The sequence below is a fragment of the Protopterus annectens genome, chromosome 1.part0, assembly GCF_019279795.1.
Source record: "Protopterus annectens isolate FY-2018-M chromosome 1.part0, PAN1.0, whole genome shotgun sequence".
Classification (NCBI taxonomy): domain Eukaryota; kingdom Metazoa; phylum Chordata; order Ceratodontiformes; family Protopteridae; genus Protopterus; species Protopterus annectens.
The window spans coordinates 345058068-345202246 of record NC_056725.1 but is presented as its reverse complement, the minus strand read 5'-3'; positions in this window follow the sequence as shown (position 1 = coordinate 345202246).

The window sequence follows — 144179 nt, the reverse complement described above, 5'->3', positions numbered from 1 at the left end:
AATAAATAAATAATTATTGAAAGTATTTCTTCATGAAGGATAATTCATTATTATGTGTATCTATTTTACTTTATATCCCCTAAGCATAGCATTTCACTACAATATCTGGTATTTTAACTTTAATGTATTGGACACTTGTGTGTAACTGGAGCTTTTATGCTTTGGTCTCCATTAAATATGGGCTTCTAGTCAAGCTGGACTAATTCGGTTAACAAATTTCAATGTATACATAAAAAAAAACATTTAAAACATTTCCCTATTGCATGCAAATAGTATTTGAACCCTGCACCTACTACACATGAAGTGGCCACTCTAACCATTCAGAATATGGTGATCAAAGCTATGCTGTTCTATATAGCTCTAAATTACGTTTAAGCACTTATGAACACCACCATGCAAACCCATTCACCTATGCTTAAACTTGACCTTTTTATTAAAATTAAAACCATCCGTTTTCTATCTTTAGATGTCTGGCACATGTTTCTTGCTAAGTACCATGCCGAGCAAACACACAACAAAAAAAATAAATAAATAAAATAAAAAAAAAACAAAAAGGGACAATCACATTTTCACATTTACTTTCAGTGCTGTAAGGCACTCTGACAGTACAGGGGGTGTGTTACAGATACTATAAAACATCCCCTACATATATATTTTACAACTGGCTGAGGATGTATTTCATGTAATATTTTAGTGCCATACGGCACTTTGACAGTGTGTGTGTGTGTGTGGGGGGGGGGGGTGTTACGGATATTGTAACACACCCCTACATATAATATTTTACTACTGACTAGGACACAAAGTTAGATTTAATAATTTAGTGCTGTACAGCACTTTGACAGTGCAGGGGCTGTGTTACAGACACTGTAACACACCCCCTACATATAACTTTTACAACAGGGCAAGGAGACAGTTCTATTTACTATTGTAGTGCCGTCTGGCACTTTGACAGTGTAGAGGGTGTGTTACACATCTCCGAGCACTGTAACAGACCCCTACACTGATTCAGTAATGTGTACATGGCTCTCCCTCAGTAGTATGCCTTCATTAGTATGCAAGGAGTGCTGCCGAGGGGGAGCTGCAGACATGGCCATGGTACACTCCATGTAGGGCTTGCACTATTCCTCTATTCCTTCATGGAGTTTATTAAATCTGGGGGTATACTGAGTTGCTAGAGTTTGTGTGGGTGTGGAGGGGAAAGATTTAGACCTAGTAGTATCACATGGTCTGATTTCATTTAAATGGCTACAGTTACTCGTAGTACATCCCCTGCCTTTCATGTTTTGGTAAATTATGGATCACCCTTTGTGACTGACCAGTGATTCTGAAGTGTTGTGATTTGCCCATAATTTTCTGTGTTATGTAGCATACTTAAAGGAAGACTCTACCCTAAAACTGAAAAAAAGATGTTATTGTTCATTAAAATCTTGATCATCTATCTACTACTATTGCAGTAGAATTGTTCTAAATGCTTCTAATTATAATTCCTTATACCCTAAAAAGTCAAGCATGAGTACTTGCATACTTTAATGATTTTGTGTTTTTGTTTCTATTTTACTTCTTGCAGAATAGAGTTTGGGCCCCTAGATTATGATGCTTCATAGACAGAAACAAGACAGAAATATGGGACACATAACTGGTAGTCACATTTCTGTGAACATAAAATTGTGATGGGTAGCAGTTTGACTAAATAGTACATGGAGATACTTGCCATACTCTGAGCTAAAGCAACCTTGGCATTAATATACATAAGTAGCAGTGGTGTTCATACACAGCCGCTCTGATTGTTGGTGCGGGGGTAACCCCCCCCCCCATAATTGCTGCAGTAACTAGTTATTCATAGATTTATGTGCAGAAGCAGGACTCATTATTATGGGTCTCAGTTCTATTGTCACACCCTCCTAATGTCATGAATGAAGGCTTCATTTCCTTCATATAGTTACAGCAATAATTGTCTGAGTCACTGGGTTTTTCGATTATCCATGAAAGCAGAATTGTTGCTTAACACTGAACTAATAAAGTCATACATGATCAACTTACATTTCAGTACAGAAGTGGTAAAAAAGCAAGATTTTGTTAAGTGTTCAAAGCTCCATTTCTCTCACAGTCTTCCTATTTGTGAAAGTTGTCATCCCTGTTCTTTAATTAGAGATTGGGAGCTGTCACTTAAAAGTAAATGGCAGCTGCATGCAGTTTTATACTAAAAGTACTTCTTTTTGACTTTGCATATATCTGATAAATGATTTTATCCATACTTTTCATTGTACTTTTCTATTGTTTCTGACTTTTTCATTTAGTCTTGCATTGCTCAATTTATCCAAGCAGGCTATTTAATTTTGGAGCTTTGCTTCAAACATTTAGTCAACAATATCCCTTATTATTTTTACTCATTGTATTCATCTATTTGTTCTACCATAGTTATTTCTTTGTTATTTTATTGCCCCTCTGCTATTGATTTTATTGCATATATTGCACTTGATACCATTTTTAATTTTGTAGTTACATTAGGTACAAGGTAAATGTAACACTTCAGTGGCCAAAAATGACAGTCTGTTTTTATGTTGTTGCAGTTCGACACAGAGAAGATTATGATTGGGTATCTGACCATAAAACAAGTTATGTGCTTGAGACATGAATACCAAATAAGTTACTGGCTTTCAAAGCTGGTAATGTACATAGTGATATCAATGCTTTTCTGTAGAACTAAGAGCTTTAAAAGCTGTTAGACACTTCATTCTGTCATAGTTTTGTAATGGAGTGAAGTACCTACAGCTTTTAAAAGCTGTTTTACTGTCTGGCAATATTTTTTGATGGATGGCATTGTCTGGTTATAGGAGCAATGAATGAAGTGGTACTGATTTCACACAAGGCAATCGTAAAGACTGAAAGGAAAAAAAAACTTCTAATCAGAATGAAAACTACATTGTATCTGTTCATTTTTTTCTGCATTTACAGGAGCAGTGTGGATAAGTGTTCAGAAGGGGTATATGCTGTATTTTCTACAAATGTTTAACTCCACTTCCTCTGAAAACAACTATGACAGACTGTAGGTGTTCGGAGAAGATGGGTTATGGAAGAGTTGATTGCTTTGCTTTAGTTGAACTTTTACCACAAGTATAAAGAAAAGGAAAGCAACATACCTGACAAGTACATTAGGTTCAAAATGTTATTTGTTGTTGCATTTGAAAAGTTTAAAATGGCAAATAATTGGATTATTTGATTGCTTTGCTTTAGTCAAATTTTAACCACAAATATAAAAGAAAAAGAAAAAGAAAGCAAAGTACTTAACTAAGACTTTAGGTTTAAAATGTTAGTTGTTGCTGTATTTACAAAGTTTAAAATGGCAAATAATCAGATTGTTTTAGCATTTTAATATTTTTGGAGGAGTGGCATAGATAGTAGCTCTGTGAACAGAATGTCGTCAGTGAGTGGGACATTATAATTATTGTATCTAATGAAACTTAGTTTTGTTTACTTTTTGGGATTGGTCTAAACAGATGGCTGCCAGACCCTGAGCTCCAGAATGTCGCTGTTAGTATGTATACATCAGATCAGACTACATGAAAAGGAGAAGAAAATGAAGAATTGTACTAGAGGACAAGAGATACCAAATGGAGTCAGCTATGAAAGAAAATACTACTTGTCATCTTGGCAAAATCTGAGCAATGTTAGAAACGGAAGTTGGTGTTTGAAAATAAAGTGCCTTAAAGGGGCCTGGCCAGGCCAGATTTCCCTTAATGTTCTACAAGATGATTGCAAAGAGTACAGACTAAGGATGAACAGAGCAGAAGAGCAGATGGCTATATCTATGATGAAATATTTATTATAAAGCAAAAGATGACTATAGTAAATGAAACTGATGCACAGGAAAACAGATTCCGGAAAGAAACATCAGGATCCTAGGAATCTGTGAAAAATTGGAGATAAAGAGCTTCTGGACTTCTTTAGTTTAGTAATACTGCAATCCATGAGCTCTGTGCTAGACAAGGTATAGGATTCACATGGTTGGAAAAGGGCAGAACCATTGGAAACTCCCCATCATGTCTTCTGTTGACTATGCACTCATATTGCTAAAGAATGTCTGATAAAACAATCATGGGAAACAAAAGATAACTAGCCTAGATGATTTTCAGATAAAGGTGGTATCTTACTACTCACTCAAGCTGATAGCAAGGAATAACATTTGGATAAGACAAGAGTAGTGTTCAGGACAAGAGATATTCTCACTAGATTGTTATTTCCAGCTGACTGCAGGACAGGGATCAATACTTTTTAAGAATCTCCCATAAGGTGTGGGTCTTCTTGGAGGGAATGGAGAGAAGACAGAGATGGTAAATGACCAAAAGCAGGATGGTTGGTCTCAAGGCCTGGAAACTAAAAATGTATCCTTAAAAAAATTTTTTTGGGGTGGTTCACTGGACAAAACTGATTATAGAGCAATGCCTAAATTGGCTATAGTGAAAGTGAGGGTGAATGAGAAAGGCACAAAATGAGAATCATAGAATGAGAAAGAGAGTTGTGCCAGGGGAAGCATTATAGAAAGCCATGGTGGATGCAAGCAGTTTCTAAAAATGACATGCGCACAAGACAAGCACATCAAGGAAAAGGAGATATCTCCAAAACAGAAATGAGTACAGCAAAAAAGGGGGGTTGGAAAGATATAAAAAATAAGGACCCATCAGTGGAAGTGAGAGTAGCATAGGAGCAGAAAATGTTGGACAGTTTGACCACATGGAGAAGAAGCAGAACAAGCAAGTAACTCTTGATACAGTATAAGTTCAATGGCAGAAAAAAACAGTTAAAGCGTGTAATCAGGTGCACATTTAATGACTGGAGCAAATGGGGTTATCAGCTAGAAAAAAAAAGGTAGTATACAACGTATCCACATGCAGTAACAGCACGTCAAACATATTAACTCAAGTTTCGGTCAGAAATGTTCAGGACCTGTGTGGCAAACTTTGTGACAGCAGAGAGAGAAAGGGAAATAAAATCATAGGGCAGCATTCCAAAAGCTAGTTGTGGACAGCAGAGCACACTGAAGGAAGACTCATTGCACCAGCTGTGGATACAATTTCAGAAGACATGCCACAGTCATTCTGAGTACTTATTTATTCAGCATAGGATAGTTATGGGCTTCATGCAGGCCATTAGATTACAAAACACGTAGCACATACCCAACATAACATAACTGTGACAAAGCGCAATGCCAGCTCTGTTTTTAAAATCCTCAGCGAATACCATACTGCAGCACGAGGAAAGGAAGCTGTTCCCTCAGAATCCTACAAAATAAACAACAATACTGAAAAAAAATGCTACCTGCAGTCAATGAACTGCAACAGGCTGCTGCACTGCAGGCATGCAGGAGGATTTGGCTGTGCATTCTAGAAGGTAGCCAGCTAGAGTGAGAGCCAGGCTGTAACTAAGCAAAGTCTCAGATCAAGAAATCATTGACAGGTACTGTTAGACAGACAGCTGGTGCAAGCTGTGTGCAATATGTACTGCTCACACATCTATGTGTACACTGTGAGGCAACCCCATACTCTTTGAATTAAAAGCCTGTCTGAGCCTATGTATACTGGCATTCAGGATATTCCAATGACATAGGGGTGATGTTGTAGGAGGTTCACAGAGAGCTGCCAGTATCATCCTTTCCTGGTTGCAATGTGCACCAAGTTAGATCACACAAATACCTTCCATCTACACCAATGGAGTGGTGAAATGCCATGTATCAGTTCTATAACATTGCAAACATCTCCCATGTTCTTGGTGCAATAGACTGCACCCACATGCCACATCCCTATTAAGACTCTTGTCTTGATTATGTTAATCTGACCATATACCTCATTTCCTCTCTGCTTTCACTGGCTTGTGTGAGTAATCACAAAATCATCATTTTTGAAATTCCTCCCCTTCAACTATTTAAATTTATTGGCCATCCTACTGTATTTCATAGTACCAGAATACAAAACTGACCACCCCTTTCAATCCATCTTGCTGTTTTAAAAATAGTGACTCTCCACTAAACCTTAACTTTTTAAGCAGGTAAAACTTAAGTTACCTACTTTCACATTGAACTTCTCTAGTGCACACTGCAGTGTGCATTTTTTTTTTCATTTTACCTTTAAGCATCCCTGTGACTAGCACTTGCTCTAATACCTGCTGGAAAGCACTAGGAAGCCTTAAATTGATACAAGCACTCAACTCTCCTTGTTAATAAGGAGAAATTAATTGTAGGCACTAAACAGCCTATAATTGCAAAGTACCTTGCTAATGTAAGGAAAAACAGCTCTTGTACTTTACAAAAAAAAAAAAAAAAGCACCAAACCAGGCATGTCCAAGAGTCAGCTTCCGGTGATTTATCCTGTCCACCTGGTGAATCTGGGCATACTGGGGCAATGCGGCAACTGCCTCATGTACACAGACAACCCTCTCCTCCTACCACCCAACACTACAACCTGTGAGAGATGCACTTACATAGACAAAATGGAAGCAAAGCTCTCTCCACCCAAGATTGTGCTAGATGGTCAAAAGGAGAAGGTTAACACCCACACTACACCTCAAGCAACACATAGCCCTTCTAAACCCACACCACCAACACCCACATATAGCAACACTAAATCCACATATGCAGAGGCCCTTAACTGTAACCTGCCCAAGCAGCAAGGACCTCTGAAGCGGAAACGCAAACTAACACCAATCACAACCAAAGTGTCACATAGCTCACAACACCAGTGTGCCACCCAGCAACAGCCCCTAAGGCAAGACAACGTACCTAACACTTTAGTCATAGGTGACTCTATAGTCCGGTATACTGATGTCCCACTCACCAGGTTGAACAAGGAGAAAATTACAGTTAGCTGCCTGTCAGGTGCCAGGATCTGCCACATGACGCATGCACTCAAGTCACTCCACAACAAGTATGAATATGACTCTGTCATTGTCCATGTTGGAGTGAATGACTTGAGATGTACCTCCCTGGACTACATGAAAAGAGACATGGAAGAGCTGTCAGATCATGTGGCCCAGGCAGGTATGACCCTAGCCCTGAGTAGCATCCTGCCTTCGCCCAGAATTATACCACAATATAAGGACAAAATGACTGACTTCAACAATTCGCTAAGCTTCTGGTGTCATTCAAAGGGGATCCAGTATCTGTCTGCCTGGGACGACATGATCGACAGACCGTGATGCTTTGCCAGAGATGGTCTGCACCTGTCGCCCCTGGGATTCAGGTTACTGGCTAAGGCTCTTGCCACCCCTATAGTGCCTTCTTTTAGGCAAAGTTCAAAGGACAAAACCACCACCGTAACAGATACAAGCATGCAAAATCTGAAGGTAATGCTACTCAATGCTGGAAGTCTAAACCTCAAAATGCACTCTCTTGAGGCACTCCTAAAAATGGAGAACATCAATATCTGTGCAGTAACTGAGACCTTGTTCAAGGCTCCAGAGAGCACCCCTGCAATACCAGGCTACAACTCTTACCACACTTTTCAGCCACCAAACCAGGACCGAAACACTAAAGGTGGAAGAGTGTCAATATTCACCAAGGATATTCACACCACCAGGCTAGTTGCCCAACACAATACATCTGAAATTCTCCAAGTGCAAGTAACACTAGGTAAGACTGCAATCCAAATTGTAGCTTGCTACAGATCCCCTACCATGCCCGAAGGTTCTCACTACACCTTTCTAAACATACTGGAAAATATTAAGATAGAGCCAAACACCCTAATACTGGGTGATTTTACATACCGTGCCATTAACTGGGAAAACTACTCATGTACCAACACCTTTGCCCAATGGTTCTTGGAATTCATAAATTCCAACGCCCTGGATCAACTAATCCATAGTCCCACCAGGGGGTCCAATATCCTAGACCAGGTAATTACCAACATGGAAAATCGATGCTCCACACCTATGGTCACCCCCTCGTTAGTCAGGTCTGACCATAAGCTAATCACCCTTAACATCCACATCCCACCCCCACCCCCCAGTAAGGAAACCTCCATAAAAAACTTCTCCAAAGCCAACTTCATGCTACTCAAGTCAGAAGTGACAAACTTCATGACACCCTTGCAGACGGGAACTGAAAGTTCAACTGCTGAATCCTACACTAAGACACTGTACAAGCACATCCACTCATGCATGAATCGTGCAATCCCAAATAGAACCAAGATGGTCTCATCCAAAAAAAGGAAGCCAATCTGGTGGTCCCCTGCCATAAAAAAACTTTACAACAAAAGGAAGAAACTGTTGCAGAAAAGAGGAAAATCCCAGGATGCAAAAAACTCCCTTACCAGCCTCAGTAAGAAACTGAGATTCCTCATAAAATCCTCCAAAGCTAGTTACAAAAATAAAATTGCCAAAGATTCCAAAGACAACCACAAGGCATTCTATAACTATGTCAAGAATCTAAATGGCAATGCTCAGATCTGCTCTGAGCTAAAACAGAATGGCATTAAATATACTGATCCCAAGGATATTGCCAATATCCTGGCAGATCGATTCAGTGCCAACTTCACCCCCCTCTCACCCCCTAAATGGCCCATCTCAATATTGGAAGATTGCCAAATTCCGGTAATAACGGTCACACAGGTACAAAACGCACTCTCCAAAGCTAAGAATACAACATCCATGGGACTAGATGACATCCCAGGCTGTGTACTACATGAACTACAATATGAACTGGCACCTCACCTAAGTGTCATGCTTAATCATAGCCTCACCTCAGGTTTTGTGCCCACTGAGTGGCACAGAGCTACAGTTATCCCACTCCTCAAGGGGGATCCACCTTGGATCCAGGAAACTACTGTCCCGTCAGTCTGATGAGCCTTATCTGGAAGGCCATGGAGCGTATTATCATGGAACTTATAAAGAAAGACATTGGCAACCTTCAAACCCTGGACCCCACCCAGTTTGGGTTTGTGAAGGGCCGATCTTGTCTCCTGAACCTGACTGACTTCTTTGAATCAGTCTCCAGAGCCACGGACAAGGGTAAGGTGGTTCACACAGACTATCTAGACCTTGCCAAGGCCTTTGGCACCATCCCCCACTTTGGAATCATAGATAATCTTACTAAGCTGGGCATTAATCCCTACATCACCCAATGGATTGCTAACTGGCTTACTGATAGAACCCACACTGTAAAAGTAGCCAACTCCAAATCCAGCTCCAGACAAGTGACAAGTGGAGTACCTCAGGGTTCAGTCCTGGGACTGGTGTTGTTTGGCATCGACTTCTCTGAAGTACAGGCCAACACTAAGGGACTCTGGCTAACAAAGTTTGCAGATGACTGCAAACTGGGAGCCATTATTGAATCCCCAAATGATGTGGATACTCTACAAAAGGGCCTTACAGAAACAGATGCTCGGTGCCAGAGCCATGGGCTCAAGCTCAATGCCAAGACATGTATAGTTATCTCCTTTGGGAAAAAAAACATGTACCCGTGAATTACCATATAGGTGGCAGTACACCAAACACCGAAAGTGTGATAAGAGACTTAGGGACACAGGTAAACAGTGGTCTCACGTTCGATAACCACATTGCCACAACAGTCAGGAAATCCTTCTATGTGGCACACCTCATCACTAAGGGCTTTTCATCCAGAAAAAAGGAGGTCATTGTCCCACTGTACTCATCCCACATTAGACTCATTATAGAATACAACACCCCGTTTGGTATGTCTCAAGACATCTGCAACAACTGGAAAGGCCACAGAAATACCTCATTAAAAGAATCACACGCCTAAAGCAGATGCCCTACGCTGACCGCCTTAAAAAACTCCAGCTATATTCTGTCGCATATCGTCTACTCAGAGGTGATCTCTGCTTGACATACAGGGCCATGTCAAACCCAGAGCTGTTGGACATGCTACACTTAAAGAAATCCCAATCCCTCAGAGCCACACTCTCCAGGGATCTAAACCTTGTCATCACAATAAACAAAACATGCTGGAGGGATAGGTTCCTGACCCAGAGACTCTCCAGACTCTGGAATAGATTGCCCATACATGTCAAGCAGAGTGCCTCTTTGTTCCTCTTCAAAAGGAACCTTGTCGAATGAATGAGAGAAAGGAAATTCACCCCGGGGATCACGTCAGTCACCCTGCTAGACAGGGGTCCAGGGAAGTAAATAGTGTGGAAAAAATAGCCAGGGAATTGTTATGGCTAGGCTTGTATAGGCCCTAGGGCTGATAGCCTAGTACCAACCTATGAACCTATGCAACCAGAAGTTGAAAGTTACATCAACAGAAAAGGGTTGCCATCCCTAAACTGTCAGATGGTGTGTGCAGCAGATAGAAACATAACAAATATCATGGTGACATACCTCAGGACTGTCCATGATGCTGCCATATGGAGGGAAAGTGGTCTGAGTGCTGCTTTTTAGCAAGGTAAAATACCTGAAGGACTACTATCAACATTGTTCATGATAACAGCATATGAGTTTCCCCTCCCCACAACAGGTGACTGTGGTTATCCACTTGAGACATGACTAATGACCCCATACACAGAACCTTCCAACCCTGCAACATATAGCAATTTGAAGTATGGCTAAAGTATCATATACTGAATGGAGTCAACTATGGTCAATAAAAGTGACAGACTCCAGTAGCATCAGACTTTACAACAATTGCAAACAGATGACATTGCCAGCAGTCTGCACAGCAATCATCATCACCAGGGGGCGAGACTGACACTGCAGGACAGATAAGATCAACTGTCTGTATTACTCTAATGTAGTGTAGGGTGCCCATGCTGACAGTTCACACTGTGGTCCTGGCTGCCCCTTTCATGTATGGAAACTCCTGGCACATGTTGCTCCACAGAGGAAAGTAATGGAGTGAAGCTAGCATGTGGTGACACACTGCAGGGAGGAGCAAAGGTGTGAGTTGGTTGTCTGGTCATGGCTGCTGGGCTCACACTGGATTGGCCAGCAGGCCAGCAGGAGATGTGTGTGCACATGCAGCATAGATATTGATGCCTGATGGACAAGGGTTGGTCTATGGAGTGAGGGCCTGCCTCTCCCATATGTTACTTGGCTAAGCACAGTCAAGGCATGCAAAACCCTGCCCTTACTACTAACCAGGCATTCAATGGACCATGCCACATGTATCATGGCTTCATTATGAGCACTTAATGTCACCATGACCTCTCCATGCCTGCACACCTGTCCTTTATGCAGCGCTTACAATTGGTGTGCAGCATGATCTATGGCACTGGTGGTTCATTTGCCTGTAGTAGTAGGTGGACATCTTCCAAGATGTGCCTTTGTACACCAGCTACATACCTACAGCTATTGCACCATTCAATATTGCTGTGTTGCGATGAAGTGTCAACATCACCCGTAGAATGAACATGGGACTGTGGTCCAAAGGCCTTATCCTATCAACCATCTGATGTCCACAAATTGTCAGAATTGCAGGACATGTTTTCCTCCACATCTGAGGCTACAGCTTCATCCATATGACTGTTACCATCTAGGCAGGACCATATCAGCAAATATGTGTCCTGTATACCAAGGGCCATGTTATCATAGTGAGACACATCACATCCCATCTCAGGATCAGTGGATAGGCTTTTTATTGCATATGTAACAGTTGTTAGCTCCCTGTTATATAGGTTCTGTGGGCCACACTTGGACATGACATCCTAGTAAGTTCTCAACATCTGTAACACTGTAGTGATATATTTGTGGCATATATCGGTAATGCTCTCCAACACGTGATATAAGCACATTCACCTGAACTGTGTCATCTGTCTCTTCTTTTTGCATGTCCACTGCCTTTAACCTTACCACTTAGTAACAGTAACTAGGTCATGGGATCTATGCATCTAAAAGGTATTTTTTAGCCCTTGTGGCTGATTGTTTTATAAGTTAGGAATGCTTGTATGATAGGAATTGAAGGCATTATTTAGAGAGAAGTTTAATTTTTACTTATGTTAGACTGTGTCTTGAAGGTTTTTCTTCTTTTTTCCTTTTTTTCTTTGTTTATATAAAAAACGGACCTTTAAAAATGGATTTTTTAAAAAAATGGACCCTTGAAAACGGATCCTTTTAAAATGTTTTTTAAAGAAACGATTTATAACTGCTGTTTAAATAGTACATATTGGTCATGATTCCTTTAAGAAGTATAGTAAAATAGCTGTAAGACTAGGAAGTGACGTATGTACGTTTGCTAGCACAGTGCATAAATAGTTTTGAGTTTTTAAATGGAAAAACATGTTTCTCTGAGGAAGCCATTCGAATTTGACTGGCGAAAACGCTGTACTTGGTGTCACAAATAAATTATTCTTGCGTTTAGAACAATTTACGCTTGCTGGTGCATTTGTGGATTTGGAGTCGTTTTTCTTTTACAAGTTTGGCTACAGTTGCTTCAGTTTATATATATATATATATATATATATATATATATATATATATATATATATATATGTGTGTAAGTGGATTCTTAGATTGTTTATCTATGCCTCTTGCTGTTAGATGATTGCACAAAACTGTGTGTGTGTGTGTGATTTATACAAAGTCCATTTTTCTTGCTGTTGGCAATGCAGTCTGACCATGTGACATACGTTGGCCATTCACTTCAATGTAGCTTGGATTGTCTTCAATACCACCCTATATGGTGTAAACAGTTATTTGCAATGTGTCTTCTTGCATAGTGTTGTTCTGCTTTAACGTTTGCCTACTTAGCTTTGCTGCCATGTCCTTTTTGATGTGTGCCTGTGTTGTCCACCCCCCCCCTTTGTAGGCAGTTCATATATCTTGCACATATGCATGGCATGTGTTACTTTGAATTATCATCCACTTTCATGTAGTTGTTTTGTTAGAAGGTCAGTTTGTGCAAACCGTATGGCCATTATACAGATGCAGGACATATGCCCACAAGGTTCTGGCTATTGATTTCATTACATCCTTGCTCTTGTTATACTGTGTGCTACATATTACCCAGCGTAATTTGTCATACTTCATGTGCACAACCTGATAGTTACTATATGATAATAATCATAGACTTCAGAATGTATATTAATATATGTCATTGGTGTGTCTATATGTATTGATGTTGCTTTCTGATAGTTTCCTGTTGGGTCAATGGAGGTCATTCATATGTGTATAAATCTGTGTATTACCTCTGACATGGCATATGCCTGTGACATATGCATTACATTACACATCTGTTTGGGTTGTGTACACCTACCTGTGTAAGTAGTAGCCAATTTGTTGCTTTGCTGCAGTACTGCTGTTTGGCACTGTGCTTAATTGTTTGCCTTACACATGCATGGTCAGAGGTTCTATTCTGTCCTGTGCTGGTATTCTCTAGCATTTCCGGAGCTACATTTGCTTATCTGTGCTGTTGCTTGGCTTACACTTGGATATTGTATTCAACATCCAATGTGTACTGTGATCCCTATTTATAACCCTTCATCACAAAGCTGCCATCAGTCATACACATCCAGATATGACTGTCACAGCGTTTGCAAAATGTCATAATGTAATAGTGCATAGATACATATATATTTCTGCATTTCACCATGGTTGGTATGCATCCCCACCCTGTTTGTTAACTTTGTTTTGCCCATGTTGTAGATTGTGCCTTCTGTGTGCCTTATCTTTCCTTATTGTTTATTTCTGACCTTTGTCTGTCTTGTGATGTTTGTTATGTGGGTATACCTGCTGTTTTGCTCTTCTCCCTCTTGTTCCCTGTCTTTTCTTTTCCTTCTGTTCTCTCAAAAACAAACAAAAAAATGAGGCCTATTCCCACCAAAAAAAAAAAAAAAAAACTCCCCCGCCCCCCTCTGACTATTCCTCAGATTTTTCTGTTCCAACATACTTCTTGTGTGTCCTGCTTCTTCATCCATGCCCAACATCTTCTTTTCTATCCCCTATTTTGTTAGGTATGTGTGTTACCTGTGTTCCCAGAACATGTCCCACTCCCACTGTCAGCTCTGGTGAAATGGCTGTGATTGCCCTTTGTCTTTATTAAGTTTTTACTAGAAATGTTATTGATTCCATCGGAATCCGTAACTTTCAGCAATTCTATTTTATTAGTAAACAACATATAGAGACATCCGTAGTTGCTTCTGTGCTTACTGGAGGTAATTGCTGAAGATATGGATTACTTTCAAATAACATACAGCTTGCACTGGGATAGTATAATTTGTGTAGCTTTGTTAATGCACATCAAGCTTTATGACAGCATTTTCATGATTGCAGAGTGGCTGTGACTGCTAATGAGTGGGCCGATGCTGCTGCTCAGTGCTGTTATGCACAACATATTCTAAATTCACTGAGGCATATTTGCATATTATAGGCTTATCCCCAACTTCTGTGCTGATATCAGCAAGATGCACTGGATTCTGTGAGCATTACCGAATCTGGCCCATCGTTTTCAATCTTATGCATAACGCTGGAGTATGAGGACTCAGTTACTCTGCATATAATGTCATGTATCTATTGGGTTTTCCCTGGCATGAGACTGAAATAGGTGCAATGAGATCAGTGCTCTACCTCAGTTAACAAATTTGAAATAAAATGAAAAGAAATAAAATATTTAAATAAAAAAAGAAAAAGAAAAAAAAAATCAGCTTTACTTACTTATGTTGCAATATGATCAGTAGGGGTATGTTCATTCGACTGTCTGATTAAATATAAAGTATGATAACAAATGGAGTATTGGCTGTGTTCTCGTTTTTTGCCATCAGTAGAAAATCTGATAACAATTGTAGCTCTTAACAATGATGAGAGTATTAATTTCTTTTATTTTTATTTATTATACTTGTTGCTGCAGTGTGCTCTGCTGTACAGATCATACCAGGCCAGAAAGAATAGCAACAAGAAAATACAAGTTTAGATTGTAAGACACAATAAGACTTAATAAACATTGTCCTGCAGTTCTGCTATTTCCCTGCCAAGAAGCACATTGACCCCTGATGCTGTTAGTGAGACAGTGGACACTGTCAATGATCACATCATAGCAGCTTAATCCCAGTACTGTAGAATGTGATCTCTGACCCTCTACAAGATTGCACAGCATGTCTACTGTCTTCGCCTCCTGTGACTCTAACTTAAATTATACTGCTGCAGTCACCTGCCACTGAGTCACCTCATCTGTATAGCTGGAGGTGTTCATGTCCATCCTACCCCTAACCCCAATCTTTTGTGGGTATGGACATGTCTGATGCAGAGTATGGCCAGTCCATGTACTGCCTTGAATAGCTGGGTGTGGTACCACATACATCATTTTGTGTTATGGGCCATAGCTGTGGACCAAATACCACCTCCTTACTACTGCTGCAAGGTATTGTGGCTGACACTGTCTTGGCTATGATATTATTCTCCTGACTTTTCACCCTAACTTTCTGTCTCTGTTACAACTGGTATAGAAGCCTCTGCCATAATGTTCACCATTTGTTTGTGGAATGCCATGTTGTATTGCATGGCAACATATATCTTGCTTTGTATGTCTGGATTGTATTGCAGTGCTCCTCCAGAGATGTCTGGGCTTCAGAAGAATTCCTCTAGAAGTTCAAATACCAACACTATGATTTGTATTTTTGTATGGTGTGTATTACAGGCCACTTCCTCTATGTTGCTGGGGTTCTGTAATGGGATAAACAGCCAGGACTCTGAAGTTGTCTGAGTCACCTATAATAGACAACACAACAACATATTGTAGATGGCCCTCTCTTTGCTTACCATGGTACCTGTGTGCATAAACCTGTCTATCTAATACGTGTGCATTATTACAAGCCAGGTATAGGTAGTTCCCCTCCCAGGAATCACTGGTATAGTCCAGAACTATACCAAATATGTGAGCCATGGGAACTGCCTGAGTGATGCAAAGACAAATTATAAATAATGCGCTTGGCCTTACAGACCAACAAGCAGTTCAGAGAATATAAACCCTTCCTACTGATTTATCACAGACTGTGGACTGGCTGAGGTTTTGATAGCATAATATGTACAAACTTTGAAAGACAGGGCCTTAGGGAATCAGGGTGTATCATTGAAAACCTGCATCATATTGGTTCTGTGCACCACTGTCCTTGGAAAGAGACATTCTCCTTCATATGTTGATGACCTAGTTTAGTATCTAAGAGGCTGACATCTGCAATATCCAATGGGACTATATTAGAAGACCGACTGTTTAGGTGATCGAACACCTAAACATCGATCTTCTAATATCGAACTGCACAATATCGAACATCCCAGGGAAACACCTCCCTCAGCAACAACACAAAAAAAATTACTTTACATCTAAATTAAGTGGGGGACTTTGCCCTCACATTCCCCAACTTGGGAGGCTGTGCCTCCCACAACCGCCTAACTAAACGTACCTACTCTGAGATTGCTCAACAGTAGGGAAATAGCAAACTCCAGAGAACGGCCAAGGGAAATCTTTCTCTGCGTTAAATCGTTTGTTCGCTGTTTTTTGCTTTCAATATTAGAAGAGCGATGTTTAAGTGTTCGACCACCTAAACATTCGGTCTACAAATATAGACCCATATCCAACTCCCTATTGAAATGTTTGCACTTGAAATGCCAAGTGCTGGGATTCCAGAAGAAAGGACTGAAGACACAGGAAAAGAGTAAAGCTTGAAGATCGCTCTTCTTCTTAAAACTTCTTTTTGATGGGGTCAAGCCCCCCCCCCCCCGCATCCCCACACCCCCAAACTTGTAATTACCAACTCCAATATTGCTATACCATGGAAAAAAGTGAATATTTCAAGAATGGTATATTGGACTTTGTATATACAAATCTGATCGTTCAGTCATTCAGCCTCTGTATTTTCACATGGTTACCACCATATCCCTAAACTGTACTCCAGATAGTAGTATCTGTGTCTAAGATAGTTAATTTGACATATACCTCTGTGTCTACAGGAATAGGAATATCACATATCATTATAGATTCTGTTTGTGGAAGACACAATTTAACTTCATTCCTTGCAGTATGCATGTCCACTCAAAAATAGTCCACATTCTGTTGGCCTGTGAACTGGCAGTGTGTGAAAGCAGTGCTGATTCCTTCTAAAGTGTTGTGAATAGCCACAGATTATAGCATATGGCAAATGGATCTAATAGCAGCTCCTAGCACATGCAGCTGTGTCACTGCTTGTGCAGCTCCTAGCATGGCTCCATTGTACAGCACAGATCATGGCATTCAAAATGGGCATGCACTGCCATGCAACACTAATGTTCAACATATTTCTTAATCATTCTTGAGTTCCTTCATTTGCAAACATTAGTTTACCAATTTGCATAGGGTTCCTCATTTCTGTGTCATTATGCACTCATTAACATGTACTGCATCATAACATTCTGTTTTGACTATGCTGAGCCTTAAAGTCACCCACTTCCTGCTCATGGCTACTACCTGCTCTAATTTATGCAGTACAACATGCTAAAAATCTTTAAATCCCAGCCTCTATGTGCAACAATCCTAGAAATAAAAGCTGGCAAGGAAAAGGATATTGCAGCTATCCAGTTTTTAACAACAAGGTATTACAATCACAAGCAATTCATTACCATCTTCTGTGAAGTAACACTGAAGTGTGACATTCAGTCAAAACAGATGGATGACTATAGCAGCTGCATTGGTCCTATTCCAGTTATTATACAAGGAAATAAATTTGTGCTTAAGCAAAATTACCATTGTGGGTGATGACTTACTGATAAATGACCTAGTATTTTATTTTGATCTCCCAAACCTGTTAGTAAACATAAATGTTGCAGAAGCATGTGCCCAAAAGAAAGCATTTACTTTCTCAGCCTATGCAGAAGACCTGTTGAGACAGTGACCTACTGAGAGAGTGACCTTTGACTAACATGTAACCAAGGTAGTAAGAGAAATCATTCTATGTCACCCAACTTATTAGAAAGGATATGACATCCATGTTCAAGGAAATCATAGTGCCACTGTTTTTGGCCTTTATCAGATCCATCATTGAGTATAATTCCCCCTTTATCATGTACGTGACCAAACATATGCAACAATTGCAATGCTCGCAAAGGTTTCTTACTAGAAGAATCCAGGGTGTAAACATATTGTCCTATATTGATCACCTTAAAGCCCCATCTCTATACTCTATCTCCTACAGGTTACTGAGAGACTATCTTTACCTGGCCTACAAGGCATCCTTGGATCCATCTCTGATGGACCTTTTTCATGTCCACAAAATGAATTTCATCAGAGCCATTAGATCCAAAGATTTAAATTTTGCTTGTGACATAAGTAAGACATGTTGGTGAGACAGATATATTTCTCAGAGGATCCCAATGCTCTGGAACAGGCTCCCAATCCATATGAAGCAGAGTTCTTCCCTAATCCTATATAAGTGTAACCTTGACCACTTGACCAGCGGATGGGAAATCAGAAATTTACCCTGGGCCTGACCCCCCCCCCATGTCTCCAGTAGGCAGAGACAGAAATTAATGCCCAATCCAATACTCCCCACCCACAAAAGCTTTAGAAACTTCCTAAATAACTTACCCCATCCTAATAAATGCCCATGACACATAGGGACACAATTGGGTTAGATTGTATGGCTAGGCTTATAAAGGCCATGGTGGTGGTTGTTAGCTTAGTTTATAGCTACTAACCTATAAAATACTCTTTACTGTAAGCATGGCTTACTGAGAGTGCATAGATTTCAAAAAATGTTTTAAAAAGATGAAAATCTTTGGGGACCCAAATGGAACTTATAGTATTTCCTACAGCATGCATGTGAAAGTCATCAAGCTTCAAAATCCACTGCAACCCAAAGTGAACCTTCACATAGCATAAACTTTTACATTTTTACATTTCATTCAGATCTGTTTAAATGTGTCAAAATCTGACAGGAAATGCTGCAAAATGTACTATATTTTTAGCAGTAAATACAGCTACTGGAACCTCTTCTTATCAATAAAAATGTTAAGAATGAAGAGTGTAAGAAGTAAACCAAGCTCTGTCTTCATAGACGAATATCTGGAAACAGTGCTTATTCCTGCCGCTGTAACCATTCATGCATACAAAAGGTGAAATCACTAAGAAAATAGAAAAAGAAAAAAATAGTCATATTTCTCACAATAATGTTGATGTTTTACAAATTCCCAGTGTGTGAGCGACTGATTGTAGTGTGTCATGTACCTGGGGCTAGTTTTCATTAATTTGCAGTCTACATATTTATATTGGAATTAAGGTAGCTGCTTTCTGTGAGTTTTAATTAGGTCTTGAACAGATAAACTAGCGGCAATATGTTTTCGTCTGGATTTGCAGTTATAATAAGAATATTGTATAAAGATGTCTCAACTAAAACATTCTGAAATCTGCACTGTTGCATAGAATATTTTCCTGTGCCCCTTCACACAAGGCTGACAGAACTGGTTCAGACCTGTACATTTCCCCTTGGTCAGTGGTCATAAAGGTGTGTCATACTTCCACTCAAAGGTATGCATAAAAAGCAAATATTTTTAATATAATGATAACATGGCTCATCATATCTTGGAAAATTTAACATGGAGCCCCTTCACAAAAAGGAAGGGCAACCCCATCCGGTCTGTAGCATATCCTAAAACACTGTGCATGCAGTCTGCATATTAATAGTGAGTTTTGTACATGCACCCACATGTAACAGTGCTGCTCTTTGAGATATTACTGACAAGTGGAGGTAATCATTGTCAGAACAAAGCTGACAGATTTATGCTGGTTTGTGATTTTTAGCTGTTAATGTGTTGGAAAATGCTTGCCTGAAACTCAGAAAGTTGTCTGCAATGGAGAGATAATATTTATACTCATGTTGGTATATTTCTGATGCTTGTTTATCTACAGTATTTGTGTGCCACTGCTGTTGCATGCACCATCTATTTCCTGTATGGAATGAAGGGATTAAGTTGCTAATTATGTTCTCACTCACACATGCCAGTGCCTATTTTCTCTTGTTACATTGAAGACAAGCATTTGGCTTTAGCTTTAGTCCATTGCTGTAGTGCCTCATGTAGCATTTTACTATTTTATAGGTTCACAGGAATTGTTGTCAAGTGTCTGACCTTGCTAGGCCTTTAGAAACTTGATTGCTGTTATTCTTTGAAAGAATGTTATGCTTCCCTTGTATCATGGGATAATAGGATCATAGAAAACTACTAGGCTAATGGCTGTAGTGACTTTTAAAGCCTAGCCGTTCATGCCCCAAATTTCCACTAATCAATGCCCAAGGACTAGCACAGCTTTAGTATATGCCTGTACAATGCATCTATAAACACTCTAAATAAAGAGCTCAGCTTTGTTAGAAGCACTCATTTATTTCAAAGTTTGGTTGCTTATTGGTAATTAAATTGTCCCATTTTGTCTAATATTTAAGGAATAACCCACAACTGTGCATGGGTATAGTACAATGTACCCATGGTGGGTGTGGTTTGATGATGAGGGTGAAGCCTGATTGGTTAAACAAAGCCAACTGTGGGTAAATCCTGATATACCCACAAACAGGAATGGGTTATTGCTATTATACAATTGAATTATTAAAGAAAGACAGAAGTTGCTTACTTTTCTTAAATAATGTATTTGTATAAAGGCACTTCAGTCTTCCTCCGTGTTAATAAAAGGATATTAAAACAAATATAGATTTTTAGAAGCAGCTAAAGTCAATGCTTGTCCAACATAATATAATGCCATAGATTTGACTGTGATGACAGAGAATGATGTGATGAGGGTGGAAGGGAATCTGTATGCCTATAAAATGCATATAGCTGTTACCCTCAATTTCAATTTAAACATATTTTTTATTAGTTCAGGGCAGCCATTTCAGTGGTGTATTAAATGTAATCAAAATGTTTACCCTGAACTAATTTTGAACTTTTCTGTTGTTTAAATTTTTAATGCAAAGTTTTACTTAAAAATGCAAAGGTGATTTATCTTGGTACTCAGAGCAGTGATATTATCAAGATATTTCATCATTGAGCGCTAAGCAGTTCAATGGACTAACACATAATACCTGAGACACATTGCGTTATTCCACACACTTTCAATGCTGAAGCCTTTTTTCTTATAACATTCAACCACATATCAAGCCTAGTATTGAAAAAAAAGTCCATGAACTCATATAACCACCTAATTTACTGCCATAAAAGATGTCCATCACATCAAAGACATCAAAATCAGCATCAGGTTCTCTAGATGTGTTCATAATATAAATTAACCTAAATAATTCAGTATGCATGCAACAACTTATCCAGTTCAGTACCACTAAGCATGAAATGAGTTACCAAATTCAGTACCACTATACCTGTTAGAGTGGAGTCAAAATGAAGTCGGTTACAGTTTCAAATGCACATTACCAGACAGCTTTACAGACCACCTGTAAACTGCATATTAAAATAGTATAGGGGTGCATATGCAATGCTACATCTAAAAAAATCCCAATCCCTCTGCACCACATGCTCCAGAGGCCTCAACCTCATTACCACAATCAACAGAACATGCTGGAGGGACAGGTTCATAACCCAGAGACTGCCCATGCTCTGGAATAGACTTCCCATACATGTCACTGGCCCTCTTCAAGAGAAATCTTGATGAGTGGATGGGAAATAGAAAGTTCACCCCAGGGATCACTCCAGTGGCTCTACTTGATAGAGGCACTGGGAACTAATGTTGGGCGGCACAATGCCAGGCCACATCTATGGGCTAGGCATGTAAAGGCTCCAGGGCTATTAACCTAGTACGCACCTATGAACATGTATGGAAAACTTTTCAAAGTTTTGTTATCATGTGCAGCAGTCCTGGCTCTGAATCATGCTGTAAAATGATGCTTCATTCATTCCAAGGGACTATTTTTTCACACATCTTACCAGTTCAGCTGATCAGCTAGTCACAGTTTGTATTTTTTTGCTTGACTTATTATGTAATCTCAAGCTACACAGAGCTTGCGATCTTACACTTTTGTCCTCAAAATTCTAATGGTTATTCATCATTGTACAGAAGGGCCCCTGAGCCTCTATACTCTATCAAGTTACTGATCACCCTTTATGCCAAACCTATATTCTGAGTTTTTCAAGTAAGTCTTCATGCTATTTTATTATTCCTGCTGTTGTTAATACAATTTAAAGAATCTAAAGAGGCCAGCTCAGTGCAAATCATTTCTGGGGAAAGTCAAGAAAGATTAGTAAATATTTCCCATAAAAATAGTCAGTGCAGTATGCTGAAAAGTTCTTGATGGATGCACAAAGCTGTACCCATCAAAGGAAGACTGCAGGACTGGCAGATACATCGTTTTGCCCCTTCATGATCAAAATGTCTACCTGTTACACTAGTACAATTCATGAACTTCCATTATAGATGACCAATTTAAACACAATGTCCCCAACCACTAAAGCTGCAGGCTTACTGTAGCTTATACTAATAAATAGATTTATTTTTTTTTCTGGGCAGGCATTGCCAGGAAAAAAATTTGCAACATATTCAAACATATTCTTTTTTTTTCAAAACAGGTTTATTGTTTTAACATACAAGAGAAATATCATAACAATTTTATACAAGTAATTAAAAATAGATATGATTATAGCATTCAACAAAACAACTAAAGTATTTACAAAGACATCCACTATAATCAGATCAATTAATTAAACTAAAATACCATGCTATTGAAATTAGGATTTTTTTAACAAATTTTGTAAATTATCCCATACAATATAATAAGATATTTTTCTAGTTGTTCTTGACCTAATTATGTTTATTTCCATATGGCACACTATATTCATAACATTTTTAAATTCATTGAACGAAGGAGGTGTATCTGAAATCCAATTTCTGGTTATTATTTTCCTAGCCACTGCTAGAATAGACCATAACAAGGGAAGCTTAACCTTTTTAACACTTTGAGGTACAGGTGTGTTGAATAATATAAGAGATTTAGAAATAATGAAATTATCTGTAAAAAGAGCCTGCAAAAATTCATTAATTGACTTCCAGTATTCTTTCAATTTTATACAGTCATAAAACATATGAGCCCAGTCAGCATTAATTTCTACATTACATCTCTTACATAGATTATCTTTATTATTTATTTTATTCATCATCAAAGGTGTATAAAAAGATCTATGTAAAAATTTCCATGTATAAAGTCTCCAGACAATGGAAGACGTAGTTCTATAGGCAGATTCCAATATATATTGTTTATCTTGTTGATTTGGTGGATCCCCATTAATAGAAGTGAAATAATTCCAGTATGTATCTACACTGTAAAAAGTTTCTTGTCTGATAATTTTATGTATGTATGAAAGTTTACCTTTATCAGAAACATTATGTTGTAGATTTAATATCAAGTAATCAATCAGTGCTGGAATAGATTCTTTAACTGTTATAGACATTAGATCTATTTTATTAATGAGATGTTGTCTAAAGGTCTGAACCTCTAACCAGCAAGTTTCTCTTAGATCAAATTCTTGTTTTAAGAAATCTAGATTTTTAACTTTATTATCAGATATCAACTGATACCAGTACTTTAGATCATTATCTATAGCTAAATGAGTTCCTTCAGAAGTAGATGACAAAAGCATACCCTGAGTATACATTATAGGGAATATAATAAAATTCCATTCCCTATACTTAGGGTGCATGAATATAAAGTTACGATAGCTAATAATAATATTTAATGGGTAACAAACCATATGTTTAGGTGTAATAGGTGAAGTACAAAATTCCTTTAGTAACCATAACATGGAGTTATTTACAATCCTATTTTTATGTTTTAAGGAGATTTTCATGAAGTGCATACTAATTAGCTCCCAATAATCTTTCCATTTTGCGACATATGACTGATTTATTAATAAAGTAATAACTTTTACAATAGTAGAGATAGCATATAAATTAAAGTCTGGAAAAGAAATACCCCCTTGAGACCAGCTATTAGTATGTTTCTTTAATGCAATCCTAGGTCTATTAGGTGCCCATAGGAAATTTAACATTAGTGCATTCAGTTTCTTGATAATTATTTTTGTAGGTGGAAGTATTATTGATTGTATTAAGTATAAAATCTTGGGGAATATTATCATTTTAATAATTGTAAGTCTCTCCTCCATAGTAAAAAACATATTATTCCAGGTATTAAAAAGATTTTGTATATTAAGAAAACAGGTATTATAATTATTATATATAATAGATTTAATATCTTTAGATAGTATTATACCTAAATAAGTTATCTGACCTGAAATGGGTACATATTTAGTAAAATCACTAATGAGAATATTTTTTCGTGTATATATAGGTAGTATTTTAGTTTTTTCTTCATTGAATATTAAACCAGAAATACTTTTAAAATTCATCATTTTATCAAATAGAGACTGCATAAAAGAATTAGATCCTGCTGATGTAATTAGAACATCATCTGCAAAAAGTTGAATTTTGGATGTTGTATTTTCATCTATTTCAAAACCCTCTATGTCAGTACTGTTTCTGATCAAATGAGTCCAAGGCTCCATTACTAAAGTGAATAATAGTGGAGAAAGTGGACATCCTTGTTTTGTACCTTTAAAAATGGGTATTTTTTGTGAAACATATGTTCCTACCTTAATATAAGCCAATGTTCCTTTGTATAAATGCTCAATTAGATTTACAAATGCATCTGAGAAGTTTGTGCACTTCAGTAAGGTAAACAGATAGTCCCAACTTACTGAATCAAATGCTGAACTTATATCAAGACTAATAAGTGTTAAATCTTTCTTTTTCCTATTTGTAAAATCAATTAATGTTAAAGTTCTTCTTATATTATCAAAAGTATTTCTATTTACAATGAAGCCTGTCTGATCTATATCTATAATGCCGGGGATGATTGTCTTCAATCTATCAGCAAAAATACTCATAAACATTTTATAATCAACATTAAGTAATGAGATGAGCCGATATGAAGTACATCTAGTTGGATCTTTATTAGGTTTTAAAATTGGCAAAATAAATGTATATTGCCAAGATAGGGGGGTTATTAACTCAGTTTGGGCCATAATAAAAACCTTATGTATTAATGAATATGTACTTTTAGAAAGGATTTTATATATCTCTGGTATAATACCATCATTACCCGGTGCTTTGTTTGATTTAAGCTTATTTGTTTGTGTAATAACCTCTGTATATGAAATACTTCTGTCCAATAGTTTAATCTGTTGTTTATTAAGCTTTTTATTCATGTTTGTGGTTATAAACTCCTTTATTTTATCTTTAGGTTCCATGTTAATGTTATTATGGTTAATTTTGTGAAAGTGATTTCTAAATTCATCTAGTATTTCTGGTATACTAGAAACATTCTTCTTTTTCCTTAGAGAAAAGATTTCTTTGATATGGTTTTGTTTATTCAACCTTTTGTTTTATTTTTAAGTCTATGTAAGTATTTGGGGCTTATTGAATAAGACAAAACTTGTATTTCTCTAAAGTTATTTTAACTTTATGAGTTAAAATTTCTTTGTATTTCTCATTTAGTTTGTTTATTTCTTCAATAACTGTCTTGTCCATAATATTTTCTTTATTATTATGTTTATAAGAGTCTAATTTACTTTGAATATCTAACAATTCCTTATCCCAAGATTTCCTTTTATTATTATACCATCTGATACTTTGTCCATATAGATATGATTTTAAGGCATCCCAAACATAGACAATGGAGACTTCAGGAGTATTATTTATGTCTAAAAATGTTTTACTTCTGAAAGTATATATTCTTTATAGTCTTTTAGTTGAGTTAAGTATGCTGGTATCCTTTTGATCTGAACATTATGAGTATTTTTATCATGAATTCAAAAACAATTGAATTATGATCAGATATAGGACATGAAATGATTTTGGAATTAATTAAATCTGTTACCATCTGGTTAGAAATAAAGACCCTATCTATTTTTGAATAAGTTTTGTATCTGTTAGAAAAAAGGTGTATGGTAATGATTTTGAATCTATCTGATTATTAATATCATTCAAATGATAAGAATTAGCAAAATCATTTAAATGTTTTGCATTAGATGTAATTCTTCTTTTTCCTATAGTGGTAGTATCACTTTCATGTAATATACAATTAAAGTCACCAGCTAAAATAATATCTCCTTTAGAGAATGATATGATCTTATCAAGATGATGTTTCACTGTATTAATACCAATTCCAGGTATCCAATATACATTAATTAAAGTGTAAGTCTTCCCATTAATTTGTATTGTAACCATACAAAACATTCCTTTGTCATCCTGATAAGACTTAATGGTTTTAGGAATGGGCATACTTTTATTCCATAAAATAGCCACTCCTCTTTTTTTCTGAGTGTGCTCTGAACTAACCAATACTGTATATTTGTTTGTGGCTAGTTTATCAATATCTTTTTTCAAGAGATGGGTTTCTTGCAGGAAGACTAAGTTGGCCTTATGTAAATTAATGTATCTTATTAGGCTTGCCCTTTTACACGTATTGTTCAATCCATTAATGTTTAAAGAAATTCCTTTTAAAGATGTCATTTGGCATTTTTAAAACTTAAGAATCTTATGATCAAAATAACAAATAACAACATAAGTAATGTTACATCTCCTCCTTTAGGTGTACCTTTAAATATAGCTGTATTTATTGAATCTCTTATGGGATTTTGTATAGGATTCAATTTTGTTTGTAGTGACAATGAGTGTACAAAATATATTGTGGATGTCAAAACTATATACATATAACAATGAACAAGTGAAAATAATGTAAGGATTAAACCTTGTATCCAGCCTGGAGTTAAAAACTCCAACTTAGAGTAGTATTTACCACTCAAGTTAACCCCCTACCCTAAGCAGCAGTACCTCAGCTATTCAGTTTTGTTTGTAGTGACAATGAGTGTACAAAATATATTGTGGATGTCAAAACTATATACATATAACAATGAACAAGTGAAAATAATGTAAGGATTAAACCTTGCATCCAGCCTGGAGTTAAAAACTCCAACTTAGAGTAGTATTTACCACTCAAGTTAACCCCCTACCCTAAGCAGCAGTACCTCAGCTACCACCTTATCAATTTAATACTGGTTATATTTAACTTAGATTAACAGCTTTCAATTCAATTATCTAGCAAGACAAGACTACACATTTGATAAAACAGCATCATATAAACTAAAATAAACTTTTTTTTAAACTATTCATACTACTATATACATCTATGTAATATAATACACTTGTATTCAAATAGCATTCAAATAATCTTGATATTAGGAACCAAGAGGAGAGAGAGAAATAAAAGACGTGAAAGAGGGAGAGAGAGTGAAAGAAAGAGAGAGAGAAAAAAAAGGAAGGCATATTTACATATTAATTTATTCAAAGTATGTAAAAATAAGTTCTAACATTCATTTAAATCAAAAACTTTGGCTAATATGGTTCAGACATTACATATATTAAGATGCATCTATTTTCTGTCATGTAAATGCAGTCAACAGCTTCCAAAAAAAAACCTTGAATTGCTTGTATATGAGCATTTTACTCATACTCATTATTGTCAATAGAATAAAATATAATTATAGAAATTGTTATAAATCATACTGCATAGTTATGCAAATTCTCAGAAACACTTGCATTATTGTAAAAAAGCCATCTGTATTTTGTATGTCTATACTACTGCTTTAAAATATATCACATGACAATTTTTTCCAGAATAGAGTTATAAAGTTATTTATGCTTGTCAATCAGATGAATTAAATGAGTTATAGTAATGTATATGTTTGGAACATAAGTTTTTAACACAGATTAGTATGCTGCAGTCAAGTAGATTTTCAAAAACACTTGAATAAATGTTTCATTTTCTATGCCTTCTAAAATAAGACATTTACTTACTACAAGAAACTGCATCATTTAAAATCATTATAACTGACATATTTTATGAATTATAACATAGATATTTAAGTAATTATATAAAATAACTCACATTTAAATGTTAAAGAGTTCATTTTCCTTCACATAGTCGCATTTGCATCAGTTCTACTTCCTGGTAGAGTGTTCTTCCTGAATCTGCAATGTGTCAGTGTGATATCTGGGTCAAAGGTCAAATTGACTGCTTTCAGCTTCTCTGTGAGAATTCTGAGAGTTGAAGCTTTTAAAACAACTCGAGGACACTGTTCATGAGGTAGCCCACATCCCAGATTGTCTCCCTTAACATTTTGGCGGGAAACTTGTTAAAAACTAGTGACAAACATTCATTTAGCAGTGTAAATGCATCTAAACATGACAAAACCTTTGCGATGTATTTTACATGTTATTACAGCCTCTATGTAAGTGAAATTAAGCCCAAAGTTATTAATAAGTAATAAAACTCAATATTTTTGTCCCAACTCAATTTTTATGCAAATCTTATTATTTACTGTGTCTATATGATCAAAAGCATTTCTATATATTAATATGAAAAAATAATAAAGAGAAAGAATAAAGAAAAGAAAAAGAGAGTAGAAAATAAAAGAGTGTAAAGCAGAAATAAAAAAAATGTAAGAGAAAGCTATAAGAAGTATATACAATGGAATATTACTTACTGTTTATATTAATAGAGTTAAAAATAAAACATATTATTTACTATTATTTAGTTCTAATTATTATTAGTTAAAGCATGACAGATTATTTACAAACAAGCATAAGCAGTATAATCAAGAAAGTATAATTAGGAATAGCATTTGAAGAACATATAAACTTTTTGCAAGGAATAAATATGTTATTATTCCATTTATCATATTTTCATTACTCTTCTCTCCCTGCCCTCCCCACCCTTTACCCATTACATAATCTAAATAGAATGTCATTGTTTAAACAAAGAAAAGAAGAAAAGGAGAAAAAAAAGAAAAAAATGTATCAAATTACTGACCTTACTTCTCTTTTCAGAAAGAGAAACAAATTGAATAATAGCTTGCTATTAGTTCCTCAGATATTTTGACTGGTTATGAAACAAAACATTTCTTTGCACACAGAGAATAACTTTGATTAAATCTTTTTCAGAATATTTGTGGCTTTCTGGAAATGCAGGAACTATATTTAAAAAGATTAATAATGAAGTAAAATGATGAGAGAAAAAAAAAAACATAGAACAAATCATTTGTTTTTTAGTCTTTTCTTCTTCTCTGAAGTCTTCCACGAAGTTTCAGTTGCCAGTCTCTTTAATGAAGGACTAGCCCATTCCATTTCCTCTATTTTATCCAAAATCTTATTTTTTTTGATAAACAGTAAAGCAGAGTCTAAGTCATCAAAAATTTTAGGACCATCAGGAAGGAACATTTTTAGCTTGGCAGGAAACAGAAGGTATGTTTTAAACTGTGCTTTTTTAAGCTCCCTTATTAGTGGCAGAAAAACTTTTCTTCTAGCTATTACCAAGGAAGAATAGTCATTGTCAAAACGCACAGTTGTCTCATTAATCTTAACAGGAGCTTTAGCCCAAGCAGGTTTAAGAACCATCTCTTTATCAAAAGATGATAGAAATCTAACTATAACTGATCTAGGATAGTTTTTGTTAGAGTTAGTATTAGCTATAGATCTATGTGCTCTTTCAATACCAAAAGAGAATGCCTCTGGTAAGTCTAAAGTTTTAGGGAGCCATGTTGTTAAAAAAGAAGTAATATTGTTACCTTCAATATTTTCTGGCAGTCCAAAAATCCTAATATTATTGCACCTAGATCTATTTTCCAGGTCATCCATCTTTGTTTGTAAATGTGTATTTTGTTTCAGCAGAAACTCAATTTTGATTTCCTCTTCTTGTATTCTATTTTCCATGTCATTCACAGCTTCTTCTATGCCTGTCATCTGGATCTTCTGTTGTTGCAGGTCTATATGTAACAAGTCTATTTGTTTTGTAGATTTTTCTATGAAGGTATCAATTTTAGTATCCATTTTATCCATCTTAGCAGTAAGTTGCTGGATTATAGTTATCAGAGACTGAAGTTCTTTCTTGATGCTGGAGTCTTGAGAATTTGTCTTACTGGAACTCATTTCAGACTGATAAACTGACAGGAAAATTTCCAAAGTGATTTCTGACAGGAATATTGTTAAAATTTCCTTTCTTTTTTAGATATAGTTCAAGAACTATATGAAACAAACATATTTAGAAAGAAAATTACTTCAAAAATTATTTTTTTAAGTAATTAATTCCTATCAGTGTAATGAAATTGGTGGAGCTGAAGAAATCTGCTGCTATCCTGTGTTCATCCTTGGCCACGCCCCATGTAAACATATTCTGAAGTATCTGATAATCTGATTTAAAGCATACACAATTTTAAAAGGTATATCAAGTAATTTGCAAGCTGTAACAGAAATAGTTTTTCAAAGAATAGCAGTTTTTCTGTTCAGATAAAAGGCATCCCTTTTTAATATTTGTATCTTTATAGTTTTTGTATGTTTACCATAAAAAATTGAGTGTAAAGTGGGAAATGAGAAACTGAAATATCTAAGAGCATATATGTACTTCTTTGAAGAGAGAAACTGCCTAAATATATGAGTAGTTACTAAAAATACACATGCAATATATTGAAAACACAGAGAAATTGGTTGAAACAAATTATACATTTGCTTATTTAAAATGTAAAATTAAATTTTAGTCTGCAAATATAAAGTTTTTCTATTATGTTCACAAATCTCTCATAAGTAAAAAGGCATTTACCATCTTAGCATCAACAGCAGTCAACTGCTAATCTGCTGTGCATTTGCAGTCTGAATAGAGCTTGTCAGCATTCAAAAAGAGATTACTTTAACCTGTCCTGACTACATCTGAAATGCAGTAGATAACATTTTTTACACCAAACCTCAACAATTTTCATCAAGGTCATAACCTCACAGGTTTCTCCACAATAATGATGTGCAGAACATGTGCACTACTTCTTCCATAAATTTTGTTTACCCAAAAATATTATCCTTCATTTTTACACTATTATTCTTAATCTTCATGTTCTTCCCACTCTCAGTTTTTCCTTCCAAATATAGACCAATCTTTCACTTGCCTCACATATTTCTGTTATCACGAGGCACTTCAGCCAATCAGTTGTTGAGAAACAGTTCCCTTTACAGAATGCCTCGGGAATCTCTCCACAACAGTAATTCACATCACATCCATGTTTTTAAAAAGTGCATCACCTCAAACTAGGTTGAAGGATCACTAAAATGCACATTTGAAATACAGAACTAAAATGCAGATATAATGCACAGGAGGTGGCAGTAAAACAGGCTCCAAAACAGAAGATTAAGAAAGCAAATATCTGTCTGTAGAAGCTTTAGAATTGGCTATGGAAAAGGAAGAGAAAATGCAATTAAAACATATGGACATTTGAAAAACTGAATGCAAACTTGAAAAGAATAGCAAGAAGAAATAAGAATGTTTAAAGAAGCAATGAAATCACTGGAAAAAGGTCAGTGAAATGGAAATGCAAGAGATCTCTTCAGGAAGGTTGTCAATATTAACGGAAATTCCCAGGTAAAAATGTCATCATAAAAGACAAAGATGGGAAAGACCTAATAAGAAAGTGCAAATTAACTTTATAAATATATTTAAATTAACTTTATAACTTTATAATAACTTTTATTTTTCTCTCGCCATGTTCCCGCAGCATAATAGCTAACACTTGATCCTAGACATTTCTCCTCTTCCTCATCTCTCCTTCCTCTTACTAACCACTTCTTTACTTACTTCTCTTCTTCTTCTCTACTTAAAGAGTTCTTTATTTAATTATGTTAGAAGTTCCACTCCTGATAAATTTGACTTTGTACTTATGAAACCTACTTTTTCTCAAAACTATACTGTGCATTTTATCATTTAAGTCTGTATTTGTGAATTTGTATATCTTATTGCTATTTAAAACCTGTTCTTTGGAGATTTTCTCCCCAGCCCTCCGCTGAAAAAGGGCACAAGCTCAGACGGACTATCCCGGTCAACAAATGTCAAATAAATAAATAATAAATAAATAAGAAGGACTCTAACATCATTGGTATCTACACTTGTATGTTCTCTGATTTATAGCCAGACATCTAGGACACTGAAGTTAAATGCTTCCTAGAAAGCCTTGCCAATAACAAGACAATAGGAAGTAATGACATTCCTGCTGATTTGTTTAAATCCTGTATTTATGCTGTTTCAGTGTTGCTTGGAATTTGCCAACAAATATGGAAGACGCAACTGTGGGCAGTAGATTGGAAAGTGTCAGTTTTTACTTCCTTCAAAAATAGCTCCATGAAGCTTGGCCACGAGCGTAGAGAAATATACATTTAAGTTTAATGTATCATAAAAACATCATAAACACTTTCCAGATGAAGAAATTCTTTATATGATACATTAAACTTAGATTTATATGTTTCTGCATTCTTTGGTCATGGTTGTACTTTCAAACATTTGCACTTGTTTCACCTGCTACCTAGGTAATGTGATCCTCAAAGCTAGACTCAAGCAGCATGTGGATTGAGGGCTAGCAGATGTACAAGCTGGTTTTAGTAGAAACAAAAACAACTCTGGATCAAATTTCCCTCATCTGCTGTCTAAATGACAAAATGAGGGAGTTCAGAAAAAATATTTACTTCTGCTTTGTTGGCAATTGTAAATCTTTATACTGTCCAGACTATAACAAACTTTGGTATATTAGAGGAATGGGATTATCAGATCATCTTAGCTGCTTCATGAGAAAGCTGCATGCACAAGAAGAAGCAACAAAACTGAATGTGGAATAAGTGACTGATGCAAGATTGTGGAAGGAGATAAACAAGACTGTATCGTGCTACATTACTTATTTAGTTTATGTACTAAACATATCATGCGGAATGCTTGGTTATAGTAATCAGATGCTGAATTCTAAATTTATGGGAGAAATATTAAGAAACTCAGATAAGTAGATGGTACCATGCTGATGCCTAAAAGTGAGGAAGAACTGAAGAGCCCTTTGTTGAAGATAAAAGTAGAATGTTCCAAAGCTGGATTGCTGTTCAACATCGCAAAAATAAATAAAAAAAAAATCCCTAAAATGATGTCATCTAGCCCTACTAATGGTTCACAAATAGACAGGGAAGAAGGAGAGACAGTGACTGGTTTTACTTTATGAGCTCAAAGATCTCTGCAGACAATGACTGCAGTCATGAGATTAAAAGACACTTGTTTCTTGGAAGGAAAGCTGTGGTCTATCAAAGCCATATTTTTCCTCATAATGGCATATAATTATGAGGGCTGGACTGCTTGTAAGACTGTGGATAAGAAAAATCATTTTTTTTTAAACTGTGTTATATTGAGAAAACCTATGAGAATTCCACAGACCACTAGAAGATCAAATTAATAAATGGTTAAGGAAATAAACCAAAACTGTTAACTTTAAGATTTGATAGTCCATAAGTAGTTATTAGGCTTGCAGTCCAGAAGACCATTAAAGAGCCTATAACAAATGCCCAGTTGCTCCATAGCTCAAGGTAAGACAGCAGTCAAATGAAAGCTGAGATATGTCAAACCTTGTACCACAGGAAGTAGCTTGTTAACAGCTCATTGCCTTAACCATCTTGTACTGACTTCCAGATTAACAGCAGCAACTACACACATTCCAAATTACAAATGGTGGCATGACACACAATAAGGTTTGCATATCACGCAAAGACAGGACCAACAGAGAGGACAATGATGCTGGAAAAAAATGAAAAATTGAAGGGGAGTAGCATAGGCTAAGCTGAATAGAAAATATTATTGAAGTAATGAATATGAATTTGTAAGAACTTAAAGATGGAGTTGTTGACAAACAATTATGGTGTCCTGAAGTCCTTGAGGTCATGAAGAGCCAAAATCAACTAAATGACAAAACAACAATAGCCACAACAAGAACCAAGATATGTTAAGAAAATGTAGGTGTACCCCAAAATGTTTGCAGCTTTTTTGGCACACTATAGGAATTGCATTTAACAAAATAAATTTGAATTCTGCAATGCTCTTAAAACTTCCTAATAAAATAGCAACAAAAGCTACTACAGTAAGCTCTCAGTTAACCAACTCAAGCAACCAGAACTCTCAAGCAACCAGCAAAAAAATATTGAAGAAATACAGTACAATGTTCATGTATTGCACTTTCTGCCCCCCCCCCCCCGTAGAGACATACCTTATGTTTTTTAAAGTTTTAGAGCTTTTAAAACGAAGATAGGAATAAATTCTCTCTCGCCCCAACCAAAGAACAAGTCAAACCAAACAAGTAGTATAGGGTACAGCATTAGTCAGGCCTATTTTTAATAGTAGCTCTCAAGCAGCCAGAAACTACAGTTATCCAGCATCTATCAATCCTCATGGGTGCCGGTTAACTGAGAGTTTACTGTATTGCTAAAATGAGACGTGTTCTCATTTTATTTGAATTTGATTGGATACAGCACTGACCAACTGGATCATGCTCAGGCTAATTGATGAATACAAGATGTATGAATACTTGACAAGCACAGAAGTAATAAAATACCCCAAAATTAAGGGGCATGTTTTTGAATATTAGACATTTTAGCAAGAGGGAGGTTATCTAACACATACAAAGAAGAGAAACATTTTTCAAGAAGATTAAAAAAAAACAGTGTAATGACTTAGTACAGTCATGGAGTAGAAAATGCAGTCTTACTAGTACATTGATAGTTTGGGAATATATGTTATATATAGAAAAGTGTGAAAACCCTACACTGGAGTATACGGGAATGTGATGGAGATAAGAGAAGTGATACTATTTTTCATCTGTATGATATACTGTTTTGATGAATTGCAAATAAATGGCATATTATAGGTTGTGTTTGGAAAACAGTGGATAGGTAATATCTGGGGGTTGAAAGCAAGTATATGTTTTGAAATAGACTTTTTAATTTTGGATCTGAATGAAGTGTATGGATGAATTGTTTTTAAGGTGAAGGGGAAGAAATTCCCACAGTTCTGGGATAATGAACAAGAAGCTATGATCTGTGATACATCAATTTATCCATGATGTTTTGAGTCTGGATTTAGAGGGGGCATTTATCTAAGTTGATAATCTGAGGACCTGGGTATTAGGTAGTTAGTAAGGAAGAAAGTAGGGCTCCTGTTTTAACAGTCTGAAAAAAAGAACCTGATAGTAGTTACAGTTAAAAATTTCTATTTAGGTTTTGTTATACAGTTGTTTTGCTTTTATGTGCTAGAAAATAAACCAGCAGTTATGACTGCTAATTGTTTGTAAGGCTGAATGGTTATTTTTGATGCTGCAGCAATAAGATAAAGGGCATATTCTATGTGTGGTTAGAGTATACCACCACCAATTGCACATCTGCTTTCCAGTCAGAGAATGCTGGAAAACATTGTTGACCAGGAGAATAGTCTGTTATTGTACTATATTAATAAAATCTAAACAGACAGGCCAAACCATATACTACATATCTGGAGGTGCTTGTAGTTTCTGCTTAATCATGTTTATTACATAGAATGCACCAATCAGAGGGTACTGAGTTCTTAATGTCATAGTTTTGTGTCTGTGTGTGTGTGTGTGTGTGTGTGTGTGTGTGTGTATGTGCGTGCGTGCGTGCGTGCGTGTGTGTGTGTGTGTGTGTGTGTGTGTGTGTGTGTGTGTGTGTGTGTTTGTGTGTGTGGGTACTGGCACATGTGTGGCTGTTTTGTATGAGGTACATTTTCTGTAGTCAGTTGGATAGTAAAAACAGGTGCTTTTCTAGCTCTTTTTCTTATGTGCTACTGCTGGAAAGGTTGCTTCTTTTATTAGAAAACAACCTGCCTCTACTCTCCTGGTGACTACCAAAAATTCACCTGATACTGATCATGCACATGTGTACCCACACCCATACACACAGATGTTTAGATGGAAGTCCATTAACTCATTCATTCCTTGGAAGTAGGAGGGAAATGTTGGCTCATGAAGTCTAACAAGCCAGAAAACCTCTTGTTTGCCAAGAGCCTTCCTTCAAAATCCACTGTTTAAAACATGTCACACATGATTTGCAGTATCTCAGAAAAGCTGAAAGTTACAAGAAATATAAAATAAGAAAGACATTTATTAGCTAATGGGCTATGCACTGGGATTAGTGTCAAAAGTCTGTCATGTGATGCTGAATTTATATTACTGAATTATGAAAGAAACATGTTTGTGTTTTTGCCAAGAATTACTGCTATAATAGTCAAAGGGGTTATTACTCTGTAAGCATGAGAAATAGTCCCAATGTGCCAGTAAGAAATTTATTTACCTGTTTGAATATTTCCCAGTAATGAATGACAAGAATGTGTGTAGCAAATTACCATATTGTGATATTGAACAGTCTGTATAAATGATGCTTGTTTCTACAATATTTCAAAACAATACTATTAATCTACAAAATGTGCATCTTATTAGGTTAGTATTTGCAGATAAATTGTGTATTTCATTGCTATGTATAAGATGCCACCAGCTGTCACACACATTTTAATATATTAATGAAAATATGAAAATATTGCTAATATCCATTATTGTTTTAATAAACATTTGTATCTCAAAATGTCTCATCAGTATATATTATGATATAATGCAATTTTTTACCAACAACCTCTCCTTACTAACAACTGTATGGCAGTTGAATGCTTCAGTTTTGCATTATTAATGAAAATTTATAATATGTCATATTTTTTAACTTTTACAAAAAAAAACTCCTTAATAACTCCAGCCTTGCATATCCCACACTAACAATTTTACTCAGTTCCTTAGCAGAACATGTCATCTTGTAGATTCCAATTTAATGACTTAGTTCTAGGTGTATATTTATACCAACACTATAGAAATTAGACTTTGAAAACACTGTCAAATATATTTGTTTCAGGAGTATAGCAAAGTCAACTGCTAAGGTGAGTCCACTATTATGTGATAACATAGGCGCTCTGTTTTCTTGATGACTATACTCTTCAAGGACAGTTAGTTAATACATTGGGGGAAAGATGAGAAATGGTGATAGAATGGATCCCTGGGTCTCACCTTTTGAAAATGGTGTATTGTGTGATTTATACCTAACTTTACAAACAGATAAAAACTTTGAACCACTGAAGGCGTTTGGATTTATTTATAAAATATTGAGGGCTTGAGTAATAGGTTATAATCAATTATATTGAAGGTGTTTTATAAGTTTGGTTAAGACTGAACATGTTGGATTGGCTTTGTCTATATTCCGAAGAATATCTTCAACTAAGGTACAGTAAATTGTTGTTCTAACTGTGACCTTCGAAAAGCCAGGCTAATGGGATAGGTTAGCTTGTTTTAGTCCTGAGTATAGGTAGACAATTCCATTTATACTTACTTCACCAAAAGATTTGCAAGATATGGTAGTACAAAATGAGTCTGAAAATCATTGCTGGAGTAAGGTTTAGGAACTTTTGAGAGCTTTTTTCCTGCAGCTTTATTCCATAGAAATGGCATAATGTTGTTACAGAGACATGTTATAGACATGATATATAGAGTAGGCCAGATTATCATTGCATAGTTTGTTAAACTGTTAAACCAGAGATGGAGTCAATCAGAATCAGGTAGTAAGTCACCAGATATTTAATATAACAGTGTTTTAATCCCTTTTGGTGATGTGGATGGGAAATAGAAATGGTGTAAAAATAGATGGTTCTTTGGGATGAGGGAAAGTGTTGGCTGGGAAGGAAATGGGCAAATGTTTTTAAGCCTATGGTGAAAGGGGGGCTGCTGAACTTTTAATTCTGCCTTCTTAGATTTGTTCTTTGGTTGAGGGCCACCATTTGGTTGATTATTTTTCACAAGTGCTCAGGATGGGGTTTGAGGGAGTATTTTTGAATGGAGTTGGAAAGACTAATATCTTGTAATAGATGTTTTGCTGATTTCACAGATTAGAAAATTTTCCATTATTATTGAGGTTTGTGGATGTTTTCTAACCACACAAGGCATTGGCCCTTTTAGTTCTTTAGTAATTCAGAGAATGGTTTTGGTTTTATACAGTCAGAAGATGACAGTAACTGTTTCTCTTGTCAGTACATCAGTTGCAGTCAGTATTTCAACAGCCTCTGTGAGTTTAGGAATGCTATAGCTATAAGCCTAGATGATGGAGGTTAATTCTGCTCTAACTGAAATTATATTTTTATCAGAATTATTTGGTCAGAAGGTGTTGAGGTTTGATTTTTTTTTATTTCACCTGGATTATGAGAAAGGTATAGATGAGGGGTCACTAATGGAAGGAGAAAAGATTTAATACCAGGGAAGTAGTTTGCGAAGTTTGTAATAATGAAGTCAAATAGCGAGTGGTTATTTTGAAGTGTGACCTTTGTTGAGGAATGTATTACTTGTCATAAGAAATCATGATTTATTCTTGTCTCCATGGACCCAAAAGGTTGATGTTAACATTTCTTAGAATAACAATAATATTTTTATGTGGCTGGGATGGCTCACGTAAATGGAGTATTACATTTTAAATCTATCAGGGGTGGTAGTAAGAGGAAGTAGAGAACAGCTAGGTGACAGAGTGTGTGAAGCTTGATGGGATATCTATGGCAAATCAGTTTAGGTTGTGGTTATTGGGAGAGGTTGTTTGACCTGTTATGTATACTGGTAATGAGGCTATTTGAAGTAATAAGTTATGCTACAAGCTAGTTGTTATATACATACCTGTCTCTGGATGGGACACTGGTGTTTAAGGTTCAAAGAGTATCCCTGTACCTAAGATACAATGATACCTAGAATGTCTGGGTGGTGAGCTTCCAGGAAGCTTCTAAAATGTTTTATGCTACATATATTTAGTAAGGCAAGAATGAGTGGTTGAAGAGCTGGTGTTCTCATAAGAAGTCAGATTGCTATTTTTTGGGTAGGGGTTGAATCTTAGATGAATGGACTGGAATTAGGATCTATGTTATTTCATAGAAGGGGAAACAATAAAAGCGCTGAATGTATCTTTTTTGTTGTTTTTCTGCCTGTTGGTTATAGTAGATTGGGGGCCAGTGATAAATGTTGGGAGGTTGTTTACTCTGGTTTGTGTGTAATGATATCAAGGAGGTTGTACATTGAAGAAGAAAGTTGATAAGTTTAGGCATATCTATACAGGGCATAAAGGAAGGGGTGCAAAAGTTTCCAGGAAATGGCTATTTATCTGTAAATAAAGACACATACAGCTACACAAATAATTAGGACATGTGCACACCTCTCAATCTCTTAGAGCAAGAAGTATGGACAAAGGCATAAATAATGGGGGGACAAAGGACGAAAAATAGGGACACTCTTTAAATGTTGCTCTTACAAATATGAAAGTTGATAGAATAACAGGTTTTGCATCAGCATGAATTTTCTGAAAGGTATGATGTCTGAAATTCAAATGTCTGTCATTATTTCCTGACTTCAACCCTCAATAACTTAACAATGATTTTTCCAGAAAACCACAATTTTATGGGAAACAGACCAAAAATATGAGGCAAAAATCTGGAAATTTTGCAAACTTTTGTAAAGTTGAGCAGGATGGACATGTGCCATTTTAAGTGTTTTTTTTTTTTTTTTCTTTTGCCCTCCTGTGAAAATGGTGTTAAAAAGTAGGAGGTGCAGGATGTGCCTGCCTGTTTAGGAGGGAAGTAGGTTTGGTTAATTAACTAAAAGGGACACCGCGGAGGGGATGGGAAAGGAGGTAGAGTACAGCTACAAAGTGAAGTCAGTTCAAGTGAGATGAAGCAGAGCTGGAAAGACCCATTCAGTATACAAAGAAAAACAATCAAATGCAGCAGATCAGTGTCACAAGCACTCAATTAGGTGATTGAAGTTAGACAGAAAGCTAATGAATGATGTAATATGTTCAGTGCTAACATTACTGAAATGAGCTAGAGATTGGATTGGTAGAAATAACAAAAAAATGTTTTTTTTTATTTTTTATAAAAGTGTTGTCGAATACATTTGACCAAAAGTATTGCAGTACAGACAGGCAGAATATAAGCATGAGAATATATTAATGTCACTGTTATTATCTGTGAGGCACTTCTCAACAGCTACCACTAGCAGAAAGATAGTCAAACATATGTAAATGTAAAGGTTATAGGTTCATAGCTTCATAGGTTGGCAATAGGCTATAAGCCCTAGGGCCTATACAAGCCTAGCTATAACAATTCCCTGGATATTTCTTCCCACACTATTTACTTCCCTAGATCCCTGTCTAGCAGGGTGACTGACGTGATCCCCGGGGTGAATTTCCTATCTCCCACGCAATCATCAAGGTTCCTTTTGAAGAGGGCCAAAGAGGTGCTCTGTTTGACATGTATGGGCAGTCTATTCCAGAGTCTCTAGAGTCTCTGGGTCAGGAACCTATCCCTCCAGCATCTTTTGTTCATTCTGATGACAAGGTTTAGATCCCTGGAGCATGTGTCTCTGAGTGATTGGGATTTCTTTAAGTGTAGCATGTCCAACAGCTCTGGGTTTGACATGGCCTTGTATGTTAAGCAGATATCGCCTTCGAGTAGACGATAGGCGACAGAGTACAGGTGGAGTTTATTTAGATGGTCAGCATAGGGCATCTGCTTTAGGCCTGTGATTCTTTTAGTGAGGTATTTCTGCGTCCTTTCCAGTTGTTGCACGTCTTGAGAGGTACATACCAAATGAGGCTTTGCATTTCATAATGGGTCTTAATGAGTGATGAGTACAGTGAAACAATGACCTCCATTTTTCTGGATGAAAAGCCCTTAGTGATGAGGTGTGCCACATAGAAGGATTTCCTGACTGTTGTGGCAATGTGGTTATCGAAGGTGAGACCACTGTCCACCTGTGTCCCTAAGTCTCTTATCACACTTTTGGTGTTTAGTGTACTGCCACCTATGTGGTAATTCATGGGTACATGTTTTTTCCCAAGGGGGATAACTATACATTTCTTGGCATTGAGCTTGAGCCCATGGCTCTGGCACCAAGCATCTGTTTTTGTAAGGCTCTTTTGTAGAATATCCACATCATTTGGGGATTCAGTGATGGCTCCCAGTTTGCAATCATCTGTGAACTTTGTTAGCCAGAGTCCCTTAGTGCTAGCCTGTACTTCAGAAAAGTAGATGCCAAACAAGAGCGGTCTCAGGACTGAACCCTGAGGTACTCTACTTGCCACTTGCCTAGAGCTGGATTTGGAGTCGGCTACTTTTGCAGTGTGGGTTCTGTCAATAAGCCAGTTGGCAACACATCGAGTGATGAAGGGATTAATGCCCGGCTTAGTAAGTTTAAATATGATTCCAGAGTGGGGGGGTGGTGTTGAAGGCCTTGGCGAGGTCCAGATAGGCTGTGTGGACCACCTTACCATTGTCCATGGCTCTGGAGACTGATTTGAAGAAGTCAATCAGGTTCAGGAGACAACATCGGCCCTTCACAAACCCAAACTGCGTGGGGTCCAGTGTTTGAAGGTTGCCAATGTCTTTGTTTATAAGTTCCATGATAATACGTTCCATGGCCTTACAGATCAGGCTCGTCAGACTGATGGGGCAGTAGTTCCTGGGATCCAAGGTGGATTCCCCCTTGTGGAGTGGGATAACTGTAGCTGTGCACCATTCGGTGGGCATGAAGCCTGAGGTGAGGCTATGATTAAACATGACACTTAGGTGAGGTGCCAGTTCATTTTGTAGTTCATGTATTACACAGCCTGGGATGTCGTCTGGTCCCATGGATGCTGTATTCTTAGCTTTGGAGAGTGCGTTTTTTACTTGTGTGGCCGTTATTACTGGAATTTGGTAATCTTTCGGTATTGAGATTGACCCTTTAGGGGGTGAGAGGGGGTGAAGTTTGCACTGAATCGATCTGCCAGGATATTGGCAATATCCTTGGGATCAGTATATTTAATGCCATTCTGTTGTAGCTCAGAGCAGATCTGAGCATTGCCATTTAGATTCTTGACATAGTTATAGAATGCCTTGTGGTTGTCTTTGGAATCTTTGGCAATTTCATTTTCGTAACAAGCTTTGGAGGATTTTATGAGGGATCTCAGCTTCTTACTCAGGCTGGTAAGGGAGTTTTTTTGCATACTGGGATTTTCCTCTTTTCTGCAACAGTTTCTTCCTTTTGTTGTAAAGTTTGTTTATAGCAAAGGACCACCAGATTGGCTTCCTTTTTTGGAGGAAAGCATCTTGGTTCTATTGGGGATGGCATGATTCATGCCCAAGTGGATGTGCTCATACAGTGCCTTAGTGTAGGATTCAGCAGTCAAACTTTCAGTTCCCATCTGCATGGTTGTCATGAAGTTTGTCACTTCTGAGTTGAGTAGCATGAAGTTGACTTTGGAGAAGTTTTTTTTATGGAGGTTTCCTTACGGGGGTGGGGGTGGGATGTGGATTTCAAGGGTGATTAGCTTATGGTCAGACCTGATCAATGAGGGGATGACCATAGGTGTGGAGCATCGATTTTGAATGTTGGTAATGACCAGGTCAAGGATATTGGAGCCCCTGGTGGGACTAAGGATTAATTGATCCATGGCATTGGAATTTATGAATTCCAAGAACCGTTGGGCAAAGGTGTTGGTACACGAGTAGTTTTCCCAGTTAATAGCAGGGTATTTGAAACCACCTAGTATCAGGGTGTTTGGTTGTATCTTAATATTTTCCAGTATGTTTAGAAAGGTGTAGTGAGAATCTTGGGGCATAGTGGGAGATCTGCAGCAAGCTACAATTTGGATTGCAGTCTTACCTAGTGTTAGTTGCACCTGCAGAATTTCATATGCATTGTATTGGTCAACTAGCCTGGTGTTGTGAATATCCTTGAATGAATATGGACACTCCTCCACCTTCAGTGTTTTGATCCCGGTTTGGTGGCCTAAAAGTGTGGTAAGAGTTGTAGCCTGGTATTGCAGGGGTGCTCTCTGGTGCCTTGAACCAGGTCTCAGTTACTGCACAGATATCAATGTTCTCCATTTTTAGAAGTACCTCGAGAGAGTGCATTTTTGAGGTTTAGACTTCTAGCATTGAGTAGCATTACCTTCAGATTTTGCATGCTTGTACCTGTTACGGTGGTAGTTTTGTCATTTAAACTTTGCCTAAAAATGGCACTATAGGGGTGGCAAGAGCCTTAGCCAGTAACCTGAATCACAGGCGTGACAGGTGCAGGCTATCTCTGGAAAAGCATCATGGTCTGTCGATCATGTCATCCCAGGCAGACAGATATTGGATCCCCTTTGAATAACACCAGAAGCTTAGCCAATTGTTGAAGTCAATCATTTTGTCCTTATACTGTAGTATCATTCTGGGCAAAGGCAGGATGCTACTCAGGGCTAGGGTCATACCTGTTTGGGCCACATGATCTGAGAGCTCTTCCATGTCTCTTTTCATGTAGTCCAGGGAGGTACATTTCAAGTCATTCACTCCAACATGGACAATGACAGAGTCATATTCATACTTGTTGTGGAGTGACTTGAGTGCATACGTTATGTGGCAGATCCTGGCACCCAGCAGGCAGCTGACTGTAATTTTCTCCTTGTTCAGTCTAGTGAGTGGGACATTAGTGTGCCTGACTATAGAGTGACCTATGACTAAAGTGTCAGGTACATTGTCTTGCCTTAGGGGCTGTTGTTGGGTGACACACTGGTGTTGTGAGCTATGTGACACTTTGGTTGTGATTGGTGTTTGTTTGTGTTTCAGCTTCGGAGGTCCTTGTTGCTTGGGCAGGTTACTGTTAAGGGCCTCCACATATGTGGGTTTAGTGTTGCTTTGTGTGGGTGTTAGTGGTGTGGGTTTAGAAGGGCTATGTGTTGCTTGAGGTGTAGTGTGGGTGTTAACCTTCTCCTCTTGACTGTCTAGCACAATCTTGGGTGGAGAGAGCTTTGCTTCCAGTTTGGCTATATAAGTGCATATCTCGCAGGCTGTAGTGTTGGGTGGTAGGAGGAAAGGGTTGTCTGTGTACATGAGGCAATTGCTGCATTGCCCCAGTATGCCCAGATTCACCAGGTGGACAGGAGAAATCACCGGAAGCTGACCCTTGGATATGCCTGGTTTGGTGCTTTTTTTTTTTTGAAAGTACAAGAGCTGTTTTCCCTTACCTTAGCAAGGTAATTTGCAAATATAGGCTGTTTAGTGCCTATGATTAATTTCTCCTTATTAACAAGGAGAGCTGAGTTCTTGTATCATTTTGAAATACACCTATACTTATGTGCTATCTTTGATTTACAAAGTCCCAGTGAGGCAAAGTATATATAAAGTTACTTTGAATAAATCAGAAAAAAGAAAATGGCGGTTCTTGACCTTATATCCTTGGCCTCTGGTTTGCAGACTGTTTTATATTTTTCTGTGGTAGGCAGACTCTAGCTGACAGGAATGTTGAAAACAGCCATGTGTATTGTGGAGGGATCTGATATATGTGGAGGTATCCCAAAGACATGAAGCAGCAAACAGACACATAAAACAAATTAAAATCCAACATGTAATTGCATTATTTAAAAACACAAGAAATGTATTTTTTAATCAATGCAACTGTATATTAGTGATAAATTTTGCCTTGTTTGAGCAATACAGGATCGCCATTGCCTGCTTTGTTTAGTCAATTATTCATTGCTTTCATGACTGGAATATACCAGACTTTGGCAATCCCTGCACTATATGCACTCAAGACATGATTTATTTTGAAATAACCAATTTGTAATACTGTTGAGAAACAATAAAACCAAAAAACATGTTATCTGGAACTGAATGGAAGACCACCAATGATAGCTGAAAACAAGTTTAATAAATAAAAACAGCACTGTATGAACGTAAACATAGCACTGTGCTCATATGGTGTTGATTTTATTCATTAAACTTGTTTTCAGCTATTGTTGGTGGGTTTCCATTGGGTTCCAGAGGACATGTTTTTTGATTTTATTGCTGGTTTCTTTTTGCTGTGTTGTATACGTTTTACTTGGATTTTTAGTTACTACTGAGAAACACTGGCATACCAGCATTGCATCCTCAGATTTCATTCAAATCTACCTGAATCTATATCAGTACTCCTTCGTCAACAATTTCCACTGCAGCTAAGCCCAGCTATCTCAGTCCTCAGTGTTGTCTTCATTACCTCGGCAGCTAGGACTTGTCAAGTCATTAAGACCTAATATATGTGCCAAAAGCACTCAGGTCTTGGTGGCATGGTATAACAAACATATTTTAGTGGTCACTGAATGTAGCTTATATCCTGGATTACTCTGTATTCAGAAAAGGCTGGTATGACCATAACTGAGGTTGTCTTTAAACTGTATTTTTCCTCAGCAATCCTTAACCTTTGCAGAATGAAGAGTACAAATGATTTGATGTCATCCTAAGAAAATATATATATATATATATCCACCACTAAGCAAAGTACTCACTAGTAGGCCAGTCAAAAATGAAGATAAAAAACAAGTGGTACACCAAAAGCAGAAGAGGGTAAAAAATCCAAACCACAGTATTCACTTCAAGGTTTATTCGAAGGGGATCCAAAAGTTAGCGCTTTCACGTTGGTTCACAACGCTTCATCAGACTTCAATGACTCATGATATTTCCAAACAGGGCAAGAGTGTAGCAAACCTAGTACACATAATGGTTGCCCACATAAGTGCATTATGGCTATGTATACTAGGGCCTGTCTCTCTCTCTCTGGAATAGGATATTGTCAAAAGTCATATCAGAGGAGATTTTAAAACATACTATATGACATCATTGTTGTAAGTCTTTCTAGTAAGGATTTATAGATCGATATTCAAGAGTGTTCTTGTGCACGTCATGTGACATTTTAACACGTCCAGGAATAAGGGTCTGTGACTGGAAGCATACAAGATAATGTAGGAAGGCTAGAAAAGGCACATAGTAGAATCCTACATGCAGACATTTGCTGATAAGGAAAGGAGGTGGTAAGGAAAGGAGGTGGTCTTATATCAGGCAAATAGAATTTTGAGATTTATTTTTCAGATGTTCACGACTAAGGATTTATTAGATTCCCAGGGATTAAGAAACTTTGAATAAATAATACAGTGTGAAAACAATGTTAGAATGTCTCTCCAACTATTACCAAATGCAAAGAAGATATTGTAGCTAGTCTATGGGTGAGCTGTTAGACATAACTTGTGATTTTTCCAAGCAAACGTAGAAAAAATGCTAAAGTAAAAAACAAACAAGCTTTTTATGTAACACCTTTAATCTTTTTTTGTGTCTGGAGATATAGGTACAGAAGAGGCTTTGTAGTAGAGGTCTGCCTGTGTATACAGTGGGTAAGTAGGAGCCCTTATTTCCTAGTAACAGAGTTTGTTCTGTTGAGGCCTTTGGAGCATAACAATAATAAGACCCGAATTGACAAGGTTTACAGACCATTAACCCAACAGAGCAGATATCAGAGGGACTTTGCATTTGTACTCCTGAGATATTTTGTGGATCAGACCAGAAATGAAATTAAACTTAATGCAGGGCTGGAGAGTGATATATATGCTACATATATCTCTTTGTGTTGCAGTGATTACTAAAAGGCCATTAGCTACCGCTGCAAAAAGAGACTGGAATGAATAATGCCATGTTATAAAGAAATGAAAGGAAGCTGCTAGTATCGTTATATGAAGTGAGGAAGGTCTTAAGCCCCATTCTCTTTAGATGGATAACCTAGAGATGCTATTCTGTCATCTAATGGTCTGATGATGGGGCAATGTGCATAAGGCTTACAAAATGTAGAATACTTTGGTATACAAACCCATTCAAATATTTAAAAATCTTTGTTATATAGGCAGTGATGTTTTTTTTTCAAACAGCTCCTTAAGTCACAGGAAAATATTGTGTAGCAATGTAGCTGTTGTGGTATAGCATAGTATGAACATCTAAGTAAGGCTGATAAAATAGATCCTAGTTAAGATGAAATGTACGATCTGCAACAAGTAGGACTATCTCGCTATCAGTTAGGACTGCTGAATTGAGTTCATGGAGTATCCAGAAAATATATAAAATGTGTTAAATGTCTCAGATGGATTCAAGAATGTGGTTAATATGTCATCACTTTATAATGTCATCTCATCTGAATTTAAGGACCCTTTGGGAGTGAGAAAAAAAACAGAAAGATCCCTTAAATGGCATATTTATAGTTTGAAGACAATTATAAAATGTAAGGGAGATACTAGGTACCCCAACTCTTGTACCATTACCGAGCCATACTGTCCCGGGAAGATATTGGGTTATGTTTCACATTGGTAACAAAACCTTTACAGACATTCCTATGGGATGTAACACATTCAGAGGGGAATAGTGATTTAAAACTTAAAATAGCTAAGGCCAATGTAACTTATCAAATGCTTTTTCTGCAACCAGGGCAATTGATACAGCAGGAATAACACGGATCTGAACTATATGGATGTTCATCAAGTCTTTCTTCACACAGTCAAATGTCAATTTTATTTAATAAAGCTACCATGGCCTTTGCAGATGAAAAGGTAGCCTATACTGTCATACAAGTTTTATAGTCCACACTGAGAAGGGAAATTATCCTGAAGGATATAGTAAGCATGGGGGAAGGGAGGTTACCTGGCTTTATAGTAGGGGATTAATACAGACTTCCATAAGCAAAAGATTTTATCTCGATCCCTAATGGCTTTGAAGGTATTAGGCATTAAACTCTTGATACTGCTGAGTAGTTTTGGTAAAGTCCTGTCAGGAATCCATGTGAACCATGGAACTGTAGCTTATCTGTTTTATGTTCTCTCAATTCATCATATACATTCATAGATTCATAGAATGTTACTAGGCTAACATCCCAAGAGGCCTTTCTAAGCCTAGCCAAGCTTTTTTCAGGAAAGACTAAAGGTGTCCTGCACCCAAATAGGACATTGAGGGACAGGCATTTATAGCCTACCTCTGTCCATAAGAGACATGAGTGCCAGGCCTGGTGTAAATTTCCTATTCCCCATCTACTTGTCTAGGTTGTGCTTAAACTGGGTGATAGACAAAATATGCTTCACATAGATGGGAAGCCTGTTCCATAGAAGGGGCAGTCTCTGGGACACATATCTGCCTCTCCTGCATGTTTTGTTTAAGACATAGACAAAATTAATGTCCATAGACCTTGTATTTCTGATACTTTTTTGACTTATGAATATGTAGGAGATTCAAATGTTTGGAGTTTGTGGATGCTTTGTAAGCTGGACATAGATCACTTCTCAGCAATCTATAGTAGACTGAATAGAAGAAAAGGGCTTTAAGGCACTCTTCATAAGGCAGGTTAGTTACACCTTGTATTCTTTTTGTGAAGAATCTTTCAGATCACTCTAGCTGATGCATATGCCTGGTCAGGTACATACCAGAGGGAGCATTTTACTTTACGATTGGTCTAATAAGGGAGGGATACAGTGGGATAATGACGTCTTTGGACCTAGATGCCATGCAGTTACTTATAAGATGCACAACATAAAAGGATTTCCTCACTACTGTGGCCATATGGTGGTGAAAGGTAAGGCTACTATCCATGTGCATACCCAGATCCCTGACCACTGGGTCAACTATTAGGGGTGTATTATCAGCATGGTACTTGAACAGGATGGTTGATTTCTCAAAGCGCACAATTATGCAATTCTTAACCTTGAGTGTAAGGCCATGGCTTTGGCATCATTTATTAGTTAGAGATAGACCCACCTGAAGGATGCTAGTGTCTGCAATGGAGTTGATGATAACCCCAAGCTTGTAATCATCTGCAAACTTAGTCAGCCATAAACCTTTAACATTTGCTTCCATTTCAGAGAAATAGATGTCAAAATGGAGCAGGCCCAATACCAAACCCTGGGGGACTCCATTAGTGACTGGCCTCCTGGTGGAGGTGGCCTCACCTATTTTGACCTCCTAGGACCTATCAGTGAGTCAGCTGGCTATCCAGCTGGTGATAAAAGGGTTTATGCCTAAATTAGTGAGCTTGTCTATAATCACAGCGGTGAGCAAAGCAGCACTATTTTGCCATCGTTTCTTTTTGGACTTGAGCTTGTCTATAATGCCAGAGTGGAGTATTGTATCAAAATTCTTGGCCAGGTCGAGGTAAGCTGTGTGCACAGTCTTACCTTCATCCAATGCTTTGGTGACCCTCTCAAAAATATCCACCATATTTAATAGAAATGAACGTCCTTTAACAAAGCTGAACTGTGATGGTTCCAGTGCTTTCAGGTTACCTATGTCCTCATTTTTAAATCCATGTTGATTCTTTCCATGGCCTTACATATGAGGCTAATAAGACTTATTGGTCTATAGTCACCTGGATCAGTGGTTGGACCTCCTTTGTGTAGAAGAATGATTATAGCTATCTTCCATTCATTGGAGACAAAAACCTGACTGAAGGCTCCAGTTGAAAAATGATTCAAGTGGACAAGAGAGGTCCTGTTTCATGCAATTTATTAAACATCATAGGATGTTATCAGGGCCCATCGATGCAGAGTTTTTGGTCTTGAAAAGTGCATTAATGACCTGTGCTATAGTAATGGTTGGGGGATTGTGTTATGTGGTATTTCCTTTCAACTATTAGGGTGGAGTGGGGGGAGATAGTTGAGCTGACTCTGTTAGCCAAAAGACTGGCAATGGCCTCTGGTTCAGTATTGGTGATGCCATTTACAATAAGTTCTGCACATTGTTGTAAATTTCTTCTGAGGTTACTGACATAGCTGTAGAAAGCTTTGTGGTTGTCTTTTGCCTAAGAAGCTAGTTTTTCTTCAAACTTGGCCTTTGAAGAATTAAATAGCCCCCTTAGCTGCCTGTTTAGATTGGTCAGGGGGCTTTTAGTATGTATGCATTTTCCTCCTATGCTTGGCCAAGATTTTTTTTCTTTTGTTTTATAACCAATTGATAGTGGAATTCTACCAGGTTGGCTTGTCTTTTGAGTTTGTCTTATTCTTAATATGAATGTGCACAGCTCGGTCTATACAGCTATCAATATGGCTATACAGAGATTTTGTAAAGAGCCCAGTGTATTCTATCATGTTTACTGGATTTGGGGATGCTTGGAATTTAGCCAATGTGTTGTTTAGTAGAGAGAGAGGTAAGCCTTTGAATAGTTACTAAAAGTTTTTGGTTTTGGTGGATCCCCAGATTTAATTTTTATTTCCAGTAATACTGTCTTATGGTCAGATTTGATGAGCAAAGCTATTACATCGGGTGAGGAACACTGGTCTCCCATGTTTCATGAGTACAAGGCCAAGGATGTTTGTACCCTGGTTTGAGAATGGACCAACTGTCCCAGGATGTTGATATCAACAAAGTTTAGAAATCATTGGGCTTGTGCATTAGAAGTGGTGTATGATTCCCAGTCTATAGAGGGGTAGTTGAGATCCCCCATGAATATTATTTTAGGTTGAACAGTGAGGGACTCCAGTACATTGAGATAAGTAGTATGGGTTTCCTGTGACATGGAGGGGGACCTATATGTTGCAAGAATATGGTATGGAACAGTGTTTATGGTGAGTTGCAAATGTATGAGTTCCAGTGGGTCATACACTTTAACTAGTCTGGATGTGAGATTAGTCTTAATATAGACTGACACTCTTCCACCTTTAGTTCCCTCCTGTGCAGTAGCTGGTCTAAAGGTATGAGCAACATAACCTTGCATTGCTGGGTACTCTCAGTGACTTTAAACCATGTCTCTGGTACTACACAGATGTCTACACTCTCAAAGGAGAGGAACGCTTGCAGGGAGTGGAGTTTCTTGTTAAGACTTCTAGCATTCAGCAGTAGCACCTTCAGATATTCCTTCATAGGTTCAGTTAAGTCAATAGGTTTATCAGTTTGGCATTGCCTAAAAAGGCACTATGGGTGCTGAAAATGTCTTTGCCAATATCTGAAAGCCTAGAGGAGATAAGTGCAGACCATCCCTGGAAAAGCAGCATAGTCTGTCAACCATGTCCTCCTAAGCTGTCAAATATTGTACCCTCCTGGACTGACACCAAAAGATAAGCCAATTGTTAAAATCAATCATTTTCTGTTGGTAACGTGGCATCATCCTTGTAGAAAGCAGTATGCTGCTCAGTGCTAGGTTCATACCTGCCTAAGACATATAATCAGTGAGCTCAATCACATCTTGCTTCATACAGTCATGGTAGGTACATCTCTAGTCATTAACACCCACATGGACTATGACAGAGTCATACTGGTAACTGTGATTCAATGGCTTGAGTGGCTGTATGATTTGATGGATCCTAGCCCCAGAAAGGCAGCTAACTCTGACTCTCTTCTTTCTCAGTCTGGTGAGGGGGACACTGGTGTGCCTCACTATATAATCACCAATGACTAGGAAATCTGGCTGTGTGCAAGTTTGTCTTAAGGGCTTAGCAGTGGAGGCAATGGATACAATGTTATTATGTGTAGATGTGGGTGGTGTTTTAACAGACTGTTTATGTGATGGCTGAGGATCATTTCTTTGATTGTACTGTGCAGGAGGTCTTAGTGTTTTAGGAAGCCTACCTGTAAGTGCTTCAGCATAAGTAGTTTTATGTGTAGGGTCTTTACCCAAGTGCTTAAACCAGAACTAAGACACTTTGAGAATAACATACACGATAAACATTCAAACAGCAATTCCCAGCTCAGAAGGGCGTAGGCTATCCTCTCCTGCCACGAGTTTAGACCACAAACATTCCTAATGTAAAATAACTGGTTTGGAGCCCAAATGCTTAAATCAGAACAAAGGCACTAAGAATAACAGTCACAACAAGCATTCACCAGCAATTCTCATGTCAAAAGAGTAGAGACTGCCCTCTCCTTCCACAATAATGTAGATCATAAACCTTCTTAATGTAAAATAACTGGCCTGATGACCAACCACTTAAACCAGAACTAAGTCACTTTAAGGATAACAGACACAATAAGCCTTCAACCAGCGATTCCCAACTTAGAAGGATGTAAGCTACCTCTCCTGCCACAAGAGTGTAGACTGCAAACCTTCCTTATTAAGATGACTAGTTTAAAGCCCAAGTGCTTAAATCAAAACTAAGAGACTTAGAATAGCAGTTACAATGTAACCAGGCTACTAACAAGCAATAATAAATGCAGCAGAATAAATGCAACTGAACACTTTAAGAACAAGCAGCAAAAAGCAAAATAAAGTAATAAAGGTAGAAGAAGCACAGATACAGTAAAAGCAGCTGATTTTTTTTTAAGTAAGTGGGAAGGGATTAAACAGAAGATAGTTCAAGTTTAAAAGACTAAGGGGTGGGCCTTCTCAACTGATCTATCTGTACTCAGTAGAATGAGTTGATGAGATGGGACTGGGAGGAGTGTCCAAAATCAGATTTATAGTAGGGACGGGCAACTCAAAAGCCACCAAGTTTAAAAGTACAACAGCAGTTGGGTGGATGGGTGGGAAAAATCAAATGAAGAGATCAGCAGTAGTCAGGCAGAGAACAGCAAACAAGTCAAACAAGAACTCCAGCTAAATAAAGATGCCTCCAAATATTGCTGGATAAATGAGAGATGCTATATCTCATTTCCTCCTGCTAATTAGCTGGATGTTGGTCACTGTCACTTATACACTTGCAATGGGCTTTATAGAGATTAAATATGAGCAGGAAACAAACTGAATACTCAACTTTTGTAGCCTTTCCTGGACTAAGGAAGTGCTATGCTGGTGTTTTGTGAAGAATTTATGGTTTAATAGAATCTTTTAAACATTTTTAGCAAAAATTGATCATCATTCTCTGGGGTGACTGTACTTGGGTCTAATAAATCAGGGAATCTGTGCTAGGTACATGTTCCTTTTGATTTTACTAGGCAGATGACAATTAACCTTTCAATACACAGAGTTGAAATGTAATTTTGACTTCTCTAGGACTGTCTTGGCTTTAATATCTAGCAGAGTTAAACTGTAAGATTAAGGCTTTTCAGAAATGATTCATAAAAATGGCCATTCATCCCCTGAAAGAAAGGTTCATTTTTTTATCGTGGTTTGAATCTGATCAATTTATTCTAGCCAAGATTCCCATGCCTGGGATGCTAAGGACTGCATGTAGATCCTCAAGATGCATTTAAAAGCATTCCACTGCATTTATCAATATTCCCCGTGTCTTTATGTACCTAGAAGAGTAAATTATTTAACTTACCCTCAAACTGATGGCAATGTGCATAGGCCTTTCTGTGTTGCTGGAGAGACAATTTGTCGGTCTAACTTACAGAACTGAGAAGGACTGATTGATAGTGAAGCTTGATGGTCAGGGGCAATGTGGGGGGCAGAAGGGTAGTCCAAAAGTAGATAAGGAAGAACATGAAAGGCTTGCACCTCTTCAGAAAGTATTTGGAATGGATATTAGTTTCTTATTAACAGTGGAGATGCCATATCATAGGGCATAGTGGAGATCTCTAGAAGCAGGATCGATATCTAAATCTTCCCTTGTTTTATTTAATTAGTTTGAAGAAGTAGCAAGCTACAACTGAGATAAAAATGACAGGCATTTGCACCTGTACTGCGTGAGCTTTGCGTGCAGTAAAATCTTTGGCAGTAAATGACTATTGTCTAGGAAAGACTATTAAGGGACAAGTATTTATTTCTCTATTACTTGTTTACTTATTTATTCATTTTTGTTTACCAGCATAATGCACTGATCAAAACTGACCATTTGCAGGCACAGCCCAGGAGTATTCTTTTCTTTTCTACTACTCTATCTCAGGATGAAGGCATATGGTGGCACCTTGTGTGGCAGTGGCTAGTCCAGCTCCCAAAGGCTGTACTGTGTTTATGTAAAAATGTCTTTGATCTGTCATCTGTCTGAAAGTCAGTTCTGTCTGGTCGGGTATGTGTTTGGATGCAGTTGCAATAAATGGGTCAGTCTGCTTGGATTGCCTTGCTTTGTTTTGTTTTTCGAATCATTGGCTGATCAAGGTAGTTTGGGCCTCAGGAGATGAGTTCAAATTGGTGCAGATGGTGGAGAATCAGATTTGGGATTGCTTTGCTTGCTTTATTCAGATCACTGGCTTGGTCATGCTAGTTCTGGCCTTGGGAGGAGAGTTGTGACAGATGCAGGAGAATCAGAGTTTGGATTATCTTCTTAGCTTTGTTTTGGGATCGTTATGTTGGATTCGGACTTTGAAATGTTGCTGGGTCAGATGGACTGGTCTGGTTCTTGGGACATTGCTGTGCTGGAAATAAGCTGGTAGAGATGTGGACTGTGAAGTTGAGAGGTGACCACTGGTCTGACTTTGGCTATTCAAGCCTTCATGTGGTGGTAGTTGTGTTGAATGGCAGAGGGGACTCTTTGGGACTTGATTGTTGCTGGCATTGGAAATGAACTGGTGGAAGTGAGGATAGTGAAGATGGCTGTAGTCACTGTATCACAACTGAGCAAGGTTTAGGGAGCTGCTATGCCTTCGGATGCTGGACTCTGTTATTGCTATGTGCATTTTGTCTTGTGTATGTTTCTGTGTATACACTTGTTTATGTTGTCCTTGAGCTTGGAGAACGAAATTTCATTCAGCTGTTCACTTTTTTGTTATATGGTCTGAATGGCAATAAAGTTTTACATGACTTGACTTGATATGAATAATCTGTCTTCAGAATAGCCTTGAACAGCAGTTTCTACCCCCAAAATAGTTTTTAATAAGGTTTACAACATATAAAGCACAATAAAGTTGTCTTCCAGAAGATAGCTAACACCCGTTTATAACCAAATGTATGAGATAGAGGCTCATCATTTTCAAACAAGTTTTTTGTACATATGCAACCAGGAGAAGACTTTCTTCTGTTCAAAGGATTATGCGTCCATTAATGATAAGTGAGATTATTGTCACAGGTCTGAATTGTATCTAATACTTAGTGCCAGTACTAGATGATGCAGAAAAGATGATGTATTCAGGCCACATATTAGATCTTTAGCTTGAATAACACCCATAAATATTTGCCGTCCTCCCAAAAAGCTCAGAGAGGTTGCATTATGACAGTGAAGACATCACATGGGAATTTGACTGCTGAAGAATACAGGAAGTAGGGAAGTACACAGAAGAAAACAAATAGATAATTTTATACATAAAAAATACAAAATTATTTGTATTACATCCTGAACTAGATTAACTGAACATATTAAAAGATACTTATGATGTTTAGCTATAATGGTTAAATGTCTGATTTACCATAAATATACAACTACCAGGTTTACAAAGAAATTTTTGCAAGAGTAAATCCACACTTAGCTTGAAGAATGCCCAAATCAGTGCCTCTGGCTAATGAGATTAGTGTTAGCATCAAAACCTGTCAGAGACTCAGAGACAAAAGCAAAAACATAAACCATATCAACAAAATCTATAGAAAAATAACTAATTGTTTACAGAATACACATATACATAAAAATATCTGGTAAAGAAAAATGTTAAAAATTAATAATCCCTTAAGTGTGAGAGTGTCTTAAGGTAATAACCTGTCATATGACTAGGGAAAATTTAGGTCTGGCTTTAAATTTCTATAGGCTTTCTGTACAAAGCTAACTTAAGTATAAGAATGCTTTTTAGTAATAACATATCATATAACTTAACAAAGAAGTTTCAGTATGGTAATTAATGTCAAAAATGTTCATTCATTCTGGGAAGTATGACTCAAGCATTACATGTTTACCTAAAGCAGATTTTAGCTCTGAAAAACTATATGGGGTAATTACTCAACTTGATGTGATTGTTCTGCACCAGTGAGCTCAAATAATTAATGAGTGGAGTATGTCAGAGCACAAGTCTTGGCTCTGAGTCACTCACCTTTAAGCATCTGTGAATGTACTTATTAGTGATATACCTAAACTACAAAAAAAAATTCGTATGAATGTGATATTTCATTGCTTTTCTTATGTAAGAATAGGTGTGGTTAGTGGTCAATTGCATTTCATTCTCTTGTAATGAGGGGGGAAAAAAACAAGTGCAACACAACTACACTCTTGTGGGGGGGGGGTAATATTGTAGAAGAAGAGATAAAACCCTCTGAAATAATGCATAGTAAAATTAGTTAAGTTCCATAAATCCACTGGGTGTGACTCTTAATAACAAAAGAACAGTTATTTTATAAAGGTAAAATGTTATGACACTACCTTACATGACCTTGGAATACAAAATAGTTTGCAGTATATCTACATATACATATGTATCTATATGGGTTCCCTTCAAAATCTCGAACTACTGAAATCCCAAATTTCAGTAGCCCGAGACCTGAAGGGCGAAAGTGCAGAATACCAAAACCCCAGAAGCACGAAATTCAAAATCTCGAAGTTCGGAGATTTTGAATTAGCAGTTGTGGTGTTACTGTGTGTGAGTGGATGGTTGGAGATGTGGGTAAGTGTTTGTGTTTTATGGGTTTTTGGTAGGGTTTTAGTTTGTGTCTGTGTGTTTTGTTAGTGTGATGTGTGTGTGCAAGGGGAATGTAGCTTGTGTGGTGGTATTTTTGTGTGTTTGTCTGTGAAGGATGACCTCGGAGTTAGTATATTTAAGTAGGGGGGGTGTGGGGGTGCAGCCCCCCACATGGGGGGTGCAGGGGGGGCTTGCCCCCCTGATTGTATGTAGGGTAGGTGTTTGTGTATGTGCAAGGAGGTGTATGTTTGTGTTTGTGTTTGCGGTATGTTTAGTGTAGAAGTCGCGATTTTAAATTTTGTGCTTCTAGGGTTTCAGGTTTACGGGTTTTTGGCTTCATGGTCTTGAGATACTGAAATTCGTGATTTCAGTATTTCGAGATTATGAAGTGAATCCATCTATATCTACATCTGAAAGGGCGGGAGGTTGGCCTGATGGTTAAGGTATTTGCCTTGTAAACACAAGTTGCAGGGTTTGATTCTCACATAGGATAATTAGCTAGGCTTAAAATGGCCCACTGGGGCAGTTAGCCTAGTACTGAACTATGAAATATATATATATATATATATATATATATATATATATGTGTGTGTGTGTGTTTTATATATATATATATATATATATATATATATATATATATATATATATATGTATATATATAGAGAGAGAGAGGTGTATATAAACTGAATCCATTAACATCACTGATAAGTTATTATTCTCTGACTGTAAATAAGCTGCCCTTCAGACTGATTTATGTACAAGACTACTTCAAAAGGGAAGTAAAGACCATGTAGTAATTAAGTCCACCCCAATTTACATTCCCAACTATTATCATACCCTGTAAAGAAGTAATCCCCCAGATTCGCTATGCTTGCATGGTGTGCAAGATCAGTGCAGGAGCTCTAGCAGACAATATGTCTGCTGTGTGATTCAGGAACAGCCTGCAGGGGCATGCACGAGCGCTCCTGCACTAATCCTGCACGGACTAAGCCCCTGTATGCAAATTACCCCATTTGCAGGAGAAATCCATGCAAATGAGGTGAGTTTGTGCTCCAGGAAGCTTGCAACCAGCCATTCAGGACTAGTGCAATCTGCAGAAATGTGCTCGGTTAGTAACCGCGTACATTAATGCAAAATCCAAAACGATGCTGTGACAGCTCCAAATAAAGGCTGCATATCAGTTAGGAAGCATGCCAATGGTCAAGTATAAGGCCATTGGCATTGCAAACAGCCAAAAAAAAAAATCAACTTTTATTTTGTTTTAGCCGATCTTGACTGTTTAAGCTTAGGGCAGCAGCATGCAAATGGAATTGGGGGAAAATAACAAAATAAACCTAAACTAAGCATTCTAACTAAAATCAGTATTCTGCCATGCAAGGCAATGGCAGGCAGAAGACACCATGGCCAGTGAGTAGTGGTTGCTAAGGGGGGAGGCTCAATATTAGACATGTAACTATGCATTAGCAGGCAATCCTATGTAAATGAGAGGAATGATAGTAAATCCCAGTTTTCCCCAGCATGCTAGTCAGGTCCCAACAGTGTAAGAGTAGGGATAGCTTGGTGCAAGCCTAGGAGCTAGCTGACATCATGGGTGGGTGTGTCAGTTATACTGTAAGTGGATTGGAGCCATGTGGCCCAGGTTTGCTCCTAGCTTTGCACAGCTAAGCTAGGAGGTGTGTCTGAATCTGCCTAGCACTCTTTACATTGCCTAAGCGGGTGTGCACACCGCACACCAGGTTTTAAAGGTTTTAAAAAAATTTTAAACCAGGAAATAGCAGCACTGTGCACATTTGAGCACTCTGTTTGTGCAGTGCAGCACCCCCGGGCTTAAATACTAAGGCAATGGGAAGGGAAAACAGCAGTAGGAAGGTAACCAAGGAGAACTAGCATAGCTGGCAGGTGAAATATATCAGAATCAGCCAATTACACAGGTAGCAGATCAGCCCAGCCAAGAACACTACTATAAACTGTGCAAACATCTTCCCCTCTGGTTTTTCCCACACTCTACACCACCGGTGTATACAAGCAGGGAACTTTTAACAAACAAAACAACAAAATGATATGGGCTGCACTAGCTATCATACAACAACTTGTGGAAGAGGCTGAGAGTGGTGAGGATGTGAATGCTGTCGACCAACCCACAGTGATGAGATGGAGGAGAGTGTACAGACCCAGGATATCCTACCAGGGGCTACATGAGCTGGATATAGTGGAGCATTATAGGGTGGGCAGGGACCTCCTACAGCAAATTGTTGAGCTGTGCCAACCACGCCTGACAAACAGAACTAACAGAAGGGAACCCATCCCTGTGGATACCAAGGTATGTGTAGGCCAAAGAATACTAGCTACAGGTACCTACCAAATGCCAACTGGAGATATGATGGGGATCTCACAGGCATCAGCATCCAGGGTACTCCACCAGTTCCTGGATGCCCTGTCAGCACATGTTGGTGAGCATGTATATTTCCCCAACACCCGTGAGGCGTTGGCCAGCAATATGCTACTGTTCCACCAAATAGCAGAATACCCTGAGGTAGTGGGTGCTATAGATTGCATGCACATATGCATCAAAGCACCACCCAGTGAGCAGGGTAGGGTCTATATCAACCGCAAGGGCTTCCCCTCCTTCAACTGCTAGGTCGTGTGCGATGCCCAGGGCATAATAATGAATATGCGTGCTGGTTGCACTGGAAGCTATCCTGATTCCCATATCTGGCATCTGATGCAGCTGTACCAAAGATTTGCCTATGGGGACATCCCTCATGGTCAGCTAGTGGGGGATGCAGGATATGCACTGGAGCAATGGCTGATGACACCCATCAGAAATGCACACACACACACCCGAACAAGATCTCCATAATGAGGCACACGCACAGACCAGAATTAAAGCAGAGCATGTGTTTGGGATGCTCAAGTCACAGTTCCAATGCCTGGACACATCCTGTGAAGCCTTGCAGTACTCACCAGCTACATGTACCCAAATTGTCCTCATATGTGCCATGCTACACAATATAATCCTGTGGAAACAGCTGCAGTAGGAACAGCATGGGGCCAGGCCAAACAGCCCCCCACCATTGCCATGGCCTGCACAGGCACAGAGTGACTTGGAGGAGGAACAACCTGAGCCTGCACCAGTAGGCAGAAGGAGGCATGTCCAGTATGCCCTGGCCTTGCAAAGAGGCAACGCATAGCACATACGCTGACACAGGAAGGACCCAGGGAATAACACCTCTCTCTGACTCAGGGATGCCAAACATTACACTATCTGTGCTCAACCATGTGTAGGGAGTGTACTATGTGCATCCAACATAGGCAGCCCTGCAGCACCACCCTCAGTACTGGGACACCCACAAGTTAAGTGACTCACACATGCCAGTCAGGGGGGTCCACATACCCAACAACAGTCACAGCCATCAGGACAGATGTAGACAAACACAAACAAAGGCTGTGCTATGGCCTCTGAATGAGGCCTATCGATAACCTCCCCCCAGGCCTGCATAGACAAACTAAAGCAGGTCAGGCAGTGGGACATCAGTTCTGTAAGGTCAGAAGTTAGAAACTAATATGTAGGTAAATAAAAGCTAAGATCTGTAGTACACTGGTATGCCTCTAGTCAGCATGATGGGTAAGATGACAGAATGAAATGGAGTACCTGACATAGCAGTTCAGTCATAGCAAATGCGTACAAGTGTCAGGTGTTCCCCCATCTTACGTAGACATGTCATAACAGTCAGGTGTGCCTCCCCAAATCCAGTGCAGAAATGTAGAAATAGGTGTGCCCCCTATCCTACGAAGAAATGTAGTAATGGTCAGGTGTGCCCCCCAATCCTGTGTAGAAATGTAGAAATAGTCAGGTGTGCCCCCCCATCCAATATAGAATATAGTAACAGTCAATGCCAAATGATTGACAGATACCCTGCAGAAACAGTATGCTACCTGTAAGTGTACAACACATAGGTCAGCACTGCAGTACAGACTACCTGGACTTGATCCACACATTCAATACAGATGGGCATACTGGGCATATCCACACACTCAGAGAAATGAAGGCAATGTCAGTCAACAACATACTGAAAGGTCATACTGGGCATGCTCACACACTATGTCTGCAAACACCAGTGAACCAGACATATCTGGCAGTTGCAGATGTTAGTGCAGACACTCCTCAGTATATACCACACATGCTTTGCACACACAGTGGACAGGAATACAGACATATATCTAAGGACAACACACTATAATAAGCCAAGGGTAGATGTACATAGATGTGAGGAAGAGGATGACTGTGACAAGAATCCATCCAGGCCTGTCCCACCCAGCACACAGCCAAAAAGCCACAATCACATGTGATTCAGATGTCACTCACTGTAGATACTAGCCACCAGTATCTCTCAGCATTACAGACTATGTGGTGCATGTGCTAGCTGTGCAACCTGACTGTACAAGGAAGTAGTAATCTAGCAGCTGTATACACATACCCGTAGAATATGACCCCTGTGTGTGTGCCAGCATGTGATGTGTCAACCTCTAGATGAAAGGGCTATGGCCCATGCACACAAACTGCCCTCCCCATAGGCCTACTATGACAAGCCTGCTGAGGTCATCCACTCTGAAATACACCTTTGGGAGAGTTGCAGCTCAGTAATCTCTGTGGTGCATCACATAACTGCATACTGCTGTAGTGAGATAAACTAATTAGGTAGGAGTTCCAATCTCAGACATGGCAAATTTGTGTGTGTGTCTGTATGTGTAGAGAGAAATGCTTTTTAGGGTAGTCACACTCCCTACAATCCAAATGCTCCACTTTGGCAAGGCTGCTGATGTTATCCACCTAGAAATACACCTCTGAGAAGGTTGTAGGTCAGTAATCTCCATAACGCGTCCTATAACTGTGTGCTGCTGTAGTGTGATAGAATAGTTAGTTAAGAGTTGTAATCCCAGAGCTGGTAATTGTGTGTGTGTGTGTGTGTGTGTGTGTGTGTGTGTGTGTGTGTGTGTGTGTGTGTGTGTGTGTGTGTGTGTGTGTGTGTATGCGCATGTGTGTGTGTGTGTGTGTGTGTGTGTGTGTGTGTGTGTGTGTATAGAGAGCAATGCATTTTAGGCTAGTCACACTCACTACAATTAAAATGCCCTACTTTGGCAAACCTGCTGATGTCATTCACTGTGAAATACACCTTTGGGGAAGGAGAGGTCCAGTAATCTTCATGGTGTATCCTATAACAGCATCATGCAGTAGTGTGATATAGAACTTTGGTAGGGGTTCTATCCCCACACATGGGACTGGTGGATGTTTTGTGTGTGTTACTATGTTTGTGTAGGGAGCAATACATTTTAGGCTAGTCACACTCACTACAGTTCAAATGCTCTACTTTGGCAATCCTGCTGATGTCATTCACTGTTAAATACATCTTTGGGGAAGGAGAACTTCAGTAATCACTGTGGTGCATCCTATAACAGCATCATGCTGTAGTTTGATATATCACTCTGGTAGTATCTCCACACATGGCACTGGTAGATGTTTTGTTTGTGTTTCTATGCTTGTCTAGGGAGCAATGAATTTTAGGCTAGTCACACTCACTATAATTCAAATGTCCTACTTAGGCAATCCTGCTGATGTCATTCACTGTGAAATAAACCTTTGGGGGAGGAGAGCTCCAGTAATCTCCGTGGCACATCCTATAATGGCATAGTGTTATAGTGTAATATACTTGTTAGGCAGAAGTTCTAATCCCAGACATGACAGGTATGTGTGTGTGTGTGTGTGTGTGTGTGTGTGTGTGTGTGTGTGTGTGTGTGTGTGTGTGTGTGTGTGTGTGTGTGTGTGTGTGTGTGTCTGTGTTTGTGATTTGTATCCTGTGTAATGGTGGTTATGAGTGTGTAACAACTGCACTCAATGTGGAGTGGGTTTTGCAAACTGCTTATATGGTGGGCCAAGTATATATCACAATGTCCACTGTACAGGGATAACAGATGTGAAATAGCCAAGAGGCTGGGGTGCAAATCCATACCCCTAACTGTGACATCAATGCCAGCTGAACATCATTAGCAAGCCTTGTATAAACCAGGGTACACTCTCAACCCATGTCTCATACACACAAACACTTACCGAGGCAACAGCCGCTATGTTGGCAATACCCTAAATATTGCTGCCTGATAGTAACCATGGTGTGATTGCAGTGGGCTAAAGAGGGCATGGGACCCTGTCCATCAATCCAATAGGCATGTACATGCCAACAGTGCACCTCCCCCATGTTCCCCACTGGACACCTGCAACACCTGTGGTGCCATCAAATGTGACCCACAAAGGACATAACATGCCTGAAACACAAGCCCTGTATGGACAGATGCCACTGACACCAGGGAATACTAGTATCATACTATCAATAAAGGTGCAGGGCCAACCCGCTGTCTATGAGCAGTTCCCGCCACATGAGGCCTGAACTGGCACATCTGATGATAACAATCAGTGTACACAACATAGGCCCGACACCCCAGGTACAGTTCCACATGTCACTGTACATGCATGTGGGAGGTGTGCACATCTCAGACACTGTCCATATCATGGACTAAGGGACACATACATAGCAAGCAATGCACAGTGTTGGCCACATGCAATAGTCACCCAGGTTACTGTATGGTGAATACAATGCCCACCTGTGTGGGCAACTCCAGACACTACAGCCCTAAGCCACAATGCAGACCATTGTCATGTGGTCTATTGCCAAGGTATACCCATCCCCTAGCCTTGTTTAATTATCTGGTACCGTCAACCACAACACACTCATGAAGCAATGCACACATGCATGTCAGTACTGGCACCCATGTCTGTGTGGGTGGTGTATGACCACATTCACACTCACTGCAACCCCCATTGGCATACTGAAGCATGCTGTCTGATGTCAGACATCTCCACATACCCTTTGCATATATAACCTCCATATGATCCCTGTGGTGCATGTGATACCTGTACAGTACTGTGTTGTGACAATCCTACTATTGATGAGTTGTATTTTGGGCCCTGCCAAGTGTGGCAATGCATGTGCATCCCAGTGAAAGTGTGGCTGTTTTGACACTGACACCTGTTCATGCGGGCAGGCACGGGTACTACACCTACCACATAGCTACCATATCCCTGTTGCAGATGTCACTCACCATCACATATACATTCTGAGGGATCCCCAGCATGTAACCTATGTGGCGCATCCAATAACTGTATGGACGTGTGATAGCACTGCATAGTCATCGAGGGTCTGATACCCTGTACTGCTAGGTGTGTGACACAAACATGCGTAAGTTTTACTCTCCCACCCCTCCCTGGCTTTTCTGTGCCTCTGTCTGCCTCTCTTACTCCCTCTCTGGTGGATGTGGAGACTTACACCTGCTTTGCTTATGCAGCAGCATGTGTATTTTAAGTGATGCTCAGGATCAGCTGATGGTCTCTGCATGAATTGCAGCCCTCCTCTAGCTGATTGCATGTGGAACAGCTGTGGTAACATTCCCATAGCCAATTGCACAGAAACACACACACCAGTATCTAGGAACATCATGTTGCTGTTGGGCTTTTCATTCACTGAGAGCAGTAACTCGATCTGTTGTTTGACAAACAGAATCTCAGATGGATTGGGGTGTACCTCTAACAACATACACTGTGGAAATAAGCCAACACACAGGAGGGGATGTGCCTGACTTGACTACAGACTGTAAGTGCTGCTATACTGCATTTGGAGTAATATTGGTTCAACGGTGTGTGTGGATATGGCTGTCCTACATGTTTACATACCTGCAATGTCAGTTCTATGTTAATGATCATAGGTTTACCCCGGGTATCACTTCTGTGTCACTGTTAGACAGAGGCACAGTATACTAACCCCGAAAAAGGGCATAGCAAAATTAATTTAAAATGGGTGGCAAAAGCCAAACACACTCTGGCTAGGCTTATAAATGCCCTAGGGCAGATAGCCTAGTATGAACCTATGAACCTATGAGGGAACACCCATCTGTAGGGACACCTGCAGACTGGCCAGTGTGTGATGCCTTTTGTTTCAGGTGTTACCCACTGAGCACCTATCTGTAAACTGCAGAAGGTAGTGTGAGGATTGCAGTCTGTAGATGGTGACAGCTGTGAGAGTTACTGACTTCAAATCCCTCATAGGACATATGGTGCTACAAACCCTGTTACAACAGTAAATGTATGAGGTTATCACAGCAACATATCAATACTGGCCCTGTGTATGTGCCTCCAGCCACAACCCTGACAACTTTTGTGCATATGTCATGCAGTAAGGGCTGCATATGTACTGTACACCATAATTAGTCACATCATATCTGGTAACAACCCAGTGAGATATCAGACTGCTACACATGTAATGTATAGTAGGGGTTATATTTGATGACATCACCTGGACATTCTGTGGTTGTGTGTACAGTACTGAGGCCTGTGTACTTATGGTGATTATTGACAGTGTGTGTATTGTTAATATGTACCTTGGCCTGTGTACAGACTGTGGTAGATGTCATGGTTGTTGGTCCTGTTCTTTCTGATGTTATCATGCTCCTCCACTGTATGTTATCCTATCGGCTTGCATGTTTGTAGGGCCAAGCACACACATGTCCCATACCACAGACAGGTAACGGACCACACTGTGTAGCAGCCCAGTATATGTAGGGTTAGTATATGGGTGGCATATATGAGGTTGGTGTTGAACAGATTGTCCATATACTGTAATAATATGCTAGCATGCCATATGTAGCTGTGGCTGTGTTCACATTGGTTGTAGTGATGCACTTACACACAGGTGTATGTTACTCTGTGCCGTGGCATGCCTGTAGAGCCTGCTATGCCATATAGACTGTTCTGTTTATCAGTGTGCTTGTGATTGTGTCAGTTGTGCCTTGTTATGTAACAGTTACATCCCAGTGTGCCAAATGAGTACTTTACTCCTAGTGATTGTCTATAGAGTTTGGTTTGAGGATGCTGAACTAAAAACCTGCATTACTTACCATTGATTGTTTGGTATCATGTGACCCAGTCTGTCTTTACTATTGTACTATTTGATAACCTTGACCTGCACAGCAACAATTGTTAACATTTCTGGACTACTGTATTACTATACCTGTTTCACAGTTGCATTACTCAGTTTATATGGATGTCCGTGTCTAAACAGCTATATGACATGGCATATTCAACTGTAACAGTACACAAAGCTTTCCCATTTATTCACACCTGTGTGTGGTGTTATAGCCTTTGATATCTCTGTGGGTATATGTTGCAGGCAATGAATGTCATTTATATGGGTGGCTCATACTGTCTCCAGTTGGTAAGGTGGTAACTGTAGGAATAGTGGCTGTTCCATATTGTGTGCAAGTACTACATATGTAACTTAATATACATATCACTGCGTGTGTATGTGTAGTTATATATATATCCATATATATGTATATATATATATATATATATATATATATGTATGTATATCTGTATCTGCATATATGTGTCTGTGTATATGTTTCCTAGGGATGCCCATGCCATGTCTGGTCCTGGTTATGGGATCTGCAAAACCTGGTAGTGTATTGCAGGGGGGAAGTGTTTGGCTGTTGGGGGGTTATACCTATTAGTACAAGACATATTGTTTGGGCACTCTCAACCCCATTAATGTTGCTTGTGGACATATATGTTTTTGTTATTTTCCCATTATTATCTACGGATGTATGTCCGTATATATATATATATATATATATATATATATATATATATATATATATATATATATGTATATATATTGATATATATATATATATATATATATATATATATATATATATATATATAGCTTTACTATTAAAATTTTGAAACAAACTCCGATGACTGTACTATTGTCGAACATGGAAGTTCAAAAACAGTAATATCAATGACAAAAAACAATCTAGGAACAGGTTTTAACATGGGTTGAGATAGGGGAGATGTTTGTAGCTCAGAATAACACTGAACACCTATCTCGACCCATGTTAAAACCCATTCCTAGGTTGCTTTTTTGTCATCGATATTACCGTTTTCAAACTTCCGTGTTCGACAATAGTACAGTCGACGGAGTTCATTTCTAAATTTTAATAGTAAACCATGTATATATATATATATATATATATATATATATATATATATAGATATCTGCTGACATATATATTGCCTGCCATATATATTTAGACATATAGATGTAGACATACATATCTATAAATGTAGGCATTTGCATGTATATATGTTCAAATATATATATATATGCGTGTGTGTGTGTGTGTGTGTGTGTGTGTGTGTGTGTGTGTGTGTGTGTGTGTATATATATATATATATATATACATACATACATGTTGTATCTGTTTAGATATTAATATATTTACACACACACACACACACACACACACACACACACACACATACATCTAAATGTTGGAATACATTGTCTGTACTGTTTAATGACTGGGCTGGATGATATCTATTTGAAAACATCAGGGTTATGTATATCTGACATGGCGTAATGGTAAATCATTTTGCCTATGGTGTACAGGGTCCTGGGTTCGAGCCTTGCACAGGCTGTTTATTTTGTTGCTGGGCAGAACACGGGCCATTAGATACAGAGTGGTTAAGGCACTTTAAAGCAGTTGTAAGCGGGTTTGCATAGGTTTGCGTGGAAGTAAGCACTGCTAACTTCCGAGTACAGTTTCTTTTACTCTGTTAGCTTCTGAATTGCTTAACCTGTGTAGGCATTGCTTAACCCCACGCAAACAGGCTTAAACCCGCTTACTGCTGCTTAAAAGTGCTAACTCCCACTTATCCCCGTACTAATTTCTTTAAAAGAAAAGAAAAAGGGATAGATAGGAAAGTGGTGAAATAAGGGGCACAAAGAGGGAAGGACAGTAGGGAAAATAGCCTGGGATGTGCAGGAAGGGTGTAGGGAAGGTCCATAGCTGCCCATTTCTTCTACAGCAACAGGTGTGCATATACACTGAATTTGGAGGTAGACTGGGACACTCAAACCCCTGGGAGTGGGTGAGGACAACAATAATACGTTATGATGCCAACTAGACCAGATTACATGTGTCTAGTGGACACATGTGCAAAATGGACAGCTATGTATGGGGCAAGATTTTTTTGTGGGATCAGATTGCCCTTTTTCTTTTTTCAGGTGAGAGTGGGATGTTGGGGAGGGGTAATCGGTATATTTGGGGAGGTAGGTTGGGTAGACTGACAGACAAGACAAACAAGATGCATACGGGGCGGTATATGTCACATGTGAGGGGTAAACCCTTGATGGGATATCGGAAGCCCACAAGCCCCCTAGTGGTAACAGTGGGATTGAGGTCCCCACCCACGGGCAGTCACTACTGCACCTTCACAGCCCTGAAGATGGCTGTGCTAGGGGCTGAGTCACAGAGCCAGGCTGTCTTTCTAATCGCGACATGTGGCCCTCAAGCTTGCATAGAAGATCACTAAACTGCTGGTCGATATCTCTATGCACCACGGCTCTGACTTGACAACAGGTGACAGGTGCCTGTCTGCACCCACTCCCGAGGGGGGGGCAGCCCCATCCCCTGAGGTGGTTCCACCCAAAGGTGGTGCAGGACCAACAGACAGGGAGGTCCCGGGTTGGGCCCCAGACATGCTGGTGTCTGCTGCCATGGCCAGCTGAGATGGGACAGGTGGGTCCGCTGCGACTGACCTTTCCAAGCGTGTTATAGTGATTAGATTTCATCATCATATGTGGGTTATTAATAGTCAACACATTCCAGGGTTAGGTATAACAGCATGCATAGATATTTCCATTAACCCAGACACCAGATACAGAACAGTTGCATGGCAGACAGAACACATGCATATATGGGACCACTGTGGTAATAAGAACAGCATGCAGGTACATTGATTGTACCATGCCACCAATGTTGGAATAATTCAATATAGCACATGCATGGGAACCATTAGCATATTTATCAAAAAATTGGACATTATCAGAGTCTTTACATACCAGCTGGGTTGGGTATGTTGATTATTGTTGGAGATATGGTGGGGGGGAGAGAAAGAGATGTCAATTAACAACTAGTATATTCCTGTAGTCCACATTACTTTCCTAGTCAGTGCTATCTGTACCTTACAAGTCTTACTACACTACCCTATAGCCTTAGTTTGGACAGTGATAGGGCTGCTGTTGTTGTTACACATGAACTGGTTTTACCTGCAGTATACGCCTCTTACCTGGTATACCTGTGGAGGGATTGTTTGTTAACACTGACTGTTTCAACACATACTCCCAAATTCTGGGTTGATGTTTTGCACATAGCTATCCAACTCTTTCTGCACAGACTCTGGCCATGTGTTGACCACATGCTGGTGTGCCAGGACATATCTAGAATATTGCCCTCTTCCACCTTTAGTGACCTGACACACACACATATACATGCTTTCCTACATAGTTATATTATGTATCACAGTGTGGGTGACAGTGACCAATGATACTTTATTATTCAGAGAGACTGCAACACTCACAATTCCCTACAATGCCAGAGTGAATACCAGTACAGGTTATAATGGTCTGTATTCCTCAGCACAGTGTTTGTATCCAACTTACCTGTGGGAGCAATGTTTGTTAACACTACTTGACTGTTGCTACACAAAGTTCCAGATTACACATTAGTATTATGCACATACATCTCACTCTGTTAATGTACACACTCTGGTCACAGCTTGATAACATGGGAGTGTAGATAGGACATACTTGAAATATTACTCTCCTAACAGTTTTGGGGGTTGCTACAGTGACAGGTATGTTCTCATAGATGTTTGACAATCATTTGTATTCCCTGCTTGCTCGCGAAACATCTGGAATCATCCCACAGACTTGACAGGGGGACAGGCAGCAGATATGGGCACATATACTGGACATTCTGGCCTCATCTGTACAGTTGTGGGGTATGATTCTGTATGCAGCCTAATTCCACTCCCAGATTCAGACCATAGCTGTGTCTGCTACAACTTAAACACTGTCCATCACAGTTGTGTCTGCTATATAGATATTGCTGTATATCTCCTATCTGCTTTCTGTCTTATTAATCCCCTGTGCTTTTGCATTCTGCCCATGTATTACAATACTCTTATACAGATTTCCTCGACAGTTATATGTTGTAGTACAGTGTGGGCAACAGTGATGTGTAATACCTCATTATTCAGAGCAACTGCATATCATTCTTGTAATTCTGGGTACAGTGTTGGTATCTGACAGATCTGTGGGTGGAATGTTTATTAGCACTACCTGAATGTTCCCACACACAGTACCAGATTCCACATTACTATTATGCACATACATCTCACTCTGTTACTGTACACACTCTGACCACAGGTTGACAAGTTGGGAGTGTAAATGGGACATACATGGCTTCTTACTCACATAAGGTATTGGGGAGTTGCTAGTGTGCCAGCTTTGTTCTCATAGATGTGTGTCAATCAGTTGTATTTCCTGTTTGCTGCCTATACGTCTGGGACCATCCCACTGATTTCCCATGGGGACAGGTTGATAGGCAACAGATTGAACATAGCTGTACAGTTGTGGGGTATGATTCCATATGCAGACTACTACCACTGGCAGGATTCGAACCGTGGCTGTGTGTGTTAAAAAAACAACCATTCACATCTCAATTGCATGTGCTACTCAGTTTTTGTTGTCTGCATTTTCCCTGTTTACTGTCTATTCTCAGTTGTACTAAATAGCCTCTGGGGATTACACCTGTCATATACAGGCATTCCTACACATTCAATTTATGGTGCACAATGTGGGTATCAGAGTGCTTACTACAACAGTACTATTACATGATTGCAAATCTGCATTACCATATGATACCAGAATATACAAATGCAGTCCAGCAGTTAGACCTGTTTTATCAGGCTATTAAAATTTTATTGACATACAAACAATATGGGACTCTTCTTGCCATATTCTCTAGTGTATGCAGTACTTGCCTTCAACAATACAGGTTTTATACAGGCAATTCATTTACTACTACTTTTAGTTTTATTTCATATGACAGTAAATGCTATTACTGACCTGCCCTTGTGTAGCAACCTCACCAGGCAATTGATGTGGGCCTCCTGGTTCACAGCCCTCTCCATTGCAGCTGTGGGGGACATAAGAGGAATATTCAGCCATACATATCCATGATATACCTGAGCTGGCAATTATTACACACATACTGGGGTGATACTTACACATGACTGGAACATCTCTTGCTGCTCTAGCCTCTTGGAGCCACTCCTCCAAGAGGTCCCCCTTATGCCACTCCAGGTCGGCATAGTGGTGCCTGACCTGCTCACCAGTTTGAGGTATGCCAGTGGCAGTGGTGAGCTCACAGGCGAGATGGTCCCAGGCCTCCACCTTATATTGGCAGCCCTGGTACTGGCCCTGCAGTAGTCTCTGATCATGGTCTTTGACAAGGAGTCCTGTCATGACCTTGGACTCCTGGATGCACCAGTGCTGCACCTGAAAGTGCACACCTTCTCCCCTTACTGCCATAGTGCCTGCAAGGTAAGCTACAACCAGTTATGAGATGTATTCCCACCTCTTGGGTTTAAGTAGGGCCGATTTCCCGCACTTTTCCGTGATTGGCTGGTTTTGAAAAGGTAAGCTATGGGCAAACCTGCTTATCTACGGATGGCATTGTTTAAAGGGGTATACCACTGGGCCCAATGAGTTAGCTACCCTACACATTGCTTTCACCTCCTAAACTGCCCTGTGCAATGCATAGCATTGCTTATATTAGACTTTGCATTATAATTCCTTTTTGGCATTGAGTTATTACACCTTATATGTATGCCTGGTATCCATGATTAATGTGTACATACACTCTGTTGGGTCCTTGTGCTTTATCAGGGACTGCAACACTCTATTATCATTACACCATCATCACCTCTGGGCTTACTGCTGTACTCCAGTTCACATATTTATGTTATGTAGTGGGTTATGGAACATATGACCGTATATTGATTCCTTTCACAGGTTCAGTTTTGTTTTACTATGGTGAGGACTTGTTTGCTGATGCCTCATTCTGCTGTAGTTCTGTGGTGGCTTGGTGGTTAACTACTATGACTATGGTGTATAGGGTCCTGGGTTTGAGACCTGCATGGCTGTTTATTTTGTTGATTGGCAGAACAAAGGCCGTTGGATACAGAATGATTAAGGCACTTTTGATCATTTGTAAGCAGGTTTGCGTGACGGTGAGCACAGCTAACCTGCCGTTACATCTGCTTACAGAGAGTTAGCTTTACAATTGCTTAACCAGTGCAGGCATTGCTTACTGCCATGCAAACAGGCTTAAGCCCGCTTACTAGTGCTTAAATATGCTTACTACTGCTTATTTATGCTTAAACCTGCTTACTAGTGCCTTATTAATTATGACATTGACATCTCACATGTGCATTTACTGCAGTACTCCAGTTCATGAAACTATGTTATTTAGTGGGTTATGCAACATAAATGACACTCATAATGTGCTTTGCCATGGGAAATGGAATGTGCTGCAGTGGGACTCAAACCGGGAATGCTTGCTCGTAAGGCGAATGCTCTGCCCACTACACTATTGCTATGTTGTTTCATTTGCATATATCTTCCTTGTTATTCTCTTTGGCCATTTAAGCTGTATTAACTGTAGCTAAGCAATGGGCACACGCTCGCACCTACGCTTAGCTTTAATCAGATATTTGAAAAAAATAAAGGGTTTCTTCATTTTATTTATATATACTGTTGCTGTTGTACACAAAGGGGACTGTTGGTGGGGATTTGCGGTCACCTATGAGCGGTCTCGCTCATTTCATACCCCTTTCTGCTGTTCTTCATTGTGAAGGCATGTGTATTCTGAGATCTCTGCTCTCAGACACGATCCCTGCACTCTAACACGCTACATGTAAGCCTTGGAGCTCAGGCAACGCGCCTCATTACTATGCATGGCACGCTGCCGTCCTGCTCCTAAACGGCCAGAGGAATAGTAAATCCAGGGGAATGTCTTGTCTGCAGGGGGCCAATGAACTTCTCAGAGTCATAAAATAGCTGTATAAGTAAAAGTATTAGTATTATCCAATAACACAGGAAATGAATACGTGACGTAAATAATACTGAACTAGGTCTGCACCAGTACTGAAAGTTAGAGAATATCTTTGCCAGAGTAAATAAAACTATTTAGTTTAGATTTATTTTATTTAAATAAGTATCTTCTGTGTTATCCAAACATAGAAGTGTTTGTGAATCTGAAGTACAGAAAGCTCTGTCAATTTCTTGTGAATTATGGACAGTAAATTAGAATAAACAAATAAATAAAAGTATACAGAGGTGAGATGGCGACTCCATTCTGTTGTCAAATGTTACAGAAGAATTGATTGTAATCTAGGGAATATGCAGTCAGACAAAAATAGGTATTTAACTCAAGATAAAAAAGCAAAATGTGAAGACAAGAGTGAAAAAGCTTGCTTCTGAGAATGTTTCAGATATGTGAGAATAATATCGCATCACAGACTTTGTTTCATATGTTTATAATGTGACTAATTATGAGCTGTTTGAAAAAAGAAAGAAAAAGAGGGAGTCTTATTGGGATTAATATGATTGTAGCTTGCTAGAAAACACAGTCTAACAATAATGTACAATGAGCTTTTCCTGATTCCTGGGGTTAAATAAATTTCATTAAGAAAATGCTGGGGGAATCTAAAGTTACAAACCAAGTGGACCTGAGGTTACTTTCAGGTACTTAGTTGCAATATGAGGTGAAATGGAAGAAGGGACCTTGAGGAATACAAAAGGAATAAAAATGCATTCTAAATGCGGCTGCAGATGTTTAACTACTCAAACATTTCCTAGTCTGGCTATTTCCACAGCCTATAGAGCTCATGCATTCCTTGTATATGGTTGATTGGGTGAAAAAAACCTTGTTGCACCTATATAGAGAGGCCTGTTATAATCAGGCTTATAACTGCTCATGTTGCCATGCTGGTTACATATAAAGTGGGATATCCTGTGGTCAGTAAGACCCATTATACCCTCTGTGGATGCAGTGCATGGTGTGATGATGACTAAATCAAGAGATACTGACACATGTGGTGGCTGCTGTTACCACTTAACTTTCATGTCTTGTCAATTTTTCAGCAGATAGATGCCTTAGCCATGAATGACAACATGGAAAACCAGATGAGGGAAAAGGAAACTATAGCATTACTGAACACTGAGTAATAAGCCAGATAATACAACAAATTCAAAGGAATATATCTCTGTGCTTCTTACAGACACATCAATTTCAAACACCCCAAAAAGGTCAGGATGCCTGTCAGGAACACAGAAACGCCCATGTAATTGGCTCCATCAAATTCCCAAACCAGGCATCATTATTGTGTATCACTATATTCAAGAACTATCATGTAAATAAAAGTCCATATACTTCCCTACCCCGACAAGGACAGTACTAGCATATATACAATAATAAGGTATCCATAGGAAACAGCAAAGATAAACCAACAGCCCCATATACAAACAGTCCAAACTCTGCTATAATGTTGTACAGGTGTTGTAGAATAAAACAAAGTAAGAAGGACATATTTCTGAATTAATCAGCGATATATTAATCATTTTTCCATAGCTGGGCCATACCTATTGTCATGAAAAGGTGACAAGAACTTTGAATGTGTTATTGAAATTCATAAGTAGTTACTAGGCATGCAATCAAAAAAAATCAAATAAACTATTGAAGGACATATCCCAGTTTCCCATAGCACTATCTGGATAAGTGACTTGCTGAAAGTCAAACAGTAGCCAAAATTAAGATAAAAAGTATTTAACCCCGGACTACAAGAAGCAGCTAGTTAATAACTCATAGCCTTAACCCTTTGTGCTTATTGCCAGACATCCTTGCAGGGATTCATTGCTTCCAACGTAATGTTTCCTGGTAGAGTCACATACTCTGTGCCTCTTCACCTGAGATGCTTTCATCTTCATAATATAATTTTCTGTTAGAATACTGTCTGATTTTAAAGCAGATAAAACATCATCTGGATAAATACAGTTGCAGTCCAACAGGCATGACAAAGTTCAGTTTACTACACAGATGAGAGATCATCAGATCTATTTATTCTTTGTCTTACAGGTACCAATCAAGAAGATCATGCATTACTCCATGATTCATAAAGATAAACCAATAACCATGGCAACATTTAAGATCCAAATATAATAAACATCTCAGAGATAATTTTTTTTCCAAGATTATCTACCATTCTTTATAGGACCAAAACTGAATAGTCACAGACTATGGTTTCCGACTAGGATCTGGTTACTGCTGATGAGCGGTATGCACTTTATATATTAAACTTGATGCATGAATCTTGATGTAAAATCTTCAGGATCCATGAGTAATGAAAGGCTGGCACATGGCCACCTTCTTCTTCTTTCAAAATCGTATAATCTAAGATTCTTCCTCATGGCCCTATATTATTGATGATACATTTTTTTCTTATAATTTTTGAGCAAAGACTAGAAGATAGGTAATCTTTTAATCTAGAGTGAAGATTGCTGACTTTAGGTATATTTCTGGAGAGCTGCACTTTATTTTCAGAGATCAGGGAAACTGACTCCTCAAAGTTTCTGAATTCTTTGCTAAAGACTGAAATGTAAGACTGAAATGTTGAAGGCTTTCAACACCATCTCCCACTCTGGAATTATAGATAAACTCACTAAACTAGGTATAAATCCCTATGTCACAAGATGGGTTGCCAACTGGCTCACTGACGGAACCCACACTGTGAAAGTAGCAGACTCCAAATCTGACTTCAGACCAGTGACAAGTGGAGTACCACAGGGTTCAGTCCTGGGTCTTCTCCTGTTTGATATCTACTTCTCTGAAGTACAGACTAACACAGAAGGTCTTTGGCTAACGAAATTCGCAGATGACTGCAAACTAGGAGCCATAATCGAAACTCCTAACGATGTGGACATCCTATAAAAGGGCCTCACTGAGGCAGATGCCTGGTGTCAAAGCCATGGCCTCAAGCTCAATGCTAAAAAGTGCATTGTCATCCCCTTTGTAAAAACTCTGTACCCATGAACTACAACATAGTCGGTAGTATACTTAACATCAAAAGTGTGATGAGACTTTGGGACACAGGTGGACAGTAGTCTCTCCTTTGATAATCACATCGCCACAGTAGATCATTCATTAGACCCATTATAGAGTACAACACCCCTTTTGGTATGTACCTCACAAGACATCTGCAACAACTGGAAAGGCCGCAGAAATACCTCACAAAGAGGATTACCGGCCTCAAACAGATGCCCTATGCAGACCGTCTCAAAAAACTCCAGCTTTACTCTGTCACATATCACCTACTCAGAGGTGTTCTCTGCCTAACATACAAAGCTATGTCAAACTCACAGCTGTTGGACATGCTCCACTTAAAGAAATCCCAATCCCTCCTAGCTACATACTCTAGGGACCTAAACCTTGTCACCACAATAAACAGAATGTGCCGGAGGGATAGATTCCTGTCCTAGAGACTTCCCATACTCTGGAATAAACTGCCTATTTATATCAAACAAAGCTCCTCATTAGCACTCTTCAAGAAAAATCTTGATGATTGGATGGGAAATAGGAAATTCACCCCAGGGATCACCTCTGTGGCTCTACTCGACAGTGGCACAGGAAAATAATTTTCATGGGTGGCAAAAGCCAGGGTACCTTTTTGGCTGGGCTTGTATAGGCCCCAGGGCTGATAGCCTAGTACCTACCTATGAACCTATGAACCTATGAATTTGACAATAGATGATTCTGTTTGTGAGGTATTGATAACTCCAGGGTGTGCAGGTGGTCTGACATTGCTGTTTGATTGCTGGTCTTGTTTTAAGGAGCACAATAGATTTAATCTCTGACAGTTTTCTAAATGCTGCTTAACATTTATTTGTTGGTGTTTATTTTACTCTAGTCCTCATTTGACCATCATATTTTCCTCTAAGCTACTCTGCTGACTCATGTGTTCCCTCAGAGTGATAGACCTATGGTTCATTCATTCGCTGATAAGGGGCAAGGTTAGCATTGTCATCCATGAGCAGGATCGCTTTCTTTTGTTTCTTTCCTTAAAGAACAAACACCAAAATGTAGGTCAAGCAGTTAAATGCATGATTAAAAGCAACAAGTAAACCCAGAGAAAATGTGCCAAGCAACTTCCCCAACAACATACAAGTTTTGTAGAAGAAAAAAAAAACAACATAAAAAGCTTAAGCTTTCACATTAGGAATGATTTGGCAGCTGCATAAAACCATTCAGAGAATACCAGAATTTAAAAAAAAACAGTCATCTGACTACACCAGCCATATACTAAGTAGTTTATATAACATTTAGTTGTTTCACATTTCTAAAACACATAAATAATTAATACTTTCCTTTGATAAACTATGCTTCTTTCTCAATGGTGGTTTAATTCTTATTGCAGGATTCAGCCCTTAGTAACATTATTCATTTTATTCATGCAGCTGTGTTTCAAAAGCCTGATCTCAACTTTTAGGATTCAGATCTTCCTAATCATTCTAAATATAAAATAATAGTCTGTATGTGTTTCATTGGCATGCTTTGTCAAAGCATTTGTTTAGACACCATGGTCTGGGATGCATAAAGTTTGTTGAATCTGATGGAGTGCACCGAATTCTGCTTAGGAATTGCAGCTAACCAAGTAATATTCCTCAGTCTATGGAGAATAGCTCAGTGCAAAGCAGATATAACCAGTGACATTAGCACAACAAGCAGTCATATCAAAGCTGTATGCCAAGGAAACGTATTTATAAACTGAGATATATATTTATTAGTGCACTACCAATGTACATCTATAAAAATTATACAAGCTCAATGGAACTTTCATTAATAGTTAAAAGCACTAAAGGAAGAAAAACAAGCACCAGCCATTATATCTGAAAAGTGACAAATATCTGCAAGCAGTTATGGAAATCATTGTAATTTGTAGGTGGACATATGTAAAGATACCCATCAAAACTTGTACAATCCAATGTGATCTGTAAAATTTCTAACAAAAAATTAATTAAGTAAGGCAAAGAGCAATCATAGCCACTTTGCTGTGACTAACAGTAGCTAACAATGAGCACAGGACAGTCATAGAGAACACAAGTAATGCAAACACCCAAGGAAATAGGATGATGGATGAGCAGATGTAGGGTGAGGGTGAAGAAGAGGGGCACACAAGAGGCATGATAGAAAAGGAAGGTCTGAGGCAAAGTCTCTGAAGGGCTTTTTTTTTGGTGTAAATAAGGCCTGCTTTTTTTTTTTTTTGAGACTAGATGGAATGGAAAAGACACAGAAAGTGGAGGAGGGTAAAAGAGCAGATATAAACATATAAAAACTATCACAAGATATTACAGACAAAGGTCAGAAATGCACATAAAGAAGAGGTAAGGTGCAGAGGCAGCACACATAACAGACAATATGACACGACTGAAGGAAAATTGACAAACATGGTAGAAATGCATACCAGCCATGGTGCAACACAAAAATACATATGTACCTATGCACACGTTATTGCTAAGATGTTGCAAACTGTGTGACAGTTATACCAAAATGAGTATGACTGATGGTAGGTGTGTGTTTGAGAACAGTAAATGGGGAGTACCATCACAGCAGTACACAATGGATATCAATCACAATCATGTATTGGGGTGTCAGCAGTGCAAGTGTAAGCCAAGTGACAGCAAGGATGAGAAATTGCAGGAGAAGACAAATGGAGAGCAGACTAGAACCTCCAACACTGCGTGACAATGGCAAACAATCAAGCAAAGAGCAAAACAGCAGTACCACAGCAAAACATCAATGTGGCTGTATAATAAACAAAAAAGTGTACACAACACAAACACAGGCAAAATAGGATTCATATGTCAAAGACATAAGCCATGCCAGAAGAAACACAGATGGGTTGTAAGGTATACACTAAATATGTGTGACATGCAATGGAATAACATGATCAAAACAGAAAGAAAGTTCAGCACACACACCCATGTCAATGGCATGGAATATGAAGTAAATGGCGATACATATATGAGTAATGACAATTACAGAATGCAAGCCTATGCATAGGCAGGAATCATAAAAATCCCTGGGGTAATGTAGCATCATACAAGTATAACATGAACAATGATGGAATCAAATCAATTGCCACCACCTTGTGTGCATATGTAATTTATGTGTATGCTATCCAACATGGTAGCACAAGGTAATATTGTACCAGTACACTTACATGACAATGATGATACCTTACAGGAAGGTAAACATACATATAACATATGCCATTTATATGTGAAACAAGTAGTATAAAGCTATAAGGGGAAGGAAGATGGATAACAAAGACCCACATCAGTGAGGAAATGCCAGCAAGAAAATGTAGCCACAGAATAAAGCAGGGCAATCCTACCTAAGGAGATACATTGCACATTTAACACAAGATGGACTGCAAGTCCTTGCAAGGTACATTGAAGCAAATGGTCAATTTCTGACACATGGGCATAGTGGACTGGTGATGGCCATAAGCATGAATCTGTACAAAAAAAAATAAAGAGTAATGTGCAATAGTTAAACAGCACATGGCATAGGTACACAACAAAAGTAGATTTTCAGTATCACATACATATATATACTGCTATGAAAACATAATACTACAAGTGCCACAATCACCATTCTTGATATAAATGTCACTGTACATGAGTAGGACTGATCTAAGGACAGTCCTGTGTATATAGGTACAGCACAGAAAAATGGATTAAGTGCATATAACCAGTCACATATTACAAGGGCAGTTGTGGCTCCATCATAATATGGCAATACAAATGTACATCCATGTAAATCAGTGCATGTCAAAATATAAGCTATTATCAAAAAGACCATCTATCGATATATGAAAGATACAGACAAACTAGGTAGTCATGAATGATGCTAAAGAAAGCATCTTCGTATATTCACTAATGGGACCAGTGAATGTCAGCACAGTATGTAAAGGTTACATGCTCATATATCTCAATCACAGAAGTGTAATACAGCATGGCACAATATTTGCCAGTACATGCCATACATACACAAGACCATTGTGCCAGTGTGACAGCATGACATAACAATGGTAAGTAAATCACAAACGCAAAGACATGTCATATTGTTGAACAGATAAGACAGCGATAACAAATACAAAAATGGATGCAATGCATGCACATAGATGACATGTGCAAATAAGCACACTGAATCCACCTCACTGTGTCATGTGAGAACAATGGGGATAATGCAGTGTGTGAGTTGCTGTCATCCCACCTAAGTTTACACTAGAATAACACAAGCAGAGCAAATGTGACTCCCTCCCATTATGCTAAATGCAACAGTCATATCTGTCACATACAGGGCCAGAGTCTCTTGGACATAACAACATTGTGCTGCACTTCATGCACAGGAATAGACACACACACACACACACACACACACACACACACACACACACACACACACACACACACACACATTTCATGGGTTCATTGGTTCATAGCTGTACACTAACGACCACTAGAGCCCTTATAATCACAGCTGTGCAACCCAGATGTAACCAACAAATTTGATTTATATAACAGATAAATTATGGTCTGCCTCTGTGCATCAGAGACTTAGGCACAGAACAAGGGATGAATTTCTGATAACTCATCCATTGGTCCAGGTTGTGCTTAAATCAGGATAAGATGAGGACCCTGCTTCAGAAAACGGGAATTCTCTGAGAAACATATTTGGCTCTACAACATGTCCTATTTATGACACAAGCACAATTTAGGTCTTTTAATCTAGTAGTTTTAATGCTGTTTGTTTTGGTGATGTGCAAAAGGTTCATCAAAACATGGCCCAGGGATGCCTTGTATGCCAGTCAAAGATCACCTCTCAGAAGTCTGTATCATCCTGAGTAAAGAAATGAGCTTTGAGGTGAACAGTGTAATACATTGTGTTTACTCCCTGCATTCTTTTTATAAAGAACCTTTGTTTGCATTCAAAGTAATGCATGTGCCTGGTCACGTACATACCGAAGGGGGCATTATACTCTATGATGAGTCTGATGAGGGCCTAATAGAGTGGTATGATGACTTGTTTTGAGATAAATACCATGCCTTTGCTTATAAGTTGGGCAGTATAGGTTCATACGTTGGTACTAGGCTATTGGCCCAAGGGTCTATACAAGCCTAGCCATAGCAATTCCATGGATATTTCTTCCCACAATATTTACTTCCCTGGACCCCTGTCTAGCAGGGTGACTGACGTGATCCCCGGGGTGAATTTCCTATCTCCCATCCAATCATCAAGGTTCCTTTTGAAGAGAGCCAAGGAGGCGCTCTGCTTGACATGTATGGGCAGTCTATTCCAGAGTATGGGGAGTCTCTGGGTCAGGAACCTAACCCTCCAGCATGTTTTGTTTATTGTGATGACAAGGTTTAGATCCCTGAAGCATGTGGTTCTGAGTGATTGGGATTTCTTTACTATCTTGGACACATGTTGGTCAAAGGCTAGGTTACTATCTACATGAGTTCCTAGATCCCTGATTAATTGATTAATGAATCAACTTTTAGGGGTGTTTTATTGATGATGTATTTACCCAGGAGGGACAATTTTCCAAAGGTACTATAATGCATTTTGTGGTACTAAGTTTTAAGCCATGGCTTTGGCACCAAGCATTTGTCTGTGTTAGACCTTCCGGAAGGCTGTTCTCATCTTTGGGGACTTTGTTAGCCATAGGCCTTTGACATTGACTTTGACATCCAAGAAGTAGATGCCAAAAAGGAGTGGGCCTAGCACAGAGCCTTGGAGACACCACTGGTGACAAGACTCTTTGTGGTGGTGGCCTTATAGATTCTAACTGCCTGGATCATATCAATGAGCCAGCTAGCTATCCAGTGTGTAATAAAGGGGATTATACCAATTTCTGTAAATCTGTTGACAATGCCAAGTTGGTATTGTATCAAATGCTTTAAACAGATCTAGGTAGTCAGTATGCACAGTTTTTCCCTCATCCATTGACTTAGTGACCTTTTCAAAGAAGTCCACAGGATTCTGTAATGATGAACTTCCTTTGACAAAGCCAAACTGGGTGGATGGAGGTCTCCTATATCCTACTAATAACTTCCATGATAATTTTTCAATAGTTTTGCAAATACTGCTAGTCAGACTAATGGATCTGTAGTTTTCAGGACATGTTGAAAGTCCTCCTTCATGAAGGGGGTGACCATCACAATCCATGACTCCAGGGATCCTGATAAGTTCTATTTTAGACTGTTCAGGAGTCATCCTGGAAAGTTATTGGGGCCCAATGAGGCCAAGTTCTTGGCTTTAGTGAATGCAGTCCGTACATGCTCCCTAGTTATATTTGGAGGGGTTACATTTCAGAGTATTTTAGGGGGATGGTAAGGGGTGAGGGGAAGTTGAAAGAGAATTTCTCTGCTAACAGGTTCACTTTATCACCAGTCTCAGTGAATGTTGCATATGTAAACACCAGTCCAGCACATTGGTGTGTGATGCCTTTGAGGTTTCTTACATAGCTGAAGAAGGTCTTATGGTTATGTTTACTTAGGAAGCTAGCTTAACCTCGGTGTTGGCTTTGTTTGACCTAATTAACCCTCATAGTTGCCTATTTACTTTGATGAGGGAGATTTTATCTTTACAGGAATTACCTTTCCTGTTTTTCCCATATTTTTCCTTTAGTTGTATATCCTATTTAATTTGGGTTGCCACCAGGGCAGTTTGTTTCTGGGGCTAGTCCTGGGCTTACTTCTGATAGCTACAGTTGCCTCTATCCAGGCATTGACATGGATGCACAGAGTTTCTGAGAGCAATTCAACATAAGCTGCTGTGCTGTCGGGGTTTGGTGGGGCATTGAACTTTGACAAACCACTACTTAATAAAAGGTAATTTGCCTTGGAAGAGTTCCTAATTTTTTCTGGTTTTAATGGGATTATGGAGCTTGTGTTGATTTCAAAGGAAACAGCTTTATAGTCAGATCTTACCAGGGCAATGAGACACTGGGGTGGTGCAGCACCCTCTCATATTTGTGAGCATGAGGTTCAGTACGGCGGAACCTTTAGTGGGCATATTCAGTATTTGGTCAAGGGCATTTGTATTCATGGAATCCAGGCTTCTCTGCACATGTAGATTTGAGGCTGTGTAGGATTCCCAGTCTATAGAGGGTTAATTAAAGTCTTCCAAGATTAGTTTGATAAGTTGGATGGTAAGCTTCTTGGGACATGGAGGGTGATATATACCTGGCTAGGATATTGTACAGGATTTTGTCTGTGGTGAAATACATGTAAAGGAAAACTCTAGCATATCATCCTGTTTGACCAAGCTAGAGGTATGCATGTTACTGATGTATACTGAGACACCTGCAGCTTTAAACTTTGTCTATGCAGCTACTGATCTAAAAGTGTGGAAGGCACTGAAACCTTCCGCTGATGGGGGTGCTCTTTTCCACCTTAAACAATGTCTCAGTAACTGCACAGATGTCTATAGTCTCAAGTGTGAAGAAGGTTTGTAGGGAGTGTAGTTTTTTAGGCTCCTGACTTTGAGCACTAACACCTTGAGGTTTGTTAATTTGTCATTGCCTAAAAAGACAATGTGGAGGTGAATAACAAAAGCCTAGAAGGGATAAGCACAGACCATCCTTGGCAAAGCAATGTTGTCTGTTAACCATGTCCTCCCAAGATGACAGATATTGGATCCTCTTAGAATGACACCAGAAAGACATCCAGTTGTTGAAATCAATCATTTTTACTCATATTGTGGCATCATCCCAGGTGACTGAAAAATGTTCCTCAATGCTAGGCTTATACCAGCCTGAGAAACATAGTCTGAAAGCTCCATAATATCTCCCTTCATTTAGTTCAGTGATACAAATCTCAAGTCATTTACACCTATGCGGACTATGATAGGTATCAACCTGTGGTGTAAAGACGTGAGTGCGTGAGTGATCTGGCAGATCCGGGCTCCAGATAAGCAACTAGCATTTATCTTCTCCTTGTTCAGTCTGGTTAGAGGTTATTTTACAATGCAGTCCCCTATGATGAGAGGGGGTGGCGTACTGGGGATAGAAGGCTATTAAGGATGCACTGTTAGTGCAGACTAATAACAGTGCTTTATTGGGGTAGATAATGTAAACAGTACTAACTTTAATCTTTACACAATACTTACTTCTTCTAAATCTGTAGGTATTGCCACTTGACACCCAACTATCTGCTCAAATTTGTTGGCACACAAAGTATTTCCTCTGCATGCTGCTTTACAGGGTAAAGTTTTATGGAACATTCAACAGAGGAGAATTGATTTCTAGGTGTTTGCTACTGCACAGGATACTGTTAACCCATGCAAATGAGCAAAATTTATAGCAGACCACAAAAAAAAAAAATGAAAACTAACTAATGAGCCTTCTGGTCAATAATATAACTACACTACAAGTCATTTGCTGTATTTCACAACTTAGACAGACCAGGCAAACACCTCCTGCTGCAAGATGAATAAATCCAGTCCTCCTAATGTCAAAACACAGTAGAAGAGACCCACAAGTGCAATGCTACCACAAACCAACTAAACAGCTAGCTGGAATCTCTTGCCAAAAGGGATTTCAAAATAATGCTCCAGCAGTAACAGTGACAGGAAGAACTGATTTTTTTTTACAAAAAATACAGACAGATGCAGGCATACAAGCAGGAAACAGTAGTGATCACAGAAAATAACTTAAGTTTAAGTGTGATTTAGCAATCAAAGGTACTTAACTTCATCTGGATGGCACTGGATAGAAGTAAAACATTTCTGGAACACAGGCCAGGGTTCCAAGCTTTGCTGAGCTCTTGGAAAAGGAGCAGGAGACAATATGTATTTAAGGACTAACACTCCTCTCTATATACAGCAACATATGCAGTAATGAGAAGCATATTCATGTAAATAATAGTGGCTACCACATGTGTCTTTTGGTAATGTTTGTCATACTGCAGCCACAAGACAATGCCACAAATAACATGATATGTGCAGTGTACATTGTGGTGTATGTCAGAAAAGCATGAAAACGAAATGGGATGTCTGCACAATTGTGCCTAGACTGTAAATAGGTATGGAAAACACCATGGTAGTGGCATCACAAAAAAAGATTAGACTGACAATGCTTGCAGTCCTAACGGACCACCCTGATGAAGTTGAAGATCATGAAAGATCTCTTTAGTGATTTCTCAGAAGGAGTACTGCATGGCCCGTGTCATGTCCTGAAAGAAGTTCTCCATCAGGTCCCTCATCTACATTTGGAAGACATCTTTCACTATTTTCTGGATCTGGTCCTTAAAGTAATCTACCTGAAGTGGAGGTGGATGTTTTCTATGTTGAGCAGCAGGAACAATGGCAGGTCCTGGTTTGATATTGTCATCATTGTCCTCCTCATGGACATCATTCTCGTCAACAGAGTCCAAGTGAGCTGGCAGTGGTCTTGCATGCTGTTAGTGTTGTCATCCAATTGGTGAGGTGGCACAGGTCACACCCTCTGTCGAAGTTCAACAAAGGAGAAAAAACATTATACATACATAATAGATATTAACAAAAAATTATTAAATAGTATGTCATACAAACTTTAATCTATGTGGTAACAATTATGCATGTAATATTACACCACTACATGATATTATGCCAAACATGTCTGTAATAAACACAATTCCTACATAATTGTAAAAAGGATATATGATATGCAAGTAACATCACCAAAACATATGAGACAGGACATGTGAAGTGTTTGCTCAAGGTATATCACAATACAGTGCATTTGTTATTACTCCATACTTGTCAGGAGATATGGCCTATATGGTTTATTTATACATTGCATAACAAAAGACACAATGTTGAGACCATAACAAGTGAACGTCACAACTATGCAACACTCCCAATGTCCTAATATCGATATATTTGTGATATTGATAGAAGGCCATGTAAGGGTCAGTGTGTCTGTCATACATTGTTATTAAGTTATTTAGTATATCACATGGTAAACGGTACTCAGTTTATTAGATATGCTTTTGTTATAACTTCCTAATTTACTGACATATCAGCCTTCAGTACACATGTAAAATACACAAGTACACAGCAAACACACACACACACACACACACACACACATATATATATATATATATATATATATATATATATATATATTACTAAATCTCAAGAAGATACGCCATACTACTATGGCATGCAACACTGACATGGGGCTCAATTCTAAAAGACTTAGCACAGTAAAAATTAACACTGACACTACAGAGTTGGGAATGTGGCCCTTAACATACACCAGTTGCCATATATAGACCTTATAACAATGTTGGTCACACATTTTGAGAGCAGCTCCTTTGGAATATAAACCACTATTTGTAACTCAATGTGTGCCTCACACATATATGTTAAGGTATCAATATGGCAATTACATTTCCATTATGATGTATAATTATGTGCAATTAATGTGTCATGTTGACATACCATGAATACAATATGTCTTCAAAACATACTGTAAGATTAACAAGTCATCATATACTTAAAATGTATATGCAAATGAGATGAGCAATGCCATTATACATATATAATAGATATTAACCAAAAGCTGATAATTAAATAATGTCACACAATCATCAATGTCCATGTGGTAACTATAATTCATGTAATATTACACTACTGTAGCACAATATGTGATGCATGGCATGAATCCACTCCATACTAATGTACAAAAATCATGTGTAATGTACAATACAAAAATATATACAAATCCTCCACTTCTTCACCAAAGAAACATGTAGAATACAAAAGGAGAACACCAACTGCTGCAATACTAATTTTTTATTCTGGTACCCGACCCTCGCCTTCTCCTGGAATACATTTTTACTGAGTGCTCCACCCATTTTTATACAAATCTTTAATTAAACAATTAATGCACCATATTATTGTTAATTTGTTACCATAGTTTCATTACTACTTAAAGCAAACTTGACATTTCTATGTGACATAATAATTTAGAAAATAAATAACTTTCATTTTAGTACTATGAACATACATATAAATACTAACAATGAAATTATATACTTATTTTTCACACAATGTTAACCTTGTAAGCCATTTGCATAAATATATTTAAATAAATATATTAGACAACATTGAGAAGTATGTGAGGACATATACATAAACTACCTTTACTATGAGCATTGTTTATGATCCAGGTACTATGAGAATATACATATATCACAAACATATTAAACCTCCATGTTCATCCCGTTTGGAAAAATAGTTTTCAGATTAAGAATGAACCTTGACTCCATCAGAAGTAGTTTTTCACGAAAAATGGCCTCATTTCCAAACACATTGGGTCTACCTAAAACACTGAAAACAAATCCTTCTGGAACCCCCCCATGTTTATCAAAAAAATGCTTTCCTACTGGGCTCTCCATTCTCTTATGCCTTATATCACCCAGGTGTTCCAAAATCCTTAATTTCACCCTTCTAGTGGTTTGTCCTACATAATAAGGGGAGAAGGAGGTGAAAAAGTCGTAGGCCCTGGAGGACAAGGAACTATTTCTACAAAGACTGTTTTCCAGAGGGCGAGAGGGGTGCAGCGAGACCAACAGGAATGTTCACAGTGTTTAATGAACATAAGAAGCAGTCCTTTTTCTAGTAAAGAGGTTTCTTTTCAGAATTTTTTGAACGCTGAAGTTGTGGACACTGGTGGAGGTGAGAAATATAATGTAATTAATATTTCTGATTTGAATATATCTGAGAGTGCCAGACAAGTTTTACATAAAGGCACTAAATTTGTACCTGTAAGTTTCCCCTCTCTAGCAGATTTATCCTTGGAAATCAAACAGTTTTGTAGAAAGTTGTTTTTGAGGGAATATTTTGCTGTTCGAAATTGTTTTAAGCACAAACATGATTCTAATATTACTGCTCCATTGATTAATAACTTAAATAATGTTGATGAAAATGTGTCCCTTTTGGAAAATTTAGATGAGTCTTTGTTAAATCTTACACTGCATGAAAACGATTTAGTGGACATATATGCACAGGATGAAGTGTGTGAGAATGGGGGGGGGGTTTCCTTCAACACAGGGTATGGTAGACTGACGGTTCCCCATTTATACTGCAAGAGTGATTTCATGCCACCCAGAAGGAATTTAGTTATTAGTGTATTTGAAAAAACACTATTGAATACTTTGGGAGAAGAGCATGCAAGGTTTTGTGGACAGGAAAGAAAGTATAATTTGGAAAAGGATGAATGGAAAGCTTTATGTGAGTTAAAAAGCATGAATAGAAAGTATGTATTCACTCAAGCAGATAAGGGTGGGAACTGGGTAGTTCTTACCAGGGATAAATACAATTCCATGGCTTTGGAACTGTTGAATGATACTAAAATCTATTTAGAGTTACCCCTAAATCCAATGAGAGAGTACAACATGTTATTGTTGGAAATAGTTTTATCCCCAGGGGATGTGAAAAGGTTATATATTAAGAATCCTCTAGTGGCCAGATTTTTTACCATCCCCAAGATACATAAAAATCTTATGGATCCACCTGGACGCCCTATAGTTTCAGGAAAAGGAGGATACCTTCAGAATGTAGGAATATTTTTGGATTCGCTGTTAAAGGGATATCTGGAGAGAGTACAATCTCATGTTAAGAATAGTGAAGAGGTGTGTTCCAAGGTTAGTAATATTGCATGGGATGAGGATTTTTATTGGGCTAGTATAGATGTTAAATCTTTATATACTAGCATCAGTAAGTGGCATGGTCTAAAGGCAGTGGAGAAAATGCTAGGGGATGGACCTAGAACTTTTTTTATTATCAGTCTGTTGGATTTCTGTCTCACACACAATTGTTTTGAATTTGAGGGAAAATATTTTTTGCAAAAGCTATGGGGGCAGCTTTTGCGCCCTCATATGCAATATTGTTTATGGCCCATTTTGAAAATAGTTACATTTACCCCTCTTTCTTCTATAGAAATAAGGTAGTCAAATATATGAGATTTATTGATGACCTTTTATTTTTATGTAGTGGTGTACCAGAAGAGTTTAAAAATTTTGTGTCCGAGTTGAAGCAGAATGACTGGGGCTTAGATTTCACCAGTAACATAGGGGGAAGATCCATCCAGTATCTGGATGTAGAAATTTATGTGAGTCAGGAAAATATAATTCAGTATAAACCTTATTATAAGGAGACTGCAGCAGAGAATTTTCTCCATGCCTCTAGCATGCACAGTGATTCCTTGATTGAATCTCTCCCATTTGGTGAATTTAAAAGAATAGGAAGACACATTTCGGAAAAAAAGTTAATACCAGTAGAATTCAATAAAGTGGAAGGAAAACTATTGGAGAGAGGGTATTCCGTCATGAGTATAAAAAAAGCTAGGAGAAGGGTGGAAGATGAATTGGGCATAGCTAGAAGGCCCAGAAAGAGAGTTAGATTCAAAGGGGTGGGATTATCTGAAGACCGTGACACTCAGTGTAAAAACAATAGTGGATTCAAGGAATTAGATGAGAAAATATTTTTTGTAACAAAATTCTCTCATTTTTCTCAAACTTTAAAAGAACTAGTGGATAGATTTTGGCCAATTATTTGTGAAGATGAGAAAATTGGAATGCTTTTTCCATCCCGGGTAACCTTTTCCTATAAAAGATATTCTAACCTCAGGGAAATTCTAAATTCCAGAAATAAGGATAAAGAGAGTGAAAGTGAGAGAAGGGGTTCATTTAGATGTGGAAAATGTAAAGTGTGTGAATTAATTAGGAATTTGGATGGTTGTAAAATCAATGGGGTTAAATATAGAGCTAAGGAATTCTATAATTGCAACTCAACGGGGGTTGTATATATTATAGGATGTGGATGTGAGAGGCAGAATTGGTATGTAGGACAAACCACTAGAAGGGTGAAATTAAGGATTTTGGAACACCTGGGTGATATAAGGCATAAGAGAATGGAGAGCCCAGTAGGAAAGCATTTTTTTGATAAACATGGGGGGGTTCCAGAAGGATTTGTTTTCAGTGTTTTAGGTAGACCCAATGTGTTTGGAAATGAGGCCATTTTTCGTGAAAAACTACTTCTGATGGAGTCAAGGTTCATTCTTAATCTGAAAACTATTTTTCCAAACGGGATGAACATGGAGGTTTAATATGTTTGTGATATATGTATATTCTCATAGTACCTGGATCATAAACAATGCTCATAGTAAAGGTAGTTTATGTATATGTCCTCACATACTTCTCAATGTTGTCTAATATATTTATTTAAATATATTTATGCAAATGGCTTACAAGGTTAACATTGTGTGAAAAATAAGTATATAATTTCATTGTTAGTATTTATATGTATGTTCATAGTACTAAAATGAAAGTTATTTATTTTCTAAATTATTATGTCACATAGAAATGTCAAGTTTGCTTTAAGTAGTAATGAAACTATGGTAACAAATTAACAATAATATGGTGCATTAATTGTTTAATTAAAGATTTGTATAAAAATGGGTGGAGCACTCAGTAAAAATGTATTCCAGGAGAAGGCGAAGGCCGAGGTACCAGAATAAAAAATTAGTATTGCAGCAGTTGGTGTTCTCCTTTTGTATTCATAATGTACAATACAGTCATATGTCAGACATGTCTATAATAAATTACAATCACATGTGACAGCACATGTGAAATGTTTGCTCAAGGTATATCATAATACAGTGCATTTGTCATTACACCATAAATGTCTGGAGATATGACTCTTATGGTTTATTTATACTTTGTATAAAAAAAAAGCACAAAGTTGTGATAATAACAAGTGTCCTCTCATAATCCTGCAATAATCTCAATGCCCTAATATCCATATATTTATGATATAGAGAGAAGGCCATGTGTTGGCGAGTGTGTTCCTCGTACAGTTTCAGCATGTTGCTCCAGTTCATTAGATGGCATGCAGTACCACATTTACCAGTCAGGATGCGGTTATTACTTGTTAATTTACTGACATATCAGTCAGTAGGCATGAAAAACACATGTGCACAGCACACAGATATGCATACTATTAAGTCTCAAGACAGGTATGCTATGCCACTACACTATTTAACACTGATATGGGGCTCCATTTCAAAAAAAGTCAGTACATTGTAAACTAACACTGACACTGCACCTTTGGGAATATGGCCCCGAACATATCTCAGTAGCAATATACTGGCCTTAGACCAATATCAGGCACACATTCTGTCAGCAGCTTTTTATAGATATAAACCCCTATTCATGCCTCAATGTGTGCCTCACACATTTATGTCGACTTGTCAATATGGCATTTACATTTCCTCTATAATATGACATTATGTGCAGTTAATGTGTCATGTTGACATACCATGAATAAAATATGACAACAAACTATATTGCAAGGTTAACAAGCAATGTTATACTTAAAATGTATATGCAAATGAGATGAGCGATGCTATGTGGTTAGTCAGTGGCATTACATCATATTATGGGTGTAGAATTTAAAAGATTAGTACAGCTGCACATTCAGAAGCACAGCTACAGCATGTGAGAGCTAGAAATTATGTGAATGACCCATATACATAACTTTCCCTCAACAAATGTATCACTGCCACTACCTACATTTGTATTATGCTTATAAATACACATGCACAATTAAAAAAAATGATGGTAATCATAATTTTACTATGCAGCACCTCAAACATTCCAGAAAAGCATGTGAGGCTGGACACAACAATGACAATAAATGGTATGTAATGTTGTGTTTAACAAACGATTACAATACATTTGTACAGCAATGCAGGGGGTATGTAGTGATAACCATGTCTACAGAGGAGTAAGAGACTCCCAGCACTGTCCTAGTGTTTCATTTTATCTATTTGTTTTATAAAAAAGCATGTTTGTGTGGAGCAGTGCAGAGCCCAGCAGTGCTAAGTGGTTCCAAGATAACTGCTAGACATCTAAACATAGAAACCAGATGTATTTAATTATTCATTTAAATGTATGTTTAAGCATATCTGAGCATGTTTGTCTGGTGTGGTTTAGTGCTCAGCACTGCTTATAGGTAGCTCAGTGTTATATGTAAAGATACACCTGGTGTCTGAATATCCACATAGGTTAATGGGTAGAGTCATGGCTCCATGTGTAGAAGGTCCTGGGTTTTAATACATGGAAGGCAAATAAGTATTTAATGTTAATATACATATTTTGCAGTGTAATTTAAAATATAGCTTTGCTGCAGTCTGCTAAGCTCTGCTGAGACCTGCTAAGCACTGCATAAACATGATAGTGGCTACCAATGTTTATGTGCTGCTTGGGCACTGTTTGGCTGGTTTGTGCACTGCTAAGCTTCGCTAAGACTATGGTTCTGCTAGTTTTCACACATCTTAGCTCAGCTGTGCTAGTTTATGTGGTGCTAAGTGATGCAGATCTTTTTTGAATAGTGCCTAATGATGTGTAAGGGCAGGAAACCAGCCATACTGGAAAATATTAAGATACAACCAAACACCCTAGTACTGGGTGATTTCAACTACCCTGCCATTAACTGGGAAAACTACTCATGTACCAATACCTTTGCCTAACGGTTCTTGGAATTCATAAATTCCAATGCCCTGGATCAACTAATCCATAGTCCCACCATGGGCTCCAATAGCCTAGACCTGGTCAATACCAACATGGGAAAACGATGCTCCACACCTATGGTCACCCACACATTGGTCAGGTCTGACCATAAGCTAATCACCCTTGACATTCACATCTGTCCCCCCATCCCCCAGTAAGGAAACCTCTATAAAAAAACTTCTCCAAAGCCAACTTCATGCTACTCAAGTCAGAACTGACAAACTTCATGACACCCATGCGAACAGGAACTGAAAGTTTGACTGCTGAATCCTGCACTAAGGCACTGTACAAGCACATCCACTCGTGCATGAATCATGCCATCCCAAATAGAACCAAGATGGTCTCCTCCAAAAAAAAGGAAGCAAATCTGGTGGTCCCCTACCATAAACAAACTTTACAACAAAAGGAAGAAACTGTTGCAGAAAAGAGGAAAATCCTAGGATGCAAAAAAACTCACTTACCAGCCTGAGTAATAAGCTGAGATCCCTCATAAAATCCTCCAATGCTAGTTATGAAAATAATATTGCCAAAGATTCCAAAGACAACCACAAGGCATTCTATAACTATGTGAAGAATCTAAATGGCAATGCTCAGATCTGCTCTGAGCTACAACAGAATGGTATTAAATATATTGATCCCAAGGTTATTGCCAATATCGAGGCAGATCAATTCAGTGCCAAATTCACCCACCTCTCACTCCCTAAAGGGCCCATCTTGATACCGAAAGATTACCAAATTCTGGTGATAACAGCCACAAAGGTAAAAAATGCACTCTCCAAAGCTAAGAATACAGCATCCATGGGAACAGATGACATCCTGGGCTGTGTACTACATGAACTACAAAATGAACTGGCACCTCACCTAAGTGTCATGTTTAATCATAGTCTCACCTCAGGCTTCGTGCTCACTGAGTGGTGCACAGCTACAGTTATCCCACTCCACAAGGGGGGATCCATCTTGGATCCTGTGAACTACCACCCCATCAGTCTGACAAGCCTGATTTGCAGGGCCATGGAACGTATTATCATGGAACTTATAAACAAAGACAAGTACTGGTTGATTGGCAACTTTCAAACACTGGACCCCACCCAGTTTGGGTTTGTGAAGGGCCGATCTTGTCTCCTGAACCTGATTGACTTCTTCAAATCAGTCTCCAGAGCTGTGGATGAGGGTAAGGTGGTCCACACAGCCTATCTGGACCTTGCCAAGGCCTTCGACACCATCCCCCTCTCTGGAATCATAGATAAACTTACTAAGCTGGACATTAATCCCTATGTTACTCAATGGGTTGCCAATTAGCTTACTGACAGAACCCACACTGTAAAAGTAGATGACTCCAAATTCAGCTCCAGACAAGTGACAAGTGAAGTACCTCAGAGTTCAGTCCTGGGACCACTCTTGTTTGGTATCTACTTCTCTGAAGTACAGGCCAACACTAAGGGACTCTGGCTAACAAAGTTCACAGATGACTGCAAACTGGGAGCCATTATTGAATCCCCAAATTATGTGGATATTTTACAAAAGGGTCTTACAGAAGCAAATGCTTGGATCCAGAGCCATGGGCTCAAGCTCAATGCCAAGAAATGTATAGTTATCCCCTTTGGGAAAAAACATGTACTCATGAATTAACACATAGGTGGCAGTACACTAAACACTGAAAGTGTGATAAGAGACTTAGGGACACAGGTGGACAGTGGTCTCACCTTCGATAACCACATTGCCACAACAGTCAAGAAATCCTTCTATGGCACATCTCATCACTAAGGTTTCTCATTCTGAAAAAAGGAGGTTATTGTCCCACTGTACTCATCCCTCATTAGACCCATTATAGAATACAACACCCCATTTAGTATGTACCTCTCAAGACATCTGCAACAACTGGAAAGGCCACAGAAATACCTCACTAAAAGAATCACAGGCCTAAAGCAGATGTCCTATGCTGATCATCTAAAAAAACCTCCAGCTATACTCTGTGGCATATCGTCTACTCAGAGGCAATCTTTGCTTAATATACAAGGCCATGTCAAACCCAGAGCTGCTGGACATGCTACACTTAAATAAATCCCAATCCCTCAGAGCCACACACTCCAGGGATCTAAACTTTGTCATCACAATGAACAAAACATGCTGGAGGGATAGGTTCCTGACCCAGAGACTCCCCATACTCTGGAATAGACTGCCCATACATGTCAAACAGAGCACCTCCTTGGCCCTCTTCAAAAGGAACCTTGACGATTGGATGGGAGATAGGAAATTCACCCCGGGGATCATGTCAGTTGTCCTGCTAGACAGGGGTCCAGGGAAGTAAATATTGTGGGAAGAAATATCCAGGGACTTGTTATGGCTAGGCTTGTATAGGCCCTAGGGCCGATAGCCTAGTACCAACCTATGAACCTATGAACCTAAATCTACTCTCTGAGTGAGTGAAGTCTCATCCAGAGCTATTCCCCATAAGCAGTCATCTGCGAACTTTGTTAGCCAGAGTCCCTTAGTGTTGGCCTGTACTTCAAAGAAGTAGATGCCAAACAAGAGCGGTCCCAGGATTAAACCCTGATGTACTCCACTTGTCACTTGTCTGGAGCTGGATTTGGAGTCAGCTACTTTTACAGTATGGGTTCTGTCAGTAAGCCAGCTGGCAACCCATCGAGTGACGTAGGCATTTATGCCCAGCTTAGTAAGTTTATCTATGATTCCAGAGTGGGGGATGGTGTCAAAGGCCTTGGCGAGGTCCAGATAGGCTGTGTGGACTGCCTTACCCTTGTCCACAGCTCTGGAGACTGATTTGAAGAAGTCAATCAGGTTCAGGAGACAAGATCGGCCCTTCACAAACCCAAACTGGGTGGGGTCTAGTGTTTGAAGGTTGCCACTGTCTTTGTTTATAAGTTCCATGATAATGCATTCCATGCCCTTGCAGATCAGGCTCATCAGACTGATGAGACGGTAGTTCCCGGGATCCAAGGTGGACCCCCCCTTGTGGAGTGGGATAACTGTAGCTGTGCACCACTCAGTCGGCATGAAGCCTGAGGTGAGGCTATGATTAAACATGACACTTAGGTGAGGTGCCAGTTCATTTTGTAGTTCAAACTGTGTACCAGAAGCAAAGTGCAAAAAAGGAGTATTGCACTCCAGCAGGTATGTAATAGATTTTTCCATATAACAGGATGTGGATGGGAGGATGGAGGTATGGGAAAAAGAGAATAAAACAGTAAGCCAGTCTTAGATGTATGGTGATAACGTGTCAGTGCTACTCTGCTATCCTACACCTACAGGCGTGCCTCTCTCCTGTCCCTGATTTTTAATCACATCTAAGGTCTGTCTTGTCAATCCCTCCTACAACAGTTGGCTGTTGTTGAAAAGCTGGTGGATTACACAGAATACATAGTGACACTGAGTAAGGGTATACTCTCCTGTAACATCAAATGATGTACTGTAAGTCACCCCCCTCATTCAGTCTGCTATGTGTGTACAGTTAGCAGTATGGCCATATGTGGCTGGTTCAAGTTAGATAAGTAAACATGTGGCCAGGAACAATATGCCCTGTCCAAGGCAGGGGTTGAACCATTGTACAGTACAACACCTGCTCACCTGTGTCTGTCTACAAGGTGACATTCCACATCACAGGGGGTCTGTGGGTGAGTGGATTATGTATTGTCGTAGCTTTGTTTTGGTTCATTTGGGCAATTGATTTGATGTGTGAGTGCAAATAACCTCAGCATTCCAAGGGTATGTGGGGAAAGTCATACATCCCCACAGTTTTATATATATATATATATATATATATATATATATATATATATATATATATATATATATATATATATATATATATATATATATATATATATATATATATATATATAGATAGATATATATACATATATATATATATATATATATATATATATATATATATATATATATATATATATACACACACACACACACACACACACACACACACATATATATATATATGTTTATATAAAGAAAGGGATGTTTGTATAAATGTTGCTGTGTGTGTATGTTATGTATATGACTTCTGTAGATATATGTTTAGATTCTATGTATCATTATAATATATATAGCTATATATATATATATATATATATATATATATATATATATATATATATATATATATATATATCAGTATTATATGTATATGGGGTATATACTGATAGATACACTATGAATGTAGGAGGGGGATAGGATTGGACAGATATGTAGAGGTAGCTGTCGGTATGTACAGATGTATTTCCACATAGCAGATCTTTGCGAGGAAGAAGCAACCGGATTGTACTCAAATTAGCTAAGTGTAGAAGCATGCACAGTAGAACTGTCAGTACTTACAAGGTCACTCCAGGCCAGAGTTACCTGCACTCCAGGTTGGAAGTCTGTGTGCTACAAACATTGACAGCTGCACCTGTTTCTGCAGTACAGCACTTCCCTGACACTGTCCATGGCATTCCCTGGCTGTGAGCTGCAATTAATATGTGTCTGGGGTACATGATGTAACATCTCATAGAGGGTGACAGTCTGCATACTTCTCATCATACTTCTCAATGTCTTAAAGAAAGAAATCTGGATAAAGCCATAAATAAAAGTGAGACAAGGACCCAAAAATAGGGACAATTTGTTAATACTGCACTTACAAACATTGAAAGGTGATAGAATAACAGCTTTGGCTTTAGCATGAGTTTTCTGAAGGGTATAGAGTCTGAAACTCAAATGCCTGTCATTTTCTAACCTCAGTCTTTAATGATTTGCCACTAATTTGCAAGAAAAAGCACAAGTTCATGAAAAACGGACTAAAAATATGAGGCAAAAATCTGGACATTCTGCAAATATCTGTACAGTTGAGAGGTATGCCTCTGATTGTACATGTTTTTTCATAATGTCCAACATTTCACCCCATATGTCTGGTCTGTTCCTCATACGTTTGTGGTGTTCCAGTAAAATGTTTTATAAGGAAGTTCATGAATAGTAATAACTACACTACAGACAAACATTTGATTATTGGACTTTATATCCTTCAGATATGCTGTACTGATGCAACCCGCTTTCATACTAGCCATCTTCTGGGTGAATCAGAGCATCTGAATGTCTGTCTCTAGTTTTGCCCCCCCCCCCCCATTATCTCTGGCTTTGTCCAGCTTTCATGCAGTAACAGACTGAGGGGTATGACAATCTGTGGGGACACCACCATTACGACTACCTCACATGCAAAAGATGTGGATACTGCCAGATTCAAATCATTAACACCATCACCCATAGTAATGTCACTAGCCTATTGAGCCACACAAGGTGCCAGACAGGGTTATGTCATTCATTACACAATCAATAGCATACAGACATACATTGTCACCACTGCATTACATGAGTCATAGAATGTGTGGCCAGGTTCTATGTCACAGCCCCGGAATAGACTGGTCTGCTGATATAAGATTGCAAATTTACTGTTACTGCAGTTGTATGGGTACACTGATGTGTTGGTGGTGGAGCACAATCAGCTCATGCACTGCTGGCAGAGGCAGTTGTGCAACTGTTGTGTGACTCCACTGTTTGCCATCTCCATTGAATAATGTACTGGGCTTTTCAGCTATGTGGCCTAGTGCATATTTTGATGCACATACTATTGGACAGAGTACCTGTTATCCAAAGTGGCTGTTAGATCTTCCCAAGTAGCCCAGGAGCCCACTATATTCCCTTGCATACATGCGGCAGGTCCATACATATGCTACCATGTGCTAGTACCCCTTACAAGTGGTGAATAGGTGTGTGACTTACCTTGCAAATGCAGCAGTTGACAGACTTGTAGTTCAGGGCTGACTATCTGATGCAAGCGGTACACAGCCAACACATGGTTAGGTACAGGTTGTGTGGTCTGGCTGGCATCATTTTTATTAATATATATGTGAGTCAGAGTAAGGTGTCAGTCCCTAGGGCCCTAGGTTGTAAGTGCATGTGCTATGTGTTCTCTCTTGGACAAGTCCAGGGCATACTGGGCATGCCTATGTCTGCCTACAGGGGCATCCTCAGGGGTTTCTCCTCAGAGTCTCCCTGTGGGTGTGGCTGTGGTGACCTAGGCACTGGTGGGGTGGCTGTGTATCCCTTCCCTTTGCTAATCCTGCTGTAGCTGTTTCTGCAGGATCATATTGTCTAGTATAGCACATGCTGTGAACATGTGTGCACATGTCGCTGGAGACTACTGCAGGGCTCCACCACATATACTGAGATACCAGAACCATGACTTCAGCAGCCCAAACACATGCTGTATGATGTTCCTAGTTTGTGCGTATGCCTCATTATGGCTTTGTTCAGTGTGTGTGTGTGTGTGTGTGTGTGTGTGTGTGTGTGTGTGTTTGTGTGCGTGTGCGTGTGCGTGTGTGTGTGTGTGTGTGTGTGTGTGTGTGTGTGTGTGTGTGTGTGTGTGTGTGTGTGTGTGTGTGTGTGTGTGTGTGTGTGTGTGTGTGTGTGTGTGTTTGTGTGTGTGTGTGTGCGTGTGTATTCCTGATGGGCATCATCATCCATGGTTCCAGTGTGTAGCCAGCATCCCCCAGTAAATGGCCTTGTGGGATGTCCCCACTAGCAAACATCTGGTAGAGCTGTGATGCGTGCCAGATATGGGAGTCATGATAACTGCCAGGGCTGATAGCAACACATTCATGATAATTCATTGGGCATTGCATACAACCTGGCAGTTGATGCAGTGATATCCCTTGTGGTTGACATAGATTCTATCCTCCTCACTGGGTGGTGCTTTGATGTGTACATGAGTGTAATCTATGGCACCCAGTACCTCAGGATAGTGTGCTACACAGTAGAAGTGTTGCATACTGCTGGCCCTCACCTCATGGGTGAGAGGAAAGTAAATGTGCTCACTGGCATTTGGTAGTATGGTATCCAGGTACTGGTGGAGTACCCTGGATGCTGATGCCTGTGAGATCCCATCATGTCCCCAGTTGGTCTTTGGAAAGTACCTGTAGCTAATATCCTAAGAGGTACACATACCTTTGTTTCCACTGGGATGGGTTCCCTTCTGTTGACTCTGGGTTTGAGTCAAAGTCGGCAGAACTCAGTGAGTTCTTGTAGTATGTCCCTGTCCACCCTGTAGCACTCTATAATCTCCAGTACATGTAGCTTCTGGAAAGTTCCCCAGGGTCTGAACACTCTTCTCCTTCTCAGTCTAGGCCTATATTCAGAAACAGCAGCAGCAGCAGCAGCATTGACCTCAGCTTCTAGCACATACATTTGTAGCAGACCTGCAGCAGCCCCTAGCATTCCTTCAGTTAAAACACCCAAGTCTGTACTCCACTGTGCAGTGTATGGGAGTAAAATCAGATTACAGGGTGTATGCAACCTTTATAGTGGTCTGCTGTAGGTGCAGCATGTGTAATTGGCTACCTATGATGCATTACACTTGTCAAGTACATAATTAAGGACTGTTAATGGCCCTAGTTTAATGAAACAGGGATCATCAGTAATTAAGATATCATTGCCTTTCTCAGCCCCTTCTTTTTTTTGAACAGCCTTCCTTGCTCAGCACTGCAGCACACCATGCAAACACGTGCCACAAAGGTAAACAGTGCTCAGTACTCAGTCCACACACCCCCATGAAAGGTCAATCTTAGCATGGCAGTGCACCACCAAACATGCTCACGCATGATGAAACAAATGCCCCAAAGGTAAACAAAGCTTAGCAGACACTGTACACACCTCCGTACTCAGCAGAGTGCTGCACAGTGCAAAAAACAGGCACCGCTCAGCTCTAATGAGCTTACAAGCCGTCAGACACACACACCCCCTTTGTTGTCAGCTACCTCTTCTGTGGCCACCAACATGGTTCTGTGCTTACACAGATGAGATCCGCAGATATGGATACCCATTTGTGCAATTCAGTAACCCCAGCCCATTTGCATAGGGATCAATGCACACAACCAGGAAACAACATGGTTCCAGGCAATGCCTCCTTAGCAACAGAGCCATTTCACCATTTTAGATACACCATGCAGGATCCTATAACACATTACTGTCACATACTACTAAATTTTGTTTTTACCCTTTTTATTTTTTTATTTCATAATGACATGTTTGCACACTGTGGCACAGCACACCAACATACCCACATTATTAAAAAAATAAAATTATTTTAAATTATTTTCCATATGATTGTGGCCACATGGTGGATAGTTTTGCACATATCTGCTATGCTATTTATGCTTATCTACCTCCCCTTTTACACTCCCTGTTATTTTTTCACATCTTGTACATGGAATTTTTCCATGTACACTATGGACACCAACATGGGGTCTACAGGACTGCCATCTGCTTCCTGGATCACTCTACCTCCCTCATTTGCATGCAATTCTCTTACTCATCAGGTGATTTGCATGCTATGGATACTTCTGTGTAGGCACGTGTGTGCATGCCACCGAGCTCTATTTACTGGATCGCATACCTGCTTACTTTTGTGCAAGCAGTGTGCCACTATGCCTACATGGAAAACTGTGTAGGCTTTATTAAATTCTCCCCACAGTCATAATCAACAGTCCTGCATAATGTACACTGGCCCAGTATAGTTGCAGATAATCTCCGAATGTGCCAATATGCAGATGTTAACTTTAATGAGTGGAAATTAAAGTCCTACATGTAAATTACTATTATCAATACAGATACCCATGGATTCACTTGAAACACCGAGTCACAGAACAGATATGCTTACTGCATACATGTATGATCATTTACCATAGGTATCTGCTGGCTGGTGTTGGAACTTTGTGATCCTCCAGCAAGATCCTCTGTGTCCCTCCTATGTAAGTCATCATAGCAGTATCAGACCTGTATGCCAGTCCAGTAGATCCCAGTCCATCTGCGGTGCTCCCTCATAATCCAGTTCTAGATGTCAATCATTGTGAAATTCCTGGGGCATGCTTGCATCCTCTACTCATGTCTACCATAGACAGTATGTATCTGAGTGGCCTCCTCCTCTGCCCAGTTTGGCACCGGGACCCATTGAAGCCACCACTCAGTTGATATTCTCACTATTGCAGTTGAAAGTTGTTGACAAAGCCTTCCAAAACATGCTAACTGAGGTCTCACTCAGTTGATAGGTAGCAATAATAGCAGATGCAGTAAATGTATCAATATTACATTTAGAGTAGGATGGTAGCAGACTACTGAAAGGTACTGAGCATGTGTTACAGATATTTCCATTTAATAATACCTATTGGGTAGCTGCGCCGAGCACCTTACACTTATGCCAAGCTATTGGTTGATCTACTGTATTTTGAGAACTTACATGGGCATTTGCAAATGGGATTCCAAAACACTGAATGTTAATGAACTTCATTAATTATGTATGGTGCAAATGGTACTTAAAAACTGTGTGTGCATAACTAAACTCACTTTAAAGTATAGCTAATTTGCAGCTAGCTTCAGTGGTAAGCTTTCACCTGCTGGCTTTGTAGAGGTGGAATAAATTGCTGTTATCACATACCTATGTTATCATTAATCTGTATAAATTGACATGCATATTTTCAGGCATTTTTTTAAATTGTCTGCACTACAGTTTGTCTGTTGCATAAAGTAGGGGGTAGAATTAAACAGCATGTATAAATATGGGATAAATGCCTATCAGTGATGAGGAGAGTTTCCCCATATGCAGTTGTAAGGATTAAAAGAAAACAGACCCATAGAACTACAAATACAAAAGGAATTAAAATATATTAGTAGTTAGTTCAGAATATCCTGTAATATCTTTCATATGTTTTCAGAAAATGATGACTTGCAGAGATTTCTGTATGTCATATGTTCAATGGTTATGTGTTTGGGCCTTACTTGTAGTAATATCCAGTGATATGGCTTTACATCCGACCTATGGATATATGACATGTAAAAAATTGTTAAATGGATTAGTAGATGTGACGATGTTAGTCCATATGGATTACCTATTCAGACATGTTTTAACATTCATTCAGATTATCTGTACATAACAGTGGTATACATGACATGGATTGCTTTGCATATCTATGCACTATAAATGAGAGGTGAGCAATTCAGTTGGCATATGCTTTTAACATTATCATGTCAATATGTGAGCCTCTATATAAACTCTAAGATGCACATATCACCATGGCTTCCAGATGTTGGTCAGAAATAGGTGAGATGAATTTTCACACAGAGAGAATAATATAATAATCATGGCTTTGCCCTAGCAAGGCCTCAACTTTCTTCAATGGACAGGAAATAATGTCTGGAGGAATTAAATGTGGTCAGATCTGACATACATGATCAATAATTTTGGTGGTCACAACAGATCTGGGGAGATCTGTCAGTGACTTTGCTCTGTCATGATCCTCCATGCAACCAACATACTTCACTGCCATGAGAGGTTAATGACTGCCATTGGAGGTGGACCACCCTTGTCTCCCACAGATGAGACAACAATTATCCTGGCCTTACATCATACCACTAGCTAGGATCATCAGATACCTGGGGAGGTTTTGAAGCAGGTGTTCCAGGATGTACAGATAATGTACTACATTTACAAACACTGCAGCATACACCATTTCTCACTAAAGACATTAAATCACAATTTGTACCTTATAGTTATATTTGTGCTGCAGCAGCAGAAGTACATCATGAACGTGACAGCACACCTGATGCAGATGCACAAAGTAAGAGTTGCAGCCTGCTGTCTTACTAACACAGTACATACACAGCACTCTCAGCAATATGTGATGTTTTTTTTTCATTTACATAGGTCCCTCAACATCTGTACAGCAGCAACACCTGTCACATAAGTGTCTCCATATCCTGTTAATGTGAACCATAGCTGTGTGCCTCTGCCTGCTGTTATGACTGTGGAGTATACTCACATGTTGATGTTTGTGTAGCATTTTAAGCTACAGATACATCATTGCAATACATGGGCCAGGAAGATGCATGTACATACAGATTAGGTAAGGTTGTTCATCTGGTTGATATTATACAGCACTTTTTAACACAGCTGTGATCTGGGACATTAATGTTGCCTTGTTCCCTATGCAGATACATTTGACCAACATGTGCATCATTTGTCAAATAAGGGTCTCCATATCCTGACCCATAGCTGATGTGTGCCTCTGTCTTCTGTCATGACTGTAGACTATACTCACATCTTGCTATTGGTGTGTCTTGTTATACTACAGGAGCCATATTACAACAGCTGATACAGTCACCAAACAAGGGGGATGTACCTGGTAATGCAATGAATATGTTTGCTACATTTCACTATTGATAATTACATCTGTGTCCTTTATGACTACTGTGGTCTTGTTCACTTGCATAGGACACCTGCAATCTAGTCAGCATTCTCACCATCCAGTATGTGTCTGTCTTATTTGTTGTGTCTTATACCTTAGGTTGAATGCTACATGATGCCTGGTACATGCTTAATGATGATTTGTGTATGGCTATTTTCTCACATGACAGTAGCATTTCACACACTCTTCTCCAATGGTGGAGTCACAGGAGTACATGTCAGACAGAGTTTAGTATTTGTACTGACCTCATTTGTCATATTTGTTTGCTATATAAATTACATGTCGTATCTCTGTTATATAAAGTCCCTGAACCAACCACAGCCATGAGATCCTGGTAAGTCCATATCATTATTAGCACTGAAGTCATATAGTTGTCCCAAATGTCAGTACTATGTTGCATCATTTGATTTCTGTGAAGGTATGTAATGTGTTATCTGTCTGTTTTTGTAGCACATCCACTACCTGCCTCCTGCAGTAGTCCTTCCACTGATCCTGAAGTGAGATTTGATGTGCCTAACTATGAAAGTATGGCCTATGGCACACAGGCCAGTGTACTGGGTTCATTATTCAGCCAAGAATGGGACTGCCTGGGGTTAATGGTGTAGTCACCAATATGGAGGATACTGTGATCAGACACTCTTATAATGTGGGGACATCAGGAGGTGGACATGATGATGACACTAACAGACTGTCTTATGTAGAGTTTGGAAATGATGGTAACTCTTCTACATGATGGACTGGTACTGCCCATCACATTACATGTGGGAGAGTAGCTGATGTGCGTGGATGAGCAACATAACTCTGACATGTGTGCATCACCTATGCCACTGATCATGTAGCACTTGCCTGTGTTATACAAAGGTCAGGAGTGCAGACATGGAGAGGTCATGGTAGCTTTGGCTGCACAACATGATGCTATGTTATCTGTTGTATGATCTGTTGAAAACCTTGTTATGGTGGTGCTAGTGCAGTACCATTGTACTAACCGAGTGTTAAAAGCTCTAACTGTACAAAGCAAATTACCTCCAGTGGGGAGAAACAGACCCTGTCTCATTAGACCCACAGATGGCCCTCAGAAATTAATGTCTGTGCTGCAATGAGCAAGCACATATGCTGTTGGGCACTCCACAGTGATCCCAGCAGTCAAGTCCAGATTGTCACATTACAGTACCACTCCTATCCACACTGTGTCCCAAAATGCTAGTGTCACCACATCCAGCTTCTCAATACAGCACTGAGAGATGAGTGTTTCTGGACATGGCAGGGGCAGCCAGGACCATGGTGTGAGCCATCAGCTTGGGTGCACTAGATCTTGTTAAAGTAACACTGACATCTGATTTAATGTGTGGCCTGTTGTGTCATTCTGACTCTGTGACAATGATGACCGCTGTGCTGACTACTGACTAATTAACCTGTTTATGTTTTTTTCAAATGTCTGATGACACAAGGTATTGCTGATCATTCATCTGACCTAGGTGACAAGTAGTGACATGTAGTACTTATTTGTCATTTTTATACGTTAGTACAGATACTGATGACAGTAATGCTATATATGACTTTATGTTTCTATGTTTACATCACTTGCTAGTACACATATAGCACATATTTACATGGTTAACAGCATTTTATCATTACCATCCATCACTGATTGCTGCATTACACATTTCCTATTTGTCTGTCATTCCCACATGCACAGCTATGCCTCTGTATGCATACCTGTTTTACGTACAGCATTTTAATATGGTACTATGCAAGTCTTACCATATATACTCACAGAAGTTTTGTAGACCTATTTTCATTTACAAACCCCATACTCACATGCAGTTGCCATGTTTGTCTTTCCATCTGACTGATTTCATACACACATATGTATCTCTCTACCTATGTATCCCCAACATTGATGCATGTTCCATGTTTGTTGTGTAGCCACTGTCATTGATGCTCTGCATGTTTGAGTATATTATTATTATCTGTAACTGAGTCATGTTATATAACTTGTGCATCGAAGCACTGCTTTCTGTGTGACATTCCATATCAGACACGGGATGTGAGGCTTATTTGTATTTATTTTCTTTTGGCCGGTCTATGATGTTTGTAATCACTCATGCTGATGTAAGAGTTTTACTGTGTTGTAACAAATTGATACACATCACAGAATCCTATGTGTGATGTATTATTGTTTGTATACAGCCCCTGTTTTTGAGTATGTTTGTGCTGATACAGTCCCATAAATTACATGGGCATATATTTCTTGTGTCACTGGCTATTTTACAACTTCCCATGCCAGTTACCTGTATGATGATAACGTACCTGTTCAATGACACTTAATGTTATGCACACCTCCTGTGCCCCACACATTTGCCTGAGTGGTCCTCTTTGGTGATATACTTGCAGAGGTACTTCCTTTGATGTTTAGTCTGAGTCTTGTGTATGTGTTCTTATGGATATACTTTATGCTTGTGTTATATATGATTTTCGATATGGCAACTAATAGTTTTTTTTTTCCATTTGTCATGCTTTGTGTTGCTGTTGTGGGGCAACATGTGAACATCACGGTTTGGTCTGTGCACATCGGTATGTGTGTCTTGTCATGAGCCAGAGGTGTGTGTCAGATACTATTGTGTTGTGTGAGCTAGTACATATGTCTTCATCCTGTGTTGCCCATGCCTATTTCTTCTCATCCCTGTGTCCTCCTGATGATCTTGTGACAGCTCTGATATGTCGCCATTAGACATCTGGGGTTCTTGGGGTAGGCCACCCACACCTGCAGCTAACAAGCCACCATGCTTGACTGTTATCATCTTGTGTAGCATAGAACACACGATAACCACCTGTGATGCCTTTTCTGGTGTGTTTTGGAGTGAACCCCCAGATGTGTCGAGACATCTGAATCTTGCTGTCAGCACACCAAACACACACTCGATAGTGTTTCATGTCACAGTGCTTGTTCTGTTGTATGCAACCTCAGCATGGATTGATGGGGCTCTGTATAGTGTCATTAGCCAAAGCTGCAGTGAATAACTGCAGTCACCTGCTTGTAAGAAGAAGATAGCACATATTTTGTCCTCATGTTTAATGTTGACAGGTCTAGATTCTGCTAACATCATAGCTATGGTCCTGTACTTACTGAGTAGTAGTCCCTCAAGGATTTTTCCATTTTGGAAAGTAGACCTCAGCCCGTTCTCCCTCTATATTGCAGCATCATGCACTCTACAGTTGTGTGTTCATATGATATTAGTAATGAGGCTGTCTGCTGAACACACCACCTGACAATAAAGTGACATCCACCCCTTTCTGTTGATGTTCAGTATCATGTAATGCTAGGGATTTAATTGGGACATGGGTGCAGTCTATTGCACCGAGGACATGAGGAAGTTGGCCATTGCAAAGATCTGTTGCATGGCATGAGTGTTGTTGGGAAGAGGATATACTCATGCACTTTGATACACATTGCTGCCAGGAATTGTGAGATGATGCAACTGGTAGCTGTCTGGGGCACTCCTACAGAATCTCAAATATGCTACTGAAGTGTCCCAAAGTCAGTATGCCTAGACTCAGGCAAACTTTTGTTTCTATCTGTACTGCATTACCCCACAGACTATGAGCATACATGCGGGGTGCACATGTCCTGCACACAACCTGCACAAGCTCTCTGTTTAATCTGTATGTACCTATTATTTTCTGGTCAGAGAGCTGGTTTAATAGTAGCCAGTGTCCGTGACTAGCTGGCCGCCTTCTGGGATGCATTTGCAGATTGTCCTGTAATATGGCTTACAGGACCCCAGCTTACTGTACTGCATTAAATGCTGGTTGCATTTTTTATTTTAAGCAACATTTATGTATTACTCTGGAGTCTGTTGGAATATATGTAGTAGTGGTGTTAAAATAAAGCACATATGGCCTCTGCTGAGTGCTTTCAGAAAGTTGTTGTCACAGTACTTTTTTGCATTTATATTAGGTGGGCATGCCCATTGTGTTTTCGAATCTGGGGGTGTGTATGCAGAGCCTGTAATTATCATATGCTGCATAGATAATTACTTGCTTTTGTTTTAATGTGCATTATGGACTTGCTTCCACTGCTGGTATGCTGCTGTGTTCCTCCAGCCCCATGTCTAACATCAGGTGTTATGATTAGACTTATTCAGAACACTGATCTAAATCAGTTGATTATGCTCAAATAAGCTTTAGCTCAGAATGAAATGTAGACCAATGGTGTTTTCTAGAGTCCATTTCAATAATCAAAGGGAAATGGTCAAGTGAGGATATTCTGGAGAAAGGAGCACAGTAACACTGACTACATTTTGGATTCACAGTAGTGTAGTATTCCATAAGTGCTAGTCAGTTAGATTCCTGTAATGTCGTAACAGTTTAAAGTGACTTGTCTGATAAGAAATTGCTCATTTTATTGTTTGCTTGGACATTTTGACCTCAGGCACACTTTGTTATTGTTGTATTTTACTCTTCTAATATTATAACAGTTTACAATGACTTACTATTATTTATTAGAATGCAAAGTTTTATTTTTATGTTCTGGAGTCCATTTTATGGAATAATAGAGATAGTATGTGGGAAGAAACTATTGAGTATACGAAGACAAATTGGCAAGTGGTACTACAGGCAAATACATTTCAAGGATTGAATGACAACATTTCTTTGTTACCTATTTTAAAATTGACAGCAGCTAGGCTATAAATTGAATTAAGTTTAGGTATCCCTTTGCTACTAGTCGGCTATATGTAAGTTCTTGTTTACCCTTTAGGTTTTAAGCTAATTTTTATTGTTGTTTTTAATGACTATTTAGATTTTTTTTTAAATTAGTGTATTTCTGTTCTTATATTTGTATATGATGCACTTTGGACTTGTAGGGGTAACCTAGGTTATATTATGTTCTTAGTATTTTTTAACATTCATATATAGATAAATTACTGCTCCCTTCTTTATATGGCGACTTGTGTCTTTTGGCTTTTCCCAGTTAGGGGTCGCCACAGTGGAACTCCGGTCCGCTAATGATTGGCAGTTGATTTTTGCATACCAGCTTGCTAGGCCTGACGCACAACCTTCAACGAAGGTACGCCCATTCGCGCATGTCTCCACGCAGAAGATGCTCTAACTGAGAATCGAACTGGACAGTGCCTTACTGTGAGGCAACAACGCTACCGCAGCACCACCACCGTGGGTCCCCTTCTTTATATATATATATATATATATATATATATATATATATATATATATTATTTTTAACAGTATTTTTCTAGCTTTCCTATTGATTTTTAGAACACATCATCTTAAGGAACTGGATACATTCTTACCACTTTTTGATTTAAAAATGTGTTAATGACTTAAGTGGATTCCTATAGGAATTATATATTAGGGTGTTGTGATGGATGGTTAGTATCTGAGGAAGTCCCAGTTGGCTGGGAGGAAAAACGTGGTGATATAGTTAAAGCATTTTATGCTGCTTTATGTTTTATTTTATTTTGTTATATTATAAGTTTGGCCAGTATTATTTGTCAGCTAATATGTTTTAAGTGATACCTCCACAGTGCTGCTTTTTCTATTAGTTGGTGTTTGTTGCTTGTTAGGACTGTTTTCCAGTGTTTATGTCTAACAGTTTACAATGACTTGTCTGATATGGAATTGCTCAGTTTGTTGTTTGCTTGAGCAGTTTGGCTTTAGACATGCTTTGCTATCGTTATATATATTTTTATGAATGATTATTTTGTCTAAGTTGGAGTGATCCTAGAGTGAGAATGTATAAAGAAGGGGTATGTGCAGAACATGCACCCTATAATGGGTACAGGAGTGCTTCTAAACTGCAAAAATACTTAATTTGGGGGGTTTATTTGCACATACATACATATCCTTACAGTATGTGTATTTAGATATTTTTATACTATGGGCATCAGGTTTCACACTGAAATATACAAGCTCATATGTTTAGAGCTCATATATTGTGATAAGACATCATAAACCCTGCTATAGTATACATGTTTTAAAGTTCAGAGTGAGTTATGCTGGTCCACTGGTTTTAGGCTGTCCATGGAGAATTGTCCCACATATGCAGAAATGTATGCTGTGCAAATGAGGAAAGTTTAAACAAATGTAGACCTCTGACAGTTTTTGGTCTGGTGAGTAGACATCCGATAGTTATACGCATATTGCATATAGAAGGAGCTTGAACTGTTGGGAACCCCTAGATTCAAGGTTATTTGTTTTCATTTATGTTTGGTTCTTAATCTATACCTTTTGTCTTTTTTATCCCTAATCTATGGTGGTGCAGTGGTAGCGTTGTTGCTTCACAGCAAGAGATTCTCCCATTCGATTCTCGGCTGGAGTGCGGGGAGTGCCTTCTGTGTGGAGTCTGCATGTCCTCCCTGCGGTTGGGAGGGCATTCGAAAGACATGAATAAATGGGCGTGCCTTCATTGAAGTTTGAACGTCGAGCTGGCACCTCGACGTTCATGAAAATCTACTGCCAATCATTAATGGACCAGAGTTCCACTGTGGCGACCCCTAACCGAGAAAAGCCGAAAGACAATAACATTGTGTTTTCTCTTCAGCACCTACTGAGATAATAAGGAACAAGAAAAGGGAAACTTGCAAAAGGGAGAGAGGAAGGAAAAGATAAAAAAGAAATGATTGTTTCAGATGTGAATACCATAGTATTTTCAAGAGCCTGTTATTTTGGCACTGGCCTAGTATAGTACATTTAGTGTAATACCATTTGTAGACAACTCATAGTTAAACTGAAGTCGTGTGCTAACGCAATATTTCTGTATACACATTCAATATTGCTTGATCAGTAATATTTCTAAATATTTTAATAAGTCAGTATTGTAGTTGACATTTTGGCTTTAAATAGTATTTTTTTTTTTATAAAATCACAGTGCCTCAATGTTAATCTTACTGTATGTAGAGGTTTCACTTTATATACACTGCAAGCCAGGATTTCTCCTATCCTAGAACATCATCGTCACACAAACTGCATATCATTTTAAGGTGTCTGTTATATACCAGATGAAGTCAGTCTGCTAAAAGGATTTTCTCATCCAGAAGTTATCTTCTTCATCTTCTTTCGGCTTTTCCCGGTTAGGGGTCGCCACAGTGGATCACCTGTCCACTCATGATTGGCAGTGGAGTTTTACAGTGTCGAGTTGCCAGCCCGGCGCCCAACCTTCCACAGAAGGCACACACACATGCACACACTCATGCCTTGGGCCAATTTAGAGTGTTCAATCCACCTACAGCATGTCTTTGGGATGTGGGAGGAAACCGGAGCACCCAGAGGAAACCCACACGACCACAGGGAGGACATGCAGACTCCGCACAGAAGGCACCCCAGCCGAGGATCAAACCGGAGAACCTCTTGCTGTGAGGTGACAACACTAACCCTCATCCAGAAGTTATAAGCCTTTCAAATTCATTTGTTTAAAGCAGGAGGTTGATACCGTTTAAAGAGTTTGGAAATATATTTTTCGAAAGTGCAATAAATGGTCACCCTTCTATTACTAGAAAGAGTATTCACAAAAAACAATAGTCATAAGTTAATCATTTAATATATATTTTTTATATAATGTATTTCATAAACATGACCCAAATTACCACTTAGCCAATGAGAAATTCCCTAGTTTCCAAAAAAAATCAAAAGTATATGGATTAATCCTAATGGTGTGATGAAATGTTTAATAAGGGATTGCTATCTGAGGTACCTCATTAACTTCCACAAGAGTTTGAATATGTGTGGGACTGGATGTTAGTTCATTTATAGTACATTGCTACTTCTTCCACAACATTTTTCAAGGGATTCCATACTTATTAACAGTAGGCCTGTATACATCAATATCTTTTTTGTTGATCCTTGTCCATCTATCACCTAGATTTCCTTCTGCATATATTTTGGGAGAAAGGGGAAAATGAATATGCTTCTTATTGGGGAAAAGTGCAAAATTGTCTCAGTAAAACCACACTGACTTTGTATTGCTATAGAAAACTGGACATCTAGTATTTGCTTCTGAAGTCCCATTTCTCAGCTTACAATAACAGAGACCCATCAGTATATATATTATGTCCTATTGTCATACTCTACATTTGCTGTCATTACATAGGTGTCCATCAGATGATTAAAGCTTAGGTTCCCCACTGTGTTAGTCCATTTCCTCTACACTGTTTAACATTTAGTGCTGAATATATACATGCTTTGAACTGTGCAGATAAAAGAGGATTATTCCATCAACTTGGACCACAAGGGAATTGTAATCTGCATGGAGTGAGATACATCCACTGTGTGCATCTTAAGTGCTTTGCATCTGTTTGGAGAACTGAGATTCTTTGCTCAATAACAGGTTTGTCTTTATTGGTTTTCATGTCCTAAATAGATATGATTATCTGTGCTGCATAAAATCACAAACACCTGCTACACACTTTTATCTCTGTTCCATAGTTTGAGAATCACTGTTTTTGTCTTATTAGAGGTTATCAAAACATGCTAACGTAATGCACCAATACATGAAACCTTAAAGCAAAACAACTGAGTAAGATGAAACTGCTTCACTTAATAGTTTCCTCCTTTCTTATGCTGTTAAAATGCTGTGTGCCCGTATATACACATAGCCACAACCATATGCTTGCACTGTCTTTTATTTCCTAAAGAGAGGAACACCTCACTTGAGGTCCATTAAATTCCATTTAGGGGCACACAGTAAATAGCCTATCAGTTTGTTAAGAATAAGAATGGGCATCCTGCCTCCATGCATGTTTGAACTGGTCCATTACTTTGGAGATGCTGACAAATTTGGCTCATGCCAGTATATGTATGTGATATGGCAAAAAAATCCATTAAAAGTTGTCTTGATTGTGCTGTTTTTTTTTTTTTTACTACTGTTTAAATGCTGAGCATTTCAACAGAGTTCTCTGCCTTCAGGGATGTTGCTTGATTTAGCCATTTTACTTAAAGGCTGCATCCCTTAGCCAGAGACTTTCTAACTATTCATAGTTTTAATTAATTAATTTATTTATTTATTTTTTTGAACAGATTATTCTTACTAGGCTAATAGCCTCCTTAAAGCAGAGACCCAAGGTAGTATTTATACCTGTGGAAATTTGGGCAGTGCATTGGGAAGCTTCCGCTGCTCTTTTCAATCGGTGCCATGGGATCCTTTACATCCAACTAAGCTACCACCAGCTCAAACAGATGGGGCCTCAGTTTAACATCTCACCTAAAGGATGGCACAATCAGGAGTACAGCATTCCATCATGCTGCACTGCTAGATTAGTAATTGATTGACTTAGTGTGAGAATAGAACTCACAGCCTTCTGCACCAACAGCAAGTGTACTACCTGTTGTGCTACTGACACTGTGGTATTACGTACTTTTCTCATTTCTTTAGAAGAAGTCACTGAAGCTTTACTTTTCACTTCGTGATCTGTACATGTTATCATGTGTGTATTTGATACATATAAAAGCATTTTGTGAAATGGTCACCTTAAACAATTTTAAATTTACTAACTTTTTTGAATATGTTCCATGTCCTCATCTGTTGTGGATGCAACTGATTAGACTAAGTGTTGGCACATAAAGAATCACCATGATGATAGTTGGTAGAATGTAGCAGGTAACTCATTGTGAGGTGACCTAATTGTGGTTCTGCTGTGGTTATATATACTGGTTTTAAACTGGAAGTGTGTGCTGGAAAGGTTAACTACAACATGTATTGAAATACAACATAAAAGCTATTTCATTTAGCTTGAGTTATGCCTTATAACATACAGATCATTTCTAAATTATTTACCCCTGTGACAGTTCATTTGAGCATTACAGTTGGCATGGGGTATTTAAAAGAGCTCTTTGTTTCCCAACAGCCATGGATGTAGTTTATGTCTGTAAAAGGGGAAAGTAGTTGAATAGCACCTATTAAGTATATGTGCCCCTGATATGTGTTGGGAATATCAAGGCCTCTGGCCCCCACAAGTTTGCCCAGAATGGCAAGTGTACATCCCATGTGAGCCACATTCTTGGCATGGAGAATGTCTGGCTGCTTTACTGTCTCAGATCACATAGAAAGGAATTACAGACTGCTTGGAGAGGATCTAGTCTGGTACACTGAGCTCAAGTCCCTTATAACTTATGTTATGACACTGTCAATGGCTTGCCTGGTAGAACCTTTGTTTTTGATGGTCTTTGGGCTCTGTTCATATACCACATGCTTGGATGCAGTTTTCAATACAAACACAGCAGCATAAGGGGGTCACTGCATCCCTGAGTGTGCCTTTCTTTGGATTAGATGCTAAACTGAAGTTCTAGCTGCCTAATTTGTTGGTAACATAGATGAATGTACAAGATCCCATGGCACTTAGCAAAAAGAGTATGAATATTTTATGTACAATACTTATAAACAAGTCTTTTTTTTATAAATTTAGAAATAAATACAATTGCGCTTTTATTTCAAAAATAATGATGAAATAAATTTAAAGTACATTTTCATAAACATCAAAAAAATATGCTAACCATCCAAGCTTTTCACAACAAAAGCCTTGTTTTCATTAAAATATTTTCCATTTCACATTTTTTTATATTGACAGTGCTTTACACCTTGCTTTCCACATGTATCACACATGATAAAATAATATTGCCTAACATCCATTTTTTTTCTTTTTCTCATATTTTGTATTTCATATTCCCCGTACATTACCATATTCACATTAATTTCATCTAGCTTCCTTCTTTTTGCCATAATATTTTTTAGTATTTCAAAGCTTTCTTGCCCTTCCATGTTCTATAAAGAAACGTTCTACTGTTTTCTCTGTATTACACATGATAATTCCTCTCTTTTTGCTGTTTACACATTATACATTCATAGACATTCCATGGCCATTAAGTCTTGTGACTATTCTTGACCTGACAGTATCCTTCCTGGTTTGCACATCCTTTTTTCATGAGGCCATGCTGGTCAGTCCTGGAGTAAATATGTGGGTACCCATCTCTGCATCTGGGTTATGTTAAATGAAGATTGAGAGTTACACTGCTTGTCATCTAGGGAAATTATTTCAGAGGTTTGAGAGATGCAGGATTATAAACATGTCTCTCCACCAGGTTCTATCTGTGGTGAAGATTTTAGTCCTTGGTTCTAGTATTGTTGGAAATACTGTGCTTGCAGAGAAACAGGAGGTCCAGGGCAATTGGGTGTCTAATGTAGTAGTTCATGAGGTAGAGATCTTCCCACAAAAGTCAGTAAGACAATGAATAAATGGATAGAGTTTCCAGCCTTTAGTTCAGTGATTGTTATGGTTAGAAATCTTTACTGTCCTTTGTAATTGTTTGATATGTTTAGTGAGATACATCATGAAGGAGGCATTGCCCTTGTTAAGTGGCCTGATCAATCTTGAGTATGAGGGAATGATTAGCTCTTTAGACCTTGATGATATTTCTTTGACAATTAGCTGGGCAAAATAAAAAAAAATTCCTGACAACTTTTATCTCATGAAGGCAAACAAAAAGGGAGCTATCAACCCAAGTACCTAGGTCTATAACTACATTTTCATTTTGTAGAGGTATATTGCCTAAATAACATGATGTGAATATGAGAAAAGTGATGATGCTACACATTTTAGCATTGTTCTAGTTTACCAGGTGTTTACTAGGGAGAGTCCATTTTGCAATGTTTGAGTGTCATAATGTAACCTAAAAACAACCCCTAGTTTGCAACTGTCTGCAAAGCCTGTTATCAGAGGGCTTGACTCCCTGCTTGGAGATTTTGAGAAGTAAATACCAAAAAGGAGAAGTCCCAGCACTGAGCCCTGAGGGACACCACTGGTGACTTCCTGATACGACACCTGTATTTTCATTGTGCTGCCCATCTTATCACGTATGGGACATTTTTTAAAGTATTTAGCTTTTGTATGATGCCAGCTTAGGAAATGGTGTTAAAGGCCTTGGCCAAGTCAAGATACACTATGTGCATTGCAAGGTCACCATCTACAGCCTTTATAACCCTTTGAAAGAAATTTACCAATTTAAATAGACCAAATATACACTTCACACAAATCAAACTGCTGGGGTCAAGTCTAACAATATCCTTCATAACACAGTTTATCAGGTCATAACACAGTTTATCAGGTCAGTTATAATACATTCTATGGCTTTTCAGATGAGGCTTGTAAGGCTAATAGGTATGTTATTACCTGGAATGGTTGTAAGGCCACCTTTATAAAGGGAAATCACCACTGTTATGCAGCAATGATCTGGAAAAAAAAACACAGTGACTAAATTTACATTAAGCAGTTTGAGGAGTATGTCTGCAAAGTCATGTTTAACACTATTAATCAAGCAGCAAGGTGCATTGTCAGATCTCATGGAGAATGTATTTTTGATCTTGGATAGCACATCCAGTAAATGAACAAACTAGGGTAAACACCAAACAATTAAATCCAAATACAATAAGCCACAGGCAGAACATTAAAAACACCACTCAGATTTAATTTGCAAGTAAAAACAATGTCAGATGCGCTTTTTGTCCAGCCAGTTGACTGGACTTAATCAGATACATACAACCAATTTAATCTGACTTAAAAATACAATATACTCCACACCCCTGCTATCAGTCCACCAATGAAACTCACTGTTCCTTAATGTTTCTAGTTAAATCAAATCCACGTTAGCCCTCAGTTAACTGCATAAACAACTTGTGCAAGCTGCTGTCTCACTAAAATATGCTTTTACAAGTTAGTTTTCATAAACAAACCTAACAGGTTAACAATGTACATTATAAATGCATATTATACCGCAGTCTCACACGTATATGATGTTAATGTCTCCCTTAATTCTCTACTTATGTTTCTTAAACAAAAAAATGTTATAATAAGTTCTAATTAAAGTTACCCAGACAAGCTTTTCAGTTTTAAAATACAAGTCAGTGATGTAATTTCATTTATGCCTGGGTGTCATCATGAATCAAGCCGCAGCTGCCATAACAGTTCTTGCTTTTCTAATAATAATTGAAAAGGTTCCCCCTTCCTTGTTGATGTGATCTGTTCAATAACCCTAAAATGGAAGCAATGGGAAGGGTACCTCAGGCAATGTCTCACTAATGCATTCTCAGGTTTACCCTTAACTGATACCACACATGTGTTCGTAGACTCTCTCCTTCAGTTTCCTATCGGTTTTGCCGACATAAAAAAATGGACAAAGTTCACACTGAGGAAGGCACACGACTGATTTTGAGTTACATTTGAATCTCCCTTCCACCTTATATGTCCTTTCTCAAATGGCAAAAGTAGCACCAGTCGCCATATGCCTACACATACTGCAAGACTCACATTTAAACATGCCTGTAGTTCTGTAAGTCACTAGCTTGTTCCTCTCTAGAATCGTTTTCATATTCTTACCTCTTCTGAAAGGAATAATGGGATGTTTTCCCACTTTACTAACTATTTCTCTTTCAGTAAGGAGTAGGTTCTGATTCCTAACTAAAATGTTCCTAATACAGTCTGCATCCAAGCTAAAAGGTGTAATAAAACTCACTGTATTGTTTGTTAATACAGTCTGCCCTTCTTGTTCTCTCCAACCAGACACCCTGATGCTGTTACCCAGCAGTACTTCTTGTGCCTCGTTTATGCTAGTCCTTCAATCATAACCTAAAATAGGTCTAAACAACCCAGTGTTTCTTCTATAGTGTACTTCCCCAATTAGTTCCGTGATTAAGTAACCTTGGTAACCTCTCCTTAAAAACATATTTTTAGAACCTCACATTCTTCCAAAAACACCTCATCATCAGTCACCATTCTAGCCACATGCACCAGTTGGCCTTTGACCACAGATCTTTTTTGGTGCATAGGGTGCGAATTTGTAAAATGTAGCAGCGAGTTAGAGTAAGTTTCCTTTCAAAAGATCCTTGCAGAAAATTGTTTTGTATCCTATCCTTTCTCAAGTTGACATCTAAATATGCAATTCTCTCAGTCTGAAAGTTGCTAGTAAACCTCAAAATGGTAGTAGAGGTGTTTAAGTAATCAATCAACTCACTAGCCACATCTATGCCCCCTCTAAATAGGATAAAGATATCATCCAGGAATATGGTGTAAAAACAAATATTAGACCCCCATGTAGGTAAATGAGATTTACAGACAGTTGAGGGAGTAAGGGATTTAGATATTTTCAGAGGATCCTTGGGGCGAAGTTGGCATTAAATTTGTTTGTAAAGATATTAGTAATGTCAGTTAGGTTAGAATAGGAGGTCCCATAATGTATGAGTTCTGAACAGTGTATGGCATTGCTATTTAGTGTTCTAACAAAAATAAAGAAGGATTTATTGGTTCATAGGTAAGTACTAGGCTAGCTGCCCTTTCAGGCCATTTTTAGCCTAGCCAGCTTCCCTTTTGGTGATTGAAATAACCTATCCCATTTGGTGTTAGATTCTCCCTACCCATGTGATGGCAGATAATTATATACACACACACACACACACACACACACACACACACACACACACATGCATGCACGCACGCACACACACACACACACACACACACACACATATATATATATATATATATATATATATATATATATATATATATATATATATATATTTTACATTTGTTGACCGGGATAGTCTGACTAGATACATGTCCATTTTCAGCGGAGGCCCGGGGAGAAAAGCTGCAAGATAATAATACACATTGAACATTTAGTAAATGCTAGTTTCAAGCAGATTACAGTCATAAGCAATACCAGCATTTAGCACATATAGTACTTATTCTAAAACACTTTACAAAACATAACATTATTTTCAAAGTTAAACATACATAACATTACATTCAGGTTTAAGACACACTGAGCAGCAGTTATACAATTGACCCTTCCTGAAATAGAGTGGTAGAAAAAAGTGAGAAGTAGTTGAAAGTAAGGCACCTAAGAAACAGAGAGGTCACTAGTCGGGGTTAGTGCAAGAACATAACCAATAAGCTTTGAAATATATATATATATATATATATATATATATATATATATATATATATATATATATGTGTGTGTGTGTGTGTATTATCTCTAGTGAGAATAAATGGGATTATACAGTAGATAACTTAAGGGGAGCAATGCATGGGATAAAATATTTAGGACCTGCTTCTGTCCATTAGTAGTACGGGGGTAGTCCTGGGATAATTTTTCTGTTTCCCATCCATAGCTCCAAGTTATGCTTGAATACAGATAGGGATGAACTTTGTTTTATGTGGATAAAGAGTCTGTTTTAGATCAGCAGTATCATCTGCAAAATATACCTGTCCCACCAAAGCATTCTGTCGATTCTGTAGAAGAAGTTTTAGATCCTGAAACCACTATATCTGATGCCATTTGGCTTGCTGATGTGCTGTAAACCCAGCAGTATTGTGTCGGAGGATGCCTTGCATGCTAGATTGTAGGCTATCTAGTACAGTGGACAGGGCTTTGAGTTGGTCCTTGTAGAATGTATTGTTTAGGTCTTGTATCTTTTTAGTAAAGTATCTCTGTGGACATTCCAGTAGATGCATGTGTCTGGACAGATAAATTCCAAAGGAGGCGTTATACTTAATGATGGTCCTAATGAGGGCTGAGTAATGGGGGACAATGACACCTCTAGATTTAGACACAATCCATTTGTTTATAAGTTGTGCAATATAGAAGTATTTTCGTATAACAATGGACACATGAAAGCTAAAAGTCATGTCACTGTCCATATAAGTTCCCAAATCTGGAAAGAATGAGTCATCTCCTAGAGGTGTACTGTCAATGTAGTATATAATTATCTCTGGCTTCTGTAGCCAACCTAATTTTACAGGCTGCTTTACTGGACCTTGTTGCTCGTCTTGGTTTACAACTGAAGACGAACAGGTGGGGTAGTTTGTTTATATGCTTTATTACACGGAAACACATCAGGATGGATAGCAGCAGTACAAAGTATAAACAAACTGATTAACTGACAGACTACACAAACATACATTACATCTCAACAGCTTACTACAAAATGGCAGTCAGGCTCATATGTGCTCAGTATTGATACACTTGTGCAAAAGCCCATGAAAAGCCTCTTAAAGATATACATGCATACTGGTCTACAGACCTGATAGTGACGTTCAGTTTTATTATTTTTTTTATAATGCTTTTGATATTATCATTGAGAATATGAGTTTTGGAACTACCTGTATAGTTTATTTATGTGTTGATAAACACTTCCATGGCTCAAGCCATTAAGAGTGTTTAATCTCCTTATTCCATTGTTTTCTTCATTTGAGACATTCTCTAAATAAAACTCAATCTTTTTCTTAGTTTCGACTGGTTCTCCCTCAACCATTGATTTCTCCTTTTCTGAATTCCCATCATTCTGTAAAGATCTGTATACATTCACAACACAAAATGTCCTAAATACTCTTTCTTTTTTTTATTTCATTAGTGGACTGATTAATCCCCACCCCATTCTCTTTACCAATATATAAACTACTCCTTTATATAAGATTTAAAGTGATTTGTCACTATTCTTACCTTCATGATTGTAGTTTTGTTATAATCATTTTATTTTTTGCAGTCATTTCTCCCCTTCTGTCATTTTTTATTGTGTGATGCTCCATCTCAATGTAATTCTTTATGGAATGCCCTCTGACCTTTGATGTCATGTAAGGCATTCCTCTAAGACTGTCAGTTCAGTGCTTGAAAGCAGTTCTGAAGACTGAGGTTTTTCTCTAGGTATAGCAGTGATATGTAAGTAATTGGTTTAACTTCTGATGTTGGAGTTCTAAATCCTTACAAGGATGGCCCTTATTAAGTTCATCGAGAAGTTCAGATATTTGGGAAATCACAAAAATTACTTGGGTCCTGCTAGGACATAATTCATTTGTTTTGCTGTTGATTACTATTTTTTTTTTTTTAATTGATGAATGCATTACTTTCATTTTATGGTTACATATACTGTTATGGTTCACAGTGGTGCGCTGTTGCTTTTGTCAATGTATTGAGTGGCAGTAGTATACTGTTTGTTTTAGGTATATCAGGGTATGTAGGCAGGAAGTTAGTGAACTCTATGATTCTATTTGGAAATTAACTATGAATACGAAATTAGGAATGAGCAGTGTAATGATCCTCACAGAAGCCTTACTCACACCTTGCTGTACACAGACATAGGCGCACACACACACACACACACACACACACACACACACACACACACACACACACACACACACACACACACACAAAAACACATATATACACACACACACACACACACACACACACACACACACACAAAAACAAATATCCATACACACACACACACACACACACACACACACACACACACACACACACACACACACACACACACACACACACACACACACACACACACACACACACACACACACACACACATACACGCTCACACATACACATACTTCATCTTTGGCAAACAAGTAAAATGTGGTGCATTATTTAAGTTCTGTTGTATGCAATGTGAACATCTGATTCTCATTTCTAAAGAAAATGTAGTACGATACTATAAGACAGGTAAGTGATGCAATTTACCAGGGCACTAAAGCTAATTCATGAAACTATTTCAATGGCGATAATAAGTTGGGGAAGGATGATAGTGCTGAATGTAGATCACAGAATAAACTTGATATTCACACTGGAATCATGTATGAAGTATGCTGCAGTATTATGTTACAGTTCTGCATGTGTGTATGTGTGTGTGTGTGTGTGTGTGTGTGTGTGTGTGTGTGTGTGTGTGTGTGTGTGTGTGTGTGTGTGTGTGTGTGTGTGTGTGTGTGTGTGTGTGTGTGTGCGCATATGCGTGTGTGTGTGTGTGTGTGTGTGTGTGTGTGTGTGCATCGCGTGCATGTGCATGTGCGTGCCACGCGTGCGTGTGTGTGTGTGTGTGTGCATGTGTGTGTGCACGTGTGTGCGCGCATGTGTGTGTGTGCGTGTGTGCATGTGTGTATGTGTGTGTGCACGTGCGTGCATGCATACGTGCACGCGTGCATGTGTGTGTGTGTGTGTGTGTGTGTGTGTGTGTGTGTGTGTGTGTGTGTGTGTGTGTGTGTGTGTTTGAAAACCGAGTCAGGGACATTCTGCAATATTCAGGACAGTTGAGAGGTATGCACAGCACAATTAATGTCATATCTTGTCTTAGATGCCTGAAAAAAATTCATGAATGAATAACTATTTCCACTGATGCAAAACATGCCATTTATGTCACATTTAAGAAAGAACTGCAATGAGCATGAGGCTACTGGTCATACAACACTCAGATATGATCTGTTTCACCATTGCAAAAACTTAATGGTAGCTACTTGAAAAGTACATCCATGTAAAGTAGTAAAACACCCAAATAAATACTGATTTGATTACAAAACCTGAATGTAAGTGCATTGACATTGGGTCAGATTCCATTGAGTTTGCAGAACTCAGTGCAATCAACTGAGTTCTGTGCAAGAACTGTGGCTAACTAAATAATATGTAAATATGCCTAAGTGTACGGAGAACACCTCAGCACAAAGCAGCTATAACCAGTGATGTCAGCTCAACCACAATCAGTCATTTCAAATATATATTCCAGGAAAAGTTGTTCATGAAATGATATATGTATGTGCATCACCAATATACATCTATGGAATTTATACATGCTGAATGGAAACTGCATTAATACAAGGAGAGTAAAAAATGAAGACAAATGTGCATCAACCTTTATGTTTGAAAAATGACAATCCGCAAACAGCTACACATATCATAATCCATAGACAGACATCTATAAAAGCAACCCTCACAGTATGCAGAATCTGACATAATCTGCAAAATTTCTAATAAAAAGTTAATTATCTAAGGTGAAGGGCAATCACAGCCACTTTTTCATGGTGAACAGTAGCTAACAATGATGCGGGACATGTGTGAAGAACACAAGTAATGCACACGCCCCTGGAAATAGGGTGATGGAAAAGCAGATGTGAGGTGATGGTTAAAAAGAGGGGTGCACAAGAGGTATGATGGAATAGGAAGGTCAGAGGGAGAGACATAGGGGCACAAGCAATTTTCTTTTTGCTGGGAATAGTCCCCAGTTTTTTTGGGGGAGAGAATAGAAGGGATGTAAAAGAATGGAAAGAGGAGGTGGGCAAAAGGACAGGTATAAACATATAACAAATATTACAAGATATGACAGACCAAGGTCAGAAACACACATACAGGACATGTAAGGTACACAAACAGCACACATATATGGACCATACAATAAGGGTGAAAGAAAACTAACAAACAGATTATGGATGCATACCAGGTATGGTGCAACACAAAAATACATACGTGCAAAAGCACAAGTCATTGCTGAGATGTTGCAAATTATGTGATAGTCATACCACAATGAGTTTGACTGATTGTAGGTGTGTGTTGAGGAACACTAAATAAGAATTGTTGTCATTGCATTATACAATGGATATTGAATCCAGTCATCTACTAGGCTTTCAGTAGTGCAAGTGTAAGCCAATTAACAGCAAGGATGAGCAACTGCAGAAGAAAAAAAAAGTGGAGTGCAGACTAAAACCTCCAACCCTGCATGTGAAAAGCAAACAACTAAATGCAGTGCCAAGCGCAATACTTCAGGTAAAGAATAATGTGGTTGTACAATAAATAAATAAATATATGTACCACAAACACAGGAGAAATGGGATCCTTATGTCAATGACACATGCCATGCCAGAGGCAATACATATGGGTGTTCAACTGTACAACATAGATGTGTGACATGCAATGACATTATATGATCCACACCTGAAGAAGGCTTATCACACATACCCACACCAATGACATAGAGTATTATGAAAATGATGATACATATATGATTAATGAAAGTTAAGGAATGCAAGTCTATGCATAGGGAGGAAGCACAGAAATACCTAATTAATCTATAACACACAAGTACAGTATAAACATTGATGGAATCTATTCAACTGCCAACACCTTGTGTGCATATGCCTTGTGCGTGTATGATACCCAACATAGTTGCACAAGGTTATATTGTATCAGTACACCTACATTATAATGATGATACATTGCAGGAAGGTAAACATACACATGTTAATGTTCTTAAGTTGTACTATGTACGTTTTCTTTTGTATCTACCTCTGGAGCTTTTCTCCCCAGGTCTCCGCTGAAAATGGACATGTATCCAGTCAGATCAACCCGGTCGACAAATGTAAAATAAAATAAATAACATATGCCATGTATATTTGAAACAAGTGGGCAAAGCTATAAGGGGAAATGGAGATGGACAATATACACCCACAGTAGTGAGGAAATGCCAGCAAGAGAAAGTAGGCATAGAATAAAGCAGGAAAACCCTAGCTAATGAGACAAAAGGGTACATGCATGTGGCCACAACACAAGATGGACTGCAAGTCCTCACAAGGTGAAGCAAATGACCAATGTCTGTTGCATGTACATAGTGCATTGGGAATAGCTATAAACATGTCTGTGTACAAGTGGCACAAGCAACACAGTACCGTGCAAAAATTAAACAGCAAATGACATGGAAACAGAACAAAAGTAGTATCACACACCTGTATATACTGCCGTGCAAGCATAATACAACAGGTGGTAAAATCACCGGTATTCATATAAATATCACTGTACAAGTGTAGGAGTGATCAAAGGACAGTCCTGTGTACACAAGTACAGTACAACACATTGAAATAAGTGCATTTAACAAGTTACATATTGCAACAGAAGTTTCATGTCAATCATATTATGGTCATTCACCCGTACATCCATTTAAATCAGTGCATATGTACTACAAAGTCATACACAGGGACATGTATACAAACTCCTGTGTACATGTCCTAAGATAAGCTAGTTTCAGAGTGACTGAGTTGTGCCATAAGCAAGAAATGGAAAAAAGAAGGAATCATGAACGATGCTAGGCAAAGAATCACCACCATATGTTCACTAGGGGACCAGTGAATGTTAATTATATATGACGCATGTTCATATTTTCTTGTCACAGTACTGTACAACAACATGGCAAAATAATTGCCAGTACACGGTACACTCAAGGTCATTGTAACCAAAAAATGTCACATAAGTTACAAAATCAAAAGCATGTCTTGTTGTTGAACAGATATAAGACAGCAACTATCAATACACAAAAGAGTACAATACACACAATAGTACATATACATGTATAACATGTGCAAATAAACACACTTTACTGACCTCACTGTGTTATGTGAGAATGTGAATGAGTATAATGTAGCACATGAGTTACTGTCATCCCTCATAAGCATAGACACAAACAACACAAGTAGACTAATTGTGTCTCACTCATATTATACTATTAGGCATAAAAATATTATGCTATACTGCACTAATAGGAGTACACACACACACACACACACACACACACACACACACACACACACACACACACACACACACACACACACACACACACACACATTGAAAGAGTAGCACCCCTGCCCATATGGATCAATGTATGCAATAATGGCAACATGTAATAGTTATGTAAATCATAATGGATGGATGTGCCATTTGCTAATGTGTGTCATACTGCAGCAGCAAGATAAAGCCACATGTGACTTGATATGCGCAGTTCACATTATGATGTATGACAAAAAGCATGACAGCAATATGGGATGTTAATACAAGTGTGCCTAGGTCATACAGATTTGAATATGACAAAGACCATGGTGACAGACATAAAAAAATGGATCACGCAGGCAATACTTAAATTCCTGAGGGACTACCCTGATAAGGTCAAACATTACAAAAGGTCTATATTGTGATCTCTCTGAAGGAGTTGCACATAGCCCATGGCATGCTTGCAGACATCTGTCTTTACTTCCGAGATCTGGTCCAGAAAATCTGTTTGGTGTGGTGGTGGATATTTTCTCCACTGAACCACAGGAACAATGGCACATGTAGCTCACAGTCTGCTGTTATCATCATCCTCATCATTGTCATGGTCCTCGCTCTGGTTCTCAGATTCCAAATCAGCTGGCAATGGTCAGGCACACTGTCATCCAGTTGGTGATCTGGCATGGCTCCAACTCTCTGTCAAATTTGAATTCAGGAATAAAGCATTTTATATACATAATAGGTATTATCCTCAAAATCGATGAATAAATTCAAACATATACACAGGTTACACAATCTACATGTTGTAACTGTTATATAGTGATGCAGCCTCCATTACTAAGGTAGAATTGCTAATTGTGTTCATATGTGTATGTAACTGTGGCAACACCATTGTGACAGTGCTGGAGTTGTGGCACATTAGTTATATGTTTGGCTCTTATTGACCATAACATCCACTGTCATGGGTTTAAATGCCACCTCTGCATATATGACCTATGCAAAGTTGTTGAATTAGTGGATAACTGTGCACATGTATGCTTATGATATTAGGGCATATGAATCAGCTCTTAAGACATGTTCATTCTGATTATCTGTAAATGACAATGATATACATCACACATATTTTTATGTATAGTTATGCAATGTAAATGAGAGGTGAGCCATTCTTCTGACATATGCTTTTTATACTGTCTTATAAATATTTGAGCCCCTGTTGAAAATGTAAGATGTGCATATCACCCTATCTTCCAGATGTCAAACAATAACAGGAGAGACAATTTATCACATAGAGAGAATGAAATTATAATAGAGATTCTGTCCAAGCATGGCTGCAACCTACTTGGATGGATGGGCAATAATGTGTGGTGAAATCAAGTGTGGACAGATCTGACACACATGATAAATGGTGTGGGTGGTCATAACAGATCTAGGGAGACCCGCTGTGATCTCTAATCAAAACATTTGAAGTTTCAAAACTACAATCATATGGTCCCGACCATATGACTTTCGAAGTTTTGAAACTTAGATAATCTGATAAGGCTCTGGCTATATATATATATATATATATATATATATATATATATATATAAAATTAAAAAAACAAACAGGCAAAGGGCATTCACCAGACTAGTACTAAGACATGAGGACGTTTGTGAATTTTTACATTCAAAAGCGCTTACAATAAATTGAATTAGTTCTAGTCCAGTGAATGCCCTTTTCCTGGTTGTTAGTTATTTTGTTTGTTTGTTTTTTGAAAAAGAGTATATATATATATATATATATATATATATATATATATGTATATAGTTTTTTTTTTGTATTATATTTCAGTATATATCTATAAATATCTATCTGTCTAATCTATCATCTACCTCTCTCTCCATATTTTGATTATTAGTATTATTATTATTATATTTCACTACATCATGGACTCACTAAAATTGGCATACACTACATTTACCAAAAATGGTCAAATCTCAATCACACACACAAAAAAACAATGTTTTATGCAGAGGGCAAGCACCCCTGCACACCATATGCTCTGCTAATAATAAATACCAACTCTGAGATCACACAACAGTGGAGAAAGGGCAAAATTCCATTCCCACATATGCAGGTATCCTGCGATGAATGACAAAATAACTTTTCTAAATAAACTTTTGATGTAGCGAAAGTACAACCAACAAAGTGTACATATATATATATATATATATATATATATATATATATATATATATATATATAGGTATGTGCATGTTTGACAATTCAATTATTCACCTCGGGGTGCTCATACTCTCAGTTTAATCATATCATCTACATATAATTTGAATGTTTAAGTTCACTTTTCTTTCACATCTTCCTATTCCCTAGCTGACCAGGTGGTTGGCTTTTTATGTGGTGTCACCATTGACTGTTATATCTCTAGCAAATTCAGAAAGTTTGTAGCTTCATTTATACCTGTCCCATATCCAAGAGCCAATATTCATTATGAAACCATATGGCTCCTTGCTCTTAATTTCAGGTTATTGTCTTATACTCTTGATAAATCCATAAACCACATAGAAAATGCTGAAAAAATGTAAAATAACACAATTTTGCAGTTTTTATCAAGGAAGGCTCTTGCTTGCTGACTAAAATTCAGTCAAAGAAGGGTTCCACTTCATATCATCGAATTTCATTTCATCGAAGCCCAAAACATCGAGACCAAATCGTCGAAAACCCATATCATCGAATCTCAAATCATTGAAAACTAGAAAGCAACTAGAAATAACATTCCACAGAGTTAGTACTGCATTTATGCAGGGGGGGCAAGCCTCCCTGTACCCCCCATGTGGGGGGCTCCACCCCCACACCCCCCGTAAATAAATATACTAACTCCAAGATTGCACTAGAGTGGGGGAAAAATGTAATTTCCTAACCCCACTGTAGTGCAACCTTGGAGTTGGTATATTTAATTACGGGGGGGTGTGGGGCAGAGCCCTCCACATGGGGGGCGCAGGGGGCTTGCCCCCCTGCATAAATGCAGTACTAACTCTGTGGAATGTTATTTCTAGTTTCTTTCTAGTTTTCAATGATTTCAGATTCGATGATATGGGTTTTCGACGATTTGGTCTGGATGTTTTCAAATTCGATGAAATGAAATTCGATGATATGAAGTGGAACCCAAAGAAGATATCTGCAATTTCATTTAATTATTCCTTGTATGATTTTAAAAAATAATGACTTAGAAAAGGTAATCTCGTATATCTGTATTGATAATTATATTGAAGAGGCATCGATCTACCATACGAAGGTATTCTGGAACTGCGGTAAGCTCTTCTCACAATGTTTCTGTTATATTTGTGAGTAATACTTACACAGTACCTATGGTCTGACTACACTGGTTATAGAAAGCCACTCACTTATACAGCTGATAGTAATCTTATGAGATAATCAGAGATGACATAACAAATATCCACAGTCTAAGTTTCTAAAACTGCTAAAATCTGCATTTTTGTGTTTTCTGTTTAAAAGTTGCACTGTGCCAGGAATCTATATTTTCAGACATAGTATGTGTTAGGTACTTTTGACTTGACAATATGGTACCGGCTTTTAATGTTAGGTACGGCCTAATAAAGGAACCACTTCAAGCAGTCCATACAGGGAAGAAAATAAATCACAGTCTGGCAGATTTAAAAAAAATGCAGGTAACTTACAGAAGCCTAGAATACCTTTTGCTGTCAGCATCATTATATGCATGTGCACTGCACTCAGTCTGTTATGATTAATTAGCTACAGATACACATGCATTTTAAAATGTATAACATATTTTCAGAGAAATTAAGTCCTTATAAGTCAGTTTACTTGTAAACAATTCAACATATAGATAAACATAATGTAAATCTGCATTGTAGAGGACTCTGATTTTGATTCACAGCACAACAGTTTGATAAAATACCTTAGTAATTATAATTCTACATAACAACACTTAAATTTAAAAGCAGACTTCATTTCCCTGAAATTTCTATAGTAGGTCCTAAAATATAGTTCAAAAGTTTAATTATGTTTTCTTCTGTTGACTTGTTTTTAAGTGGGCTAACAAAACATACAGTTTTCTTACCGGACAAGAAATTAGTCTACAAAACCATGTACACATAAGGGTGGTTTGACAATATACCCTCCCTTTCAAAAAAAATCAAGTGGAGATAGGTTTTTGCTTTGTTACCAAATACTTATTATTTATAAGAATCCATGGAAATGTCATATTTCAGACATAGAATATTACATTCATTGATGTCCTGAGGTGTAAAAGCCAAATTAAATGAATACCATTCAGTTTCAGTGAAAGTGTCTTTAAAGTAGTTTTGCTTATTGAAATAACCCTATTCCAAAGATGGAACTACATTAATGACATTGTTCAGCTTGCATCATTTTCATTAAATATTTTATTTTTGTAAGGCAAAAGTGGGCTGTATAAGCCACTGAAAATTAAGAATATTATGACCTCTTAACTTAGTTTTTCTTTTCCTTTCTTTGTGCTTTTTTCAGAAGCAGACAGTTTCTGTTTCTGTCTGTCCATTTCAAAAGTGTTATATAGAAGGTGCAGTCAACTGAAATAAACCTATTCCTAAGGGCACCCTGGGGAAGGATGGAATTCAGGGCAGAGCATAGAAAACAATTGCAACCTAAACAAAGCAGAAGGTATGTTAAGTAGCTACCATTCAGATACAACAAAATCAGGCATCTGAAGCAACATAATGGAGTTTAAAAAAAGTACAAATTAGTGTTTGCGATCTTTCCAGTAACTAAGGTAAACCCACATTCTAGCATCAATAAAGTGACGTATGTGAGACAACAGTTATTTGGTTCCGAAAATAATGGAAGTAACAATGTATCAGAGGTGAATTAGCAGTATATGCAGTATTGATTTCTGTGTTAAGAAGCATACTTTATTTGTTTATAATGCTACGTTTTTTATCTTTTCATCACTTGTGTGATAGGATACATTCTGAATTAAAAGGTACTTACTTACAGATATTATATCCTTCTGAAACTTAGACCTTGCAAATCTTGCCTAAAGATTAAGCCACTGATGGAAACCTATGACACGTGTGTCATAGGTTACACACCACAATATTTTGGGTGACACACTAGCATTCACCAACACAAGTTACCAAAGAAACTGAATGAAGAAAAATACAAGAAATATATGACCCTGCACTTATTTATTAAAACTCAGCAACAAAAAAGTAATTAATTGATATCAATCAAATCAAATGCCATGTGTTCCATATTTTTTCAGTTCAAGTCAAAATTACTATCAAAAGTAGGGTCATTTTTTGCAGCACTATTTTAAGCCCAATTATCAGTGCACATATCATTTTCTCTATTGTAAGTCACTGACTTTTCTTTTACTTTTATAATAGATAGCAACACACATGATTGAACTGCATTTTTTTAAATAAATTAATATGTAAAAAAAATTTTCTTTTTTGTTCTGGGGGGGGGGGTGACATGCTAGCAAAGTCAAGATAGGCATTTTCTGAATATTTGACATGCCAAACCCAACAGGTTTGCCATCACTGGATTAAGCCCTAAGACAGACACAAACATTATATGTGATTTCTACATTAAAGGACTGCAATAAAGATATGTTGAGGTGTGCATGTGAATAAACAGTTCTGTGTATCAGTAAAAGGAGGAACAGACATTATGAAATACAAAAATGATGTCAGCTATACCTGTATTGAATATTATTTTTGTTAATAACCTTTCAAAACTGCTCCGACTGCTGATATATGAATGAACATTCAGCAGATGTAAATATTTCAATACTTCCCCTAACTGCATGTTCTTGATTTTATGATGTAAAATATTTCCTTGAGTACCACCTTAACTATAAGATTAAATTGTTGGGAAGATCTATAAGGGATTGCTTCTTTCAGAAATGTTGACTCAGAAAATGACACAACTGCTGGAGTTTAAACTGTGTGCAGATGATGGCTGCAAACCCTGTTCAATTCATGAGTAGTTTTAAGATTGTCTCTTCAACAACCAAGTAAAATTCAAAATTTAGAAACTTATTTGTTTGACATTTGTTGACTGGGTTAGTCTGACTGGGCAGATGCTCTTTTTCAGCAGAGACTCGAGGAGAAAAGCTCCAAAAGTAAACATATGCAATAATTAACAACAAAGTAAGTAAAAAGAACAACATAAAAGTAAAACAATATTAACACTCAATTGTTCTCAGTATATCAGCATTCACATATAGTATACCATATTACATAGTCATAAAGATAGAAATAAACAAATGACAAAACAGTAGTCCAAGATAATAAAAATAGCAGTAAAAATTAAATGGGCAGTACTATTTTTTTCAGATGTAGGGCAAGAGGAAAGTGATAAGGATGAGGGACGGAAAAGGTATATCAAGTAGGGTCAGAGCAGGAGCAAGTCCTAGAGTTTAACTAATAGTCCTTTAGTGTTGGCATGTTTTTTAAGCAGTTTGTGTTGGTGATTGCTCTTAAGTATGGTAGTAGCTTATTCCATCCCATGGCCACAGAGTGGTTACAGAGAAGTTTGCCACTGGTTTTGTTTGGTTTGTAGATCTACAGCAAGTGTTATTTGGAGCTGTGTAGTGTGCTGTTAGGGATGTAAGGAGAGATGAGAGTTGAGAGGGCAGCACAAGAGTAGGGTTGATTGAGGATGAAGTGTGTCAAGTGTAATTGAGGCAATAGCAGCTGATGACGTAATTCAAGCCAATTTAACTTTTTTAGGGATAGACAGTGGTGAGAGTTATAGGGTTGGTTAGTGGCAAATCTAGCAATTTTATTATAGGTGAATTCAAGTTTTGACAGCAGATTTGTTTGATGGTAGGTGAAGGGAGGTGATGCATAAAATAGACTGGGAAGTAGATAGGCTTGAGCTAGAGTGACTTTGGATTCATTTGTGATGAATCTTTTGATTTTGTAAAGTAGGCCAAGCTTTTGATGAGTTTTCTTAATACAGTTATGGACACGAAGATCAAGTTTAAGTTGGTCATCTATAATGACCCCAAGAAGTTTAGTGTGGGATTCAGCCTTTATAATAGTATTGTTTAGGGATGAGACCGTAAACATAGATTTAAGGGGTTAAAGAGATTTGGGGAGGAAGAGAAGGACTTTAATTTTATTTGGATTGAGTAGGAGTTGATTAGTAGTTAACCATTTCTCCACAGAGTGAAGAGATTCCTGGGTAAGTGCATATAGGTGGGGGAAGAGTGTCAGAGATGGAAATGACTGTAGAGTCATCGGCAGCAACTTGGTAGCCCTGTAGGATTTTTCAAACAATTTGCTATATGAAGATTAGATTGCGTGCAATAATTAGGAACATTTCCATAAATTATTAATCTCTAAGTTTAAGGCAAATGTCTAAACTTAGGGTTGTATGTAGGTTTCTAATTTGTCTTACTTTTGTAAGAACTAGAGAGGCTGCTACTAAGGTTGTTACCCAAAAGATTTTTAAAACCTTAGTAGATAGTGCACAAATGAAGAGAGTATGAGTTAGGCTGGCATGGGTTCGAATCTTTGATGATCGAACTTGGGTAATGCTGACAACTGTTATTAAGGGGCATGGTTAGCATAATGGTTAAGGTCGTCACCTCACAGCACCCATGCAAAGGGTTTGATTCTAATCTCTGGTTATTGCCTAACCTTGTATTAGTCTGCAGGCTAATTGCCTAATAAGTACCTATAAAATTAAAGAAGTAGCATACTTTAATCTGATTATCAGAGCAGAAAAGAGCAGGAACGGATAGTCAGAAAACAGAAAACCAATATGAATAGTCCTAATTCATGAAGGTGTATCTTATTTTGTTTTCCCACTTGATAATTCTAAACAACAATGCATGTAATTCTGTAATCCAAACTATTGTTATCTAGCTGGATTTTATACGAGAAGTAAGTATGTGACAATCATTTTTCAATTTAATTAAAATTTCCCATCATTAAAATAAGAGTGGGAGATAGTACCTTTGTAAAAGATTCTGTTTGCATTCTCAGCTAACAACCAGTGGACAGTAATGGGCTGAGAAGATACCCACTGTGGATGGGCTGTTGCTATTGTTTTGCTGTTACTGGCTCTTCATTTCAGAAAAAGTAAATCAAAAGATACATTTGGAGTCTTCTTCTTGAATGTAGATGCAATACACACTGGAAGGGAGCAAACTCTCCTTGCCTGCTGTCTAGGTGTTCATGTGTGAACAATGGCTGGTTAAAGCAGTGACTGAAGTTAAAAGTTAAGTATCAGTTTTGAATGAAAGAGAACAGTCATTGCATATGTATGGAGTGCACCAATGTGGAGTGTCTGCTCTTTGAATAAAAACTGATAAGAAACTAACATTGTGGGGATACATATCATACAGATGAAATGCATTCCTTTCTGCATCTGTCTTCAAGAACACTGCATAAATATTTCTTCAGAGTTTAAGATGGAAATTCATTTTTCAGTTGATATGTATAGTCCCAGCTTGGTTAAAAACTGAGCTGTTTTGGTTCATTCAAAGAACTAGTAAATTGATTCATTGCTGATTTAAGTAAGGAACCTGAGATGTAATAGCCACATTAAATAAATATATGAATGCCTTTCAAGTTTTTGAGACCAAGTTATATGAAGTTAAAAGCCCACTAAAAATTAAATTCCAAGAGTAAGTATACCAGATTAATGTTGAAGGATCTAGAGGACAGGATCTTTCTGAAGGCCTTTTTAAACTCATTAGTGATTACATCTGGACCTGGGGTTTACTGTTGACAAGAGATTAAATTGTAGTTTCACCACTGTGAAACTTATGAGAAATAAAGTAGTATCAATGTGTAAAAGAATTGGTTAAATATTAGATTGTTGAAGCATTTTTTTTAATAACAAAATGTGTATATTTTTTAATAATTTATCTTTGCACAGATCAAAACATCACATCATTGAAGTTGTCTTGTTTCATATTGTATTTATCACTCATTAATCTGACTTGAGATTGTGCATATTATATTTGTTTTTTGAGATCATGTCTTTTATGTTGTGTTACAGTTCTATAACTTATTTATACAAGCTCATTGCAGAATTCTAAATTCACAAAATCTTTCTAATTCCTAGTTTAAGATTCTGACCAGGGCTGGCATAGCTATAACCTTCTGCCACAGAAGATAGTTGCAGGGACCTACTATTGTTTACCTTAAGCATTGCATAACTTTCAGTCCATCTAACAGCAGTGGGTTTCAAAGAGGCCTCAATGTGGCTTGATAAGACAGAGCATCAGCATTTGGAATCCTAAATGCTGATTGGCTGAGAGTGATCCTTAGCATGAGCTGTGATTACCTATAGTATTCCATTGAGAAAAAGAAGATGAGTAGTGTAGAAACAAGTCTGATTAGTAGCAGTGGTTGCCATCTTTATCTTGAAATCAAAGTGCTGACAGCTAAATTAACCTTTAACAGTACACATATGTTACCATAGATGATTATTTTAGCAGTGGTCTTGTTATTTTAATTTAATTTAATTTAATTTCATATTTTCATCACTCTTAAGCATGAGCTGTGACTATTTTGTTAATTTAGTGCCTGTGCAATGTGGTTTTCCTACATTTGGACATTTGTTTTTGTATTTTGCAGTGCAAATCTCTGCTGAGGTATTTTATAGGTTCATAGGTGTGTACTAGGCTAATAGCCCTGGAGCCTTTACAAGGCTAGCCCATAGAATTACCCGGGCATTGTGCCACCCAAAATTAGTTCCCAGTGCCTCTGTCAAGTAAAGCCACTGGAGTGATCCCTGGGGTGAATTTTCTATTTCCCATCCACTCATCAAGATTTCTCTTGAAGAGGGCCACTGAGGTGCTTTGCTTGACATGTATGGGAAGTCTATTCTATAGCATGGGTAGTCTCTGGGTTATGAACCTGTGCCTCGAGCATGTTCTGTTGATTGTGGTAATGAGGTTGAGGTCTCCGGAGCATGTGGTGTGGTGTGGAGAAATTGGGGTTTCTTCAGATGTAGTATTTCTGACAGAGCTGGGTCAGACATGTCTTTGTAAGTCAAGCAGAAATTGCCTCAAAGTAGACGATATGAGACAGAGAATAGTTGGAGTTTTTTTACTCTGTCTATATAGGACAAATGTTTAAGGCCTAGGATCCTCTTCGTGAGGTACTTTTGTGGCCTCTTCCAGTTGTTGCATATGTTTATTGAGGTTCATGCCAAGTGGGGCATTGTACTCAATGACTGACCTAATAAGGGAAGAGTAGAGGGCGACAATTACCTCTTTCTTCCTGGATGCAAAACCCTTAGTAATAAGATATGCCACATAGAAGGACTTTCTGACCACAGTGGCAATGTGGTGGTCAAAAGAGAGGTTGCTGTCAACCTGTGTACCTAGATCTCTTATAACGTCTTCTGTGTTCAGTGGACTACCATCGATGTGGTAATTCATGGAAACTGGGTTTTTCCCAAAGGGGATGACAACACATTTTTTGGCATTGAGCTTAAGGCCATGGTGCTGACACTAGCTGTTGGTCTCAGTGAGGCCTTTCTGTAGGATGTCAACATCATTTGGAGAGTTAATAATAGCTGCCAACTTACAATTGTCTGTGAATTTTGTCAGCCAGAGTCCCTTTGTGTTGGCCTGGACTTCAGAGAAGTAGATACCAAACAGGAGAGAACCCAGGACCGAACCCTGTGGGACTCCACTCATGACTGGTCGTCAGTCTGACTTGGAGTCAGCTACTTTCACACTGTGGGTTCTACCTGTGAGGCAGTTTGCAACCTACCTAGAGATATAGAGGTTGATGCCAAGCTTAGTGAGTTTTTCTATGATTCCTGAGTGTGAAATGGTATCAAAGGCCTTGGCCATATCGAGGTAGGCTGTATGAACAACCTTGCCTTCCTCCACAGCTCTGGTGATTGACTCAAAGAAGTTGACCAAGTTGAGCAGGCATGATCTGCCCTTCACAAAACCAAACTGTGTGGGCTGCAGAGTTTGGAGATTCCCTATATCCTTGTTTATTAGGTCTATGATGATGCGTTCCATAGCTTTGCATATCAGACTTGTCAGGCTAATGGGGTGATAGTTCCTAGGGTCTGTAGTCGCTCCTCCTTTGTGAAGAAGAATGACTGTTGCAGTGCGTCATTCGGTAGGGACAGAGCCTGAGGTGAGGCTGTGACTGAACAGAGCACACAGGTGATGTGGAAGTTCACTCTGTAGTTCATGTAGAACACAGAATCACATTCAGTTCCACCCAGAAGGAAAACTCGCTGTTAAACAATAATACGACCTTTATTGTAAGCACATAACACACATAGACTTCGTAACAGCAAAGTTGCTAAGCGAAAAAAATAATAACTTTTCCAGCAATAAACTGAGCATAAAGGAGAGTCCAGCGTGTTGCTGATCAAGCGCTTTCATCCACCATACTGTGGACTTCATCAGGATCAAATAATCAATTAACTATACCTTTTTAAATCTTTTTTGGTGCCAAACTCCATTCAAGCAATAGTTAACAAGTGTCTATATATGATATAATATAATACATAATAAATACAAATTACATTCAAACTGTACATGGCAACAAACTATTTGATTTATACAAACTAAAAGGAACCTGAATATTCATTACCTCATTGTGTCCCAATACATACGTTCTATTCATTTAAAATTCACTGGGGGTGTACTTGAATAAAATACTATACTATTATTTGTAAAAAAACGAATTGCCTGATCACTAATTTAAAATAATAAAATAATGAAATGTTTTCATTGAAAACAATTAATTTTAAAAAAACATAACTTGAGTCATATAATTAATTATAAAAATATAAAGGATATATATATATATATATATATATATATATATATATATATATATGCATAATGTATACATAAAAACTATACATATATACAAATATATAAAATATATATATATGAAATATATATAAATGTGTGCATGAAAATGTGTATTAAAAATTCATGCCTTGAGGGAAAACTAAATCAATGGAAGTATATGTACTGATAAATCTAAATGTTCTTCTCCATAGTGTTTGTGTCTAACAATCCCTTTGTCCGTGGATATTAGCATATACAACTCAACTCAAACCAGAGAATTCTAAACTAAGGGAATATTAATGTATGTAGAATATTCTGCTAATCCTACCTATTATAACATCTTTTGTAAAATAGGTTTGATACTTATATATTCATTTAGTCCAGGTAAGGTAGACGCATCCATCAATATTTGCCATTTTACCTCTTTTTCAGATAATAGCACCTTTGTATTACCTCCCCTAATACTTATTTGCACTTTGTCAATAATAGCAAATTTAAAACTGTGACTACTGTCAGTAGCTTCTATATGTCTAAATAATGCATTTTTACTATCTTTTCTCTTAATAGCATATGGATTTTCATATATCCTACTCTTAAAAAATCGTTCGGTCTTACATATATAGAAATGTTTGTAAGTCTGGCATATAGCCATATATATAATATACTTGGTACTGCAATTCCCCCTTCAAATTTTTTTCTGCTCCTATTAATATTCTCTAGGATTAGACTTTCATCCTCATGTATATACTGACAATATCTGCAGCTACCACATTTTTTGTGCCTATATCCTTGGTGCCTTTTCCTTCAAATCTGTTGTTTCTTTCAAATATGTGCTTTAAATTTGTTCCCATGTTATACACAAAAACTGGGGAATCTCCCACTAATTTTTTTACTGTCTCATCTGTCATAAGCAGATCCCAGTATCTTCTCAATATCTGTTTAATAAAAGTCACCTGTGGACTATATTCCAAAATACAAGCTCTTTTAAAATCTGTTCCACTTTCCTATAAATTGATTTTATTATTCACATATTTGCCTAGTACTGGGTAAAATTTCTTTCCCCATTCTCCTATAACATATTCTTTAACTTCCTGTATGAGTTTAAAGGGATATCCTCTGTTTTTAAACAATCTGCTGATATATTCCAATTCTTCCAACATTTCATAATATTCAGAAGTCATTCTAGCAGCTCTTATACATTGACCATTGAATATGCTTTTTTTGTCTTTAATGGATGGTTACTAGTGAATTCTAAATAGTTATTAAAGAAAGTGTTTTTTCTGTATATACGGGAAGAAGACCTCTCCTCCTTACATGATATATATGTATCTAAATATGCTATACCTGTAGTGCTATAATTTCAGGTAAATCTTAAATATTGACTAGTATTGTTTAAATATCTGATGAACTCTTCAATCATTTCTATGTGTCCATCCCATAAAATAAATATATCATCTAAAAATCTTGTATAGTACCTGATGTATCTATAATAATCACTCTTGAATAGTTTCTCGGATTCCCACTCCAACATGACCATATTGGCATATATTGGAGCACAGTATGCCCCATAGCGACACCTTGTGTCTGTTTGTAATACTCGCCCTCAAAATATATGTAATTGTGCTCCAATATAATGGTCATCAGCTCCATAATGAAATTAATACGATCCCCTTTTAAATTGGAATGGCGTCTAATACTATCATAAAAACTATCCAAGCCTTCATTCTTAGGGATACACGAAAAAAGATCCATCACATCTATGGTTATAAAAATTAATCCTTCCTTCCATAAGTCAGAAGTCAAATTTCCCAAAAAATTCCAGGAATCTTTTATCAAGTGAGGTATTTTATCATATATATGCTTCAACCAAGTATCAATGATTTGTTACATAGGGAAAGTTTTAGATCTACTTCCAGATATAATTGGATGAAAAGGTGGGTCTATTATATTTTTGTGAACTTTGGGAATCCCCACAATTGTGGCTAAAGTAGGATGGTCCACTGTTAAAAATTTGTGTGTTTCTACATCAACCCTACCATCTAACAATACTTCCTCAAGGTACATGTCTATCCGTCTGTAACCTATGTTTATCTCATTCAATTATATGGATGTATAATTACCTGATTCCACTAAAATATCAAACATTTTGTTTAAATATGAATTCTGATCATATAAAACTATCCCACCCCCTTTATCTGGTTTCATTACACGTACAGTTGTATCATTTTTCAAATACTGTATTAACTTTAGTTCTTCCTCATTTAAATTACCTGTATTTCTGTTATAACCTATTTTTTGTCTAATAAATATATTTCTTTAGTCACCATTTTTTCATACATTACTACGTGGGGGTGGTTTTGAGGCATGTAGGTGCTCTTCTTCTTTAACTTATTACTGTTATATTCCCCACTATCCTTGATGTTGTTAAATTGGATAGCTAAATTAATTTTTCTTAAGTACTTCTTAATCTCAATAATACTATCCACAACTTTGAATTGATTACTTGGAATAAATTTCATTCCTTTAGTAAAAAGGGTGAAAAATTCATCAGTAATTTCCATATCAGTGTAATTAAAAATGTTAAACTCATTTTTACTAACTACAATTTCTTTAATACTCTTAACATCTACATCTGTATCATTAATTTCATTAAAATTTACACTACTATTGTTGGAACAGTCATCATGACTTAATAATTGTAGTAATTCTCCCTCCCCTTCGGATGGAATGTGCGTACCTGTCCCTCGTTTCCTCTGTTCTGTCTCCATCCCCTTTGCCAATTCCCTTTCATGTAGGTATCTCTTCTCCTGTGAAAATTTTTTTGTGTATCACTACCTTGTTCATAATTTCCATATTTATTATCATTAACATTTACCTCCTCAAAGTTATCATGTTTTCCCCTAAAATTTCCCTTGTTACGTTCCCAGGGATATACTGTATGACTTTCGTAATCCTTAATATCTCTCTCTATTTTCTTATGTTTTTTTGCTATAATATTATTAGCTTTTCGTTCAGCTTCATTGAATTGCTTTACATATAAATTCTCATATAGAGACACTTGTTAAGTATTGCTTGAATGGAGTTTGGCACCAAAAAAGATTTAAAAAGATATAGTTAATTGATTAATTGATCCTGATGAAATCCACAATATGGTGGATGAAAGCGCTTAATCAGCAACACACTGGACTCTCCTTTATGCTCAGTTAGTTTATTGCTGGAAACGTTATTATTTTTTTCACTTAGTAACATTGCTTTTACGAAGTCTATGTGTGTTATGTGCTTACAATAAAGGTCGTATTATTGTTTAACAGCGAGTTTTCCTTCTGGGTGGAAGTGAACGTGATTCTTTGTTTGGGAAGCAGTGTTCTAATTTTCAGAGTTATGGAAACCCTGGAGGATATGGCTGCTGTTTTACGTACGCCTGATGAGCAAGACGAAATTAAGAATCTTCGATCGGAAGTCTCTGAGATCAATGGAGACATCACTAAGCATTTGGATATAATTACCCAAATGAGGAGGAATTCACCGGTAGCTGACATGCACACAGGAACAAGGCGGCATTCTAGCACTAGTGAGCCGGAAATTGACATACCTAATGGACAGCATTATACGAATGCAGTGTATATGAACAGACATGTGCAGGATGAGTCTGGCAGATTAATGGAGAACAGTAAATGTACAGATAAGGAATTCACGTTTGATTTTTCTTTATTTAACCTTGACGATGAGTCAAGATGCACAGGAACTAAGCCAAAATGAACAATGGCTGGAAAGACGTATTCTAACGTGGCATCACAACAAAACACTAAACAAGGTACTGTTCCACACAGCTCGAGCCCTAGAGCACGAGCTAACACTAATAATAATAATAATAAAAACAACATTATTAATTCATGTGGTGAATCTAATACTAAAAGGACTGCTAGAACCAACAATTTGGACAATTTTATTACATCTGATATTTATTTTGAAAATATTGAGCATGGTGGTTTACAGACAGATATTGACAATGACAATTGTACAGGCACTTTATGTGATTCTATTTACACACTGGGGAGGAACCTAAATATTATAAGGGGAATAAAAATTGATAATGCTTATGTGAATAAATGCCTGACACTTAATATAGTCCCTAAGGGACTAAGATTTTTTTTTAAAAAAACATGGGAATTTTACTTAATGATGAAAATTGTAATGAATTTGAATCACTATTCAATAAGTTTGGGTTTGATTTTATGAAATTAATAATTAAGAAGAATGATGAAAGACTATGTAAAACCATTGAAGTGGTGGAAAGACTTAACAAGAACATAGTTCATGATTCATTATTCGACCAGTGGGAGAATTTATATGTAAAGCAATTCAATGAAGCTGAACGAAAAGCTAATAATATTATAACAAAAAAACATAAGAAAATAGAGAGAGATATTAAGGATTACGAAAGTCATACAGTATATCCCTGGGAACATAACAAGGCACATTTTAGGGGAAAACATGATAACTTTGAGGAGGTAAATGTTAAAGATAATAAATATGGAAATTATGAACAAGGTAGTGATACACAAAAAAATTTTCACAGGAGAAGAGATACCTACACGAAAGGGAATTGGCAAAGGGGATGGAAATGGAGAGAGAACAGAGGAAACGAGGGACAGGTACGCACATTCCATCCGAAGGGGAGGGAGAATTACTACAATTATTAAGTCATGATGACTGTTCCAACAATAGTAGTGTAAATTTTAATGAAATTAATGATACAGATGTAGATGTTAAGAGTATTAAAGAAATTGTAGTTAGCAAGAATGAGTTTAATATTTTTAATTACACCAATATGGAAATTACTGATGAATTTTTCACCCTTTTTAATAAAGGAATGAAATTTATTCCAAGTAATCGACTCAAAGTTGTGGATAGTATTATTGAGATTAAGAAGTACTTAAGAAAAATTAATTTAGCTATCCAATTTAACAACATCAAGGATAGTGGGGAATATAACAGTAATAAGTTAAAGAAGAAGAGCACCTACATGCCTCAAAACCACCCCCACATAGTAATGTATGAAAAAATGGTGACTAAAGAAATATATTTATTAGATAAAAAAATAGTCTAATAAAAAAATAGGTTATAACAGAAATACAAGTAACTTAAATGAGAAAGAACTAAAGTTAATACAGTATTTGAAAAATGATACAACGGTACATGTAATGAAACCAGATAAAGGGGGTGGGATAGTTTTATATGATCAGAATTCATATTTAAACAAAATGTTTGATATTTTAGTGGAATCAGGTAATTATACATCCATATCATTAAATGAGATAAACATAGGTTACAGAGGGATAGACATGTACCTTGAGGAAGTATTGTTAGATGGTAGGGTTGACATAGAAACACACAACTTTTTAACAGTGGACCATCCTACTTTAGCCACAATTGTAGGGATTTCCAAAGTTCACAAAAATATAATAGACCCACCTTTTCATCCAATTATATCTGGAAGTAGATCTAAAACTTTCCCTATGGGACAAGTCATTGATACTTGGTTGAAGCATATATATGATAAAATACCTCACTTGATAAAAGATTCCTGGAATTTTTTGGGAAATTTGACTTTTGACTTATGGAAGGAAGGATTAATTTTTATAACCATAGATGTGATGGAACTTTTTTCGTGTATCCCTAAGAATGAACGATTGGATAGTTTTTATGATAGTATTAGACGCCATTCCAATTTAAAAGTGGATCATATTAATTTCATTATGGAGCTGATGACCATTATATTGGAGCACAATTACATATATATTGAGAGCGAGTATTACAAACAGACACAAGGTGTCACTATGGGGGCCGCCTGTGCTCCAATATATGCCAATATGGTCATGATGGAGTGGGAATCCGAGAAACTATTCAAGAGTGATTATTATAGATACATCAGGTACTATACAAGATTTTTAGATGATATATTTATTTTATGGGATGGACCCGTAGAAATGATTGAAGAGTTCATCAGATATTTAAACAATACTAGTCAATATTTAAGATTTACCTCAATATATAGCACTACGGGTATAGCATATTTAGATACATATATATCATGGAAGGAGGAGAGGTTTTCTTCTCGTATATACAGAAAAAACACTTTCTCTAATAACTATTTAGAATTCACTAGTAACCATCCATTAAAGACAAAAAAAGCATATTCAAGGGTCAATGTATAAGAGCTGCTAGAATGACTTCTGAATATTGTGAAATGTTGGAAGAATTGGAATATATCAGCGGATTGTTTAAAAACAGAGGATATCCCTTTAAACTCATGCAGGAAGTTAAAGAATATGTTATAGGAGAATGGGGAAAGAAATTTTACCCAGTACTGGGCAAATATGTGAATAATAAAATCAATTTATAGGAAAGTGGAATGGATTTTAAAAGAGCTTGTATTTTGGAATATAGTCCACAGGTGACTTTTATTAAACAGATATTGAGAAGATACTGGGATCTGCTTATGACAGATGAGACAGTAAAAAAATTAGTGGGAGATTCCCCAATTTTTGTGCATAAAATGGGGACAAATTTAAAGCACATATTTGAAAGAAACAACAGATTTGAAGGAAAAGACACCAAGGATATAGGCACAAAAAAATGTGGTAACTGCAGATATTGTGTGTATATATGAGGATGAAAGTCTAATCATAGAGAATATTAATAGGAGCAGAATAACATTTAGAATGGGGAATTGCAATACCAAGTATATTATATATATGGCTATATGCCAGACTTGCAAACACTTCTATATAGGTAAGATCGAACGATTTTTTAAGAGAAGGATATATGAACATCTATATGCTATTAAAAGAAAAGATAGTAAAAACACATTATTTAGACATATAGAAGCTACTGACAGTAGTCACAGTTTTAAATTTTCTATTATTGACAAAGTGCAAATAAGTATTAGGGGAGGTAATACGAAGGTGTTATTATCTGAAAAAGAGGTAAAATGGCAAATATTGACGGATGCGTCTACCTTACCTGGACTAAATGAATATATAAGTATCAAACCTATTTTACAAAAGATGTTATAATAGGTAGGATTAGCAGAATATTCTTCATACATTACATATTATATATTATTAATTTAATATTCCCTTAGTTTAGAATTCTCTGGTTTGAGTTGAGTGGTATGTGCTAATATCCAAGGACAAAGGGATTGTTAGACACAAACACTATGGAGAAGAACATTTAGATTTATCAGTACATATACTTCCATTGATTTAGTTTTCCCTCAAGGCATGAATTTTTAACACACATTTTCATACACACATTTATATATATTTCATATATATATTTTTTATATATTTGTATATATGTATTTTTTTTACGTATACATTATGCATATATATATATATATATATATATATATATATATATATATATATATATATATATATATATATCCTTTATATTTTTATAATTAATTATATGACTGAAGTTATGTTTTTTTTTAAATTAATTGTTTTCAATGAAAACATTTCATTATTTTATTATTTTAAATTAGTGATCAGGCAATTCGTTTTTTACAAATAATAGTATAGTATTTTATTCAAGTACACCCCCAATGAATTTTAAATGAATAGAACATATGTATTGGAACACAATGAGGTAATTAATATTCAGGTTCCTTTTAATTTGTATAAATCAAATAGTTTGTTGACATGTACAGTTTGAATGTAATTTGTATTTATTATGTATTATATTATATCATATATAGACACTTGTTAAGTATTGCTTGAATGGAGTTTGGCACCAAAAAAGATTTAAAAAGGTATAGTTAATTGATTAA